This window comes from Eucyclogobius newberryi, unplaced genomic scaffold (genome assembly GCF_026437365.1).
Source record: "Eucyclogobius newberryi isolate DKJ021-1_F unplaced genomic scaffold, fEucNew1.0.hap1 SCAF_22, whole genome shotgun sequence".
In the NCBI taxonomy this organism is placed as follows: domain Eukaryota; kingdom Metazoa; phylum Chordata; class Actinopteri; order Gobiiformes; family Gobiidae; genus Eucyclogobius; species Eucyclogobius newberryi.
In genome coordinates this window covers 10405404-10538340 of record NW_027315857.1, presented here as the reverse complement: position 1 = coordinate 10538340, position 132937 = coordinate 10405404, and the positions used below count along the sequence as shown (strand labels likewise).

The 132937-nt window shown below is 41.4% G+C and overlaps 4 protein-coding genes across 7 annotated transcripts in view; 2 read left to right on the top strand and 2 right to left on the bottom strand.

Moving 5' to 3' along the window:
- Positions 1–23988: 23988 nt before the first annotated feature.
- Positions 23989–31304, top strand: mad2l1 (MAD2 mitotic arrest deficient-like 1 (yeast)). The gene is made up of 5 exons (XM_072458943.1): positions 23989–24123; positions 25622–25768; positions 27719–27839; positions 27954–28057; positions 31042–31304. The coding sequence occupies exons 1-5, from the start codon at positions 24060–24062 to the stop codon at positions 31212–31214; spliced, it is 609 nt and encodes a 202-aa protein (XP_072315044.1). The 5' UTR covers positions 23989–24059; the 3' UTR covers positions 31215–31304.
- Positions 31305–31489: 185 nt separating this feature from the next.
- pde5ab (phosphodiesterase 5A, cGMP-specific, b) lies at positions 31490–118010 on the bottom strand. 4 transcript variants are annotated; one of them, XM_072458578.1, is made up of 22 exons: positions 117920–118010; positions 95907–96429; positions 94258–94431; positions 82391–82480; positions 81840–81908; positions 81658–81747; positions 79950–80087; positions 72238–72305; positions 64342–64450; positions 64182–64260; positions 62071–62246; positions 54284–54343; positions 52946–53092; positions 47765–47890; positions 46278–46372; positions 41728–41815; positions 37056–37156; positions 36446–36523; positions 36108–36171; positions 34771–34845; positions 34594–34677; positions 31490–33068 (listed from the first exon to the last, which is right to left on the bottom strand). In XM_072458578.1, the coding sequence occupies exons 1-22, from the start codon at positions 117922–117924 to the stop codon at positions 32949–32951; spliced, it is 2559 nt and encodes an 852-aa protein (XP_072314679.1). In that variant the 5' UTR covers positions 117925–118010; the 3' UTR covers positions 31490–32948. The 4 variants fall into 4 exon arrangements, with proteins under 4 accessions (XP_072314679.1, XP_072314678.1, XP_072314676.1 ...); XM_072458577.1 differs by lacking the exon at positions 117920–118010 and adding an exon at positions 100604–100674; XM_072458575.1 differs by lacking the exon at positions 117920–118010 and adding an exon at positions 100031–100169.
- A 259-nt stretch (positions 118011–118269) lies between these two features.
- Positions 118270–119354, bottom strand: LOC140372146 (uncharacterized). Its single transcript, XM_072459427.1, has 3 exons — positions 118854–119354; positions 118636–118692; positions 118270–118561 (listed from the first exon to the last, which is right to left on the bottom strand). The coding sequence occupies exons 1-3, from the start codon at positions 119352–119354 to the stop codon at positions 118307–118309; spliced, it is 813 nt and encodes a 270-aa protein (XP_072315528.1). The 3' UTR covers positions 118270–118306.
- A 12680-nt stretch (positions 119355–132034) lies between these two features.
- LOC140372145 (uncharacterized) overlaps positions 132035–132937 on the top strand; it is a 5568-nt gene continuing 4665 nt past the window's right edge. The window contains exons 1-3 of the mRNA XM_072459426.1: positions 132035–132121; positions 132283–132339; positions 132414–132617. Coding sequence (XP_072315527.1) covers positions 132035–132121; positions 132283–132339; positions 132414–132617 — 348 coding nt within the window. The remainder of the gene's footprint in view (positions 132122–132282; positions 132340–132413; positions 132618–132937) is intronic.

Genomic DNA, 132937 nt, shown 5'->3' with positions numbered 1-132937 from the left:
TAGAGCACATGACTTGACTGATGTTTTACTTTTCTTTCTTTTTTTTTTTAAATGTGTGTTTTTAAATTAAAAAGAAGATATTTTAAAAAAGATAAGTTTTCCTTAAATTCTAATTAAGCTTTGATTTCATCTTGATTTGGTTTATGCTAAGCTTTTGTTTTGGCAGAGTCTGACAAGTAAATTAAGCAAGTGGCATAGTAGTTAATAGCCACATTGCATATCCCAATATTTTTCTGCAGCCCTAAAACGTGCTGTATACAATTAGAAAGTAGGCTCTATTGGATGGTATGTTTCTTTTTTTGTTCTATTATCTTATTTTGAACCAGGAATCAAGAACATGTTTCAGAATGAACTGTTAGTTTACTCTGATTTTGAACCATGACAGAGACACATCTGTTTGGGACGACCGCAGCCAGTTACTTCCTTATGGTTCTCATTCAACAGCTTAAAAATTTAACAATCCATGCTTTCATTTGTCAAAAACCTTTTACTGCTAATGCAAAATTCAAGGCCCACATGAGATGATACACATTTAGTCAGTAGTTCCAGTTACACCCATTGAACCACTGAGATTCACCATCAATCATGGCAATTTTGACTCTCCAAAGCATCTGGAAGCTCCTTATTCTGTCGTCACACTGTTCACACTGTTAGGAGTCAGCTGATGTCCACAAGACAAACACGCACATCCAAAGTCTAAGCAGCGTGCAAGACAACGAAAGTAACAAGATAATCAAAGAATGATGTCTGCCAAATTAACTCCCAATTTATGATCACGGACCACAGTGAGTGAGCGATCAGACATAAAGGCCAAACACACCATTACATAGGCTAAGTCGCACCAGCAAGAAAAATGCAGATTATAGGGAAGAAAAAAACATAAATAAGTTTCACTGGAGTATGAAATGTGTAAAATAACAAATAATATCACATATAAGTTGCTCCGGAGTATAAGTATATAAGTATAAATATAAGTATAAGCCGCACCCTGGCCAAAACTATGAAAAAAGGTGCGACTTATAGTCCGGAAAATACGGTCTATAATATTTACAAAATCAGAGATCACAATGCATTTTCATTGATATTATAATACATTACGTCGGTGTAATCCCTCATTCGTCCAGGCGTGTTCCATTGTAGAAAAAGCTTCAGTTGTAGTCATCTGGACTCAGTTAGAAAAAAATACTTTTTAATTTTTTTAATTTTTTCTAACTGAGTCCAGATGACTACAACTGAAGCTTTTTCTACAATATAATACATTACAAATATCTGAGCAAGAACTCTTCATAGAATACTGCAATATTTGTATGTTGGCATATCAGAAAGTGGTGCAGCTGATGTCCACCACATGACCTCTGATCTTTGACGAGAAGCAATTAGCAACAACAGAAGCTAACAAGACTCATAAACAGCTTTTAACACGCATTGTTAATATTTAATATCATTTTTTTACTTAGCCGTGTCTAGAACAATGAAGGCCATTATGGAGGGAGGTAGGCTAAGACTTGATTTTAGTAATACTATCTTCAAATGACAAATATTTGAAATCTTAAACTCCATTTTACGAGGAAGTCTGACAAGTTCCAGCCTAGTGCTTTATATACGGGTATTTAATGTCACATGACACAGACAGTGCATTTCTCTGTTTGTTTAGACTTTTTTGCTGTTGCTAAGCTCAAGCATCTAGATATCACTATGTACTCCAAAAACAGTCATGTGGGATTCCTGTTGCCCTGACAGATACTGTATGTTTGGAAAACACGCAAAAGAATGTATTTGATTAGTGATTTACAGCAACTTGACTTGTTAGAAGTATGTAACTTTTCCAACAATTAAAAGGGAATGCATACCCTGCGTTTGAGAGATGTAATTTGATTTTTATTAGCTGTTATCTTGGTTCAACAAGTACAGATAGGCAACAAGTCAGGCAGTTTGCACACAGTCTGGGAATTGAACCCGTGACCTCACCTCAAGCTGCTGATGCTCCATGCCTTTTAAGGACTTATTGTACCTTACATACTGCACATGTCCACTGCACTACACCACAGAGCCCCTCCGCCTGAGGGCACAGATCTGTCCATGAGTCTGCACCAAGGACGCAGGACTTAAGGTGTTTGATTATTTTAATTTGGTTTACGCACATTTAGTTTTGCAGCTTGTCGCTCAAGTCCAACTACGAGATTTTACAAGTCATGAAAGTGGAAGATTTTGCAATATTGCAATTTGTTGTACTAAAATAATGTAATTGACGTTAAATAAATGTGGCGGATATGGCAGATTTCCAAGATGTTTATATTGTCATAACCGATATCGGAATTGGCTGGGAACGAACAATATATCACAAAATAAAAATGAAGTGTTTATTTTACCATTATTATTATTAGTAGTATTATCTTGTCTTACGCTAGCTGTTTTGATTTGATTTTATTATTTTATTTTTATCTTTATTTATTTTTCCCCTCCATTCCTTATTAGGAAATGAGAAGTTTTGTCTATAGGAGTTTTTGTTTATAAGAGTTTTGTTTATAAGAGTTCTTCTATTAAGAGTGTTTTTTTAAACTTCCTATAAATTATTTGTCCTTTTTCTCTGTATCTACCTGGGACATTTCCCCATGTGTGGACAATAAAGGAATATCTTATCTTATCTTATCTTAAAAGAAGGTTTGTTTAGTTTTTTACTGCACCATTAAGAGGATGCTAACAAATTCAATGGTACGAAGCTATTTGCTAACACGTGCGACTGCTGTTCTAGCCGTGTCCAGGCGTACTCGGGTCAGTAAACGTGCACGTAAACCTCCCAGCGCCCACTCCATCTCCACTTAGCTGTCTTTAGAGGCGCACTCGTTGACTCGTGTGGGGGATAAGGACTCAGGCTGAAGAAAGAAGATCCTCCAAAAGCGGTTGGCCCTGAGGCGTGCAGCGCTGAAGTCCAGGTATGTGCTTTAAGTGGGCATTTCTGTTTCATCCTCTGCATCGACACACACACAACACAGTTGGGGCCCGAAGCTACAGGGGCCCAGCGAGCTCTGGATGTCAACACGCTACGCCGTGAACTCCAATCGCGCAGCTAGCTAGGTCTGAATCTCAAGCTAATGAAATCAACAGCCAATAAAGAGTAAGTCAACAGGGGCCCGATTGAGTAACCCCCTTGAGCGTGAACTTTGACCCCAATACGTCTGGCGTGACGGTTGGCGGAGAATAGGGCTCTTGTGCCGAAGGAAAACACAGGTGAGCTAACATTGGTCTTCAGTGCTACATTATGTCATATACAGGCAAGGTGCAGCAACACGACACCACGCTGACCCCCTGACCCCCAGCATAACGCTTCTGTTTGAGACGCTAAAGCTATAGCTGGGTGTTAGCAATTCACCTGCTATAAGCTAATGGCTGGATAGCGGTAGCGGTGCTGGTAGTTTTCACGGAAAAGGAGGTTACTTCATGTCTGGGAATGCAATGACGATGGTATTCTCAATATTTATAATTCTAGACTAGATATTTTATTTGATATAATTTTGCTTAATAGGAAAGAAGAAATAGCAAATTGTTGCAGTCGAACTCACAACACTGCAACCGGCTGCACTTTGAGTATTTCACGATACTAGTTCCAGTTGCCTCTTCACTACTTACGCTCCATTCATTCACAATTAGCTTACGGAAATAATTCAATATTTAACACAAAGTGGACAGCAATTTACAGCTAGATAATCACTGACTGTTAAGACCTTTACATAATGTATGTAAATACTTCACCAGGTGCAAAGAACCACTTTGCTCAATGGTTCAAAGTTGGGTATAGGCTCTTTAAATCTTTGACAATAAAACATGCATATTTTCTTACCCTGGATTTTTCATATTGTATTTGGAGGCTAATGCTAACTCCCCCATTGGAAATACTTTGGAACCAACGCATGGAACCATATCAGCCTCTTCTTTTCACAAACACTCTAAAGGGTTTTTGTATGGACTATGTCCTTTGTGGTGAGGGGTTCAACATTGTTTGTTTCCATGGCGATGTTAGCGCTTTTTCAATTATCAGTTGAATAAATCGTACATTTTACAATATTTTCTCCGCATTTCAAGCCATGTCGTAATCCAACGTCCATATGTTCCTCTATAAAAACACAAGAATCTATAAAATATCCCCTGCTCAGGTAAATCACTTTAACTCCATATGTGCAATATCTATTAGCACCCGCTCCTGTTGTTTCAGTCCAGTGCAGTTGGCCACGTGCACACTCCATCCCCCGTGTGCGCCCTAATGTGTTATCCAGTCCGATCCAATGACTGTATCAACAAGAACTGTTTTTACTTTGGGCATTTTCAGTTAGCGAGAGCCCCCATTCTCCAGTATACGGGTCCCTGAACGGCACACGGTAAAGCCATCTGAGCCGGGGGCCGAAACCAGGGGCCGAAATGTGTCTCTGTAGAGTGGTAAAGTCGGACTAATCAAACAGTAATGATTTAAGACGGAGGTGGACAGGTGAGGATGATAGGTCGAGCAGAAAAGTAAGGAAACTCTTCTCCTCATGGTAGTCGACTCAAGTTTGGATTCAGATGCTGTCACTGTGGAGTCAGGGCCAGGCAGACACAGGGCCCGGATCATAAAAGGATGCAGTAATATTGAAGGTAACATCTGAGAAAGTGTTTCATATGCACGTCGATCCAGAGGTGATGTGTGATTGGTCGACACAGGATTCCAGACCAACTTTATATAGAAAATGTGTACATGCCCTGGCAAAGTTCTGACCAGTTTTGTTTTAAAGTCTCCATTGGAAACATCTGATTATATTGGTTTAGTTTTATATGTAGCTTTTTTTTTTTTTTGCATTGACCTTTGCAACATCAAGTGATTTGGGCTAACAAGGTTTTTTTGAAAAGATGTTGATGGACAACTTTTGATTTATTTGCAACTTGTGTAGAACGACCTTCTATGAGGTCTGTATGTGAAACAATCAGCCTAAATGTTGCCCATTACTAGATATAAATAACAAAAATAAATAAATAGGCATAAATAAAACAAGGCCTATATCTAGAAGATGGTGGTCTTACTTAAGTCTCATTTGGAGATTTAGAATAAGGTGAGCCAACAAATGAATGTTCTACTCTTACTCTAAATGAGTCCACACACATCATATACTTCTTGTATTTGGAGTTTTCCCTTATCTTACAGTTATTTTGAACATAATTTTTAAGTGTTCTTAAGCGAACCATCAAGACATACCATTTGTTATGTGGATAACCCTGGACATCACCTACCAGCTACAAATAGCTTGTTGTTTTTTGTCCCTTCCAGGAGTAACATGTTAGGAAGTGCTGTGCATGCAATCTGGTACTTATGTACACATTCTATACCATTACTTTTAATAGAAAAGCAAAAAAAGTAATTTTGACATAAGACAGCACATAGGCTCTACAATATATTTTTAAAATAGTTTTGTTACATTGGCCAACAGATAATAGGAGTCAGTATTTGTCTTCCAGCTTCAATTTCACAAATAAATGTAGGATTTGTGGAACTTGAAGAAACAAAGTGAAAAACGTGGCATTTTACACACTTGCCTGGGACTACAGTTGGAAACTAGCTAAACTACAGCTAATACTGGCACATTTACAGAAATGACGTTCAAATAAACTAACAATAAATAAATAAATAAATAAATACATAAATAAATAAATAAATAAATAAATAAATAAATAAATAAATAAATAAATAAATAAATAAAATAAACTGTATTGGGTGTCATTATCAAGCACAATGATCGATTTAAGAAAACTGGTCGTTAGCATTTATGCTAGTTCTGGCGTTGATCATTACTTTAATAAACTAAACTCTGAACTACAAAGTGATGTTTTATGACAAGACTCTGGTCGAGGGTTTGTCAATCCTCAAAACAGCCCTGGTTTTTCAGAGTTTGTGATGTCTGAACATTGGAGCTAATGTCGCCTATGGAAAGGTGCCAGCTTTTAGAAAGAAGGCGGTCTGTTTACTCACACTAGAAAAGAGTCAATGTCTTTCTGTTTCTGTTATGTTATTAATGCCATACTGTGAAACATTCAAGGAAAACATCTCCATGGAAACAAGCAGGTGGCAGAATTGCACCAAAGAAATGTACACAAACCACGGCAAATAATTCCTTCCTGATTTGAAGTATTTTGTGAGGACCATTCCCCATTTAAAATATATCATATTCATAACTGCACCATTGCTGTCACATGCAGGACCAATGCTGTGTCAAATCCTTTAGATCCAAAATAAATCTTTATGTCTGAACCCATAAATAACTTCTGCAGAGCGTGTTTTGTCAGTAGAGATAAGTTCTTGACCAAGATAATATAAATTCACACATTTTGAAAGTCTTAGCTGTTAGAAAGACGTATTCACCAGGATCACTGTAGCTCACACAACATGAGGTTTGTATAAGCTCCACGCGTTCTTGGCTTCATTCGGAGAGAGTTTAAGACAATAATTGGACTGTTTTGTTCATGCCACGAGGAATCACCATGATCAAAGCTGTTCTCAACACGATCTGAAGTCACCGCATTATCCTCTCCAAATAGGGACAGTTTTGATTCGAAAACTAAACTCTCCAAAGGCTTTCATACGAGTTGACTGACAACCTGACAACTCATTTGGGTGGGTTTTAGCAGTTTAAACCGCTGTGGAATATCGTGATCGGAAACAGATGAGTCCAGATTTAAGATAGGTTTTAGAGCATCGGCGGACTTGGTTATTTGATAAGCGTGTGAATAAATGCGAGCGGAAGAGGGGACCATGAGCGCGAGAATGATCAAATGTGGTGCAGTGACATTTCCTGTCGTTACTTGAGAGTCCCCCTTTGCTCTGAGCGGGCCCCCCTCTGCTCACATCTGCTCGCTTTTCACACACCGACCGTGCACGATACTGTACCGCCGGAGCGAAACAATGTGGGCTTTTTTCATTCCCTCGATGGCATCATGAATTGGCAGCTCGACGCTTTCGGATATATATTATGCTTGAAGGCAGCAGTTGGCATATTTGGAACCGGATCAAGCGTCAAAGCACAATACATGACGGTCTGAAGGTTGTCTGCGAATATAATGAGGTGCATAGTCGAAATTCAGCGTTTAGACAGCGGGTTTGATGGTCTGGTTGAAGAAGACATATTAGGTCTTTACTTTTCTTGACTATATAATTAAGTCATGACATGTCCTCCGCTGACCTCCGAAAGCTCCAGCGCTGTTTTCCGCCGGCCTTTTTACGATACGTCACCCTAGAGGAGAACTAAGTCTTGTTAAACGTCTTTTGTAGTCCCTGTGATGGTTAAATATGTATGTTTGGAGCCTTTGTTGTTTTGAAGTTGCATTGCCCCCTGTTGTTTGGCTGTTTGTGTGGCTCTTTTTTTATATTTGGCAATGTTAAATGTTTTTCTATGTCAGTATACAATCTTATTAACAGGAAGAAAGAAAAATATAACATGTGTTTTTTGCACTTGCTCCACTTTGGACTGTTGAATCCCTCGTGTGTCACTGAGATCGACTGATATGGGTTTTCCATGGTCTTTGCAGACACTGATTGTTTAGAATGCAGAGAGACGATGGCCGATAATCTTTGTTGATATTTTTGATTACTTTGCTAAAATTTTCCATTCCAAATTTACAACAAACTCATCAAACTAGATAAGAAAGCAGTGGAGTCACATTTTTCATACTCCAGTCTTTAGGCAGCGGGTTGGCCCAAACACAATATCGGCCTCTGCTGGAGATTTGAGACTGAAAGCCGATATGATATTAAAAAAATTCTGATATCAGCCCGAAATATTGTCCAACCAATAAAGGTGAGCAGTGGGTGGATGGTAGGGGAGTGGGAGTTTTCAGAACAATGGCATCTTGATTGCATGAGATTACATTTTACTCAAACAAGCATGAATCACTCTGAATACAGCTTCAAGTGGGTAAATGAGAAGGAAAAAGAAGTATAACAAGCTCAAAAGATTGTAAAAGTTGCTGTTTTTATGCCATTCTTACCAGCAAAATATTTCCTCATTGATTCAATAAATGTTCCTTATCTTATCAACTCTATGCAAAATAGCTAGTGATAGTTTTAGTGTCTCAGAGTAGAGCTGCTGCTCCTTCACATTAACATAACCTATAGAGGTTAAGTGATAATACTTAGCCTATTGCAATTAACTCTAAATAATCCTATGGAGCTCTTTTTAGTCCAGGAAAATGTAGCATCAAAACCACTTCACAGTCTCTTGATCTCCAGTGTTGGAGTAAAAACTTCTCCTCCAACACTGTGAAGTGGCTCATTCTGCTGTGGCGCAGCAGGAAGTCAGGCCCTGGCTGCTCCGGGCTGTCAGCACCTGTCACTCCCACTAAACCAGCTCTGATGAATGGCTCTTTTACAGAGCTTCAGCTGTAAGCGTCGTTTAAAAAAGATTATTTATCTTCTCTTCTCTTATCTTTAAATGCTCTGTGGAACCAGTCAACAACAACAGGAAGCAGTGATGTCTTTACAAATCCCCCACGGTGTTTTAAGTCGTAATACCCACTTTCATTCTGTGGCTTTTAACATTTTGCTTGATGAATATTTTTATTGGAATATTTTTTTTAATATGTTTTTTATTTTATTCTGTTTTATTTATTTATTTTTGTTTAATTACTTTAATTTGGTTAGACTATTCTATTCCTTTAAATTGGAAGAATAATTTTATATTTGTGTTGTATTTTTAAGTGTCTTAGGCTCTGAATAAATAAAGTTGATTGGAATAGATTGGGAAATTTATTTTTGTGAAATTTTGAATTGTAGGTCTGACAGTGAGACAGGGACAAATATTGAACTTAGAACAATTGTGTGGAAAAAAAGAAGCTACGATTGAAATCAAATCTGATATTTTGTAATCTTGGTCACAGAGTGAGTCCTCCTTTCACTGTGTCTACAACCAATCTCTGTCCATGTGACCAGAGGTAAACACAAACATGTGACCAGAGGCAAATGCAAACATGTGACCAGAGGTAAACACAAACATGTGACCAGAGGCAAATGCAAACATGTGACCAGAGGTAAACACAAACATGTGATCAGAGGTAATCACAAACATGTGACTAGAGGTAAACACAAACATGTGACCAGAGGCAAACATAAACATGTGACCAGAGGTAAACACAAACATGTGACCAGAGGTAAACACAAACATGTGACCAGAGGTAAATGCAAACATGTGACCGGAGGTAAACACAAACATGTGACCAGAGGTAAACACAAACATGTGACCAGAGGTAAACACAAACATGTGATCAGAGGTAAACACAAACATGTGACCAGAGGCAAACAAACATGTGACCAGAGGTAAACACAAACATGTGACCAGAGGTAAACACAAACATGTGATTAGAGGTAAACACAAACATGTGATCAGAGGTAAACACAAACATGTGACCAGAGGTAAATGCAAACATGTGACCAGAGGTAAACACAAACATGTGACCAGAGGTAAACACAAACATGTGACCAGAGGCAAACAAACATGTGACCAGAGGTAAACACAAACATGTGACCAGAGGTAAACACAAACATGTGATTAGAGGTAAACACAAACATGTGATCAGAGGTAAACACAAACATGTGACCAGAGGTAAATGCAAACATGTGACCAGAGGTAAACACAAACATGTGACCAGAGGTAAACACAAACATGTGACCAGAGGTAAACACAAACATGTGATCAGAGGTAAACACAAACATGTGACCAGAGGCAAACAAACATGTGACCAGAGGTAAACACAAACATGTGACCAGAGGTAAACACAAACATGTGATTAGAGGTAAACACAAACATGTGATCAGAGGTAAACACAAACATGTGACCAGAGGTAAATGCAAACATGTGACCAGAGGTAAACACAAACATGTGACCAGAGGTAAACACAAACATGTGACCAGAGGCAAACAAACATGTGACCAGAGGTAAACACAAACATGTGACCAGAGGTAAACACAAACATGTGATTAGAGGTAAACACAAACATGTGATCAGAGGTAAACACAAACATGTGACCAGAGGTAAATGCAAACATGTGACCAGAGGTAAACACAAACATGTGACCAGAGGTAAACACAGACATGTGACCAGAGGTAAATGCAAACATGTGACCAGAGGTAAACACAAACATGTGACCAGAGGTAAACACAAACATGTGACTAGACGTAAACACAAACATGTGACCAGCAGTAAACACAAACATGTGACCAGCAGTAAACACAAACATGTGATCAGAGGCAAACACAAACATGTGACCAGAGGTAAATGCAAACATGTGACCAGAGGTAAACACAAACATGTGACCAGAGGTAAACACAAACATGTGACTAGACGTAAATACAAACATGTGACCAGAGGTAAACACAAACATGTGACTAGACGTAAATACAAACATGTGATCAGAGGTAAACACAAACATGTGATCAGAGGTAAACACAAACATGTGATCAGAGGTAAACACAAACATGTGACCAGAGGTAAACACAAACATGTGACTAGACGTAAACACAAACATGTGACCAGCAGTAAACACAAACATGTGACCAGCAGTAAACACAAACATGTGATCAGAGGTAAACACAAACATGTGATCAGAGGCAAACACAAACATGTGACCAGCAGTAAACACAAACATGTGATCAGAGGCAAACACAAACATGTGACCAGCAGTAAACACAAACATGTGATCAGAGGCAAACACAAACATGTGACCAGAAGTAAACACAAACATGACAAACATGTGATCAGAGGCAAACACAAACATGTGACCAGAGGATGAACTGGTTCATGCAGTATCTCCCCATTTCTCCTTCATTTACAAACTTTACAAATGTAAAAACACCACAATGTCAAGACTTTTAAATTCCCCATAAAGTGTGACATCATAAATCTTATGCACCGAAAAAATAACCCTGCTGTGGACACCCGGCTTAATACTCACATAACCCTCTTGATAAACACGTGTATCCCCACTTTGAACTCATGGCCTCGGCACACTTCCTGTTTAGGTCCTTCTGTGGGTCAAAGGTCAACCCCTGGACACATGTTGATCATTTAGCACAACACGCACAAACATTCCTCCTCCTCCTCCTCCTCCTCCTCCTCCTCCTCCTCCTCCTCCTCCTCAGAACATCCACATGTGCATCCAGCTGTTTGTAAGGCACAAAATAACATGGAAGACTGCTTTAGGGCGACCTCATGTGTGGGATGGGGATGCTAACGTGCCTAAGGCTAACAAGTTTGTAACAGAGTATTTAGTGCGTCGCCACATAATAACTACTATGGTCCTTGTGGTGTAGGGCTCTGTTGCAATGCGAATGTGTTGGTGTTTCATCACCGTTTAGCAAGAGTTCGGCTTCCAGAGGTCTATATTGCTGTTCTGAAATGATACAATGTTTATGTCTCATATGTTGTTCTGTCCTTGGGCAAGACACTTCACCCACCACCTGTCAATCTGACTGAATGTGTGAGTGAGTTCTTGGTGGTGGTCGGAGGAGATGATGGTGGAGCTTTAGAGCCTTGCCTCTGTCTGTCTACCCCAGGGCAGCTGTGGCTACAGAAGTGCGAAAAGAAGGAACAAGTGAGATAAAGAGTGCCCAAAACAGGCAGGAGAAAAGCACTTTTGTGCCCAATATGCATCAATTTAAATGATACAAGTTACCTTTCCCATTACCAGATCTTAAGCAGGTCTATCACAAGATTATTTCAAGGCTAAACCAGGTCTTAATTAGAATTACACCATTTCCACATTAGTTTGAACTAAGAAATTACTCAAGGAATAGAAAATAATTTATTAAAAATTACAAAAAACAAGAACTGGAATACCAAATAATGTACCACAGTTTGAGAAGTGCTGTTCTAAATTTACGTAAGCCAAGAGATGCAATGGAAACGCTGTGAATTTTCCTGTCTTTAGGTGCACAACTCACGTAAGATCTACATTTGTTGGTTTCCTGGTACATTTTGAGGACTTTTTCCTATTCATAATATTTCCATTTCAATTCATTTTTCCAACACCCAAAAATACAACCCCTCGAGGGGTGAAAACCACAGAAGGTCAGAAAGTCAAACAATGAAACTATCAGTAGCAGTTTAAACAATGTTCACATTGAATGTAGCAAATGGATAACTGTCCAAGCATGTCCTTAGATCCTCCTTCTGTAGAAACCTCGGGGAGAAGCACAGTGAAGGAGAGATCCTCCTTCTCCCACAGACGCACAGGCTGCAGATGGTCCAGGACTGACATGCTTCCATTTGAAGATGAACTGTGAACAGCAAAGGACAGACACTGGTGAACTCAAATATGAAATATTGTTGACAGGGAACATGTGAAGAACCAGAGGATAGTGCTCCAGCTGCCATACTTCCCTCAGGACATTGAACTGATGTGCCCAGACCAGGAACTTAAGGAACTTAAAGGTGCACTATCTGCTTGTATTACATTGTTTTGGCAAGAATGTTCCACAGTGTTGCATTGAACTTTATCTTACAGTTATTCCATTAGATGTGTTTTTGTTGCTAAAAGCTAGTGATGTGGAACATTTCAGGCAAAGTAATAACATCTCCATGGAGATCAGCAGATGGTGGACCAGAGAAGCTTCATAGTCCACATGCTGTACAGTAGATATGCAGGTTTGTGATGAAAGTACTGCGTGTATACACTGCCAAACTGTATTATATTTAGTTTATATTGTTTGTTTTATGTGTTTTTATTGTTTTATATGGACCTGGAGTCTGAAATAAAGTTGATTGAAATAAATCAATATACAACACTTTTTTGCTTTTTACTTTGCTTTTTAATTTCCTGAACTTTTCCAAATCTATTCATGTCTAATCATTTCACTTTCTCATAACCTCCAGTTTGTGCACAGACCACTGACCACACAGAGATGCAAAGACCCAATCTAAATCAAGCACAATATTTACCAGAGCAAACGTACAACCCTCAGACCACCAACGCACCATAAATGTCTGAACACGCTCCGGCATAAGGCTCTCTGCTACAGGACGGCTTTTTATACAGTGGAACAAACTCCAATAAGCAGCGCTGATATCTTCACTTTTAAACAGGAACTTTAATTGATCTTTATTTATTTCACGTCTAAGTCAAGCGATTACAAAATGATTTGATTTACATTTGAGTAATATGCTTGTACACAAAATATGGACCGGTAATTGTTCCAAAATGTAAAGCTCCATTATGTGTAATTAAAGTGTATTTTTGGCTGATTCATATTCAGGAACAGAACAGAAGCAGTCTAAACAAGGCTAAGAACAGTTGCAGCTTTCACAAAGACAAAGACGTGTTTTGTAGTGATGGCAGTTTGAGCTTTGAAATGATCCAGATAAGTTTTGTATATATATATATATATATATATATATATATATATATATATATATATATATTTTTATTAATCAAGTTGCTTGGTGATTTACTTTGCATTACAGGGAGCCAAAGTAAAATGGTTTCCAAAGAAAATCTGGTAAAATGAACTTGCTAACTCTGCCTGGGATCCAGAATACACACAGTCTGGTCCTTCAGTCGCACCTCGAGCCAAACTCAAACAGAACTGTGCAATCAGATTTGTTTATTTCAGTGAGGAGAGGCGCTAGCTCATCATCCTTAAGAACAAAATCAAACTTCTCTCACCTCAGATCAGCAGTTTTGTCTTTCACTCATTGAATCCACAGAAATCGTCAATGTTTTTCTGTCTCCTGTGATAGATTGTTCCCCTTGTTCTTCCCTCATAAGCAGCCATGTTTGCTTTGGACCATGCACGTCCCTGATTGGTTAATCCACCTGTCATTCACACCCGTCTGAACTCACGGATATGAAAACGGTGAGCAGACTGATCGATCGTGTATAAAGTACTTGCATGTGTGTTTTTCCCCCTCGTGTCTGAATTTCTGACAGTTCTTTCTTTCACATTGTTTAAACTGCACATCTGAGAAGAGCGGATGAGATGGTAAATGAGTGTCCCAGCACAGGTCAGTACTTCCACAGGCTGGTGCTCCCTTGGGTGCTTCTCCTTCCCCCTCCCCCTCCCCCGCCTCCCTGCTGCACACAGAATCTCTGTTGTATTGGACTGGACTGAAGCTTGACAGCAAATAGGGCCCAAGCCAGAAGGTGCTGAGTTGAACTTTTTATGATTGCCACGATTCCATAACAGTTTTTGTAAGCTTTACATTGCATGATTATTGTTCCTTTATCAGTAAGAGGTAATGCATAAAGCTCCTCTGTGTTTTTAAAGTTCACAAACCATCACCCGAGACATAATGATCATTTCAGTGCCTTCATGTTGTCTGACTAAAGTGCAATAATTTGTCTTTTTAAGTGCACTATTGTTATTATTATGTGAATGTTATCACTATGGCCAAGGTACAGGTCAGATCTGTGGAGGGGCAAGCCCACTTTCTGTAACAATGCATGTTTTTTGTTGAGCCATAGAAACACCTCATTGAAAAAAGGTAGGTAAATTATAGACACGCTAAATGGCATTTTGTGAAACATTCCACTTATAAATCAGCAATAAATCAGGTACAGCCCATTAAAAGCATATATTCTACCAATACATGGATGTCTGTAGAGAGTGCAAAGAATCGAGATCAGTTTAATCAGTTTTTTTCAACTATAAACTGGCAATTTACCAACAGAAACAGCTTTCAACTGCTTCATGTGACGTGGCTTCGGCTAATTACCCCAGTGCACTTCACAACAACCTCCCGACTGCTGCCCCAAACCAGGCGCGCTCTGGAACCTATTTTTATCCCAGCGGTGGACCCCAGGTGTAGATATATATGTGTATGTGTGTGTGGAAGCGTATTTATCACATTGTGGGGTCTAGAATCTGCCTGCAGGTTAAGGTCAAGATTTAGGTTCAAGTTAGGCAAGTAGTGACGTGTGCGTGTGTGTGTGTGTGTGTGTGTGTGTGTGTGTGCGTGCGTGCGTGCGTGTGTGTGTGTGCGTGCGTGCGTGTGTGTGTGTGTGCGTGCGTGCGTGTGTGTGTGTGTGCGTGCGTGCGTGCGTGTGTGTGTGTGTGTGCGTGCGTGCGTGTGTTTGGGGGACACACTGGATCTCTTTCACCATACATGAGGGAGAAGGTGAATGGACTTTCTGATCAGCATGGAGCAGTCTGGATGTGAAAGATGTGTGCTAGTCCAGACGCTGCCGCACAGACATGTAAACACAAATACAAGCACAATGTCACAGTAAACAGGGACAAACAGGGGTAAAGGGATTTTAAATATGTTTATGAGATCACAATACACTAGGGGATGTGTAAATATCAAAATATTGCAATATTGTGATTCTAAATTTGGGGTTACGGTATCCACAGTGAAAATAATTGCTAAATATAGCCGCAAGCGGCAATGATCGGCCCTCGCCACGCCGCCGCCACGCCGCAAGAGGAGGGGGCGCTGACGCGCCCCAATTGTCCTTTTATTACATCTACTGCTGAATCTGTGACGCTGTCTGATCTTCTCCCCTTTGTTTTACCATCAAAAAGCAATTTTATTTTGAATTCTTGGCAAAATGTGCGGCTTTGCCGCACAGACACCGTGACTCTTAGAATAAAAATGTGGATAACTTTTGATGGTCCGCCCCTGAAGATGAGTCTCACCAAATTTCAGGTTAATATGTCTAACGCCCTAAGAGGAGTTCGTGAAAGTCTAAAGTGTAGACTCAAGTGATCAATTTGTCGACTTGACCATGAATTCTCTGAAGTCTGCTCTTGACGTTGTCGCGCCGTTAAAACAGAAGGTCATTAGGCCAAAGCGCGCCTCCCCATGGTACAACCAAGAACTGCGTTCACATAAACAAAAAGTTAGAAAGTTAGAGGGATTATTTCGTCGCTCTCACACCGAAGAATCCCTAAAAGCATGGAAAAGTTGCCTGCTGTCCTATAAGCAGGCTCTGCGTAAGGCCCAAACCAGATATTATTCAAATCTAATAGAAGTCAACAAAAGTAACACTAAATTCCTTTTCAGCACTGTAGCTAGGCTAACAAACTGTCACAGTGCAGTAGAGCCCTCAATCCCAGCTACACTTAGCTCTGATGATTTCCTCCTATTTTTTAATAATAAAATAAAAACAATCAGAGATAAATTAGATGAAATTACCCCCGCTATTAGCCCTGAACTAGCCCAAGCTGTAAATCTAACGTCCCATATAAATCCACCTGTAAACCTAGAAAGGTTCACAGCTGTTGATCAAGCAGAGATAACTTCAGCCATTATGTCCTCTAAAAGCTCAACTTGTGTCCTAGACCCCATTCCAAGCAGACTCCTCAAAGACATTCTTCCCCTAATTATAGACCCTATTCTTAATATAATAAATACTTCACTCGAAAGTGGCTATGTTCCACAGTCCTTCAAACATGCAGTCATTAAACCTCTTCTGAAAAAGCCTAATCTAGATCCCGACCTATTGGTAAACTACAGACCTATTTCAAATCTTCCCTTCGTCTCTAAAATCCTTGAAAAAGTTGTAGTAAAACAGCTTTGTCGCCACCTGCAGGACAATAACTTATTTGAAGTTTTCCAGTCAGGGTTCAGAGCCCACCACAGCACTGAAACTGCACTAGTTAAAGTCACAAATGATTTGTTATTAGCCGCTGACGATGGACTGGTCTCAATCCTGGTTCTGTTGGACCTCAGCGCAGCGTTTGACACCATCGACCACAACATTCTACTGCAGAGGTTAGAATGTGATGTAGGTGTTGGAGGAACAGCCCTCAGCTGGTTTAAATCCTATCTATCTGATAGGTTCCAATTTGTTAATGTAAACCAGAGCTCCTCACCAAGCTCTAAAGTAATTTACGGTGTGCCACAGGGTTCGGTACTCGGTCCAATTCTGTTTACTCTTTATATGCTACCATTAGGCAACATTATCAGAAAGCATGGCATTAACTTCCACTGCTATGCAGATGACACTCAGCTGTATTTATCAATGAAACCTGATCAGAGCGATCAAGTAGACAGACTTAGTACTTGTGTGAAGGAGATAAAAACCTGGATGACACTAAACTACCTGCTTCTTAACCCTGAAAAAACCGAGGTCATTGTGCTTGGCCCTAAGCATCTACGAGACGCTCTATCTGAGTAGATAGTCACACTGGACAATGTCAGTGTAGCCTCCAGTTCTACTGTAAGAAACCTTGGAGTCTTATTTGACCAGGAGCTCTCATTTAAAGCTCATATAAATCAAGCTTGTAAAACAGCCTATTTCCATTTGCGCAACATCGCCAAAATCAGAAGAATCCTGCCTAAAAGTGATGCCGAAAAACTTATCCATGCATTTGTAACGACTAGATTAGACTACTGTAACTCCCTGCTTCCAGCGTGTCCTAAAAGCTACATAAAAAGCTTTCAACTGGTTCAAAATGCAGCAGCAAGATTACTAACAGGAACAAAAAGAAGAGAGCACATTACGCCAGTGCTGAAGTCTCTTCACTGGCTCCCCGTCGAGTCTAGAATCAAATTCAAAATTCTACTCTTGACCTACAAAGCCATAAATGACATGGCCCCATCCTACCTCAAAGATGCTATAGAACCATATCATCCAAACAGAGCTCTTCGCTCTCAGAATGCTGGCCTTCTGGTGGTGCCAAGAGTCTCTAAAAGTACTGTAGGAGGTAGAGCGTTTAGCTACCAAGCTCCTGTGTTATGGAATCAGCTCCCGACCCATGTTAAATATGCTGACACAGTCTCTTCATTTAAGTCCAGGCTTAAAACGTTCCTCTTCGAAATCGCTTATGGTCAGAGTAGTTAGGAACAGAAACATAAACCCACAGCTTCAGCTACGCTGCCCTAGGAGTAACTATGCTGGGGGAAGTATGACAGCTTGAGCACTATCCTCTTCTTCTTCTGACTACTTATGCTATCAAACAATATTTATTTTTTGATTCCACTTGCAAACTGTTCACCGCCTTCTTTTCTTTCTCTCACTCCTGAGGACCTGTGGACCCAGATGCCCCTCTCCTGGTGAAGTGGTCCCTGCCCTGTGTGGACGGTCCCTCATCTGCCTGAAGAGTGGCTCCAGTTCGCCTCAGTCGGTCCCTCATCTGCCTGAAGAGTGGGTCCAGCTCGCCTCCAACGGTCCCTCGTCTGCCTGAAGAGTGGGTCCAGCTCGCCTCCGACGGTCCCTCTTCTGCCTGAAGAGTGGCTCCAGTTCGCCTCAGACGGTCCCTCATCTGCCTGAAGAGTGGGTCCAGCTCGACTCAGACGGTCCCTCTTCTGCCTGAAGAGTAGGTCCAGCTCCAGTCTCCTCGTGTCCGTCTGTCCGTCTGTGAGAGTCGGATCTCTCCTTCACTGGAACTCCTCCAGGTTTCTACGCTTTTTTCCCAAAGAGGTTTTTTTTGTAGTTTTTCCTGGCCGAGAAGGAGAGTCTAAGGACAGAGGACCCTGGGACATCGTCCCTCGCCACCACAGACATTGTCTGACTTCATCGCCACCACAGACATTGTCCGACTTCATCGCCACCACAGACATTGTTGATTCATTTCTCCCTGTGGCCCTCAGAGGCAACTGTTGTTGTGATTTTGGGCCTTACAAAAATAAATTGATTTGATTTGATTTAAACATGTTCTGGCGATTTCCCCATTGGAATAACATGGAAGGTTTCGGTCATCGTTACGGCAAAGCCATAACAATTATGACATGGGTCTCATTGACTTTTTTGATGGGGATGCCAAAATTGAGTTGTGTGTCAAATTTCATATAATTTCGCAAAACTAAATATTTAACCTCCATATAAAATCTGTAGGGGGCGCTGTGGCTCCAAATTAATTTATTTCACTTCAAGTAGGTTTAGGGCAAAGAGTTTAACAACTGATTCTAATTTGACGCAATTCGGACTTTATCTGCGCAAACGGCAGAAATGTTAAATTTGGGAGATTTCTGAAATTCTTGCTACAGTTTGCGGCTTTGCCGCACAGAGACCGTGACAGGTATCAATGTAATTTGGATAACTTTTGATGTCCCACTCCTCAGTAGCATTTTCACCAAATTTCAGCTTTTTAGGGCCAACGCCCTGGGAGGAGTTTGTAAAAGTACGACGTTTGGAAAAACTCCGAAGTCATGTTTAGCCATTTTTGAAGCAATATGGCCGACATTTGGTTGGGCGGACGGCGTTGCCGTGGTAATATTTTTTACTTCTCTTGTCACCATCTACCTCTGCGCCAAATTTCATGATTCTACGATCAGATTTTTTTTGGGTCATTTCCCATCTCTCAATGCATTTTTGGTACATTTGGGGGCGCTGACGCGCCAATTTTCTTAATTTTAGAAAAAGGAAATAGCCAGAATGTAGAGAGGCACGATTTTTAGAGGTGTGCAAATTTTTGTGACTTTTCGTCAATGTTCACTGGGTGAAAAATAGGGGGGTTGGTCCCGAGAAGAAGAAGAAGAAGAAGAAGAAGAAGAAGAAGAAGAAGAAGAAGAAGAAGAAGAAGAAGAAGAAGAAGAAGAAGAAGAAGAAGAAGAAAGAAAGAATAATATTCCGATGCGAAAACAATGTTTCCCATTTTTCAAATATCATAAACTATACATTTTCGGAAAGCGCTCGCGCTTTCCTACCTCATGGTGTGGGTCCCTGGTCACTGACGGGTACTTTCGTTAATTTTGAGTGGGCTCCGTGTGTTTTTGGCCCTCTATACAGTAATAATGTTAAATTTTTGCATTACATGCTTATATGCACGGAACATGCAAGAGATGGGGAACGTATTCGTGAGCTACTTAGCGCAAATGAGTGCTCGTTTAGTGCGTACTTTTGCACGGGCTTCGCCCGTTTACAACGGTAAAGTTCCATTTTCCTACTACTAATTAGTATGCACGGGGCGTGCGTGAGTGAAGGAGTGCGTTAGTGAGTGTTTGGAAGTGGGCGAGCGCTTTGCGCTCGATTTCGTGCGCATTATGTGCGCACTTTCGCAGCCGTGCTTCGCACGGCCTTACGAGATTAATAGGCCTCTCGCCAGCTTGTGGCGCTCGGGCCTAATAAATGTCCTTTTATTAATGACGGATGTTCATGACTGTCATCAAAATGTAATATATTGTTAATGTATGTACTCACTGTATCTATCTCTGTGTTATATTTATACATGCTGTATTATACAGCTGGCATTTCTAACCACATGTAGAGCTACCTTTAAATAAAATAAGAATAAAATAGTTTCCTAAGCTATGGAGCCTGGTCCTTGTCCTGTTTTACTCTTTTACCAAGTATACCCTCTATGCCCCCTTTTCTTGTATTTGTTATTTATTTTAATTGTAATGATTATATTAATTGTTTCAATTGTATTTTATTTATTGTATTTTATTTATTTTATTTATTTTATTTATTTTATTTATTTTATTTATTTTATTTATTCTATTGATACAGTGCACATTAATCAACTCATGTAAATATGACAGATTATAGCAAAAATGCTCATTTCCGTATTGTTCCTGGGCAGGTTATACAGAGACAAATACAGAGAGAGGAAACTTGTTGATAAAAACTACGAAACACAAACTGGAGTTACTGTGTCCAAGTAATTTATTTTATTGATTAATACATTTTGTCCAAGACTGTATTTCTTATTGAAAGCAGTGTTGTACATGTAATTATTTCCCTTCCTATTTTGAATGTGTTTTTTTTCTTGGTTCTTCATCCACTTCCAACGAATCCTTCACTTTAGCCGACTGTCATATAAAACTAAAAGTAGCTGTCTTCATGTGCCTGTAAATACTTCACCTCTCACCTACCGTAAACCTCATAAAACGTAGCCCTTTTACCACACACTTGTTAAATGTCTCTTTGATTCGTAACACTCTTTGCTTATTCCAAGTCTATACATAGGTTACATATATGACAGGGGAATGAATGAAGTCAAACTATGGCCAAAATAGCGTGTTTAAATCCGGACGAACCCGAAATGAGTGAGAGGAGGCTGTGTGAGGCTGGTCAAAGGATGTGGTGGAGTTTGACACAAGATCTGCTCTAGAAGAAGGCAGGGTTGTAAAGTGGCACCTGTCGTCAAAGCCAGGCGTCTACCTCATCGATAATATGATCTGGTGTGAAATGGAAGAAAATTCTAGTAACGATATTAGTAACGCTTAGTCCTCATGACTTGTGACTCGACTTGGACGTTAGTTTCAGAGCGGAAGGGACTGGATTTGTGGTTCAGGCGATAGAGGACATAAGACTCACACTTGGTTACACTGTTCGAGTCCTTGGTATTAAAGAGCTCTGGGGTTTTCGAGATGACGCTGACTCGACTCAGATTGGGCATGAGATGACACAGACTAGAACATGGATTCGGTTTGAGGGGATTATGACTCGACTTCAGGATTCAGGTTTATACAGGGAGCGCAGAGGTCTGGACTTGAACTTAACTTGGACTAAACCTGTGTGACTTGGACTCAGACTCGGTTTGTGATGATACTGACTTGACCTCGGACTTGGGCTCAGTTTAAGATGACGCTGACTCGACTCTGGACTGGATTTGGACTCCGACTTGGAGATGATAGGGACCTAACTTGGGCTTTGACTGCGACTTGGTTTGAGATCATAATGACTTGACTTGGACTTGGGTTTGGATTATGTTTTAAGTGATAATGAGTCAAGTTGGACCTGGGGTTTGGCTTGTACAAGGAGATCGATAGACTTGACTTGGAGTTTGATGTTGATGATGAAAAAATGATTCTATGACTTGAGAACCACTGACATTATGACATAGTTGCTGTTTAGTAATCAAACTCTTTTCATGATGTGAGGTCTATCTCCTACAGCTGATGAGGGAATCCACTTTCAGCCCAGGGGAAATTCCACTTCCTCTGAACATGAATCATATCTGAGAAAGTCCAGTTCAGTTCAGTGGGTCCAGTTCGCCTCAGTCGGTCCCTCATCTGCCTGAAGAGTGGGTCCAGTTCGCCTCAGTCGGTCCCTCATCTGCCTGAAGAGTGGCTCCAGTTCGCCTCAGTCGGTCCCTCATCTGCCTGAAGAGTGGGTCCAGTTCGCCTCAGTCGGTCCCTCATCTGCCTGAAGAGTGGGTCCAGTTCGCCTCAGTCGGTCCCTCATCTGCCTGAAGAGTGGCTCCAGTTCGCCTCAGTCGGTCCCTCATCTGCCTGAAGAGTGGCTCCAGCTCCAGTCTCCTCGTGTCCGTCTGTCCGTCTGTGAGAGTCGGATCTCTCCTTCACTGGAACTCCTCCAGGTTTCTACGCTTTTTTCCCAAAGAGGTTTTTTTTGTAGTTTTTCCTGGCCGAGAAGGAGAGTCTAAGGACAGAGGACCCTGGGACATCGTCCCTCGCCACCACAGACATTGTCTGACTTCATCGCCACCACAGACATTGTTGATTTATTTCTCCCTGTGGCCCTCAGAGGCAACTGTTGTTGTGATTTTGGGCCTTACAAAAATAAATTGATTTGATTTGATTTGAAGTCAGGGTCCAAAGCATGAGAGATTTCCCGCTCTGTTCAATCTGTCAGAGGTTCAACGTTTGGCTTTTGCCTCAGGAATGATGTCATGATGTTCTGCAACTGGTGTGAGCACAACATGAGGCTGAGGAAAAACGAATAAAACACATCAATATTCTCTATTTACTTTAATACAAGTATAATGAGGTCATACTTATATAGCACAGAGCAGCACTTCCTGGATTGCCACTTGATGACATCATGCAGTGGGAGTCAGATCACATTCACCACACAAAATCTGGGACCAGGATTAAGGATTGTTAACTAAATCTTAACAAAACCTGGATTAGATCAGGACTAAAGAAGGACTAGAACAGGATCAAACCATGTTCACATCAGGACTAGAATGGTCTCAGTTTAGAGCCAAATAATGAAGTGTGTGAATGCACCCTTTATCTTAATAATAATGAAGGATTGCTCTGAGATGTACTCATGAAACAAAACACAACTCCAGGTGTGTTTTTGACTTGTCTTGACTCAAAGTAGCACAACATAGTGTATAAAGTGTAGAAGAGGCAATCATCATTATGTTAACTCTAAAGTCTAAAGCCTGTTTAAGGGATGAAGGCCTGAGTGTCTTTATGAGCTCCACTCGGCAGGTTTTAGCAGCTGGGCCTCAGTCAGGCTGTTTACAATAATAACTGCCCACTGCAGAGGTCATCACACTGGCTATTTTTGTAAACAAATAGTTTTATTGTAATTTGGAATACTTAAAAACATGCTGCAAAACAATGCCTTTAAGAGTGATGTGACGTGTGGATAGCAAACGCATCTTTATAATAGGTCATGATAGAGTGGTGATGTGATGCTGATGAATGTGCCTGAGAATCCAGTCATGGCAAGTTCTGAGGTGACACAGGAGGACATGGCAGGACAGTAAGAAGGTCCTGTGTTTAGTCTTTATGTATTTGTTCTGTGTACGTCAAAGTTGTTACATTCTTTGTTAAATTAATTAATTTAAAAAATACAATTAAAACAACAAAAACAAGAATAATTACACATTTTTTAAGCCAAGATAAAACAAAAATTATAAAATAAACATAAATAAAAGATATAGGCATTCATACCATTTAGATAATAATATAGTATTTTAGATAAAGAAAAGTAACAATAAATAACAACCTCAGATTCCACTTAAAGGCGGGCTGAATAAACAAATAAATATATTTAACGATTAAAAAAATACAATAAAACAGTTAAAAAATATATAATACCAATTTAGCAATTTATCACCTTATAAAAGCATCAAATAAATATATACATATTATTGATACAAATAACATAGTGTTTTGGATAAGAAATGTAATAGCTGAATAAATGAATAAATAGATATGTGAAGCAAGATATAAAGTACAAGACAAACAGGAAAACCTATGGATATTAAACATAAACTGCTTCAACACTGCCCTCTTGTGGCACGAAACGTAACCCGCATCCTTTTACGTCATCACAACTGCGACGCCGTTCCCAACGCATGCGCAGGAGTGACGAATTTCAAACTCATCGGCGGGTAGTAGAAGCAGCCCAACTGCGTTTCATCTTTGTTCGTAAAACAACAATTAAATAAAGCGACTGCGGTGAAAATGACGAGCACGTTGAAGGGGATCACGCTGAAGGGGAGCGCGGAGATGGTGGCCGAGTTCTTTTGTGAGTAAAATCCGTAAAATCGCTGTAAAAATGACGTTTTTTGTTGTTGCACTTTGAACGAGCGGGTGGTGCGGACAGAGGCGGTCACAAGGCGAATAAAAAGGTCATCGTCGTAATCGTAAATACAGGAGCGAAACCAACACGTTCTTAAATAAAACACGTGAAACCGCTTCGATACTTTAAAAGGAAGAGCACGTCATTTTTATCCAAGGAATTAAAATAGACCAGAGTTTCGCCCCGCCCATTCTGAGTCTGAACGTTCAGGAAAACTCAAATAATGTTGTTATAATGGAATCAGTTACAATATGATGCTCCTGTCATATTAATATTTTGGTGTTTAGTGCTGCAACGATTACTTAGTGACTAAGTCGCATTATTGCCAAATTTCTTTTTTACATTTCTTACATTCATTGATATTCATTATTCAACACACTTAATACTTAAATATTCTTTATCTAGAAGCCTTTATTTGTTTGTATTTACAATAGAAATAAGCATTTGACAAGTTGACTTAATTGCTCACTTGCTGATGACTAGAATATTCGACTCAAAAGTCTCCGGACATACTGACTGATGCTAATTTTTCATATATGTGGATGCAAAAAAATATCCAAAATAATTGTATGTTTGCTGTAACAACCCTACAATTATTTTCAAGTGGTAGGTATTTTTTTTTTTTTTTTTTTTACTTTGAAGGCATTACAAATTCCAAATTTGTATATAAAATCCACCCATTTAATGATAATTAACTCCACTTCGTTTGAATGTTTGGACGCTCGGTTGGCACTCAGCGTATACAGCGTAATAGCGATCAATATCATCTTCACCTACCAAGTCCACTAGCACATCACGCCACGTATCAGTCTGTCTTAAAACCATCAACTTATTCTTAATTCTCACTCTGTTTCCTCGCTTCAACTGTCACCGACACACTGAACCGCACTGAACACTCGTGTCGCCATTTTTTGATTCTGCCAGTGACCCGCAGTGACCTCCAGGGGTCGGGCTTCCAGTGATACAAAATTATTCAACACGGCGCTTTAAAAAAAATAAAATAAAACGTCGGTGCGTCAGCGAGATATAAGAAAAAAATATATATTGGCACGCTGATATTTTTTTACCGAGTTGGTCGGGTTACGGCAAACAGGCATATGTTTGCTCTGCCTAAAGTTAGCGTCATATTCACAGATTCGGACTTCGAAGGTCAATAGCTCCTAAACGCACAAGTCTTACAGATCACACACACAGAGCTAATCTTACCTGTAAATGCTTTTTATTCTTCACAAATCTGTTTGTTGGTGTGAGCTAAAGGAAAGTGACTCTTTAAGTTTCAAGCCCCTCCCCCGAGCGTTACCATGGAGCTGATCTCACTAATCAGCACTGGGCTAGAGTATGATAGTAAAGTCTGTAGTGAGTTCCGTAGAGATAGAATCCTTGGTAAAAACATTTATTTCACGTAAACATAATAGTTTCAAGGCTTATATATGTTTGTGCGCAGCTTTTGGCATCAACAGCATCCTGTACCAGCGAGGCATCTACCCTCCAGAGTCCTTCAGCCGAGTCACACACTACGACATGAGTCTGCAGCTCACCACTGACTCCAAACTCAAGAACTACCTCAGCGACGTGGTGTCCCAGCTCAAAGGTAAAACACTACAGCAGAGGATCACGTGTGATTCCAGTCGGCCCAGCAACAACATCTAAACTGGTTTTGAAGAAGAAAGATTTGCCAGTATTTTTTTTGCCTTAAAATTCTGGGTTAAAAATATTTTCTTCTTTAGTCAAGACATTGCAGGCGAATAAATAAAATACAAAATGATTACGATAATTTCTTCTGTAGTTTAGTTATTTAGTTATTGTATTACATGTCAATTCTATAAAGTTTACGTATAGAAATAGGACTTTTTATGTGTAATAATTGCCAAAATATCATATCTGGGACAAATATGAGCCAGGTTCATATTTCTTGCTTTGTTTTGTACATAAAAGTACAAAGAGGACTTTAGATATCTTATTTATTAATTTATTGATTTAGTTTGGAAAATACTCAAATACTATTAAATCTTCTAGTTAAATAGCTGATTTTCTCTCCTTTTATATTGCACCTTTGTATATGATAAACAATATTGGGCTATTTATGAAAGCCTACATTGTGTTTCTATAGCCTAATTGTGGTTAAAAAATAAAAATAATCCTAAATTATACAATAATTTAGATCTATGGTAGATCTTCGGGCTTTGTCGAATATAAAAGTAGCTCGTGAGCCAAAATGTGTGGGCGCCCCTGGTGTAGATGTTTCCAGGTGAAATCTTGCCAAAAGACAAATAGTGTTTAAAAAAACATTTTTGCATGTAGTGTAGTGTGTTTTGCTTTAATTGCCCAACCTTTTAACTGAATCGTCACAAATGGGGGAAAAGATAAAAGTCTTGTCTCTGATTATTAAAGCTGTTTGGATCATATTGCATTAGATTTGAGGTGTTTCCTGCTTACAGTTTTTCACAATTGTTAACACCCGTTTCTCAAAACAATAACGGCTTTTTTCAAACTGAACACACAGATCTGAAAACCTCACACACAAAACCCGACACTCTCTTTGCAAGATGACTCTTTGCCATCAAATCTCTTACCTCACATTCAAATGACACACACACACCATTCATTGAGTACACACAACTAAGCATTTGTCTGCACACTACCAACATTTACAGCACACTTAGGTGCAAAGCTGAAAATACAATTATAGAAACAGAACACATCATATGAATGACAATGTGGAAAATGTGCCATTTCTCCTTTTGTAAAATGTTTGTAGGTCTACTTTTGGAAACTTTTGTAGTCAAACATAAGACAGCACACAAATATGCAACCAAAAAGAGTTTACAGTAATTTCAGCACACACAGAACAGTACAGTACAGTAAACCATCCCCCCCTCACAAAAAAAAATGAGCCATCATGCCTCCGGTTCCTCACAGGCAGTGTGCTCCCTGTCCGGGCAGTGTGCTCCCTGTCCGGGCAGTGTGCTCCCTGTCCGGGCAGTGTGCTCCCTGTCCGGGCAGTGTGCTCCCTGTCCGGGCAGTGTGCTCCCTGTCCGGGCAGTGTGCTCCCTGTCCGGGCAGTGTGCTCCCTGTCCGGGCAGTGTGCTCCCTGTCCGGGCAGTGTGCTCCCTGTCCAGGCAGCGTTGGAAGAATGGCCTTGAGTGGCGCATGGAGCCCTGATAGGCCTCCACACTGACGTCGCCACAAGCCTCCTCCATGGCCTGGAGCAGTGGGCAGGATTTTACTTGAAGTGGGTTCAACAACTGAACATTGTGTGTAGTGTTTTGAATATTTGTGTGTTATAGGTTGATGCTTTGAGATTTTACTTGAGAACTGTGTGCAACAACCGAAAATTGTGTGTAGTGTTTTGACAGCAAGGTGATTTGTAATTGACATCAGAGTGTAAAGAAGGAAAGTCAGAGTCTAATGCAGATAAGGGAGTGTGAAGTAGTGCCAACTTGGGGCGAGCGATTGGTACATGAAGTGATGGTTGTGCAAATTGTGCCAAATTTTAGCTTTTTGGGTGTTAGCAACCTCCTCCTCCTCTTCTCCGGTGCAGAGTGGCTGTTCGAGTGCACCGTGCAGAGGCTGGTCCTGGTCATCACGTGTCTGGAGACCAACGAAGTCCTGGAGAGGTGGCAGTTCGACATCGAGTGCGACAAGTCGGCCAAGGAGAGCAGGTCAGATCCCTCGCTCCGGTCATCAGAATGTGTCTCGTGTGCCGCCAAAGCTTTGCAGTGCAGCGTACGTTCCTGCTCCAATACTGATTCCATGTTTTTTGTGGTGCTGTCCAGTGTGCCCAGGGAGAAGTCCCTCAAAACCATTCAGGACGAGATCCGCTCCGTCATACGGCAGGTCACGGCCACAGTCACCTTCCTGCCACTTCTGGAGACTCCATGTGAGTTAGAAGCGTTATCAAACCTTAAAATGCCTGTGAAAAACACTTTATACAAAATCAACTATGCAAAATGAGCTTTTAACCTCGTTACAACAGTGTTTCCTCATTCATTTACTCAAAGTTGTGTTTTTATTGATTCATGTATGTTTGATTAATCCTGCATTGTCCTGCAACTTTTCCCTCCCGGACGGTGCGGTGTTTTCCAAACAACAAGCCATGGATTAACCGTGAACTGAAGGCTCTGCTGAAGGAGAAGAAGAGAGCCTTCAGGTCAGGGAACAAGGAGGAGCTGAGGACTGTGCAGAAGGAGCTGAGGAGGAAGATCAGGCAGGCTGAGGCCGGCTACAATAGGAGGATGGAGGAGCAGCTGCAGCAGCAGAAGAACATTCAGGGAGTGTGGAGGAGCCTGAAAACCATCTCGGGCTTCAAAATCCCCCCTGCCCAGACAGAGGGGGATCTACAGTGGGTGAATGATTTAAATGCTCACTTCTTGAGATTTGATCGGTCACCCTCCCCTCCCCCTGCACAGCTGCATGCTCCCTCTTCCACAGCTGGACAATGCCCTGCATCTGTTCCTCTTCGCTTATCTGCCCCGGACCATCAGCTCCCCACTTCGCCTGGACTCACCCATCCCCCCCAGCACACGGTCCCCCTGCCAACCACTGACTGTCACAGCAGCACAGGTGAGGAGTGAGCTGAAGAGGATTAAAGTGAGGAAGGCAGCAGGACCAGACGGCATCAGCCCCAGGCTCCTTAAGTCCTGCGCAGATGAACTGTGTGGAGTTATGGAGCATGTCTTCAACATGAGCCTGAAGCTGAGGGTGGTACCACAGGTCTGGAAGACCTACTGTCTGGTACCTGTGCCTAAGACACCGCGCCCCAAAGACCTCAACAGCTTCAGGCCAGTGGCTCTCACGTCCCACCTGATGAAGACACTGGAGCGGCTAGTCCTGGACCACCTCCGCTCCACCGTGAGCTCAGCCATGGACCCGCTGCAGTTTGCATATCGGTCTGGCATCGGAGTGGAGGACGCCGTCATCTCCCTGCTGCACCGCTCTCTCTCTCACCTGGAAAAGCCTGGCAGCTCTGTGAGGATTCTGTTCTTCGATCTCTCCAGTGCCTTCAACACCATCCAGCCGCTGCTCCTGAGGGACAAGCTGGAGACGGCTGGTGTGGAGTAAGACCTGGCAGAGTGGATCCTGGACTACCTCACAGACCGACCCCAGTTTGTGAGAGCCCGGAACTGTGTGTCTGACACTCGGACCTGTAGTGTGAGGGCGCCCCAGGGCACTGTCCTCGCGCCCTTTCTCTTCACCCTTTACACTGCAGACTTCAGACATGACACGGACAGCTGTGTCCTGCAGAAGTTCTCTGACGACTCTGCCATCATCGGACTCATCACGGACGACGATGACGCGGAGTACAGAGGACTGGCGCAGGACTTTGTGGACTGGTGTCAGCGGAACCACCTCCTCATCAACGCGGGGAAGACCAAGGAGATGGTGGTGGATTTCTGCAGACGCCACCCCACTGCCCCCTAACCAGTGAACATCCAGGGACGGGACATTGAGAGAGTGGACTCATACAAGTACCTGGGTGTTCATCTGAACCACAAACTGGACTGGACTCATAGCACAGACGTACTGAACAGGAAGAGCCAGAGTCGGCTCTACCTGCTGAGGAGACTCAGGTCTTTTGGAGTGACAGGGCCACTCCTGAAGACCTTCTACGACTCTGTGGTGGCATCAGCCCTCCTGTACGGTGTGGCCTGCTGGAGCAGCAGCATCACAGAGAGGGAGAGGAAGAGGCTGGACAGAGTCATCAAGAAGTCCAGCTCCGTCCTGGGCTGTGCTCTGGACTCGGTGCAGGAGGTGGGGGACAGAAGGGTCCTGGCTAGATTCACATCTATGCTGGACCATGAGTGTCGCCCCCTGCAGGACACTCTGTCCACTCTGGAGAGCAGCTTCAGTGAGAGACTGATCCACCCTCGATGTGTGAAGGAAAGGTTCCGTAGGTCTTTCCTTCCTGCTGCTGTCAGACTTTATAACAAAAACTGTTAGTACTGAACACTCGCAATACTGACCTAACCATGTGCAATTCTGTCATATGTGCAATTACTGTGAAATTCATGTGCAATCTATGTGCTGTCGTGACACATATTCATGTGCAATTACTGTCGTGATCACATGCAATGGTATTTATGTATTTTTATCTTTATTATTTTCCCCCCTCCATCCCTTGTTGGGAAATGGGAGGTTTTGTCTATGGGAGTTTTTGTTTATAGGAGATCTTCTACTGAGAGTGTTTTTCAAACTTCCTATAAGTGATCTGTTCTTTTCTTCTGTATCTACCTGCGTTGCATCAATGAAATTTCCCCATGTGGGACAATAAAGGAATATCTTATATCTTATCTTAACTGAAGTGCTTAGAAAATTTCTGTTTTCACCTTCCCCTTAGCCACACCCACATCCCCTGTAATCCCTGATTATATTTGATCAGTTCTGCAGTTTTGAACAGGAAGTTGATGAACCCGTTTTGGATCAATGTTGTAGTTTAAAATAAGGAAGGTATAAAACTACGATCTACGCAATATTAAGTACCTGAAAAAAAGATTATTATGTCTCCTAATATAAACCTAATTTTTTTTTTTTGCGATGGTCCAAATTGGTTGCTCACTTACCTAATTGCACTTTACTTTTATAAGTACTCTTCGCCACTTTTAAGAGGCAGAGTTTCCATCACGATAACACTCGATAAAGCTAACCAACGTTTTATAATTAGATGCAGGTAGGACACGTCGGTCTCATTTTTACCCCAAGAGCTGCTTTTACATATACTTTGTTACATTAAAAAAACTGGTAGAGCCCCTAAAACTAGAGAACTACAAAACTCATGATTCAAAGGAGACTTTTAACAATATTGAAGGTCCTTTTTTGAAGTCCCTTTTGTCTGTCGGGTGTGTTTGATCGCCCCGTGTCCTTCAGGTGCCTTCGACCTGCTGGTGTACACCGACAAAGACCTGGTGGTCCCGGAAAAGTGGGAGGAGTCCGGGCCGCAGATCATCAGCCAATCCGAGGAGGTGCCTCTGCGCTCCTTCACCACCTCCATCCACAAGGTCAGCAGCATGGTGGCCTACAAGCGCGCAGACTCTGTGTGACCCGAGCTCTCCACGCCGCTCACCAACTCTGACCCTCATGTAAATATTTCTCCTGTTTGTCTTTAGTTTTGCCTTCAGCCTCTTTTAGAAACTAGGTATTTGTATGTTCTGCTTTTTTTAAAATGACCAAATTCATGATGACATAAGAATAAAGGACTATCTAAAAAGGAATAAAGTAACTGTCATTCATTCATTCGACCACCAGATGGCAGCACAGCACTTTTGCACTGTTTATGGCCGTGTGTGAAGAGCCAATAGAAAGACACTGACAGCAGTAAAATAAGTCCATCTTTAATGAGCTCACAGTGTCCTACAGCGGTCAGAAACATGTCACTGTAGTAATGCCCCGGTGTTAATGAAATCACACACATCTAAAGCGTTAATGACATTCAACATACACGGTTCAAACGTGGGATTATAGTCAAAAGTACAAAATCTCCGACATACAAACTATTGTGTACTGCCGTTCTCTAGTGTATAGATCGTGTAAATCTACTACATCATTTTTGACGTCCTCTGTATATTCAAACATTCTTGTCTCCGTAAAATAGAAAAACCGTGAGATAAAAAGTGGTTCTCTGAGTTCTCCATAAACGTTCAGCTGGTAAGTTCAGGTGGAATTGCACTTGTATGAAGTATTGGATACACAGTACACAGTATGAAGTATTGGATACACAGTGTGAGAGAAGCAGAGCAGTGACCGGGCCCCAAACACTGTCCTCAAAGCGAAACGACAGGGGCCAATACGCAATGTTGATGTGACTATTTGAATATTTAAGAGTAAAGTCATTTTTCTCCAGTGTGCAAATCTAAATATAGATCGGAAACTATCAGGGACAACATTTCAAATTCCTTCTTTAATTGAATATGTTGGTCCTTCATCAAAACAAGGCAGTGGAAAAAGCTAGACCCATTTTGTGAAAGCACAGGCCTAGTCTTTGGCTCTTTTACATCACAAAAACAAAAGTACATTTCAAAGAGTTGTTCAAAGTGTCTTCACCTTGAATACAGCGGGAACCAGCTTGTCCTACGAACTGTGTGCTCTCCACAAGAGAATATAGAAACTACCGTAATAAATATATCAAACAAAATAAATATGCAATAGTTAAGACAATGAGTGACCATGTTACAAAAGACTCCTGTAGTGTGCGCTGTGACATGAAGCTGTTTGGATTATTGGGGGAAAGTACAGACTGCCATTACTTCCTGTGTGAGAAAGCTTAAGATGAAGCCACTCGGTGCAAAAATAAAACATCGCTCTGATAATAAATATAGCTTAGTGCTGACTTGGTTATTGTCTCTGAAAAAGTGACAATTATAAAACAAAGAGTGAGGACAGAAGACGTGAGCCTGGCGTGAGGAACGAGAGCTTTCATTCAACTGCTGTCACTTCTGCAGAGTCAAAAGCATTCAGCCAGCCTCAGGCACACTAGTGCTAAACTATTTCTGCCCCGGGACGGACTGACGGGCGTGGCTGCCGTCGGACTGAAACGGCAGAGATCAGAACAGGGTTGAAAGTGTTTGGACTGACGGTGAGTGCCTGGTGCAGTGAGAGGACACATGTTCCTCACACCCGGAGGACCACCGGGATGAGGACCACCGGGATGAGGACCACCGGGATGAGGACCACCGGGAGGACTAACGGGATGATGACCACCGGGATGAGGACTAACGGGATGATGACCACCGGGATGAGGACCACCGGGAGGACCACCGGGATGACCTCATGCTCAGTCACACCAGCCCGTTCACCATTCCCTTCTCGCACTCCTCGGCTAAATGCTTCCAGTGCTGCCGGTTCCTCTGGCAGCCCTCCAACAGCGGGCTGCAGTGCTCCGACATGCCCGCCAGAGTCTGGGACACACAGTTACATACATTATAGATATACACACACACACACACACACACACACACACAGTTGCATACATTACAGATACATACACACACACAGTTACATACATTACAGATACATACACACACACACACACAGTTACATACATTACAGATACATACACACACACACACACACACACACACACACACACACAGTTACATACATTACAGATACATACACACACACACACACAGTTACATACATTACAGATACATACACACACACACACACACACACAGTTACATACATTACAGATACATACACACACACACACACACACACACAGTTACATACATTACAGATACATACACACACACACACACAGTTACATACATTACAGATACATACACACACACACACACACACAGTTACATACATTACAGATACACACACACACACAGTTACATACATTAGACACACACACACACACACACAGTTACATACATTACAGATACACACACACACACAGTTACATACATTAGACACACACACACACACACACACACACACACAGTTACATACATTACAGATACACACACACACACACACACACACACACACAGTTACATACATTACAGATACACACACACACACACACACACACACACACACAGTTACATACATTACAGATACACACACACACACACACACACACACACAGTTACATACATTACAGATACACACACACACACACACACACACAGTTACATACATTACAGATACACACACAGTTACATACATTACAGATACACACACACACACAGTTACATACATTACAGATACACACACACATGCATTACAGATACACACACACACAGTTACATACATTACTGATACACACACACAGTTACATACACAACTACATTCTAGTCATAGTTTTACTGCTGTGAGTGAATAGGTCGTGTTCAGAACATTCTAGAATCATTCTGAGGTGGAGCTGGAGCAGGTTTAACTGTCAGATCTGTTGACCTGGTTTATGGGTCACATCTGTCACGACTGGAACTGTTCACATGAAACAAAAACTGTTCAAAAAAGTTCAGCGTCTTCTCTGTCAGTAAATAAAAGTGTCAGAAGGTTTATTATGATTAAACTCCAAAGACGAGGCTGTTGTCAGGTAAAGGACTTTAAGACAAAAGATTAATATGACATTTGTGGAGCCAATCACCAACAAATGATAAGTTGCAACATTTGTGGATTCATATTTTTGATATTTCTTTCCAAAATATTATGAAATCGTCAAATTCTAGAACAGGACCAACCATTTCATTCGTGAATGTTCAACTGAACTCTTAATGATCAAAACGGAATCGACAGAAGTGTTTTTTGTGGATGTTGGAGGAGGTTTGTGGGAAAAAAAGAGTGTACGCCTGTGGGAGCTTTGTCTATTGTACAATTCAGTCACATAAATAAACATTAAACATGTCCATAATATGTAATAAAGCCCATATTTGACATAAGGGAAGAGTAAAGGTGAAGTGGACGTACCTCGTATAACTGAGTGCAGATGGCATCAATAAAAGACACCTGCATGCTGGGAATTTTGTCCCGCTTCTCACGATTCATAAGGTCCTAGAAGACAGACGAAGGGATTTCAGTTTCACACACCACCGTCTCCGTCCAAAGGCTCAAAGCTCGTTACCGTAGAGACTATGCGGGACTTACGCTGGGCTCGATTTTCAGCTCTTCTCTCTCTTTGTCGCCCTGCTCGAAGAACTCCGTGGCAACCAGCTCGGCGATCTGCCCCAGGACCACACACAGACAGACAGTTACTTACAAAGTCTCCAAACTGACTGTTCAGATCAGCAGACAAAGCCAACGCATTTAAACAGTTTTGTAATTGGTTTAAGTCGAGATAAAACGCTGAATTAAACACAGATTGAGTTGACGCTAGTAAATTTGGCACGTGCAGGTGTTCAAATGTAAAAGTGCGCCGCGTGAATGATGTGTTTGTCCAGGAATTCATTCAAAACGACTGTGTTCTGGTGGTTTAATTAAAAACAAGTGGAATATTGTTTGAGAAGTGTTGTTTGTTCGTTATTTCTAGCGTCACCTGAGGACAAGGACACAGCTGGGTTTATTAATGAGGCCACATGACATGACTAATGAGGCCAAATGGGATCACACACGGGACAGTCCAGGCCGAGTGGGGAAAATAGAAACAAGCCGACCGAGGTTGTGCTGACGTGAAACAGCAGCGGTGGCAACAGAGCCACATTTACAACATATCCTGAATGCTGAATGCAAAATTTGAATATCGAGAGTGTTTATGGTTAAAAAAAATGCTTCAAAAAGAGCTGATTGAATATAAAAATGGAAAAAAAAGTGTTGTTTTAAACTTTCAGATAAGAGTGTTTTTTATTACAGTGTAGAAGGTGATATTTCTGCACTTTTGTGATGCATTTGACACATTTCACAGGATTAAAGTGCCGTATGAATCACAAATTTTGACTTTATTTGGTGTATTTATACCTGTTGTATATATAAATGATAGTTTTACAGTAATTGAGTACGTATTTGTGGAGAAAATGTTGAAAAATCTGTAGGGACGTTCCAGTCAAAGTTTATGCATAATTTACACAAAGGAACTGCTTTTTTGACTCTCTAAACATTAATTCAACAAAATGAAGTTGCTCTCATTGCGCTTTATTTTTATTAGTCAAATAAAAAAAATGTGCCATTAGATGAGTTTTTGCCCAGTGTTTGCTGGGTAATTTCCTAGTGTGATGTCATCAATTGCAAACAGGAAGTGTTGTGATAAAATTCTTTATAATTTTTTTGTGAAATTCAAAATATACTTATCTTAACTGCATTTTAGTACAATGAGTCGTCCAACCTGTCATGGGCACTTTAAACCCCAACTTACAATTTCAAAGACACGTTTTAACTTTTTTTCTGTCGGATTGACATAAGCGCAACACTTTTCCACACATTTCTTTTGCCATAGGGATGTAGAAAACAGAGGCTAAGCAGCTCTGTGGTCACTGAGCGTCCATCTTTACCCTTTTCTGCACCGGCCAGGGCTTTGTGATGGCCGAGATGTCGCACGCCGTCATCAACATCGACCTGCACGGACACAACGGCGGATTTAAAAAGGCCCCGCGGCTCCACCCTCAGTACTGTGTGCGTGTGTGTGCTGTATGTATGTAGGTGTGTGTGTGTGTGTGTGTGCTGTATGTGTGTGTGTGTGTGTGCGTGTGCGTGTGTGTGCTGTATGTGTGTGTGTGTGTGTGTGTGTGTGTGTGTGTGCGTGTGTGTGCTGTATGTATGTAGGTGTGTGTGTATGTGTGTGCTGTATGTGTGTGTGTGTGTATGTATGTGTGTGTGAGTGAGGACTCACCTCAGCAGCTCGCGGTGCTGCTCGTCGTCCCAGACAAACTGGCTGTTCTTGGTCAGCTCGAAAAACTCTCCTCGTCTCCTGCAAAACGCCGGACAATTGTGTCAGAAAAGTGATGGAGATTGTGTGAGGTTTGGTTTCAAAGTCAGTGTTAGAGTCTAGACACAGACACTATTGGTGAGTTTCTTTCTATAGGTGTGTGATATTAAATACAGACGAGAGGTTCATTTACTGCTGTTAATGTGCAAAGTGTCGTCATACAGTAAGTTCAAGGGCAGGTTCACTAAGACAGTATCAGGTTATCATTTGTGGATATTTCTTATTAAAAAACAAAAATTATATGGAGTACATATGGAATACACTGTAAAAAGAAGAAATGTGGAGCTAATGGCTTTGATAGGATTAGGTTTTATTCACGTTCTAGAATGTCATAATATTTACAGTTTGAAAGAAATATTCTAAATTATAATCCATAAATGTTGAAAAAAATCCTCATTATTTTAGATTGGCTCCACAAACTTGCCATATTTATGTTCTGGCCTTAAGTAATAGAAAGAACAGTGTGAGTGAATGTACGCGGTCCATCTGGCGCTGACATGTCACATGTACTCACTTCATGTAGAGCGCCAGGTCGGTGGCCAGAATAGCCCTCTCGATCATCTTCAGAGTGGCTTTGTACTCGTCCAGGGAGAGCCCGCTCAGGATCTGGTTCCCCTGGTGGAGGGACACGGTAGCACACAGGTGAGCACGCTGCCACCATTTCCTGCTCTCAAAGGTTTCCCGGGCGACAGACAATAACAGTGCCCCACATGTGTATTATGTGTATTATGTGGAGGGCCTCTACTACAAGTGAAGTGAATCCCACATGACGAGGGTCCTGAGGCTCCAAACAACACACATGACGAGGGTCCTGAGGCTCCAAACAACACACATGAAGAGGTTCCTGAGGCTCCAAACAACACACATGACGAGTGTCCTGAGGCTCCAAACAACACACATGACGAGGGTCCTGAGGCTCCAAACAACACACATGAAGAGGTTCCTGAGGCTCCAAACAACACACATGAAGAGGGTCCTGAGGCTCCAAACAACACACATGACGAGGGTCCTGAGGCTCCAAACAACACACATGACGAGGGTCCTGAGGCTCCAAACAACACACATGAAGAGGGTCCTGAGGCTCCAAACAACACACATGACGAGTGTCCTGAGGCTCCAAACAACACACATGACGAGTGTCCTGAGGCTCCAAACAACACACATGACGAGGGTCCTGAGGCTCCAAACAACACACATGAAGAGGTTCCTGAGGCTCCAAACAACACACATGAAGAGGGTCCTGAGGCTCCAAACAACACACATGACGAGGGTCCTGAGGCTCCAAACAACACACATGACGAGGGTCCTGAGGCTCCAAACAACACACATGAAGAGGGTCCTGAGGCTCCAAACAACACACATGACGAGGGTCCTGAGGCTCCAAACAACACACATGACGAGGGTCCTGAGGCTCCAAACAACACACATGACGAGGGTCCTGAGGCTCCAAACAACACACATGACGAGGGTCCTGAGGCTCCAAACAACACACATGACGAGGGTCCTGAGGCTCCAAACAACATACATGACGAGGGTCCTGAGGCTCCAAACAACACACATGAAGAGGGTCCTGAGGCTCCAAACAACACACATGAAGAGGGTCCTGAGGCTCCAAACAACACACATGACGAGGGTCCTGAGGCTCCAAACAACACATGATGAGGGTCCTGAGGCTCCAAACAACACACATGACGAGGGTCCTGAGGCTCCAAACAACACACATGACGAGGGTCCTGAGGCTCCAAACAACACACATGACAAGGGTCCTGAGGCTCCAAACAACACACATGAAGAGGGTCCTGAGGCTCCAAACAACACACATGACGAGGGTCCTAAGGCTCCAAACAACACACATGACGAGGGTCCTGAGGCTCCAAACAACACACATGACGAGGGTCCTGTGGCTCCAAACAACACACATGAAGAGGGTCCTGAGGCTCCAAACAACACAAATGACGAGGGTCCTGAGGCTCCAAACAACACACATGACGAGGGTCCTGAGGCTCCAAGCAACACACATGAAGAGGGTCCTGAGGCTCCAAACAACACACATGACGAGGGTCCTGAGGCTCCAAACAACACACATGACGAGGGTCCTGAGGCTCCAAAGAACACACATGACGAGGGTCCTGAGACTCCAAACAACACACATGACGAGGGTCCTGTGGCTCCAAACAACACACATGAAGAGGGTCCTGAGGCTCCAAACAACACAAATGACGAGGGTCCTGAGGCTCCAAACAACACACATGACGAGGGTCCTGAGGCTCCAAGCAACACACATGAAGAGGGTCCTGAGGCTCCAAACAACACACATGACGAGGGTCCTGAGGCTCCAAACAACACACATGACGAGGGTCCTGAGGCTCCAAACAACACACATGACGAGGGTCCTGAGGCTCCAAACAACACACATGACGAGGGTCCTGAGGCTCCAAACAACACACATGACGAGGGTCCTGAGGCTCCAAACAACACACATGACGAGGGTCCTGAGGCTCCAAACAACACACATGAAGAGGGTCCTGAGGCTCCAAGGGTCCTGAGGCTCCAAACAACACACATGACGAGGGTCCTGAGGCTCCAAACAACACACATGACGAGGGTCCTGAGGCTCCAAACAACACACATGACGAGGGTCCTGAGGCTCCAAACAACACACATGACGAGGGTCCTGAGGCTCCAAACAACACACATGACGAGGGTCCTGAGGCTCCAAACAACACACATGACGAGGGTCCTGAGGCTCCAAACAACACACATGACGAGGGTCCTGAGGCTCCAAACAACACATGATGAGGGTCCTGAGGCTCCAAACAACACACATGACGAGGGTCCTGAGGCTCCAAACAACACATGAAGAGGGTCCTGAGGCTCCAAACAACACACATGAAGAGGGTCCTGAGGCTCCAAACAACACACATGACGAGGGTCCTGAGGCTCCAAACAACACATGATGAGGGTCCTGAGGCTCCAAACAACACACATGACGAGGGTCCTGAGGCTCCAAACAACACATGATGAGGGTCCTGAGGCTCCAAACAACACACATGACGAGGGTCCTGAGGCTCCAAACAACACACATGACGAGGGTCCTGAGGCTCCAAACAACACACATGACGAGGGTCCTGAGGCTCCAAACAACACACATGAAGAGGGTCCTGAGGCTCCAAACAACACACATGACGAGGGTCCTAAGGCTCCAAACAACACACATGACGAGGGTCCTGAGGCTCCAAACAACACACATGACGAGGGTCCTGAGGCTCCAAACAACACACATGACGAGGGTCCTGAGACTCCAAACAACACACATGACGAGGGTCCTGAGGCTCCAAACAACACACATGAAGAGGGTCCTGAGGCTCCAAACAACACAAATGACGAGGGTCCTGAGGCTCCAAACAACACACATGACGAGGGTCCTGAGGCTCCAAACAACACACATGACGAGGGTCCTGAGGCTCCAAACAACACACATGACGAGGGTCCTGAGGCTCCAAACAACACACATGAAGAGGGTCCTGAGGCTCCAAACAACACACATGACGAGGGTCCTGAGGCTCCAAACAACACACATGAAGAGGGTCCTGAGGCTCCAAACAACACACATGACGAGGGTCCTGAGGCTCCAAACAACACACATGACGAGGGTCCTGAGGCTCCAAACAACACACATGACGAGGGTCCTGAGGCTCCAAACAACACACATGACGAGGGTCCTGAGGCTCCAAACAACACACATGACGAGGGTCCTGAGGCTTTGTGTCTGCAGCCTCTGAATGTAATACTAGATTTCATTTTGGATTTAAAAAAGTGTGGAATAGTTGGACAGGTGAATAAGTTATCTTACATTATCAATGTATTTATTAAATGTATCATTTTTAATGTTAGTGTGACCCATTCAGTTTTTTCTAAATATCTGTTGTCGTTATTATTGTTATTATTGATGAGATAAGCCTTCATTTGTCCCACAATGGGGAAATTCCACTACATGAAACAGCACTGACAGATTAAACTGTTGTGTTTGAGAAAATACATGGCCTTGATTACATTCATGAGGGGAAATATAATTAGAGTGAAATAAAGGTTCGGTTTAGATGAGGTTTGGAGCGTCGGTTTAAGCTGAGCCCAGGATGAATCTGAAACATGTTATAACCTTTTCAACTATGACAGCGCGGCCTGTGTAATGGTCTGGACTCCCACAGTGGAGACTTCATCAAGAGGTCACGGCTGCACAAAAAGCCCCCTGTCTTCACCATTTACATAATAACATAATATATAATAATATGGTGTCTATTTTGTGAAAATAATTACTATCAACATTATTAAAAATGTGGAATTAGATGTGTGTAGGTTACAATTAATATGGGAGATAATTGGGGGACAGATTTAGGAGTACATTGACCCAAATATGAGATATCCCTGGATCCACTGAGAGGGAGAGACAGAGAGAGAGAGAGAGAGAGAGGCAGAGAGAGAGAGAGCAACAGAGAGAGAGCAACAGAGAGAGAGAGAGAGAAAGAGAGAGAGAGACAGAGAGAGAGAGAGAGCGACAGAGAGAGACAGAGAGAGAGCAACAGAGAGAGAGAGAGAGAAAGAGAGAGAGAGAGAGAGAGAGCGACAGAGAGAGACAGAGAGAGAGCAACAGAGAGAGAGAGAGAGAAAGAGAGAGAGAGACAGAGAGAGAGAGAGAGCGACAGAGAGAGAGACAGAGAGAGAGCGACAGAGAGAGACAGAGAGAGAGCAACAGAGAGAGAGAGAGAGAGAGAGAGCGACAGAGAGAGACAGAGAGAGAGCAACAGAGAGAGAGAGAGAAAGAGAGAGAGAGAGAGAGAGCGACAGAGAGAGAGACAGAGAGAGAGCGACAGAGAGAGACAGAGAGAGAGCGACAGAGAGAGAGACAGAGAGAGAGCGACAGAGAGAGACAGAGAGAGAGCGACAGAGAGAGAGACAGAGAGAGAGCGACAGAGAGAGACAGAGAGAGAGAGAGAGAGAAAGAGAGAGAGAGAGCGACAGAGAGAGAGCGACAGAGAGAGAGAGAGACAGAGAGAGACAGAGATAAAGAGACAGAGAGAGACAGAGATAAAGAGACAGAGAGAGACAGAGATTAAGAGACAGAGAGAGACAGAGATTAAGAGACAGAGATAGACAGAGAGACATAGAGAGAGAGTGGTACTGCGCACAGGGCTGTTGAGGATCATGAGGCACTGGTCGAAGTGGTGGTGCTCCATGGTGGAGTGGCAGTAGAGCTGGGCCAGAGGATGCTCGCTCCTGTGGGATACACAAGGCCTTTGTTACGCTCTGAACCCATGTTACTGTGACACCACCAGCACCTTAGAGTCACCTTAGAGTCACCTCAGAGTCACCTTAGAGTCACCTTAGAGTCGCCTTAGAGTCACCTTAGAGTCACCTTAGAGTCGCCTCAGAGTCGCCTTAGAGTCACCTCAGAGTCACCTTAGAGTCACCTTAGAGTCGCCTCAGAGTCGCCTTAGAGTCACCTTAGAGTCGCCTCAGAGTCGCCTTAGAGTCACCTTAGAGTCGCCTTAGAGTCGCCTCAGAGTCGCCTCAGAGTCGCCTTAGAGTCACCTCAGAGTCACCTCAGAGTCGCCTTAGAGTCACCTTAGAGTCACCTTAGAGTCGCCTCAGAGTCACCTTAGAGTCACCTTAGAGTCACCTTAGAGTCACCTCAGAGTCACCTTAGAGTCGCCTTAGAGTCACCTTAGAGTCACCTTAGAGTCACCTCAGAGTCACCTTAGAGTCACCTCAGAGTCACCTTAGAGTCACCTTAGAGTCACCTCAGAGTCACCTTAGAGTCACCTCAGAGTCACCTCAGAGTCACCTCAGAGTCACCTCAGAGTCACCTTAGAGTCACCTTAGAGTCACCTTAGAGTCACCTCAGAGTCACCTTAGAGTCGCCTCAGAGTCACCTTAGAGTCACCTTAGAGTCACCTTAGAGTCACCTTAGAGTCACCTCAGAGTCGCCTTAGAGTCGCCTCAGAGTCACCTCAGAGTCGCCTTAGAGTCACCTCAGAGTCGCCTCAGAGTCACCTTAGAGTCGCCTCAGAGTCGCCTTAGAGTCACCTTAGAGTCACCTTAGAGTCACCTCAGAGTCACCTTAGAGTCGCCTCAGAGTCGCCTTAGAGTCGCCTTAGAGTCACCTTAGAGTCACCTCAGAGTCACCTCAGAGTCACCTTAGAGTCACCTTAGAGTCACCTTAGAGTCGCCTTAGAGTCACCTTAGAGTCACCTTAGAGTCACCTTAGAGTCGCCTTAGAGTCACCTTAGAGTCGCCTCAGAGTCACCTCAGAGTCACCTTTGAATCACCTTAGAGTCACCTTAGAGTCACCTTAGAGTCACCTTTGAATCACCTTAGAGTCACCTTAGAGTCACCTCAGAGTCACCTCAGAGTCGCCTTAGAGTCACCTTAGAGTCACCTCAGAGTCACCTTAGAGTCACCTTAGAGTCGCCTTAGAGTCACCTCAGAGTCACCTTAGAGTCACCTTAGAGTCACCTCAGAGTCACCTTAGAGTCACCTTTGAATCACCTTAGAGTCACCTTAGAGTCACCTCAGAGTCACCTCAGAGTCGCCTTAGAGTCGCCTCAGAGTCACCTCAGAGTCGCCTTAGAGTCACCTCAGAGTCGCCTCAGAGTCGCCTTAGAGTCGCCTCAGAGTCGCCTTAGAGTCACCTTAGAGTCACCTTAGAGTCACCTTAGAGTCACCTCAGAGTCACCTTAGAGTCGCCTCAGAGTCGCCTTAGAGTCGCCTTAGAGTCACCTTAGAGTCACCTCAGAGTCACCTTAGAGTCACCTTAGAGTCGCCTCAGAGTCGCCTCAGAGTCGCCTTAGAGTCACCTCAGAGTCACCTCAGAGTCGCCTTAGAGTCACCTTAGAGTCACCTTAGAGTCGCCTCAGAGTCACCTTAGAGTCACCTTAGAGTCACCTTAGAGTCACCTCAGAGTCACCTTAGAGTCGCCTTAGAGTCACCTTAGAGTCACCTTAGAGTCACCTCAGAGTCACCTTAGAGTCACCTCAGAGTCACCTTAGAGTCACCTTAGAGTCACCTCAGAGTCACCTTAGAGTCACCTCAGAGTCACCTCAGAGTCACCTCAGAGTCACCTCAGAGTCACCTTAGAGTCACCTTAGAGTCACCTTAGAGTCACCTCAGAGTCACCTTAGAGTCGCCTCAGAGTCACCTTAGAGTCACCTTAGAGTCACCTTAGAGTCACCTTAGAGTCACCTCAGAGTCGCCTTAGAGTCGCCTCAGAGTCACCTCAGAGTCGCCTTAGAGTCACCTCAGAGTCGCCTCAGAGTCACCTTAGAGTCGCCTCAGAGTCGCCTTAGAGTCACCTTAGAGTCACCTTAGAGTCACCTCAGAGTCACCTTAGAGTCGCCTCAGAGTCGCCTTAGAGTCGCCTTAGAGTCACCTTAGAGTCACCTCAGAGTCACCTCAGAGTCACCTTAGAGTCACCTTAGAGTCACCTTAGAGTCGCCTTAGAGTCACCTTAGAGTCACCTTAGAGTCACCTTAGAGTCGCCTTAGAGTCACCTTAGAGTCGCCTCAGAGTCACCTCAGAGTCACCTTTGAATCACCTTAGAGTCACCTTAGAGTCACCTTAGAGTCACCTTTGAATCACCTTAGAGTCACCTTAGAGTCACCTCAGAGTCACCTCAGAGTCGCCTTAGAGTCACCTTAGAGTCACCTCAGAGTCACCTTAGAGTCACCTTAGAGTCGCCTTAGAGTCACCTCAGAGTCACCTTAGAGTCACCTTAGAGTCACCTCAGAGTCACCTTAGAGTCACCTTTGAATCACCTTAGAGTCACCTTAGAGTCACCTCAGAGTCACCTCAGAGTCGCCTTAGAGTCGCCTCAGAGTCACCTCAGAGTCGCCTTAGAGTCACCTCAGAGTCGCCTCAGAGTCACCTTAGAGTCGCCTCAGAGTCGCCTTAGAGTCACCTTAGAGTCACCTTAGAGTCACCTCAGAGTCACCTTAGAGTCGCCTCAGAGTCGCCTTAGAGTCGCCTTAGAGTCACCTTAGAGTCACCTCAGAGTCACCTTAGAGTCACCTTAGAGTCACCTTAGAGTCACCTTAGAGTCGCCTTAGAGTCACCTTAGAGTCACCTTAGAGTCACCTTAGAGTCGCCTTATAGTCGCCTTAGAGTCGCCTCAGAGTCACCTTAGAGTCACCTTTGAATCACCTTAGAGTCACCTTAGAGTCACCTCAGAGTCACCTCAGAGTCGCCTTAGAGTCACCTTAGAGTCACCTCAGAGTCACCTTAGAGTCACCTTAGAGTCGCCTTAGAGTCACCTCAGAGTCACCTTAGAGTCACCTTAGAGTCACCTCAGAGTCACCTTAGAGTCACCTTTGAATCACCTTAGAGTCACCTCAGAGTCACCTTAGAGTCACCTCAGAGTCACCTCAGAGTCGCCTTAGAGTCACCTTAGAGTCACCTCAGAGTCACCTTAGAGTCACCTTTGAATCACCTTACAGTCACCTCAGAGTCACCTTAGAGTCACCTCAGAGTCACCTCAGAGTCGCCTTAGAGTCACCTTAGAGTCACCTCAGAGTCACCTTAGAGTCACCTCAGAGTCACCTCAGAGTCGCCTCAGAGTCAAATGCTTTGGTGTGAGATGGACCTGTTTAGGATGAAGACTGAATAAAGGCGTGGCACCTTGAAGGGTTCACAGCACAGAGTCTGTTCCCACTGTTTGTTTCAAACCTTTCATCTAATGTATCTTGAAATGTTCCTTTTTATGCAGGGAAACAGTTAATGCATGAATACTCTAAACAAGCATTAAACATTTGCATTTGTAACACTTCTAGGGCCACATTTGGACTGGTTCACCAGGAGTGTTTCGGAAGAGTTCTTTTAATGGTAGAGTTCTGCTACATGAGGACCTAAACATACCAAATGTTTTCTTAATAAATTAAATGTTTAATTGTACATGAATTTTGAAATTATTCTGATTCTGATTTTACTTTTTAATCGTGAGGCCGATCTCTCTAAATACATTTAGTAATTCCACGTTTGTGATGCTGTGAGACGTGACTAAAGCTAAACAAGAAAGTTCTTCCATTTTATCATCAGCTTTTCCTGTATTTAATTCACTTCTCAACGACTTTACAACATGAATTAACATCTCTTTATGTCATGCATTTGGATTAGATAATGTTAGATTAATTTTGCACTGGAAATATAATTCACTGCCAGATCAAAAAAAGGCACACGCTCTAATATTTGGTAGGACCACCTTTAGCTTTGATTATTTCAATAAGCTTCTGTAATATTACAAGTTTTATTTCTATCCAGTTGCATTATTTTTCACAGTTGATCTTGTATTGATGATGTGAGAGTGACCACTGCACAAAACCTTCTCCAGCTCGTCCCAAACACTCTCAGTGGGGGTCAGATTTGGAGTACATTCGCTTCTGCTTCTCTTAGATGTTTTCTCTTTTCCATGACTACGGGATTTGTCTTTCCACATGGTCAGACAGTGTAGTTTCCTTGTGTTGTGTGTCCATAAACAGGAAACAGCAGATGCTAAGGTGCGCTAGCTTTGTTTAGCTAAGTCTGTCTGCTCAACATATAAAGTTACCATGGCTCCTAACTCCTAACTCCTAACTCCTAACTCCTAACTCCTAACTCCCCTTCATTTATCTAAGCTTGTGTGTTACATAATAATCAGGAAGTGGGCTCTCATGGTGAACACACAGAGGAGTGAAATGAGCGTGTGCACCTCTGGATGTAGGAGTTGTTGACCCCTCGGTGGTCCAGGTCGTGGCTCAGCGTGGCGATCATCAGCGCCATGATCTCCAGGTCGCTCAGGTTGTTCTGGCGACGAGAGGAGAAAGTCACGCGCCGCGATTCAAGTGTGGAACGAGAGGCTCTCCACGCGGCGCGGCAGCATTTAAACATCTGCTAATCAATTCGTTGTGTTCAATTAGCAGTGCGCCGGGTTCATTAAAGCTGATGTAAGCCTGGTCAGTTGTTCTGCTCACATGCTCTAGGAGACGTGAAGTACCTGGAGCGTGGGTGGAGCTTCAAAGGCAAGGATAGATGAGCTAAAGTGCTCTACTGATGATAGCAATCCATTAAAATCTGCTGTTTTTAAATGCAATTATTGTGTGCAGTTTATTTTTCTCTCTTTCAATAATAATTTCACCCAGCTCCAGCAGACTATGGGCAACTTATCACAGACTGTGGAGACTAAAAACACTGACAATGACAGGGTTAGGAAGAGTGGAAGCAGATTTGATCAAACACGTATTTTAAATGCCACATCTAAGTATTTTTCAGTTATATTGTCAGTTATATTGGTCTTGCAAATATTTTCATTGATATCAAAATTACACTTTAAGAGCACATTGCCCCGCCCAGTTTGTAATGTTTTACTTTTGTGCACATCTGCCCAGAGACTGTAGATGGATGTCATATCTTCATGTTATATTCATATCAAAGCTCTTTTTACATGGTCTTATGGCAATAAAGCAAACTCCATGATAAACTTATGTAAAGCAGAGGAATTGTATGCATTTCTAAACAAAGCAAATTGGTATGAATCCTGTATAAATATGACAATACTTGGCCTGATATTTGGCACAGGATCAATCACTTGTAGTGTCCATCAGCACTGAGCACAGGTTAAACCCTGTGCTCAGTGCTGATGGTCAGTAGAACAGCGTAACCATTTCCCCCTAAAATCGTTCTCTATGGTGTTTCCCCGAGTCGCTGTACAATCAGTAAATCCTGAGCGCTCAGTGTGGACAGCAAACTGTAGCTGGATGTCACTGACATGTTCAAGTCTTAAGACATGAGGTGAATACTTCACTGAAGGACACTTCTGTGGCAAGAAAGGTAGGTCTTGTCTTGATGCTAACGCTAATGCTAATTTCAGAGAGAATATTAAAATAATTGGACAAACTGAAATAATCTCACATAAAAACAATTGGGAAGTCTTTTCTTAAAATCTTTATTAATTTATATTTGCTTTAATAAAAGTTAGCACCAGCTTTGAAACACTTATCTCACAGTGTCCTTCGGTATTTTGGCTCATTTGTCAGGGACAAACACAGTTCCCTGACCACTGCCTGAGCGCTCAGGATTTACTGATTGTACTGATTGAGATAGAATTGAGGAGGAAATGCTATACTACTGCACAGAAAGAAACACCAGCCGTCACAGTCATCTCTCATCTTACTGTTTGCTAAATAACTTCTGTGTTACCTGAAGGCGTCCCGACTTGAGGAGCGCGAACATGCACTGTGCTGTGTTGAAGGCGTGTCTCCAGTTGTGGTAGGCCACGTGCTTCCTGTAGTTCTTCTTAACGCTCAGAATCCACTGGCACAAGTTCTGCAGATGAGCAACAATCATATTAGGACCACAAAGGGAATGTAGACCTCCACAAGGGGAATATAGACCTCCACAAGGGGAATATAGACCTCCACAAGGGGAATATAGACCTCCACAAGGGGAATATAGACCTCCACAAGGGGAACGTAGACCTCCACAAGGGGAATGTAGATCTCCACAAGGGGAATATAGACCTCCACAAGGGGAATATAGACCTCCACAAGGGGAATATAGACCTCCACAAGGGGAATATAGACCTCCACAAGGGGAATATAGACCTCCACAAGGGGAATGTAGACCTCCACAAGGGGAATATAGACCTCCACAAGGGGAATATAGACCTCCACAAGGGGAACGTAGACCTCCACAAGGGGAATATAGACCTCCACAAGGGGAATATAGACCTCCACAAAGGGGAATATAGACCTCCACAAGGGGAATATAGACCTCCACAAGGGGAATATAGACCTCCACAAGGGGAATATAGACCTCCACAAGGGGAACGTAGACCTCCACAAGGGGAATATAGACCTCCACAAGGGGAATATAGACCTCCACAAGGGGAATATAGACCTCCACAAGGGGAACGTAGACCTCCACAAGGGGAATATAGACCTCCACAAGGGGAATATAGACCTCCACAAGGGGAATATAGACCTCCACAAGGGGAATATAGACCTCCACAAGGGGAACGTAGACCTCCACAGGGGGAATATAGACCTCCACAGGGGGAATATAGACCTCCACAAGGGGAATGTAGACCTCCACAAGGGGAATATAGACCTCCACAAGGGGAACGTAGACCTCCACAAGGGGAATATAGACCTCCACAAGGGGAATATAGACCTCCACAAGGGGAATATAGACCTCCACAAGGGGAATATAGACCTCCACAAGGGGAACGTAGACCTCCACAGGGGGAATATAGACCTCCACAGGGGGAATATAGACCTCCACAAGGGGAACGTAGACCTCCACAGGGGGAATATAGACCTCCATAGGGGGAATATAGACCTCCTTTAACTGACAATGATGACTTATATTATTATGATAGTAAAAACTCACATATTTAAACCTCTTTAAAATGGTTATGACAGGTTAGACTACACAATTCACTACAATGACAAGACTTCAGATTATTCCTAGTTTTCCCCAGGTTTTGACTTCCTGGTTTGACATGAGCAGCAGATGTGACGTGTGTAGCAATAGCAATAGTAACAGTAAGATTTGCAATATTTTACCATATTTACTCGAGCTTGTTACATCAATAATTATTTAAACAATGTTGTTCTTTCACAAATCTGTTGCTTTTATGATTTGGACGACTGACAGTAAACGGGCAGCAGCTTTTGACCCGAGTTCTTTTCCGGACTTAATCATGTATTTATGTGCCGAGTTCCCAAGGACCACATGAACGCAGCATTAAGTACCGTATTTTCCGCACTATAAGGCGCACTTCAGTTATAAGTTGCACTGTCAATGAATGGTCTATTTTTGATAATTTTTCACATATAAGGCAATTATAAGGTGTATTAAGCGTAACAAAACGTGTACCCAACAAAAATCCTTCGAGGTCATTAAGCACAACCAGAATTAATCTATATATAAGGCGTACTGTAGTTTTTTGAGAAAATTAAAGGCTTTTAAGTGCGCCTTATTGTGCGGAGAATACGGTAAAACCAAAACCATACTGCAAACAAATACTAAAGCTTGTCTAATGCTGCGTTCCAATCGTCCTCGGGATCAAAGAGACGTTTTCGAAATGCCACTTGGTGTAAAATAATGATAAATATATACCACAGTTTCCACCAAACGACAATAACGCTTTAAATTATATTATATTTATATTATATTAGAATACACTCTCAAATAACAGGAATGGAAAATAGGTTTAGAGTCAAATATAAGTCTATACCTCGGCTAAATATTCATTAATTGACCTCTAAAAAGAAGAAAATCGAGTAAACAGTGTCCATAAACAGGAAACAGCAGATGCTAAGGTGCGCTAGCTTTGTTGAGCTAAGTCTGTCTGCTCAACAAATAAAGTTACAATGGCTTTAAATCATATAAAATTAGAATACACTCTCAAATAACAGGAATGGAAAATAGTTTTTTGAGAGTGTTGTGTAATCTCCCGGTTTATATAAGCAGCAGAGAAGTCCTAATGAGCAAAGAGACAATTAAAACAATATGCCTCCATCTTCCTCCAATACATATTCAGTGTGATCAGAACGAGGCGCCGCAGGAGAGGCAGAGCTCATCAGAACGAGCTTGTTATCTCCGCGGGATCATTAAGGATTTTGTCATGTTTTTAACAATGACTGGCAGCTTTTTCTCCCAAGAGTTTGAGCACTTGGTGTGAGACCACTCCAAAAGTGTATTTGTCGCGGTTTAACGACACAGAAAATGACATATTTGGAAACGGTCTGTCAAAATGTTGTCTAAAAGCTTTTCCTGAAGACTGGATATTGATTCAATTGACAATAATGTTCTGAGCAATGAGGCGTGCAGAACAGTAGCTATGATCCCAGTAATCACAGACTAATTCCACTATATTTCAAATTAAGTCTAACGTATCCATTATGGTCAGATCTGTGACTTTACTGTGAAATATCAGCCACTATAGATGTTATGCAGAGGACGTCGCAACAATTGGCCTTTTAGCATTGGAAACATGGTGAATAATGACTTTTTCTCCTGTAAGAGTCAAATATATGTCTATACCGCGGCTAAATATTCATTAATTGACCTCTAAAAAGAAGAAAATCGAGTAAACAGTTGTAGAAAACCAGATAAACAACAGGAACACTGCAGGCAATGCTCAAAATGTATCATTGATGACCTTTTTCTCTTTAAATTACATGTTTTTGAGTCTGTTGTTGAGGAATTTATATGCTGAGGGAGATAAAGTGTCTTTTATCTTCGCTGAAAGCCCCAACCAGAGACGGGAGTTGAAGCTGCAACTATGTAAGACTCCAATGACAAATAAATAAATGTATAAATACAAACTGTTTGCACACAAGTTTGCTTAGCTTGTATGCAAACAGTTTTTTTGTTTGTTTTTTAATTTAAAGTTGGCACAACAACAGAGAAACTTCTCTCAGTTTCCATTTTACTCAAGAAAGTCAATTTGAGAAAAACAATAGCTCTAAAAACACACATTTGATCAGTTGCGCTGCCAATAGTTCTGTCACTCGCCTGTAATGTCACAACCAGAATGTTAAAGCCCTGTTTTGTACGACTACTTACTATTCTTAATAAAATATATTGTTATTCTCATTTGGATTTTGAATGTATGCACACTTTACTTACTAGCTGCACATGTGTGTTTAAAGAGCTGCCTTCACTAATACAAATCTCTACTGTCAAATCAGTAAAGTTACATTTGATCTTAATGGAATTTCTCTATTCATTTAAAAAGAAAAAATCTATTCCTGTGTATGATTGACAGTGTACAATCTAAGAACTTCCTCTCATGCTTCAAACCTCAGACTTGACTACACGTATTCATTCATGTTTTTGTGTTTCGAGCCAAAACGAGTCACCAACAGTCAACCATTCAGACTCCAGATCCATTTGCTATGGGCAATTTAGATTCTCCTTTTTTACTTATTTACTTATGATGCTAAGGTACCGCGCGGGACGACTCGAGGGTAACGTCCCGACAGCTCCGCATGGTCTGCCCAGTCAAAGCTGCTCTTTCTGCAGCGTCTACAAGCGAGGACTTCTTCAGGCTCCGCGCCACAGGGACCGGGCCACATTGGGACCGGTGCCCGGGGAGGGTTGACAGGCTGTGGTGAGGGAGGAAGCGGAACGAGCGCGTGTGTGGTCTTAAAGAAGGGGGCAGGGCAATCGGGAAAATATGATCCCAGTTGCGAATGGGTTCAGTCAAAACGAGGACAAAGAGAGATGTTTCTGATAATGATACATATATTATATTCTGGTCTTAGTCCATGGGAAAGGCCAAAAAAAAAAAAAAGAAATCCCCTCAACTTTGTGGATTATCTTGAATGTTATTACCGTATTTTCCACACTATAAGGCGCACTTAAAAAACCTAAATTTTCTCAAAAAACGGCAAACTGTATATGAATTCATTCTGGTTGTGCTTAAACTGACCTCGAAGCGATTTTGTGTAGTACACGTTTTGTTTCGCTTAATGCGCCTAATAGTCCGGTGCGCCTTATATATTATTGAAAATAGACCATTCATTGACAGTGCACCTTATGATCCAGTGCGCCTTATAGTGCGGAAAATACGGTACTTCATCTGTTTGTTATTTATCTGTTATGAAGTTATGAAGCTCAATTCGTCTTCAGACCACTCCTGAACCATTAGGTGCGAGCGCGGGGCGAAGCATTAAGGTGCGTCTAGTACTTTAGCATTAGCACAAAAAATGCTAAACGGCGATCACACATAACCGCAAGTTTAACAAACAGATAAGGGATTTTCCTTTACATTGAGCGTTTGATTTTGCTCAAAGAAACGCATCGGAGACCAAAAACACAAAACAAGAGCAAAGGCCGTAAGTTCGTCATCTCTGCTTGTCTAAAATCACATTTACATTACATTTACCTTGCATTTTGATGAATTGGTTTGAACTAGACTAAGCCTTTTTTCCTGGCGTGTATGAAAATATAGTCATTGTATACTTGCCTGCAATATCCAACTTTTCTGTACAGTATTATTCGGTTGTCGTCTTACTCTGGAACTTTATTTTACGATACACAGAGAGTGATCTTTTTACAGAACGTTTCTACAAATAACTGTATCGTCACATGACTCGACAGCCGTGTTGCGGAGGGCACAGTCCAGGAAATAAACAGCTGGACTATATTCAAAACCCTGCGGCACTTGAGAGGAGCAGATGGAGCGCGGTGTTCCATCAGAGTATGTGACCCTTGACCTCTTTTAAAAAAAAAAAACGCTGCACAACGTCAACCTGAGTGTTTATGTCGAGGCCTGACCGTTTCCTCATGTTTAGAACTCTGAATTTTGAAATAAATGCAAATCTCAAGTTATTCAAAACGAAATGACGTGTTCAATGTTTGACTTACTGTGTACTTCATCTGGAAGTTCTGGACCAGGTTGAGGTCCACGAACATGCGGATGGCCCCCAGCGTGGTCTCCGTGTCTGACAGGTCAAAGTCGCTGAAGCTGAAGTCCATGAGTTTTAAAGACTGGGCCGACGGGATTGTGGCGACCTTCACACACAACACACACGTGATTACAGTTTTAAATGGACACGCGTTTAGTTTGAATTGATCTGAAAAGTGCAATTTTTCTTGGTATTTTTTTTCAAATTCAAAGTATTTCACACAGATTTTGAGAACTAAAAGACTCAAATGTAGTGATTTTGATAAAGAATTGTGATGATCTTTGGTCAACCGAACCAACTGAATCAGTTTAAGATAAGATAAGATATTCCTTTATTGTCCACACATGGGGAAATTTCATTGTTGCAACGCAGGTAGATACAGAGGAAAAGGACAGATAACATATAGGAAGTTTAAAAAAACACTCTTAATAGAAGAACTCTTATAAACAAAAACTCCTATAGACAAACCTCTCATTTCCTAATAAGGAATGGAGGGGAAAAATAAATAAAGATAAAAATAAAATAAAAAACAGCTAGCATAAGACAAGATAATACTAATAAAGATGGTAAAAATTTGACCCCAGAGCTGTGTTTTCAACTTAATATCATTATGAATGTGCTAAAAATAACTCTATACTGCAAATTATAGATAATTCAGGATTTTGTGAAGAGTAAGCATTGTAAAATTGTTTCCTTTTTTAAAACATACTATATATATTGACCCTTTGGGGGTCCCAGTTGTTCCCCACATGTGTCTAGTTCTCCCCGGGCTGTATTCAGTTTCCAGTTTATGATTGACTTGTTCGGAGCTCCAGCTGCAGTGATATTGAGTTGCACTACAGGCCGCTCTCCTCGCTGATTCAGCAAAGTCGTGTTCTGTTACACTTCTTCACAATGACCCTGAAGGAGAAGCTCTTTCTATTGTGTGCCATTGCATTTAGCAGCTCCATCAATGGCAGTAATTATGTTAAACTTTATAGGTTTGTTGGTGATGTCAAAAAAATTCAAAACTGGTCATATCTGGAAGGCACTAATTGTATACTTACTTAATACTCAATCTAATAATGCAGATATTTGGTCCTTTTTTAAGGTTAATGTCTCTGTAGTTACCAGACTTTTTCACATGAAATATAAACTTGCAGAGCGTTCCAAATCTACAGTAACAGTAGCATTATGGACTAGTAAATCAATACGACATGTGTGTTTCATACATTTTCAGTTTGGTGGCTCTGACTGAAGCTACATCAAATGTGTGTGATGTCTGGTGTTGGTGCAGAAGGAAAAAATCAGGATTTACCGCGGTCACCCGTAATTCCCGTGTCTCCTCCTCGGATGCGGAGGCGTGATATGAGAGGACCTGGACAGGACACACAGAATGATGAGGCGGCAGACAATGGCAGATCAGATGGCATGTTTTGAACAGAAAACACAGAGCAGGGTTTTGTTGTGCTGCTGACACTGTCAGGAACTGCTGACTGTGGACACACTACTAACATAATAGAGGAAATATTTATGTATGTGGACTTTACGTTATACACATTCAGGAGAGTCTCAAAAGTAGAGATTGATATGTTGGTCAATGCTGATGTATTATAACCAAGTGCCACTGTTATTTTTAGGTCGACGTGTATGGACAATTTTCATAAATTCTCTCAAAAATATGATTTGAAATGACCACTAACTAAATTACTGTCACTGTATTTATTAATTAAGCTTTATTTAACCAGGTAAAAACCTATTGAAATTTAGACATTGTTTGCAAGGGTGACCTGGGCCAAATATCTAGTGTATCAAGTGAAATTAATTATCTATAAACATTTTTGGCACCACTTAATAATCACTACACCTTAATTTGCCTTAAACAAAGTATGTAATAAAATAATTCGATTTTTTGCAATAACCACCCCATCTGCAGTCAGGTAATATGTCAGAGAAAGTGTTCAGGTCTTGTTGAATAGTTCCTGCCATTTGCAGGTCAGATGTTTTGCACAGGGCAAACAGCAGCTGCAGTGGGACCACACACTGCACTAACAGCACACACACGGCACTAACAGCACACACACGGCACTAACAGCACACACACTGCACTAACAGCACACACACTGCACTAACAGCACACACACGGCACTAACAGCACACACACTGCACTAACAGCACACACACTGCACTAACAGCACACACACGGCACTAACAGCACACACACGGCACTAACAGCACACACACTGCACTAACAGCACACACACTGCACTAACAGCACACACACGGCACTAACAGCACACACACTGCACTAACAGCACACACACTGCACTAACAGCACACACTGCACTAACAGCACACACTGCACTAACAGCACACACACGGCACTAACAGCACACACACTGCACTAACAGCACACACTGCACTAACAGCACACACACTGCACTAACAGCACACACACGGCACTAACAGCACACACACGGCACTAACAGCACACACACTGCACTAACAACACACACACGGCACTAACAGCACACACACTGCACTAACAGCACACACACTGCACTAACAGCACACACTGCACTAACAGCACACACACTGCACTAACAGCACACACTGCACTAACAGCACACACTGCACTAACAGCACACACACTGCACTAACAGCACACACTGCACTAACAGCACACACTGCACTAACAGCACACACTGCACTAACAGCACACACACTGCACTAACAGCACACACTGCACTAACAGCACACACACTGCACTAACAGCACACACACTGCACTAACAGCACACACACTGCACTAACAGCACACACACTGCACTAACAGCACACACTGCACTAACAGCACACACACTGCACTAACAGCACACACTGCACTAACAGCACACCCACACTGCACTAACAGCACACACACTGCACAGACAGCACACACACTGCACTAACAGCACACACTGCACTAACAGCACACACACTGCACAGACAGCACACACACTGCACTAACAGCACACACTGCACTAACAGCACACACACTGCACAGACAGCACACACACACTGCACTAACAGCACACACACTGCACAGACAGCACACACACACTGCACTAACTGCACTAACAGCACACACTGCACTAACAGCACACACACTGCACTAACAGCACACACACTGCACTAACAGCACACACACACTGCACTAACAGCACACACACTGCACAGACAGCACACACACACTGCACTAACTGCACTAACAGCACACACTGCACTAACAGCACACACACTGCACTAACAGCACACACACTGCACTAACAGCACACACACTGCACTAACAGCACACACACTGCACTAACAGCACACACACTGCACTAACAGCACACACACTGCACTAACAGCACTCACACTGCACTAACAGCACACACTGCACTAACAGCACACACACTGCACTAACAGCACACACACTGCACTAACAGCACACACACTGCACTAACAGCACACACACTGCACTAACAGCACTCACACTGCACTAACAGCACACACTGCACTAACAGCACACACACTGCACTAACAGCACACACACTGCACTAACAGCACACACACTGCACTAACAGCACACACACTGCACTAACAGCACACACACTGCACTAACAGCACACACACTGCACTAACAGCACTCACACTGCACTAACAGCACACACACTGCACTAACAGCACACACTGCACTAACAGCACACACACTGCACTAACAGCACACACACTGCACTAACAGCACTCACACTGCACTAACAGCACACACTGCACTAACAGCACACACACTGCACTAACAGCACACACACTGCACTAACAGCACACACACTGCACTAACAGCACACACACTGCACTAACAGCACACACACTGCACTAACAGCACACACACTGCACTAACAGCACACACACTGCACTAACAGCACACACTGCACTAACAGCACACACTGCACTAACAGCACACACTGCACTAACAGCACACACACGGCACTAACAGCACACACACTGCACTAACAGCACACACACTGCACTAACAGCACACACACTGCACTAACAGCACACACTGCACTAACAGCACACACTGCACTAACAGCACACACTGCACTAACAGCACACACTGCACTAACAGCACACACTGCACTAACAGCACACACACTGCACTAACAGCACACACACTGCACTAACAGCACACACTGCACTAACAGCACACACTGCACTAACAGCACACACTACACTAACAGCACACACTGCACTAACAGCACACACTGCACTAACAGCACACACACTGCACTAACAGCACACACTGCACTAACAGCACACACACTGCACAGACAGCACACACACACTGCACTAACAGCACACACACTGCACAGACAGCACACACACACTGCACTAACTGCACTAACAGCACACACTGCACTAACAGCACACACACTGCACTAACAGCACACACACTGCACTAACAGCACACACACACTGCACTAACAGCACACACACTGCACAGACAGCACACACACACTGCACTAACTGCACTAACAGCACACACTGCACTAACAGCACACACACTGCACTAACAGCACACACACTGCACTAACAGCACACACACTGCACTAACAGCACACACACTGCACTAACAGCACACACACTGCACTAACAGCACACACACTGCACTAACAGCACTCACACTGCACTAACAGCACACACTGCACTAACAGCACACACACTGCACTAACAGCACACACACTGCACTAACAGCACACACACTGCACTAACAGCACACACACTGCACTAACAGCACTCACACTGCACTAACAGCACACACTGCACTAACAGCACACACACTGCACTAACAGCACACACACTGCACTAACAGCACACACACTGCACTAACAGCACACACACTGCACTAACAGCACACACACTGCACTAACAGCACTCACACTGCACTAACAGCACACACACTGCACTAACAGCACACACTGCACTAACAGCACACACACTGCACTAACAGCACACACACTGCACTAACAGCACACACACTGCACTAACAGCACTCACACTGCACTAACAGCACACACTGCACTAACAGCACACACACTGCACTAACAGCACACACACTGCACTAACAGCACACACACTGCACTAACAGCACACACTGCACTAACAGCACACACACTGCACTAACAGCACACACACTGCACTAACAGCACTCACACTGCACTAACAGCACACACTGCACTAACAGCACACACACTGCACTAACAGCACACACACTGCACTAACAGCACACACACTGCACTAACAGCACACACTGCACTAACAGCACACACACTGCACTAACAGCACACACACGGCACTAACAGCACACACACTGCACTAACAGCACACACACTGCACTAACAGCACTCACACTGCACTAACAGCACACACACTGCACTAACAGCACACACTGCACTAACAGCACACACACTGCACTAACAGCACACACACTGCACTAACAGCACACACTGCACTAACAGCACACACACTGCACTAACAGCACACACACTGCACTAACAGCACTCACACTGCACTAACAGCACACACTGCACTAACAGCACACACACTGCACTAACAGCACACACACTGCACTAACAGCACACACACTGCACTAACAGCACACACACTGCACTAACAGCACACACACTGCACTAACAGCACACACACTGCACTAACAGCACACACACTGCACTAACAGCACACACTGCACTAACAGCACACACTGCACTAACAGCACACACTGCACTAACAGCACACACACTGCACTAACAGCACACACACTGCACTAACAGCACACACACTGCACTAACAGCACACACACTGCACAGACAGCACACACACACTGCACTAACTGCACTAACAGCACACACTGCACTAACAGCACACACACTGCACTAACAGCACACACACTGCACTAACAGCACACACACTGCACTAACAGCACACACACTGCACTAACAGCACACACACTGCACTAACAGCACACACACTGCACTAACAGCACTCACACTGCACTAACAGCACACACTGCACTAACAGCACACACACTGCACTAACAGCACACACACTGCACTAACAGCACACACACTGCACTAACAGCACACACACTGCACTAACAGCACTCACACTGCACTAACAGCACACACTGCACTAACAGCACACACACTGCACTAACAGCACACACACTGCACTAACAGCACACACACTGCACTAACAGCACACACACTGCACTAACAGCACACACACTGCACTAACAGCACACACACTGCACTAACAGCACTCACACTGCACTAACAGCACACACACTGCACTAACAGCACACACTGCACTAACAGCACACACACTGCACTAACAGCACACACACTGCACTAACAGCACTCACACTGCACTAACAGCACACACTGCACTAACAGCACACACACTGCACTAACAGCACACACACTGCACTAACAGCACACACACTGCACTAACAGCACACACACTGCACTAACAGCACACACACTGCACTAACAGCACACACACTGCACTAACAGCACACACACTGCACTAACAGCACACACTGCACTAACAGCACACACTGCACTAACAGCACACACTGCACTAACAGCACACACACGGCACTAACAGCACACACACTGCACTAACAGCACACACACTGCACTAACAGCACACACACTGCACTAACAGCACACACTGCACTAACAGCACACACTGCACTAACAGCACACACTGCACTAACAGCACACACTGCACTAACAGCACACACTGCACTAACAGCACACACACTGCACTAACAGCACACACACTGCACTAACAGCACACACTGCACTAACAGCACACACTGCACTAACAGCACACACTACACTAACAGCACACACTGCACTAACAGCACACACTGCACTAACAGCACACACTGCACTAACAGCACACACACTGCACTAACAGCACACACTGCACTAACAGCACACACACTGCACAGACAGCACACACACACTGCACTAACAGCACACACACTGCACAGACAGCACACACACACTGCACTAACTGCACTAACAGCACACACTGCACTAACAGCACACACACTGCACTAACAGCACACACACTGCACTAACAGCACACACACACTGCACTAACAGCACACACACTGCACAGACAGCACACACACACTGCACTAACTGCACTAACAGCACACACTGCACTAACAGCACACACACTGCACTAACAGCACACACACTGCACTAACAGCACACACACTGCACTAACAGCACACACACTGCACTAACAGCACACACACTGCACTAACAGCACACACACTGCACTAACAGCACTCACACTGCACTAACAGCACACACTGCACTAACAGCACACACACTGCACTAACAGCACACACACTGCACTAACAGCACACACACTGCACTAACAGCACACACACTGCACTAACAGCACTCACACTGCACTAACAGCACACACTGCACTAACAGCACACACACTGCACTAACAGCACACACACTGCACTAACAGCACACACACTGCACTAACAGCACACACACTGCACTAACAGCACACACACTGCACTAACAGCACTCACACTGCACTAACAGCACACACACTGCACTAACAGCACACACTGCACTAACAGCACACACACTGCACTAACAGCACACACACTGCACTAACAGCACTCACACTGCACTAACAGCACACACTGCACTAACAGCACACACACTGCACTAACAGCACACACACTGCACTAACAGCACACACACTGCACTAACAGCACACACACTGCACTAACAGCACACACACTGCACTAACAGCACACACACTGCACTAACAGCACACACTGCACTAACAGCACACACTGCACTAACAGCACACACTGCACTAACAGCACACACACGGCACTAACAGCACACACACTGCACTAACAGCACACACACTGCACTAACAGCACACACACTGCACTAACAGCACACACTGCACTAACAGCACACACTGCACTAACAGCACACACTGCACTAACAGCACACACTGCACTAACAGCACACACTGCACTAACAGCACACACACTGCACTAACAGCACACACACTGCACTAACAGCACACACACTGCACTAACAGCACACACTGCACTAACAGCACACACTGCACTAACAGCACACACTGCACTAACAGCACACACTGCACTAACAGCACACACTGCACTAACAGCACACACTGCACTAACAGCACACACTGCACTAACAGCACACACTGCACTAACAGCACACACACACTGCACAGACTGTAGTAGTTAGGTAAACACTGGAGCGGCGCTAATGGACTCATCCCAAGCAAAAAAGACTAGGATGGAAAACAGGCACTAAAACATCACCCAAAACCACAACTGGCATTTTCTAAAGACAGCTGCACAGTTATGCTTATTAGCTTGTCAGTATGAATGAGGCTACAACAATAGCCCTCTACAGGAGTGACGTGCGTAGAATATTTGCACACGCAGCCTGCTACTCATGTGAACATTCTATCCCATTCGTTTAATGATGCAGCAAGTGAAAAACGGTAATTTTGTCTTTTGTAGACAAATGTTTTTTGCTTAGTAATAACAAGAGTTAAGAGTTATCTAACTTCTAAAACTTCACACTCATATCTCGGATTTGTAGTTTGATGACTAAATTCAAATTCTTGCCCACTATGTTTTTGGTGTGGTAAGTTCCAGAATAATGTTAGATTTATGAAATGTTAATTACGTGGTCATTCGCTTTCCCGCTTGTGTCTATGCTAATTTTCATGTTTCATTTTCCTAGATTGCGATGTTCGGAGGCTAACGCTAACTCTGCCATGGCAACGTTTGGAATGATGCCAGGCTTTAGAATGACTGACACTGGAATAATTAATAACTGCCAGGTTCAAATGTGAGAATGATTTGTATAGGCCTCGTGACTAAACAACAGCAAATCCTTAATTCATTTCCACTCGCATCGTCTAACACACCGAGTTCACCTTTTGGGAGAATAACAAATGCACTTCCTTCGCTATAAACGCTGACCTCCAGAGTGACCTCCTGCTTGGCCATGGCGCGCTCCACCGTCTCGTACATCTGTGTGTTCTGGATGCCCAGGCCGCAGAAGATGGCGAAAGCTTCCAAGAACTGCTCGTCGTTTCTGTTGAACGCCCTCACGCTTCCCGAGGCTTCGTCCATCTTGTTCACCAGCTGACACACGCCTACGTGGAGACAAATGGGCATAAGACTTAGCAGCATTTAAGTATGTTCACAAAACCAACACAGCAAAATACAAAATACCCTGCCAACAATAGGACTGTCACATATTGGCAAAATTATGTTTTAAAAGACAACAATATGCAGTTATTTAACAGCAAGCTCTTGTGTCTGAGTGCATTGTTGTGTTCACTACATAAACCATGATCCTTTGCACATTTTACTGTAGTTTAACATGAAAAAGTCACAAAAAATGTCATTTTATTTATTTATTCTTTCCCCCTTTTTTCTGACGCCACTTGAGTTTTTTAATTTATTATAAACATTATTATTTATTAATTTAATTTTTTTTCCCTGTATCATTTGTTTTGTTTTTGTCTGTTTTTGTTTTTTGTTGTTGTTTTTTCTTTTTTCTGGTGGAATAAGTGTTGTTGAGTTTGTGTATGTTTTATGTTCTGATGAAAAATAAAATAGTAAAAAAAAAAAAAAAAAACTCACAATTTTTTTTAGTGCTGGGCAATGAGTCGTCCAGGAATTGTCTGTGTTAGGAAATGTTTCAAAGGAAGTCATCTGGACACTGCTTATTCAACTGACAATTCATTTTCAATCTAAAAGGCACTGAACTGAGAAGCTGAGAATTTATACTGCCCTTAACGAGATTAGTTCTGTCCTAAAAAACAAATTATGTTCGAAAAAGGTGTTAAAGAGGCCATTTTTGTGGGCTTCTTTGAACAAAAATGGTGGGTTAAGTCTCAAGTCTCAACAATATAAACTAGATACGTGTTACTGTGATATTTATCTATGAATTCCCGGATGGTCCCAGCGTTTCAGAAAGGCACTGAGATGTAATGAAAGTTTGCTGGGGCTGTATTAAAAAAGCCTCGTAATAAATGAAGCTGGTTCATCACACACATTATTCAGTTTCAGCAGGAGGCGGTGAGGGCCTGGTTTGCTTGAAGGGAAATCTATGACCATTAAGCTCCTCCAAGTGGCTGCTATCAGATCATTATGCAGATGGTAATCACAGTGATGGATAGAGTGTCGGGCTCATTCATAAACCCTTCATAATAATAGCGAGTATGAAAGTTTCCTGCGCTGTGGGATATTCCATCATGCTACTCCTGGTGCTTTAGGAACACGTTTGGACAGAGATCTTTCTTCCACACCGATCCAGGCCGTGGAACGATGTCCTCTTCTATTTGAGGACAAGCAGGTCAGATGTCCATTTAAAAAAGACATTCAGACTTTTCCTGGCTGAAGGCTACATTTGAATGTGTCGTCTACTCTTGATGTGAAAGGTTTTTTGTTTTTGCTGCAGAACCTGCTGAAAAACATGTTTTCAAGTTTTTCAAGTCTGAGTCTAATATTTGTCTTGATTTTTTCTTGTATAAATGAAGTGTAATTCATGAATACCCTCAAGGTTATGGTAAGTTGGGCAATAGAAAGACTGGAATCACTATATGGTGAGTGAATGAGATAACTCTGGCAGTTCTTTAGTAAAAGTGAAAACAAAACTAAATTAATTGAAAAAGCGAGAATTAAAACATTGCCTTCCAACTATTCAAATCAACCGATTAATAATGACCAGTTCTAATCTAGTGCACCATATTAATGTAACATTATGTACGTAGCATACAGTGGCATTTCAGCACCTTCTCCATCTGCCTACGAACGATTAAGAAAAGTCCTGAATGTCACTGCCCATTCTTCACCCCCATTTCACACTGCTTAGTATAATTTAACTCCCAGCAACACCATTATCCAGCATATTGTTCAGATTCCACTTGTATTCATCCATACATGTATGCAATTTTTTTCATAATTCTGTTTTTATGCTGTTACCGTTTGTATTAGTTTTAATCCTTTGTAAAGTGCCCTTTTGTGTCCATAAGTGGAGCGCGCTGTTAAAGAAACTGTATTATTATTATTACCACAATTACCTATCATTTTATCCTTTTTGCCGTTCCAAATGGGCGTGCAGAGCAGACTCTTGATCCGGCTGTGGTCAGGGTTTTCACTCTGTTGGAGGAAAGGGAACAATGAATGGCTTTAGGAAAGAAAAGCATAGACTCGCATAGATAATACTAATAAAGTACTAACGGTCCAGGGGAAGCGCTGGTCCTTGGTCACGTCGCTGATGTTGAGCGGCTGCGTGGTGTTTTTGCAGCACTGAGCGTACATGTAGTTTATCTGGTTCACGTCACAGTCCCTATAACAACGTGAGAACACACAGTCACAAAACAACACTGGGGTCATTTAGACGCTTGAGCGCTTGTTTGTGGTGAGTAATCAACCTTTGTTCGGTCAATAATAAATGTGCAGTGTCATTTGTAAATGGTGAATTCTTCGTAAAACAATCCAATGGGAATAAAGAACAAAATCTTATTCAAAATGTGAAAGAAAAGGCTGAATTTGATTGGCCATATAACCAGGTTTGGGAAGAGTAGGAAGTGTTTATGTGCCGATTTCAGTCTGTTATTATGAAGATTATTGTTGCAAATGACGCAAACACATTCTCATATCACAAAATCAAAGAAAAGGGATAAAAGCTGTTGTTTCCGATTGAGTTTCTGGTTCTGATTTGTGCGACACCTTTCTGTATTCATTTGTATTCTGTAATTAAGGGGTGCAGCCTTTATTTTAAAATCCTCCACCACATTTTTTCCCACATTGCTGCAAAAACTATCCACCATTTCTTTAAGGCACAGCTGAAAAATCACTGCAGAATTGGTTTGTGGTTGTCACATGAGAGAATCCATCCTGGTGTCTCGTTCAATGTTCCATCTCTGCCGTGCCAGAAGCTGAAGGCATCACTTCCACCCGAACAGACAGCGAGCGCAAAGTCACGGCTTATGTCGCTTGTTAGTGGAACACTGTCTCCTGTCGCTGCACCTGAGCCCCCCTTCTGCCCCCCTCTGCCCCCGAGCCGACTCCCACCGCAACGTCAGCTCCAATAGTGCGTGACAAACGGTGGAAAATGGACACACAAACATAACTGAGTGAAAGTGAACACCAGTGGATTTAGGAGCATTTATGTTTGGGGAGGCACTGCACTAAACTTAAACTCAACTGTAAATCATCTAAATCGTCTAAACATGAAGGTATTGACATTTTTTTAATGAATATACAGGCGTAAAGCAGTTTTAAACACACTATGTGATCTCAGTACTCACCGTCAGGTTAAATATTTCATTCATGGTTTAAAACAGGGCTATTTAATAAAAGAATTCCGGGGGCCATGGCTTATGGGTTGGATAAGTGCACGATGTGTCACCACTTTTAACAGTATTTGTCGTTGCACAAAATATCCACGACACTAGATCTATTGCAGCAAAAAATCCTCTGCAAAATTGCCGATCCAGTACTGACCCAGGATCAGACTAGGACAAGCAGTATTCAGTTCACTTTCATGTACACGATCATGGAAATATGTAATGAGTACTTCATTTACTTAGCTAAGTTCAAAAGTATTCTGTTATATAACCGTGGGTTCAGTTGATAAAAGACTGATTTATAGCATTTCATTAGAGTGAATTATTTATTTTGATATTTCTTTGTGTCTTTGGTGGCTGCATATCAGTGACAATGACAATTTTATAGACTCATTATTATCTAAAGTTATCATCTCAATAACGTATTTGAAGTTTTCCAGAGCCAACCACTGCACAGAAACTGCAGTAGTTGAAGTCACAGATAATTTGTTTCTGTTCTGTTGGACCTCAGCGTTTGACACCGTCGACCACAACATTCTACTGCAGAAGGAAGTCTCAGGAGGAATCATATTTATCGGACAGGTACCAGTTTGTTAATGAAAGAGGCCTCTAAAAGACACAGCCAAGCTTCAGAAGTAGAAGTGAGGTGAAAACGGGTTTATTTGGATATATTTTAGAACAATTTAAATATAGTTGCGACACACGGTCATTGTAGATTGCATTGGTCAGTCACTGCTTGCCTTGACTGCCCTGTCCACACGCCACTGGGTTTAACTGGCTCATTGCTATTCCAATCTATGTGAATTATGATTGATTTAAACTATGAAAATCCTATTGTAGTTATCATGACCTTATTATGAGTCTGTCCATTCATTATCCACCATATTCAACTACTTTTTTTCTACAGTTTGAGCAGGTTGCACTCTAATTTCTAAGTCTTATCAGCAAAAAAAGTTCAGTAGTTCAGTAGTTTACTCTAATCCTATTCAAGACGTCCCAAAATATCTTTGTACATGTATCAGAATTATGTGTACCACCTTATAATAACTAAACCTTAATGTCCTTTAACACAGCATGAACAAAGCCTTAACTCATAATGAACATATAGTTAATTAGCATGATTCAGGCTTAGTCACTACTTAATTAAGGTTAGTTAATTTGAATATTAGTCAAACAGTTACTAAGCCTGAATCATTCTTAATAAACTGTTTTAGATCATGTTTTATTAAGGCAGGAATAAGTGTAGTTAGGTGTTATTTACCAAATGATGTATGATTACCCAGATTTAAGCATTAAAAATAGTATTTAAAATAATAAAATAATGATTTTTGTTGTTGTCCATGGTTCTATGTAATGTAGGCCTTATCAGAAATGTCTCATCCAAACAAAAAGTGATTATGAAAATGTATAATTGAGATGAAGACTCTGGGAACAGTCATCCGTGCACAAACTTTGGACAAATTGCGTATAATTATAACAATCTGTTGGCCTCCTCTGACTCCTCTGGCACACTCCAGTTTGTGTTTCTTTCCCTCCGTGATTGACTTAAATGAGGCCGCAGGAAAAGCTCGCCTTAAATACGTGACGGCGCTAAACTGGCTGCGAGTGCGGGGGCCAAAATCAGGGGCTAAATCCGGAGCGACGTGTTGTGACATCGTGGCTCACGGCTCAAATGGACAAATGGTTTGAAAAGTAGCATTTTAATGTGCAATGCAAAGCCCCCTGTGGTTTGGGCCGAGGCGAGGCTAACGTCACGCGGTGCACTGGACGTTCTGGGCCCACCTTTGCCGTGTCACAAAGACGCATGACTTACAGTGGTATTTAAGGACATTTATATGACCTAATGGAGGAAAGTTGGCTTGGAACTTATGTTTGATGACAAAAGTTGAACAGAGCAAGCCAAAAAGTAGTAGAAGTTCAGGAACTAACTCTTGCTCAAGTGTCTGGACATAACATCAGATTTATACTATGAAGTTAATGTAATAAGGATGTAATAAACACAAATCATCTTTTTCATTGGCTGTCATGTACAAAATACAAACACAAACAATAAAAGAATAAATAAAATTAACAAATACCTAAAAGCACACTTACAAATGGAAAGTGGGATAAAATGATGAAAAGCAAGAGCAATTCCTCTGAGGGTAAAAGTATAGTAAGAGTAAACGTAATGGAGTACTACCCACCTTTGATCTTGAAGTACTTAAAAAAGACTAGACTTAGTTATAATGAAGAGTTGGACAAAGAAACACCACCATCTAAATTCTAGAAATATTTGCAATCACGTGTAATGTATAATAACAGGGATGATTTGGACTTTACATTCACTCACCACACTTCGCGTTGATAAGTGACTCCAAACTAACAGACATGTGTTCGATTGTCTCTCCGACTCTGATCACCAATCAATCACACCAGATTCACACAAAGGCAAGGTGGGGGAAGTGTCTTGCTAAAGGACACAACAGCAATATTCACTGTAGAGTTGTCGTATCGTTTTAGCATTGATACATATCAGAATCGCATGGTAATGTACCAAACTACTATTACTACTACAACAGGACAAAATGTGACAGTTTCAGGATGATCTTGAGCTTCATCGTAGTAGTAAGAAAGTACAATTGTGCTGAAAATTACAGTCTTTTGTTTAAAATAGGTAGTTTTTTAAAATTATTTTGTGGTATTAAAATTGGTATTGAGTATAAGGTCTAATGCTTAGAATTGAAATGGAGTTTGAAATTTCAAATATTTCATCATGACACTTTTCCAAAGTGTTTAAAATTTAAAAAATCCCTTTGAAAATCTTTTTTTTTCTTTCTCTAAACCCTAAAAACTGTGCATCTGAAAGTGATTTTCTCATCACACTGTATTGACTCTGTATTGCCTCCCATCTGAACAGGCTCCACTGTCAGGCTGCTGAGAGCATAGAGAGCCTCTGCTATATCTCTTTCACACAGAGCCGCACCAATCAGACCGCTCCATCTGCTCCACCAATAAACTGCGCACAAGTCACAAACTACAGCTGCTATCAGGCTTTATTGACTGGCCCTCGCTGCCAACAACAGGTATTAGAGCAAATATAAAGCCAATAAAGGCTGTATAAAGCTCGTCAGGGCCTTGTCTGAGTAGATTATCTCCCTGTAAAAGGCAGAACAACGCATAGATGTTTCAAAGAAGTTGATCTGAATCAATTTACAGAAACAGGTTAGCTTTTAATGGAACAATGGGGTCAGCCAGAAAACGTAACCGAATGTTCTTACTTCCTGGGCAAACTATTTCCAAGAACAAGGCCATTTTCTGAAGAGCTGTAAATGAGTATCGGATTCAGAGTTTTAGTAATCATTTTCCAGTTTAGAAACATAGCAAACGTCTGATGAGCTGCTTTGGTTTTGAGTGCGAGCTGTGTCGTAAACTTAAGCCTTAAACCTGTTGTTTTGATTGGTTATCCACATTTAATCCAAATCTGTAAATAACAAGGAGCTCCAAATTGTCATTGTGCTTCGATTACATTAAGAAGACAGCCTTTTCTGATGTCATATAATTAAATAATGTTTCTTATTCTTATATTTAGTACACATGATATATATTTGTGTCCTCAGTAATAGGGTTGGGTATCGTTAAAAGCCGTGGTTAAGGAAACGGGGGTTTTACGAAGGTTTATATTCTCTCTCTCCCCATTTCAACTGTCCTGTCTAAAAACCTTTGGGATGAAAAAAATGTCAAAAAGAAAATCGGTACAAAACGATAATGCGCTTTTAGTTGCAATATTGATTACTGCGTCCACCAATATAGTGGGTCAAGTATCTGTATCAAAGACAAACAAACTTTAAACATGATATTTGTTTTATATATTTTGTTCTCCTGACTTTTGGTTGCCAGATTCTTTGAACATTATATTTGATCATTCCTCTCAGGAGTGTAACAGAAAAGAACCCAAACTCTGCGTCTCTACTGCCCCCGGCCTATCGCACGCACACACGCTCCCTGTGCTGCAGCCGCTGGGAGTAAGATTGAATTTGAGACGCTGCCGTAGCAACCGGGGAGTGCAGGCCGCCACGGAGCCTGCGTGGTGTGGAGGTGAGGCGAGGGGAGGGGACAAGGGGGGAGGGGAGTCTGTCTGGTCCCATTAAAGCTCATGCACCGATGGCTAAGCACCAGGAAGTACGGCCCTGACTCCGCGGCTCCTCCGAGTCATTTGTCCCTGCGTCGTTTCACCGGCCATCGGGATTATTATGATCGTCTAGTTTACAATATGGGCGATATTTTTATAATAACTGCACTTTTATTAGATTTACTAAAGCATGAACAAAGACTTAATTCCCCATAATGACAAGAACAAATTGTTTAGTAGGAATGATCTGAGCTTTGTAAGTATTAAAAGAATACCCTATACCAGTAATAACCCCTACACTTAAGGAGTTTAGAGTTAAATTAAGCCTAAATGATTCTTATTAAACTATTTGATCATTATAAAGTCGTTGTTCATGCTTTATTAAGGCGAATTAGGTGAAGTTTTTGTAAAGTGACACCACAACATAGTCAATAATCTGTAATATTTGAACATTTATTAGAGCAACTGGGACAGAATTTAGGATAGAAAAACATGATAACTTATTAAATTATTTTGGGATATTTGGTGAAAATAACAACCATGAAGATGATTGTCGTTGAGGTGATTTGACTTTTACATTAGTTTGAGAAGTATTTATTTGGTTTGATGGTAACTTTTGGGGTAATTTATGTATTAGTTGTGTATGTGGTATTTTGTATTTGGTGTATTATCAATGTTCACTTTAAAAAAAGTGTGGATATTTGGAGAATGTTTTGGTATGTCGGCTCCTGCTGAATGTAGAAGCCAGAAGGAGCCAAAAGTCAAGTTGATTTATGTTTTGTGGCAATTCTCTGCTGAGTTGAATATTTTCAGGGGGAAAACTAGAGAAGCAAAGATGAACTAAACATTTGCAGCTCTAGAACAGGGAAAACCTTACAGCCACGCGTAGTATTTACCTTGCTTTGACAATTCTTTGATGGGATTTCATTCTAGCGAGACCTTACAGAGTCTCATAATGACAGAAAATGGAACACGCTCAGTTCATTTCAACAAGGGAAACACCCATTAGAGGATCGGTCTAACTTGGCTTGACAACGAGCCAGTGACGACATTAAAGACCTGCTTTCCTTGACCATATTTGCTTTTCCATTTAAGCGGCAGCCAGGCCCGATCTTAAAAACACCAACGTCTACGAGCTCAGAAGTCATTCAAACAATCCAATCCCATTTTCCCCGGATTCTCTCAGAACAGAGCAGACGTTTGTGAGCGAGGCTGTGGAGAGTAGCCGAGACAAAGCCCTGACCTTCATCCAGTGACGTTTGAGATTTGGACTGAAAAGAGCGTTCCCACAAGCGCACGCGTTTGTCCGCACTCGGCCAAGAGAAAGAGGCCACACTTCCTGCTGGGCCCTTTGACTCAACACTGCACAGTCAATGGGTTCCCACTCGTTACACAAGAGGGTTTTGCTATTTACAATTTAACAGGATCTATTTGAAATAACGACACAAGGCGGGGATGAAATAGTTGACGGAAGTAAAGCCTATTCTTGTTTCTATCCGAGTGCGCTTTCAGAATCAGGCCAAGTGGAATATAAACACGTACGATACACAAGACAAACACCACTGCTTTAGCTAAAAGGAATTTTACAGTCGGTCTGAATCCAGACCAAACAAATGGGGCTGTCACATGCAACAGGCCAGGCTGACCCAGAAACGACAGAATATTGAGCCGTCTAGCCAAGGTCTGACGGGGATTAATTCAAATCAATTCAATTCAATTTATTTTTGTAACGCCCAAAATCAAAGGGTTGCCTCTGAGGGCGACATTAGATTGTGGTATCCTGAATTTGTTAAGCCAGGGGTGTCCAAACTTTTTCACTGAGGGCCGCATTTTGAAACTTATATGGAGCAAAGGGCCACAAACAACCTGACAATGTCAAATTTGAAAAGTGATTCATTTGAAGTTTTACATTTGACATAGTTTTGATGCCTCCACACCTTTCATGAGACTTGCAACATTATTATTAGGTTGGTATAACATCAAAATGCTTCAATGTTTCCAATTTTACAGTAAAAGTACTTCTATTTGTTGTTTGGGCCAACTTAGCAGGAAGCCGGAGGGCCAACAAAAATTGGTCTAAGGGCCGCATTTGGCCCCCGGGCCGTAGTTTGGACATGCCTGTGTTAAACTGTCATTAAATGTGTTCATGTAGTATGTGTATTTTATTTTGGTAAAAGGTGTGCTATGTATTTGTTCCATGAATGTTCCACAGATTGGCAAAATTCTCTACGGAGACGCCACTAGGTCAAGTTACGGGTCAGATCTGTGGAAAGGCGACCCTGCTCACAATAAGAATGCATGTTTTTCCAAAGGCTTTTTACCACTAAGAACACCTGCAAAACAAAACGTAATGTAAAAGTTTAATGCCATAATATGGAACATTCCAGGCAGATATAAGTGTCACTATATTTTTTTCAGTGTGTTATTTGTGTGAGTAGCCTATTTTATTGTGTAAATAAAAAGTGGGACAAATATGCAAAGTGGTTCATGTGTTAAGAAGTTTGATCTTGAATGCTTTGTACCAGCTCTGTAGTTTTATTGTGTTGCATTTCTACACAAAAATAAGTCACTAAACTGGTCCCATCACTGAGACAAAAATACAAATAAAGCTAAGATTTTTTGAGCCACAAAAAAATAAATAATGTATATTTATGATGTCACATTTGCCATTACCTCTTGGGCACGTCCAGGACATCCACCAGCTCCTCATACTCCATGTGAAAGACACTGGAGAAGGAGTTCTGTCAAAGAAAATGAGTTAGCATTAGATGTCAGAAATAGCCTTGTGGTTAGCTGTTGTGAGAAGTATTAAGATCTGATACTAGCTGAGTGGTTTGGACACATTTACCACATGAGCAGTAATGCCCTAAAGCAGCATGTACAATTCAACTGCTCTCTGCCCACATTTCCTGCCTCCAGTCCAACACGTCATTTAAGAAGGCCACTTTGGGCGTAGTGAGCTGTGTTTTTAGTTTGCATTAGCCGCAAAAATCTAAAAGAGCGATTTTTAATGGTAGTTTTAAATTGGGTCCAAACACAATTTATTCTTTATTGGTTTTACATGTTTACCCGGTAAAGCGCTCAGTTTGGGGACGGCTAAATGCTTCAACAAATTCAACAGCGAAATAAATGTATCTTGATTTGAGGTCCAATTATTATCCATATTTTCCAGCACTACTTTGGCAGGAACAACATGCTAAAAAAAAGAAAGCAACTATAAGTACTTTTTAAATGTTTTGTTTAGACCTTCGACATGGCAACAGGCATAAGTGACCATGATAAGCCTGAAGAAAATGTTAACGTTCTGTATAGCTTATTATTTTAGGATATACACTATATGATATACACAAAATGAAGCCTCAAAATGAACCGCAGGTCGATCGGCACGTTCGAATTAACAAGACTTGCCGATCGACAGTGGCGTTTCCGGTTCAACCCTAATGGTCTGCACGAGGCTGCTGGGTATTTTTTAACGCTCTCATTGGACTCTTCAACTTTCGTCGATCATCCGGACGAGGCACAGCTAAACACCAACGCGCCTAGAAGCAAGGAAGTCACGTGACCAAGGCTTTGGTTTGTGTGAGCAGAAACCATTTCATACATATTCTTGTTATAATCAACAAAAGTTCATACACACTGGTCAAAATAAACGTTATATTCTTTGTATTATATTGAATTCCCTGTAGATGGCAGTATTTTAAGGCTTCATTTTGCTGAGGCTTTGGGCTGTGAGTGCTGTGAGGCCTCACTGGTTCACCAGGTCTCACTTTCCCCATCACTAGCGCCGGCTGCTGAATTTTAACATCAACAGAACGATCTGTTTGAGTCAACACCCTCCATTGAGACTCAATTGTGACTCGACTTGAATTAGTTGTGCTTAAAATGCACAAAACTCGCCAGGAAACATCTCAAAATTGGGAAGACTTGGTTGAATCAACAAAGCGCGTTAACCCAGGCCAGTGCACCCTCCCACGCCCCAAAAATAACAGAAGTTTGGGGTATTTGCTCCACAATTTAGTTCGTTTAGGGGCCTTGGCCTGAACAATGTCAAATTAAACAATGAAATACTTTAAAATAAATGATGGTATTACGTTGGAGGAGCATTGAATGTGTTATTTGTGTCCCTCATATTTCATAATTGCTGCTTAAAACATCACATTTAATTGATAAATACTTTGAAAGTTGATTACCTTAAATTTACAATCATCAATCATTATTAATCTGTTTCGAAATAGCTTACAAGAGCTCCTTCATCGCGTGCAGAATGTTAGCCACCAGCTGCAGCCACAATAACAAAACCGCAGGTTGTGTTTGGAAATGGCCTGAACCTTGACCCGCCTAATCCGGATACAATCCCCAAAGAAACCATTATTATAAAATTCCTCAGCGCAAATTCAGAAAATCGTTTCTTTGTTACACGTTCTATTCCTCCTCCACCCATTCACCCCGTACCACGCACAGATCCAGTTTCTCTAATTAAGCCATTTCTAAGCGAGGGCGAGCGCGTGTGAGCCCTGAAAAAGAAGAGGATGTTGAGCTATCGCCCGTCACGCCTGGCCAAAAGTTTATCCCGACATTCCGCTGCTCCTTACATGGATTTGTTTTCTCTTCAGCTCTTTCCCAAAGGCCCACAGAAGTGTTTTTTTTCCCCCTTTCATTTTGAAGAGTTGCCTAGGGACCGGACGGACAGTGTATTGGAAAATGTAATCTTTTGTTTTACTATGAAACTTTAGGATAAGATTATATCACATCCATCAGGTAATAAAAGGATGAAAGGGGAGTGGAGTGACATTCACAGGGTTCAATTGGAAAGGAATGTTTTATAACAAGAGACGCGACGGAGGAGAATGGAAAAAGAACATTAATCTTTTGTCAAATACTGGTCAAGAGTAATAGGTTTAAATTGAATGCAGGAACAATTTATCGCTGTCTAAAATATAGAGACTAATCACCAAACCCTTAAAATGACACCTCAGTTTGTACTGCAAGATACTCAAGTGTTTTCTTCATCAGTTGGATTTATGTGCTTATAACTATATTCCTTTAGCATTCCCTCTAGAATTAAGCTCCTTATTTCAGACTCTGGTCAGGGGCCTTTGACTATGTAAGATTCACCATCCAGATATCCATCCTCTTGATCCACAAATGTTGAACCACATCATTATTAGTTATGGATTGTCTCAATTTTTATTTTATGTCTTAAAGTAATTTCAACTGACAACGACCATGTCTTTGGAGTTGAATAATGACCTCACTTTTCTTAAATGATCGTGAAAAATCTGCAATCCGACAGTCAAACAGCAAATTCCACCAGAGAATTCTGACCCGTCTCCAGCTCAATTTTAAACTGTTCAAGGCTTTCAGTAAAGTAATGAAAAAATAGCATAACCATTAACAATTTATGAGCAAAAGTCCTCAATCACCACAAACAGGAAGTTATACCCTTGAACAGATTGTAGAGAACATTGTGATTTCATGTAAACGCAAACTATAGAACTCATCGAGAAGAAACATTTAAGGTTATTCATGAAAAAGCATGTGTTTTCTTCTCCCATCATCTTTTAAATTAACATAAATACACTATATACATGTTGTCATCACAAATGCACATGGTGAAAGCTGCAATATGGAATGTTTCTGGTTCATCTTTATGTTAAGTTCCAACAGACAGATTTCTACATAAGAAACGCTTTGTTGTGGTCAACGTTTGACACTCACATGAAATTCAGTAGCCAATAGTAAATGTCTTAGAGCTGCTTAGGGAGCTTTAAAACAGAGAACACCGCTCCTTGTTTTGAGCCGGACGTCCCAGCCTGACCGTCCCTCCCTCCCACACTTCTGTATGCGGCTCTATTCAAGCACATCCATATGTTCCTATGTCATACCATTGTCAGACGGTGTAAAACAGCTTGAGCCAACGCAGAGCACGTCTTAAACCTGTGTTATTGATGCTACGACGTCGCGTTACAAACCAGCTCTGTCATTTACAAGACTTCCTCCAGTCCACGCTCACGTCGAGGGAAGGACTGACGAAGAGCAGATCAACGCCAGCGGCCGAGCACAGCCCCGGTCAGGCCCAGTAAAAGTGTGAGAGTAAATGTTTGGGGGGTTGAGAGAGAGAGAGAGAGAGAGAGAGAGAGAGAGAGGGAGAGAGAGAGGGAGAGAGAGAGTAAGAGAGTAAGAGAGAGGGAGAGAGAACGAGAGAGAGAGGGAGAGAGAGAGAACGAGAGGGAGAGAGAGAGGGGGAGAGAGAGTGAGAGAGAGGGAGAGAGAGAGAGAGGGGGAGAGAGAGGGGGAGAGAGAGTGAGAGAGAGGGAGAGAGAGAGAGAGGGGGGGAGAGAGAGTGAGAGAGAGAACGAGAGGGAGAGAGAGAGAGAACGAGAGGGAGAGAGAACGAGAGAGAGAGAGAGAGAGAGAGAGAGAGGGGGATAAAAGTCATGGAGACAGCTGGTCTGGCCATGTGCAGGTCATGAGAGGGACACAACAGAGCTCGCAGCAAACCAGATGTACGGAGAATATCACGATGAACCATGATAATGAAACTATTTATGCCACAGCACAATAAATTTAGAGCTAGATAATTCAGCTAAATGTATAATATGTTCTGCAACAAATAAATCGTTGAATGAAACACTTACAAGTACTGAGTATCTATTATTAGGCAAAAGGGTTTATTCATTGATTCTCAACAGTTCAAATTGTATCATAAACCAAGTGTAAAGAAAATGTACACCAAAAAAAAAGCTCAGCCGCAAAATATATTGTACCAGCTATGATTTATTGTTGATATAGTAATTATCGTGACAAGCTTTACCAGAGGCTGTGCTAAAGTCTCTAAAAATACAACTATCCCCGGTGTAATAATGTGACACGCGTGTGTGTAATTGCCCTAAATGGTGCTAAATTGTGCAGGCCCATCCTAAAAAATAAATAGTAATTTGGAGCAAATTACTTCCTGTTTGTCTTTACACAAGTCCCCAGAAGTCAAGGCAGAGCACTTTAGAACAAGGCAACACTTCTGAGACCTTGGGAGGATGTAATATAATGAGAGGGTCCAGGATATTTATAAATGGCTTATTATTAAGGTTGTACACTACCTTCATAATCACTTCCTTCTTCCCCCCACAGCTAATCCTATTTTAGACATAGCAATATGAGACTATCAAGCCATTTTATTGGCGTTTGTTTGTTTGTTGATATCTAACCACTCTGCTCATTATAGTTTTTCACTTAAAAGTACAGCCAGTCGTGCCAATTATCAACTAATTTTCATTCACATTTTGGCCAATATAGAAAAAATTAAAAGGCTAATATTGCCCATGTGTCCTTCCCCGAGTGTCTTCAGTGCATCACATGTGTCTTTTTGAACACACCCTTGAGTAAAAATGGAAATAGAAGAGTAATTAGACTAAAAGGGTGAATGTTGTTTACACAGCCATCCCAGATAAATACTTTAACGTGAAAAGTAGTGAATTTTACCTCAACTTAGATAGATTTGTGAGCCTCGTAAAATCTAAACACTGGTTTTGCCAAATATCAGTATCATCTTAATAATCCATAATTCAAACACTAAAACTATAAACCGTTCTTAGTTGCATTGCTTGTCAAGGCTTCATGCTTCAGCTGAACATGTCTCTCTCCTCTTCACAGATGGACACATTTACATTTACATCTGCTTCTCCAGCTGCTGCTCGCGTCCCTCCAGCTGAAAAACAATCTCCTGTTCACACATTCGCCATAATGTGAACTATAAAAGATAAACATCCAAAGACCATTTCAACACTAACTCCAGCTGACTCGCTAATCGCCCTGATCAACTTAAAACCTGCTGCTCTGACCGGACCACGTGGACCGTTGAGGTAATCGTGTTCTTGATCCAGATCCAGTGTTGTGTAAGCAGACAATTAGATATGAACATGAAAATATTGGCCAAGGCTGATTCCTCGAGAAGCTAATATTTACAAGAGACAGTTATGAACACCAAGCCTTGAATCCAATTTAATGAGTTACAAAACTTCATCTAATGCTGCAGGGAAAAGCTGTTTCATCTTTGGAGGATGCTAAAAAGAAAAGGCTCCTCTGATGTGCTTCCTAAACTGATTAATCTGTACTCAGCCTCATGTACTTTATCTTGAATAACGGGTTAAGCGTTAATGAAGTAGTTACTAAGCCTTAAACTTTCTTAATAAACTATTTGTTCATTATGAATTCAGTCTTTGTTCATACTTTATTAGGGTTAGTTCAGGTGTAGTTTCAGGTGTTTTTAGTGTTTTTGGCTAAGCTAATAATTGGTAACCGCTGGTGCATATGCTGATGTCTGATAAGGTCAACAACAAAAAACAAACAAAAAACACATTCAGTATTAAGCTTTAATATAAGACTCCTTAGTAAACTATTTATAATGCATTAATAGGCACTAGTTATTTGTTTATAAGCACTTACTAGCATTTATCACTTGACTAATCACCCTTATAAAACAGGTCTAAATTTCAATGGGTTTTACCTGGTTAAATAAAGGTTAATAAATATTTAAGCAGCTCATTAATGCTCTTACAAACATTGTATGGCTTTCAATGGCCTATTCATATTTATTTATACCATAAGTGCCTATAAACGAATAACTTGTGCTTATTAACTGCTTATAAACAGTTTATTAAGAAAGTTAAATTTAAAGCCTTACCACAAAATATTGTTTAAATCTAATAACTAAAAATGTGCATGTCACCGTCTGTCTCCATGGTGACGTTTTTGTTTGCCTGGAATGTTTCACAATATGGCATTAAACATATCTATCTCAATGGCAAAACAACAGTTACAGTTCAGATCTGTGGAGAGGCGACACTGCTCACAGTAAGAATGCATGTTTTCCCCAGCAATAAAAAACACCTACAATTTAACAAATGCAACTAAGCTTTAATGTCATACTGTGGAACATTTCAGGCATAGCAATAACATCTTCACGAAGACAACCAGAAAAGTTACATAGTGCGCCTTTAACTTGAATGTTTTGGCAAATGTAATCCTTTCCTTCCTGTTATTCTCATTATGTGATGCGCTTTGATGTGAACTACCTTATTTCCTGCGGTGACATAACAAGCCTTTAGGTGGCATGTTATTGCACAAATTAGCCCTGTCTCGCTCAAAACTCCACTGACGTGTTTCTAAATAACAGCATCATTGCGATCACTTAGTTTCTCTTTCATCTTCCATAAAATCTCCATACTTTCTGAGCCTAAATAGCCGCACAAGAGCAGGCTAATTAATACAGCGGGCTTGCTGCGAGTCCCAGTGTTATGACAGGTCCGCGCTTCCGCTGCCTGAGGGCTCCGAGTGTTTTTCATCCACTCGACGGCCCAGAGGTGGACAAGCCAAGACTAATGTTACTGCCCAGAGAGGATGTGGACGGGAGACTGAGTGTGAATTACTCAAACAGACGATCAACACGTGCTCAGTCGTGTACACTTCTGTGCAGAAGAAAGGAGGAAGTCCAAACTACCAACTTGATGTTTAATGTGTGCGGTTATGCGTCGGAAGCAGAAAATGGCTTTAGGAAATGTTCAGTATTTGCACTTTGTCAACTTTAGATCAGAAAATGATTTATTATTCAAAAGCTACAGTTTTCTCGGTGTATCTCCACAGCCATTATATTAGGAACAACTGTTTGCATACAAGATGTCTCCAGTGGTTTGATGATGTGTTCAGAGCAACTGCATGAAGAATGTTTCTGTTAATGTTGCTTTTCTATAACCTTTTTGAAGATATCATGGAAAAAAACGTATCATTCGTTTCTGTAGGACGTTTTACCTAATGTAACGGTTGTTGCGTTTAAATGTTGGTTTAGTTAAGATTCTCAAGTCTAATCAAAAAGCTGAAAGAACTCCATCCTTTGCGTTGCCATATTTTAAAGCTATAATGATGTATTAGTAGAAATGCATATTACATATATTGTACTACTTTATGGTTTAGTACAACTACTACTCAACAAGTAGTAGTTTTTTCAGCCTTTTAGAATTCCACATTGCCCCCATAATTCCACAAACTATGCACCATTATAAACAGTACGACATTAGTATTGATTTATGTAGTAACAAACGTGTGAGTCGCTCTGGGATAACGGTAAGAGGAAGCTAAAATACCCTCCGCTGTTTGCTAGTGCTAGCGGACTGGAACTGAAGCTAAACATAGACTTTTTATAACGTGATTTACACTTGTTATGACAGCGATACTGCGCTTACATAACGCTAACGTACTGTACCGTTTGCAGAGCGTTCATCGTGCGCGCGGGGTTGAACCGTAGGCCGTTTTTAGGTTCACGATACAGAAAGACTACGTGTAAAAGATGTTGTGCAGTTGTGTAGTGTGGAGGTGCGAGTGTGTGAGCGCACCAGAGCGTCCTCGTCGGCGATGAAGACGGTGCACGCCTGGGCCTGCATGAAGGACATGATGGTCCCTGCGATCTTCCTCAGTAACACCTCCAGACACTGTTGCTCCTCAAAGATCAGGCTGGCCAGGTCTAGCAGCACCTACACACACACACACACACAAACACACACACATACACACACACATACAAACTTTTTTTTGTTTTCATTTTATTTATAGAATATGCATTTTACACACAAAAAATGTATTTAACATCCAACAAAAGCCAAGGAGACAAACTATACAATCTTAGCGACAAGTAATTGGGCTTATTGGTCTTATTTTTTTGATAACACAATACATTAGGGCGGTAACAAGTTAATCAAATAATTGTCAACTGAATTAGTACTCGAATAATCGTTAACTTAATGATTACAAAACATGCCATGAGCTGAGAACTGAAGATTTGTGACTCAAATTGAGCTGAGATTGCACTAAATGTCACAGAAAATATGTAAATTGAGTTATTTTGATGAAAACACTCTTTAGTCCATAAACATGCTCCACCAGGATCTTTCAGCTTCACCTGGTCCAACTTAGAAAAAATCTTTTCATCATGTGACTTTTATGTTTAAAAAAAAAAAGAGATTAATTAATAGAATAATCACTGGACTAATCGATTTGCAAAACACTCGTTAGTTGCAGCCCTACAATACATTCATTATTGCTATATTATTATTATCATCATATATTTATTATGAATTGTTTGCTTTTTCAGAAAATGCACCCTTACGCTTACGCATGGGACATTGGACTTTTTCTTTCTTTATTCCATTTTTTCCACCATCTTATAAAAGAAAACTCTGAAGCTGCTTGATATGCTGCACATAAGAATAAAGCTCCAGCCACTTATTCCAGTCAAATCAATCATTCTGGGAAGAATCAGGGTCAGTTTGTTCTCCAAAACCACAAGTAAAAAATTACCCTTAAAAAATGAATATGACTTTTACATGGATCCCGCCTGGACACTTTTGCTTTATTGCAAGTCCCCATAAGTCAGTTTTAGTTGATTTACCTTCAGCATTTAAAAAACAGCTTTAACTCATTAATATATTTAACTAAGAAAACCTTGACGGAATTTAAAATCTGATTTCTTCTTTGCAGACCTTGTTTTTACTTGAAATTCAACTACAGTCTCAGCTTCACAGAGGGTTCAGGAACAGATCCAGTTTTAATTGGGGTTTTAGGAAAAATACCCCCCTAAGCGCAAGTAGTTCACTTTTTTATTACATTACTGAGGAATAGATTGTAGCTAACGCTAAATAGACCTGGCTTATTTTGCATTTTTAACATTTTCAAAAATCACATGAACAAAAACTCACTACGGGTGGGCGATATTGATTTTTAAAAAAACTACGTATTTTACCGTATAAGTGGCTTATAAGTGACTTTTTCCATAGTTTTGGCCGGGGTGCGACTTATACTTATATTTATACTTATACTTATACTCTGGAGTGACTTATTTGTGATATTATTTGTTATTTTCACACATGCAATTCATACTCCAGTGCAACTTATATACATTTTTTTCTTCTCTATTATGCATTTTTCGGCTGGTGCGACTTATACACCGATGCGACTTATAGTCCAGAAAATACGGTACTCAACATTGACAACATTCACATTATGATCTACATTTGGGTAAATTGCCTGGCTCTACTCCTCACTCACCTGGTTCCTCCTGTTTTCGAGCTGAGAGGTTTCGTAGAGCTGAGCGTTGTGGAGGACGATCCCTGAAAAGGCCAAGTACGCTGAGAAGTCCTGAAGGGAAAGAACACGACAGCGATCAAACACATGCTCTGCTTCGTCCAAATGTTCAAAAGTCACATTATTATGATTATCACGTTATTTACCTTTTCATCCTGTTCAGTAAACGCACCGCCCTCACCACACTTATTGATGGCTTGGGCAACACCGACCACCTGAAAGCAACAACAAAGCAAGTGTTAACTAAAAGCCCCTCGTATTTACAAAGTAACTATTAAAGGACACGTATTATGAATGATTTGGTGTTAGCGCTCCATCTACTGGCAGCAAAGTGAACTACCATGGAGAAATAAACAAAAGCTATCTTGCGGGAGCAGAGAAGACGAGCTCAGAAACAGGATTAATGAAACAAGCGTGAATAAAGCTAAATACAACTCCAACTCTGTTTTTGATGGGGGAACAATGTCAATTTTGTATAATATGTGTCCTTTAAGTTCAGTTGAATGTTCAGACTATATAAATAACTGGAACATTTTCTGGGTTCTAGAGTTGAAGACGATTATCTACCGTTTCAACATTGAGTGTAATTCTAATGGACGTGGAAAAATAATGGTCGGTTGGCGTGAGGGAGGAGGAAGTGGGGTGAAGCGAGGGTCAAAGGATGATTCAGAAGGAAAAGTGCTACAAGTGCTATTACCTCATCTCTGTGGTTCTTGATTGGCAGACACAGGATACTCTGTGTTTTGTAGCCTGTGATGAGGTCCACTTCGGCATTAAACCTGGGATCCTACACAGGAAACAAGGCAAAAACACACCGTTGATTCCTAATTATCTTTGTATTCTTCAAGCTTTCCCACTTCATTCAAACTTCCGAGTTCATTGGCTCATTCGTGTCCTCGAGGGAGCGTTGACCATCATCGTTCTACATGGAAAAGCACTTGCATGGAGAACAGCACAGCCCCATTCAAGCATTTTTCACAAAGAAATGCAGACAGTGAGATGAAGGGATGTGTCAAATTGGCTATGGATTATATCAATGTTCAGTGAGGCTTTAACATCACGAGTTGGTCTAGAACACATTTTCTTTACAATTATCTACAAAAATCCATGTACATTATGAGGTTGTTTTTTTGACTTATTATTCTTCTTTCCTTCCCTTGTTTGCCTGTCTCTCCAGCGCACAGAATGACCTTTAAACAAGCAGACTCGCTCACAAGACCAGGCCATTATCTTTGAAACTCCACAGGACTCATTTTATAAACCACGGTCAGAGGAGGTGCACCGCCGACATGTCACAAACACTCACACATGAGGAGCTGCGCTTTTAAACCTTGTTCCATAACTAGATTATATTGGTTCTGCTACTTTGAAGTTGAGAAATTCGAGCGTACGGCGGCGTTCTCGAAACTTGAACCTGGAAAAAGGAGTTGCTAGAATCAAGTAAGCTACAGATAGATGGTAGCTATGGTGACGAACCGTTTAAGAGAAGCAGAATCTGAACAAGCTAATTTGGAACTATAAAAACACGGAGGAGCTTCTTGAATTACAACGCACTGCTCATGTAGAGTAAGAAGCAGGCATTTGGAGACTGAAAAATGCTCGGATTAAACTAAACACAACGCAGTATGGGTGATATGACAAATAAATGTATATATTTTGCCCCTTGCATCGATCAATCTGGATCTTCTATTCTATTTTGTCCTATTTAAATCAAATAAAATGGTTTTCAATATGAATTTTCGGAACATAAGCATTCTCGACTTTCAACCCTTGCTATTCAACATTAAAAAAATTGTCAAATATCTTTAAATATCTGCTTTTACTGACAGAGGAGCGACTGTGGACCCCTGTAATAAAAACACACACGCTGATCTCAATTGAATAACATCTTATTTACTGCACAGACAACATTTGTGATTCTAGCTTAAAAAGACACATTCAATTGGACAGAAATAAGGCCCTGGCTACAATACCCCGTGTTTACATGCGTGTCTCATGTTCATTAACACCGTTCCGACCTAATATAATAACAATATTACATACATTTCCTGCTCACCGGATCCAAACAGAGCACGTAGTGGCGTATACATTAACGCTCTAGGTCGTTCAGCTGCTTCAAGAGGCCAAAAAGCACAGGCTGGTGCTGTTGTTGCAGCCATCATATTGATTATTATCTAACGTACATGCATAAATAGATTACACAGTACATAATACATCAGACATTAAAATGCTGCTTAAAAAAAACTATCCAATCCATTAGAACCATGTTATTTGTCTTCTATTTAATATTTTGTCTGCTATTATTAGATTTAATTACGACACACATGGCATATCCTGGTCATCTTTCTTTGGGCACATAACGTTATTAACATGTCTCATAATCCCATTATCCACTATTATCTAATACCTAATTTAAATAAAAAGCCTTATCATTAGAGATTATTTATTATATGTTTCTGGATACTTTAAAGTATAAACCAATAGATTAATTGTTCTCTAGTTTTGGCCTCTGCTTTTTCATTTACTCAAATTATAAGCGGGAACATGCTCTGCCCAGAGGAACATCAAATCCCGCTCACCCGCACATTTCTGATAAATATAAGACGAGTAGAGAAGAGTAGAGCTGCTGTGAATGGACTGACAGACAGTAGAAAAAATATATACCGTGTTTTCCTAAATATAAGTCGCACCTTTTTTTATAGTTTTGGCCGGGGTGCGACTTATACTTATATTTATACTTATATACTTATACTCCGGAGCGACTTATATGTGATATTATTTGTTATTTTCACAATTGCAACCGCATTTCACACCAGTGCAACTTATAGTCCGGAAAATACGGTACATACTGATCCTGATTCGTACCAGAATGGCTGATTTGACTGGAAATAAGAGGGTTTATGCTTTATTTTTTATGTTTTCAATGCCCGGCAGCTTGATAGTTCCATTTTATCAGATGGTGGACGAAAAGGAACAAATTAAGAAAACATTTTAGGCATTAAATCCAGATGGCGTCTTTTTAAATGCAAAACCGCTGAGAGTAAGTACCTTGAGTGAAACCCCATGATCCGACTGCTGCTTACAAACTTTTCGCCTCAACCGTCATGATACTTTGAAAGATTAGAATACCTTAAACAATCCTCCACCTGTGTCCTCTCCAGTGCTCTGTGCAGTCATACCTGCTTTACTTAGCATCACCTGCTTTGCCTCGCAGTACGTGGAAAGCAACACGTCGCAGATCCACGTTTTGGCAGAGAAAATCCCCTCGAGTTTCCACCGACCCGCCAAAGCAATCAGCGCTAAACTTACACGTTGCTTGTCCGCGTAACTCTACACTTCCTGGACGCATTCGCACAAGCCATAATTTGAGGACAGAGGACGTGGCCTGCAAAGTTTACCTCGTCAATCATTTCCAAAAAACCAAGAAACGTGCGGTGGTGCGGTAAGGGAGAGCCTGGCGCGGCGAGTGATCGATTGTCAGCTGTAATTGCGTTCTGGACGGCGCACAGTGAACGTATTGAACGTGCGCTTGTTGCAGATTGGTTTGGCGCGTGTCGCTGCAAGATACTGTGGAATATACTAACAGGAGCCTAAAGAGGGGTCGGGTTTAGTCCGGGAGGCCGACGATTAGGTGAGGGGCCAATCGAAGCCGGGAGAGTCCCTGGATGACGCAAGCGCACTTCCTGGAGGCGCTATCGGGTTATTCTTATTCACATCTGCGGCGATCGGTGAAGAGTATGTAAAGAGGAATTGATTTCAATGCAAAGAAGACCAACAATTAATGAATAGCCTGTGCTGTCATGCTTGGGAATTGCAAAACCGGCTTCCACTACTACGAATAATCCTACCAACTGACATTTGGATGAATTCTCCCAGCGTTATCCAACGGTTTTAGTTTGAACATTAAAGGAGACCTATGCAATGCTATGACTTTTAAGAGTTTTTAATCATATTATAATTGTGTTGCTTTCTCATTTACACGCTTGAAGTTGTATTCAGGGCCGGCCCAAGCCTTCAGGGGGCCCTAAGCGAAAAAAAATTTGGGGGCCCCTCACCACGTCATCAGAATCAGTTTTATTGCCATTGTCAGTAAACAATTCACATATGGGAACTTTTTTCAACGCAAACAAAGCGCACCAAAACTCCAGGGCATCCAGTTAGTTTATTCTCAACACCTCACAAGCTCAAATATTGATAACTTAAATCCCACAATGTTTTTGGGCGTATTTGTGGGCGTTAAGGGTCTACAGCCACATTAGCACATTAGTTTAAATTAATGAACTGCTGCATTTTAATGTGGTCCAGCCGGCTAAAGTAAGAGTAAAATGTTGAGGTTGTAATGCTATAAAATGATGATGTGATGAAACTGTACCAGGAGAAAATGATTAAAGCCAAACATGTTATTCCCAGAGAATGAACAGAACGAGAAGTGAAGGTCCAGACCTAGCTTTAGTGAAGAGACTGTGTTTCTGCAACTTTGCCACTTTTGTATAAAAATATATAGTTTTATTCTATAACAGACGTAATCATAATATGTCTGGTTATTTTTCACTATCAATTTATTATAATTTATAACAAATAGTCTAATGATGCTTTTTAAATAAATTGAAATGTTTTATTGCTCTATTAAAAGTGAATTACAATATAAATGTTTGTTCTGATCAGAACACCACACACTGGACTCCTGCATGAAACAATGCTGCGATGTGATTGGCTGATGGACCTCACGTTCATAAACCTTTACGTTCCTCTTATTGCACTTTAAGAAGTAAAACAGACATCACGAGTCACGATTGCTCTCACACATGGTGATGTGAGAGAGAGGGACGCAAACTCAAACCCGCTCATCTCTAACTGAGGCTGCACAGGGGCCCGGGACAGGGGCCCGGGACAGGGGCCGCACACTGTTCACTCCAAAGTCTCACGTCAGAGGTTCTGGACGAGACGGCGCTCGTCCGGACCGGATCTCCGCCTCTTAGTGACCGGGGCACAGACGCCCCTCACCGGCCTCACCTGCAGCTGACACTACGGGGCTGGTGTAAATGTGAAGCTTATTATCTTTCATTCAGACATATTATTGTGCGCGGGGCAGAGCTCTCGTCGCCTCCAGCCTGAGCGAACTAACGTGACAGAATCGTGTTGTTTCAAACAGCAGCATTAACCGTCTCTTTGTAAGAGAAGTTCAATACCTGGAGAGTGTTGTTGAGTTTGCAGTTTCTTTACATCGTCAAGAAGTTTCTTCTTTCGTGTTTCGGCATCGGGGGGATATATTCTTCTGGACATGAGGACCACGCAGGGACCACGTTGTGTTTATGTTTTGCTCTCGTTCTGCTCGCGCACAATGAAGTTGCCCAATCAGCGCAGGTCTGGTGTCTCGGTTGCCAGATTGTCATTACAAATAAATGCGGTTTGTGCGTTATGTTACCGCTGTGTGCGCTGCCGCGCCAGCAGCGTTACGACGGGTTGCCAGATTAGGGGCCCTATTAACGCCTCGGGGCCCTACGCGGCTGCTTAGTTCGCTTATAGGCTGGGCCGGCCCTGGTTGTATTTAAAGTGATGCATGCATGTTTGAGCAGTCTTTATTCTCGCAATTGTTCCGACTATCGTTTTATCGTTTCACTGGCCACAGAGCTACAATTTCTTTTAACTTTAATGGTGATGCTCATATGATTCAGCAGTGACACTTTTTTTTAATCCACCGCTTGCTGTCTGTGGTTGTCAGCATTCTCTGGTGGACTGGTTTCTTTTTGATCAATATTGCGATTTAAAGCGGCTTAAATGTAAAATAATAATCCATGGGTTTTGTAGATTTTAACTATATAGCAGACAAAAGCTTCTTTAAATGACGAGATTTGTTAAAGAATGTATTTTTTGTGTGCTGAAGAAATGTATTCGTTATTATTTAGTCTGTTAGTGTGTTTAAGCATGATTTGAGAGGTGAAGAAAGGAAAAATGTTCTGGTTTATGTATCTGAAATGCAGTTTCCATTGGTGTTTTGCAAATATACATGTTAAAATGATGTGCTACTGTAATCTATACATGTGCTGCATTGGACATAAAAGTTGCAAAGTAGTACGGAAAAGTACAAACTCAAGGAACATTAACATTTGAGAAAAGACTAAAATGAATGGGTAAAGTAATATACGAATCCCATGCATTTCAGAACATGTTTGTTAAGGTCTGAACAACAGGGTGAGCATGCTTTTTCTCCAAATAAGACGGGACATTTTGTAGTGTGCTTATGTCACCTAAATAATTGTGACCATTCAAAGTGCTTTTTCCATAAACTTTGCAGCTCTACAGCAAAGTTGTTCCTTCTTTCACTCTTGACAGCGTTTCTCTACCTACCTGCGCCGTCGTTTCTATTGTACCGTACCACTTTTCCATCCCCAAAGGTGTTATTTTCCATCCGCACATCATAATTAAAGACAACAGCGGTAACACAAACACACTCTAAAAATAGTGGAATCCTCGGGTGCTTGACGCCTCAAAGCAGACGGACGTCCTCTCGGCCCTTGTGTTTGGGAGTCACCGCACACACACACACACACACACACACACACACACATGCAACACACACACACACACACATGCAACACACACACACACACAGACATACACACACACAACACACACACACATACACACACACACACAGACATACACACACACAACACACACACACATACAACACATGCAACACACACACACACACACACAACACACACACACACACACACATACAACACACACACAACACACACAGACATACACACACACAACACACACACACACACACACAACACACACACACACACACACACACAACACACACACACACACACACACACATACAACACACACACAACACACACACACACACATACACAACACACACACATACAACACACACACACAACACACACACACACACACACACATACAACACACACACACACATGCAACACACACACACATGCAACACACACACACACAACACACACAGACATACACACACACAACACACACACACATACACACACACACAACACACACACACACACACACATACAACACACACACACATGCAACACACACACACACACACAGACATACACACACACAACACACACACACACACACACACACATGCAACACACATACAGGCGTGTGCGTTATGTCACCGCTCTTTCAGGTTTAGCACCGCACGCATCATCATTACTGGACAAGCGGAGGTCACAAGCAGCAGGGAGATGCTAACGCTATCAATTATTTAAAAAGCGGAGGGGTAATGAATAAATGTATGAATTACTGGCGACTAATGCGAGGCCATTTTAATAAACACGGCAATTAAATCTTCAGCATGCTAATACTGCCAAATATACACATTTGGTTAAAAAAAACTGCGAAATAACTCTTATAGTCCTCATAAGTAAAACCTGTACACACAAATTAAAGCACTGAGTCTGATCTTAAAAACAGCCTCACTCTAACTTGGATACTAAAACTTGTATCAAAGCTAGTTTTGATATGACAGTTTTAGAATTGTCTTAATCTTTATGTTTTGGGTTGAAAATGACATACTATTCTCTAAAAAGAGCATTTTTTATAGGCATCAAGGCATCACAAATTCTATGTTAAATGAGCGTATACATTCTAAATTAATCATCTAAAAGTCTACATTATTTGTTTTGGATCAACATTAAATAATGAAATGGAAGAATGTGACCTAATACATTTATTTAGAGTCAACATTTCCTTTTTTTGACTGCATGTAAATAAGTGTCCAAATACAGGACACTGACAAAGGAAAATAATGGGTCATTTAAGTTTATTTATTTTTGTCTGTCAATATGCTCAAAAATAAGGGAAAAAAGATAAATGTAATAAATTGGAGGATTGTTTACGTCTACAATAGTTTGAATCTTTTTTTAAAGTTTAAGTTCACTTTTGTTCTGTCTGGTTTAATTTTGTATTTGAGGTTATTTTAGTGTCCTTTTGATTTGTTAAGCCATTTTGCAAGCTAAAAGTCATAGTCAAGTCATTCATTGCTCCTTAGTGCAGTGGGTTGTATGAGATATATTCTGGATCGTAGTCATGTCTGCATATGTTACTACTACTGCATATGTTACTACTACTGCATATGCTACTACTACTGCATATGCTACTACTACTGCATATGTTACTACTACTGCATATGTTACTACTACTGCATATGTTACTACTACTGCATATGTTACTACTACTGCATATGCTACTACTACTGCATATGTTACTACTACTGCATATGTTACTACTACTGCATATGTTACTACTACTGCATATGTTACTACTACTGCATATGTTACTACTACTGCATATGTTACTACTACTGCATATGTTACTACTACTGCATATGTTACTACTACTGCACATGTTACTACTACTGCACATGTTACTACTACTGCATATGTTACTACTACTGCATATGTTACTACTACTGCACATGTTACTACTACTGCATATCTTACTACTACTGCATATATGTTACTACTACTGCATATGTTACTACTACTGCATATGTTACTACTACTGCACATGTTACTACTACTGTATATGTTACTACTACTGCATATGTTACTACTACTGCACATGTTACTACTACTGTATATGTTACTACTACTGCATATGTTACTACTACTGCATATGTTACTACTACTGCATATCTTACTACTACTGCATATGTTACTACTACTGCATATGTTACTACTACTGCACATGTTACTACTACTGCACATGTTACTACTACTGTATATGTTACTACTACTGCATATGTTACTACTACTGCATATCTTACTACTACTGCATATATGTTACTACTACTGCATATGTTACTACTACTGCATATGTTACTACTACTGCACATGTTACTACTACTGTATATGTTACTACTACTGCATATGTTACTACTACTGCACATGTTACTACTACTGTATATGTTACTACTACTGCATATGTTACTACTACTGCATATCTTACTACTACTGCATATGTTACTACTACTGCATATGTGACTACTACTGCATATATGTTACTACTACTGCATATGTTACTACTACTGCACATGTTACTACTACTGCATATGTTTCTACTACTGCATATGTTACTACTACTGCATGTTTCTACTACTGCATATGTTACTACTACTGCATATGTGACTACTACTGCATATGTTACTACTACTGTATATGTTACTACTACTGCATATGTTACTAATACTGCACATGTTACTACTACTGTATATGTTACTACTACTGCATATGTTACTACTACTGCATATCTTACTACTACTGCATATATGTTACTACTACTGCATATGTTACTACTACTGCATATGTTACTACTACTGCACATGTTACTACTACTGTATATGTTACTACTACTGCATATGTTACTACTACTGCATATGTTACTACTACTGTATATGTTACTACTACTGCATATGTGACTACTACTGCATATATGTTACTACTACTGCATATGTTACTACTACTGCAAATGTTACTACTACTGCATATGTTTCTACTACTGCATAATTTACTACTACTGCATATGTTTCTACTACTGCATATGTTACTACTACTGCACATGTTACTACTACTGCACATGTTACTACTACTGTATATGTTACTACTACTGCATATCTTACTACTACTGCATATCTTAGTACTACTGCATATATGTTACTACTACTGCATATGTTACTACTACTGCATATGTTACTACTACTGCACATGTTACTACTACTGTATATGTTACTACTACTGCATATCTTACTACTACTGCATATCTTACTACTACTGCATGTTACTACTACTGCATATGTGACTACTACTGCATATATGTTACTACTACTGCATATGTTACTACTACTGCAAATGTTACTACTACTGCATATGTTTCTACTACTGCATATGTTACTACTACTGCATATGTTTCTACTACTGCATATGTTACTACTACTGCATATGTTTCTACTACTGCATATGTTACTACTACTGCATATGTTACTACTACTGCATATATGTTACTACTACTGTATATGTTACTACTACTGCATATGTTACTACTACTGCATATGTTACTACTACTGCACGTTACTACTACTGCACATGTTACTACTACTGCATATGTTACTACTACAGCATATATGTTACTACTACTGCACATGTTATTTCTACTGCATATGTTACTACTACTGCATATGTTACTACTACTGCACATGTTAATACTACTGCATATGTTACTACTACTGCACATGTTACTACTACTGCATATGTTACTACTACTGCATATGTTACTACTACTGCACATGTTACTACTACTGCATATGTTACTACTACTGCATATGTTACTACTACTGCATATATATTACTGTACTTCATTCATTCTGTGGCTGCTTCAGTAAATGACACTGGACCTGCTGCTGTGACAGATGTGCAGAGATAAACCTGCTTCCTCATCGTGACAAGATACAATCAAACACATGACAACTCTGGATGGACACGACACGGAGAAATATCAGCGAGGAGGAGGTGGAGGAGGAGGAGAAGGCGGAGGAGGAGAAAGCGGAGAAGAAGGAGGAGGCGCAGAAGGAGGAGGGAGAGAAGGCAGAGGGGGAGAAGGCAGAGGTGGAGGAGGAGAAGGCGGAGGAGGAGAAGGCGGAGGAGGAGGAGAGGAACGAGGAGGAGGAGAAGGGTGAGGAGGAGGAGAAGGGTGAGGAGGAGAAGGAGGAGTAGAAGGCGGAGGATGAGGAAGAGGAGGAGGAGAAGTAGGAGAAGGCGGAGGAGGAGGAGAAGGCGGAGGAGGAGGAGGAGGAGGAGGAGGAGGAGGAGGAGGAGGAGAGGAACAAGGAGGAGGAGAAGGGTAAGGAGGAGGAGGTGGAGGAGAAGGCGGAGGAGGAGGAGGAGGAGGAGGAGGTTGAGGTTGAGGAGGAGGCGGAGGAGAAGGAGGAGGAGAAGAAGGCGGAGGAGGAGGAGGAGGAGAAGGCGGAGGAGGAGGAGGAGGAGGTTGAGGAGGAGGCGGAGGAGGAGAAGAAGGCGGAGGAGGAGGAGGAGGAGAAGGAGGAGGAGGAGAAGGAGGAGGAGAAGGAGGAGGAGAAGGAGGAGGAGCATGCCAAAACAGTCGATCCTGAGTGAGTGAATTCAAATTAGTAACAAAAAAACAGGAAATGCTGGGAGCCAATGTAGTTTGCTCGAGCCAATCAAAACCATCTCATTGGTTCTTTGCCTGTAAATCCCGCCCACAGAAGATTGGAAACAGCCTCAATCCTTCTCTGTGTTTTTTTTTTTCTGCAGAATTTTACACTCTGAACTTTATCTGCTGAAATGATTTGTACTGAATATTCAAAAGGTGGATTTTTCCTTTTGATTCTTTAAGGTAAGAAAAACTAATTGAAAAGGTACACTGAAATTCAGAGTAAAAACAATTCAAATTCAAAGATTAAAACATTCAAAGTGAGAAATTAAATTCAAAATATGATTAAACTGATTATATTTTGGCTTTTAGATTGACAAGATTTTTTTTTTTTAAATCCAGGAGAATTTTTTTTTTATAATTGCTTTATAAATCCATAATTATCACAAAGTTTTTTCTTGATTAAAAAGAACCTGCCTGGAAGGATAGAAGTCTTGCCACGTCTTTGTACATTTTGCAAACATGAAGTCCAGAATCACAAACAGCTTTTCGAGACAATCCATCACACAACAGCAGAGGCACAGTGTTCGGAAGGGTCGCTGGGCAGGCCAAAGGTCATGGCAAACCGAAGGGGGTGCATGGCTGTGCTTTGATGTCAACAAATAAAGCATGAAATGATAATTCACAGAAGAGAAAGGGGAGAATAGAGCTGAGGTCTCACTCTGCTGCTGTTTCTCATAAATGCTGGTTCTGTTTCAATTTAGCCATGTTCAAAAAACTTAAATGGAACAAGGGAAACTGTCAGCGTTTAAGCAATATCACTTTGCGAGCTGTGGTGCAACTAATAACACTCATTAAAATAATTATTTAGTTTATAATTGAAATTGCAATTAGTTCAAAAGATTACTTTCATTTATAATTTATTAGTAATATTTGGTGACACTTGTTTTAAAAGCCACTGTAGATTAGAAAAGTGTCTTTGCTGGAGGTTTTGAGGGGCAGAACGAGCACACGTCATACTGAGCAATAACTGAAATCACAACTAAAAATTTATTGTGCATTGGATATGAAACAGAAAAAAAGAAAAAGAAAATTCAGACACAAAACATTCATATACGAATTGCCAATCTAATATAATGAAACATCTAATATACTGTATACCAATTTCTTTTGGATTGACATTGTCTAACTGTTGTTATCGGGATATTCATTTTTAACCTCTCATTCCTAATTACCATGTCTAATGGGACACGAGTAACCCAGCCTTACTTTGAAAATCCCTCCAGATGAAAGCCCATGTATCCGACTGCATTGATTGAAACCAAAAGATGGGGGAGTGAGAGCGGATGAGCTGAAGTCACAGATGTGTAACAGGAGCGGTGCTGGTACCTCATAAGCGTTCTTGATGTTGAGTGGTTGTCCTGTGGCGGCCACATGTCCCACGATGCCCTTGTTCCACTCCAGCCTGATGCAGCTCCTGGACGAATCTTCCAGCGTGGAGCCCTCGGCCACATCGAACAGTCGACTCACCAGGAACTTCCTGTTGGAGCTGTCTTCGCCGACCTGGGAACAACAAGGGAACATCTCACATGTGGCTCAACACAAATGAGAACGTCCTCCAGCTCTTTATGTCTCGCTGCAGAGCTTCTATTGCAGAAACTAACATTTACATTCTGGAGGGCAAATATTTCAGAAACCTAATTTTGAAAATACATACTTTTGTAAAAATGTATGAAAAAAATAAGAATTTTGGTATTCTTGAAAATGACTCTTGAAATGGACATTGTGGGTAATCTACAGTGATGGGCTGGTCCCAGGGAGAACCTGCCAGAGCCACAGAGGACGTTCATCTTTTAGCTTAGCTTTTGATTAATATTCCTTGTTTTATTTCATTTTAATTTTTTATTAATGTTATGTACTTATTTAAGGCTTACTATTTTATATTTATTTTGGCATTTTTTTACACATAAAATGCCATATTTCTTCATGAAAACCTTAAATGATGAAAAACTGCTAATATTCTTTTTTTTTTATTACATACTGTATATGTGAGAAAACTACAGGAAAGGTTAAATTTTTCCTATTCACCCACAATGCCTTAACATATTAGTTTTGTATAAGTTTTTTAAGTTTTTACTTATTTTAATCCTTTATCACTTTTAGGATCCCCAGTGTTCTCTCTGTGGAGCCCTTTGTACCAGGGCCAGTGGTCGGCTCTGGCTGCCGGGGCCCGTCTCCTGGGCCCCTGTGGCTGCAGGCGACTTTCTGCTCCTGGTGCAGACGGCTCCTCTGATGTGCTTTCTCAACGGATTCTTCTGGACTAAGCTTCATGCTCAGCACTTTATAAATGACATAATAACACAAAAATGTATGCTATGTATCTATGTTTGTGTAAACTATAAAATGGAAATGTAATTGAACATGTTCTTCTCCAATCCTTAATAACATTATAGAAACATTTGTCCAGACAGTTGCTTTATAGACACACTTGTTTCTTATGTGTGTGGTGTGACAGAGCATTGTCCTGCTCAGAGCAGGTGCAGCTGCTCCTCTGACCTTTAACCTCTCAGCAGGTACCACAGAGAGCCTCCTCTTTGAGCTGGGCTTCAAAGAGCCTCCTCCAGCTCAAAGCAGAATACATTTATGTCTCTATAGTAGAGCTAAGAGTGACTACCACACAGAATCAACCTGCTCCTCGTAGAGTGCTCCAAGAATGTCAACCATGTGTGTGTGTCTAATATATAATATATATATATATATATATATACATACACACACACACACACACACAGTATGAAGATTTAGTATAGACAAATATTAATACTTATATACTTACTTATACTTACTTATATATATTATATTAATATATATATATAATAATATTGTTACTAAGATAAGTAACCCTCAGTCCACTCAGACAGTCTAACAAAAAGCCTCATCCATAAGCCATGAGTGACTGTACCGGACTGTTCGAGAGCATAGGTGACATAACTTGTACTTGTACTTGTACTTGTACTTGAGTGCTGCTGCGTTCTCACCAGAAAGAGCGAGTAGCGGTCTGCAGCGATCAGCTCATTGATGTGGAGAAAGATCTTGTGGCAGAGAGCTGTCACGTCCAGATGACTGGAAACCTCTTTGACCAGCTCCAGCAGCCGCGCGCACCGTTCCCCTTCACCGGCCCGCGCACACTTTCCCCCGCCGCCCCCCACCACCGCCGGCCCCCCTCCGCCCTCTCCCATCACCGACCCTCTTATCGTCTCCCTCTCGGCGTCGTTCAGAAACGTGAAAGTCCCCTCCGAGTCTTTGACCACGATGGGTCTTAGCGGCCGGTCGAACTCTGAGGCGGAGATCTTGCGGGTGGGTGTGCCGGGGGCGGGGCTGGGGGTGGAGGCGGGCGACGGGCAGCGGGTGTCCAGGAGCGTGAGGGTGGGCGGCAGGATGCTGGGCTCTGTGGAGGACTGGTGGGGGCGCTGCTGCTGCTGGGGTGGAGAGTCTTTAGCAGGAGTAGAAGAAGGCTGGATGTTGTGGACGCGCTCGGCGAACCAGGCATTCACTATCTCTCTGCGGGAAACAACAGAACAACACAATATAATGAGAGGAGAGACTGATGAGTGACACAAAGGAGAAGACGTGACAGTTACATAACTTTAAACGCGCTGACAGTGTGTGTGCTAATGACAAAACAAGAACTTGTGAAATGTGTGGCCAGAGAGTTGTTTTTAATGGCGGTTGTCACGAGAAGAACATGGCAGAGCAATACGACATGTCACATGGAACTGGCATGGATGAAAACATAAAACTACTATTTAAAGCTGTAGGTGTTTGACTGACCATTTATTTAAAGCATGTTGTTTTGAGTCAATAAAGAACATAATATGATGTCATAATAGTAAAAGAAAAACTCAAGGAAACCAAGCCTGCAATACATTTTAATAACACTTTGATGATGAAAAAATACCTTTATGACAAAGACAGAAGCATTATTAAATCAAAATGTCAAAAAAGCATTACACTTTATCCATAAATATTCTCTATCTAGAAGCCGGATAATCATAATAGGAGCTGCTGCCCTTGTGTTCAATTTTAAAAAATGGTTTTGCTTTTACAATATTTAATTTGTTGAGCTGACAAAGAGCAACTCAAAGAAGACATTGTAATAACATATTAATTGTTAAAAAATGGCCCCAAAATTGTTATAATTGTAGTGTGCTTATTGTTAGTAAAGTTCCAGTGATTCTTCAAAATAGACTACTACTCCACTCCTAAAAGATCCAGACTCTTTTTCCCGTCCTGAAATGAGGTAAAGCATAAAAATATCACTTTACAACGTCACACAATTGATGATATTGCTGTGGCTGTGGCTGGGGGTTATGAGGTGTCACAAATAGAAGCATGTGAGGTGAGCCAAGGGCCGTGTTTGCATGTCATCTCTCAATTAAACATAATTACAGAGAAGAGCTCTAATCAGCCAGCACCTTGTCTAGTCAACCTTTCCACCCACGCAATCGGCTGGAGTTTTCAAACACTCCAACTCAGCGCTGATAATCATATGTTTAAAAAGGAATATTTGTCTTGATTTGACTCATTTGGATCAGTTTTAGAGGGAGTAAGGAGAATTCAAGACTTCCTGACATGGTTTCAGTAGATTCTTATTGGATTTACTGACAAATACTGTAGCGTTTGTTAAAGCTGCACTATGTAACTTTTCTGGTGGAGGTCTCATTAACACTATCACGGTCCATGCTGTAGGTGACGTCATCAGGACAAGTTACATCAGGAAAAGTATGGAAAATCAGACACTAATTAACAGCGATATATCAGTCCCAGTATTGTTTCTGGTAAATTTGAGAAATAAAAGATTTTTTTTTTAATTTTCATTTCATTACAGACTAAAATTGGATATAGAAGCGCAACTAGGAAAAATAAAAAAATAATAATGATACATTTTTAAATCTAGAATTGGTATAGGTAAATATTGGCAATCGGCAATAACAGCAAGCAAAATATCGGGTATCGGATATTGGATATCGGATATCGTATGGGCTCCAAAAATCCATACTGACCCATCCTGACTAATTGATGCTAAAACTAGTATTGAAACTAGATACTAACACAATGCGACCTTTCCATAATTGTTTTAGAATGTTTTTGAGTGTGGAAACATAAAGAAAGTATTATGTTTTTTTCTTTTAAATATTGTGTAAAGAAAGACAATTTTTGCTGTTATTTGTTATAGAAAAAAGTATTGAAATAGCAATATTTACCATACTTTACTTTATAGCCATATGGTGGAATGTTCTATGCAAAGCCATCGCATCGCCATGAAATCAAGCAGACCACACACCAGAAAAGTTACACAGTGCACCTTTAAATTATATACCATACTTTCCGGACTGTAAGTCGCACTGGAGTATAAGTCGCACCAGCCGAAAAATGCATAATAGAGAAGAAAAAAACATATATAAGTTGTACTGTGGTTGCAAGTGTGAAAATAACAAATAATATCACATATAAGTCGCTCCAGAGTACAAGTATATAAGTATATATTTAAGTATAAGTATGAAACTATGAAAAAAGGTGCGACTTATAGTCCGGAATATACGGTACTACATTTAAACTGGTATGAAAAGCCTTGAAACAGTTTAAAAAATGCGAACCGACAACAAAATTGAAAACTATAAAGACATTTTGCTGAGAACACAGGGTCGAACTTCCCGCTGCACCAAGACAAAACCTGGAAAAGAGACTTGAAACTCTAAGAAACATCTTAAAAAGGCATCGTAGGAGCGCCTTACACCCAAAGTATGAGGCTAATAAGCGTGTGTAGCCTGTTTCCACTACTGTCAGTCAGATTTATCCCAGCGCTGAGTAGCATTGAACGCCATGCCTCCCCACAGAGCCCGGCCTAATGTATCCACGGGAGCTGCGGCCCGATCAATACCTCTCTGAGAACTGCCTCTCGACCAGAACGAGAGAGGGCAAGATATATCGCAATGACGCACTGCACTCACGATCGCAACGGTCGCATTGAGCCGCAATTATTTAAGTCATTCACACACAACAAAACAGGTATTCAGTCTAAAAGCGGCTGACCATATCATATTGCAAAGTAATTCGAATTAAAATGTTGAAAAGGTAGATTTTATTGGCGAATTCTGTCTAAATAAACCTTGATTTTGTCTCTGTTAAGTTTTTGTTTAGACTGAGTTTGACTTCTTGTGTCAAATAGCCAAGAACATTCAGATACTGCATCAATATCCATGTCGCAAAACTGCCGTATCGCAATAATTTACTACTTCAGACCTCGACAAACGTTTTGAAATGCACTGGATTCATGCATTCGCTCATATTTCGCTCTCAATTGTCGATACTCCTCGTCCCGCGTGTTAAAAACATGAACTTGAATCAATTGCAATGTTTGCCAGGGGAAAAATATCACAAAAATGTCACAAATCGCAATTCGATATTTTGCAAAAATCGTGAGCAAACCTGTTCCAATGAACTTTTCCGCGCTGCACTAAAAATACTGAGAACCTGCTGCGGGGAAAAGGAGAGAAGGAGGCACAAGGACACACACACATGCTGCAGCTGAGACTGTGAGGAGGAAAAGCCCAGTGCTGGGGTTGCCATGGCGGTGCAGGCGCTGAGAAGGAGAAGGGCTTGTGTCACTAAAACAAACAGAGCTGGAGTGTCTTGATGAAGTGCTGCGGGGCCAATGGGACGCCACATATGGCCGCTCACAGGACGGCTTCTCCCTGTGTTTGCTTTGGAAATGAACCGCGCAAGGAAAAGTCCGTTAGAGGCTAATTTACGACCCTGCATAATTATCACTAAAGAGCCATTCAGCAGTTCTTATTGAGAAATAAATAGAGTCAATTGTGGCAGTAAATGTTAATCATTGAATGGGTAAGAGGCTGGAGCTGATAAGTGGGACAGCCAGTGGCACCGTCCCGGGCACTTGCAGACGCGCCGCGGCGGAGGGGAGCGCGCTCGCGGGGTCATGAGTTGACCTAGTCCCGCGGTCAGCCCCTTCCCCCGGCCACAGCCCCGTGCCCTCCGCCTGACACGCCAGTAAAGTGACAGCAGGAAATCAAAAGTCTAAATGCAAAGCATATCCAGTGACGGGCTGTAATAAAGTACCTGCCCCGCTCCCCGCCGTTACCTTGAGGCTTTCCGGATAAAGTACGAGCGGGTGAAGTCCAGGTGGTCGTCCAGCCACGCTTCGACCCGCTCGCTTTCCGCGGAGCAGCAGTCCTCCATAGCGCTGCTGCCTCCGCCGCATCTACATCCGAACCGGGGACCGCGGGGGACGGGGGAGAGGGCGAGCTGTGTGGAGCCAATCGGTGCGCGCACGAGCACACGAGCAGCACGGAGGAGCGCGCGAGGCAGAGCGGCACGGCAGCGCAGCTCGCGAGCCAATGGGCCAATGGGTCGCCGCACGCGGGGCCGCGGGCGTCAGAACGCTTCCTCGTTGGTCGAGCGACTACTGGAGAAGAGGGAGGAGAGAGAGAGGGAGCCGGAGACAAACGAGCCGCGGCCCGGGACGTGAAAGCGCATTTACCGGCCTGTCATTGGCTCATGTGGAGCCTGGCTTTGCTCTCAGAGAAGTAGGACAACTCATCAGAATTAGAATAAGTTTGATCATAGTCACTGAACAAACTCTAATTGATAATAAGACGATATAAAGTATGATGAAAGAAGGCATGCATAGGAAAGGAGTAAAATAAACTCATACTTAGCATGGTGGCTTCCTTCAGCTAGCTCAAACGGCCTGGGATTCTGCATAATGGTTAGTGTTGTCTGTGTTCCTCATCTGATAAGGGCAATAATATACCTGCCTCTTCTGGTCATGTGCCTCTTTTGAATATTAAAATTCAGAATCACGTGACAGCTCAGGTTTATTGTAAACATGGTATTTACTATGCTTAACTTTCTGTGTTGATGAAAAACTGCATAACCTAAATACGTTTTTGTAAATTGATAATATCGACCTAAAAGCTGCAATATGAATACAATACATACACATTTGACTGTGCCCTGCAACTTGCTTTTTCTTTAAATGTTTTACATGTTTTCCACAAATGCTAAAGCTCATAAAATGTTCCCAGAAAGAAATAAATATTTGATAGGAGGCTTTCTTGGAAAAAAACAAAAGGCCAAGCTATAATCAGTTCACTCAATCTTAAGATGCTTGCCAAAAAGGGGAATTTAAAAAGGAAAAGGTAAGATGACATTGATAATCACACTGTTACCGAGCAAGATGATTTGAATCAAGTTTGTTTAAAATGATAAAGGCTAATCTAACTGACATGACGTTGGACATGGTGCACTTAGTACAGGCCTATAAGGAAGGTAAAAATAACGAGCTCATATTTTACAACAGCCAGACTATGCAAACACTGGACGTTAATGCTCTTCAGTGGAAAAGGCTGAGTTGCTTCAACAAGGTTTAAAGATTAAACATCATAGTAAGTTTACATCACAGTTTGGCAAAAAAATGCAATTGTTCAAATCTTGAAAACCTTTTTGAATCAGACGCATGTGTAACTGATTGCAAAGCTCTGACCAGAACCATTTTTGGAATGAACACACAAATGTTTTGGCTCTGAGCAACACACTTACATAAAAGTTCAAAATAATCTTTTGCTGGCAATATTGGGGGGTGACGTACTAGCACACATAATTAAAATTGTTCAATTGTACCATTATTTTAGATCAGTCAAAATAAACTAAAAGAGCACACGAAAGAGCTTGATCAAACCTAAAAACTCCTCATATTCTAACTTTAAAGCTGAAAATTATGCTCACATTTGTTTTTTGTTAAAAATCTTCAGGAGACCTTTCACCGTGCAGATATTTCTCCTAATTTTATCATGACATAATATGGTCCTAAATTAAGCCCATTTTCGTCCTGACTTAGTTGGGTTCTTTAAGCCCTTATTTAGTCCTGATAAAGTCCAGGTTTAGTTTCGTCCTTCATCCTCCAGATTTGATGTTGTGAACGCACAATAAAAAACATGTGAAAAATGTTCTACAGCAACAGTTTCTTTTTCTATTGATTTTCTCTACTGAATGCTTGGATGAGATTTCTAACTCCCCCTACTGTCAACAGTGGGGACTGAAACATTTTCCAAAAGATAGATTAGCAGCAGGGCTATTGTCAGCATGACGCTAACAGATACATGTTTTTGTTGTGGCTTCCTTTTTGTAGGTATTATTTTTGCCAATTTAAAAGAGCAAATATTCTGTTTAGAATGGTTTAATTTAAGAAAAATATCTGATTGTGAGATTTGCAATGTGTGATTTGTGGTTTAATAATTGGATCTTTTAAAAGTCCACATTTTAAGTGCGTACAGGAGAATTGACAAAAAGACTAACTACGTATTTGCTAAGACAACTTTACTCCCTGTTCACTCCCTTTCTCTACACTGCACCTCTTGGCCTCAATCCTCCAAATTACATAAACAAAAAAACAATTATTTTACACTTGCTGTAATCAAGCCTTGTGTTATTGACGGTGGCTGGTGTCTGCGCTCGCTCGCCCAGTCTCCAGGGGTGCACCCGGCTGGACCCCGCCGTGCCCCCGTTGCCGGTGTTACCTTACAGGCAGATGGTGGTGGGATGTCCCGGGGGGTGTAGCAGCCCCAAACAGCCTCCCTGCCCAACCTCCCCCCAAGAGCAAGCACCAGCACAGCCAATACGAGACTGTGTCAATCGCTGGAGAGTCCGTACAAAAGACGGCAAATGTAGGGCCCTTGAGTTTCTTTTACTTTGCATGTTCTTGATTCGATAGAGCAACAGGCTTATTTGAGGGAGTATTGTGCGGCAGGATTGTGACGCAAATGGTCGGGAAATGTAAAACAGCTGCTGTTGTGGTGCATCAGAACTAGGTGGTAGTGTCCAACCATGCAAACGACATGGAAAGAGTATGCAAATGGGGAGTGGCAAAGACGCTTCATGCCCGGACGAAAAAACAAACAAAAACTAAGGGAAAAAGCGCAACAAGACTCGAGTGGTTGATAGAGCTTAAAAGTGAATACCGTATATACATCTCGTACCAGAATTACTTTGCCTATCTTCTATCTCGTAAAAACATTATACAATTTGGCTAATTTGAATATTTAAAGGTGCACTGCGTAACTTTCTGGTGCAGAGTATGATTCACTTTGCTTGTCTGGATGAAGGTCCTTTTGCTTTGCCTGGAATGTTCCACAGGACTGCATTAAATGTATCTATGGGTGTTTTTATTGCTTGTGCACCTTTAAGTTGCTATCTAATTAGCATAGTCCATATTGCACTGTATACTACGTTTGTGTATCATAACAATAATAATATTTGTTCCATGACCGCGGGATTTGTCTTTACAATAGGTTGTTTCAGACATGCATCAGTTGGGTTGAAATACTGTGTTGCTACTGAAAGACAATAAACCATGCAGCAGTTATCCAAAAAGAGGAGAGGAACTGTTTGCTTAGTTGACTCCAGTTGGTGACTTTTTTTTAAGCAGGCAGTGTATCTTCTAAAAAAAATATATATATCTTCTAGTGTACAATAGGCGTGTACAGATCTTCAGCGTGGCTCCTCGGGTCTTTGTGAGTCTGCCGCACACAGCGCAGTGTCCTTGGGGCTCAGAAGAAGTGGAGTGTGGGCCGCTGTGGGCTGATTGTTCCATGTTCAGTGATTGTGCTTAAGAGCCGGGGGTGGAAAGGAGGAGGACAGACAAGTCAAGACTGGCTCTGCTCTCGACCGCATAAGACGAGCCACAGAAACATCAGCAGAGACACTGTTCCGGACACACGAAATGTCTAGAACAACATCTCACTTGAGAATACAATGGTAGTATGCAAATTTGGTTGGTCGATCCCAAGTATAACAATAGTAGCCCTGCATTGACATATTTTAAAGGAGAAATACTATTCTTTATTACTCTTAATTGGCTTGATAATAGAAACAGGTTGACTGACTTCCTGTTCAAAACTGCAGAACTGATAAGCCCCACCTCTTAACAGTGACATTTCACCGTAACAAGCAACAGATTTTTTTAAAAGTGCTATGGGACATTTTATAACTTTAAATGTAACTCGGCAGTCTGCAACAATCACAACTACAGGGATGTGGGTGGGGCTAGGGAGTAGGTGCAAACTGGACTTTTCTTGTGCCTCTGTTGCAGGACAATATATTGACGGGATTAGTCAAACATGCGTGAAACTATCAAAATACAACTTTGAGTGAACGAATGGTGAAGAAACACCATAGTGACAAGGTTAAAAGCTTGTTACAGATGATTTTGCATAATACAGTACGTCCCCTTTCATTTTTAAAATATGAATGATGGGTAATGGAAAAAGTACATACAGTACACCTGCACAATATTGATTTTTATTCTATAATAACAACAGGACCTTTAAAAGTAACTTGTTTTGGCAACATCTGGTGGCCAAAATGTGTACTATTTCCCTCATCAATACTTAAACTTCACTTTGTTCATGGTATTAATGGACAGCCCAGTTGCAGTTCAGATTATCATATTCAAAATAGATTATTATGACCAAATTGGATAATAATTCTAGTATCACTGACGTCGAACTGAACTGTTTTACTATTTTTTTTTTAGTTTAGACTTAAATTTGGAACAACACTGACGGACCAGGTGCTATATTACTATTGATTGAAAACAGACAGCTTTGGCACAATCTGTGAAGACACTGCAGGTCTTAAGGGACACTGTCTCGTCACAGTTCACACTAACTGATCACACATCTGTACAGAAAATTGACTGACTCTGACAACGGCACAAAATCCTATGGGGTCTTCAAATAACAGGCATAATGTTTTTGTTTTAAATGTCATGTTGCATTATTTGCACTTGATTACCTTTGCTATTGCAGCTCATTGGAACTTAAAATAAAGCATGTATTGAAAACCAAAAATGCTCCCCCATCAGGATTGGTGTTGGCGCTCCATCTATTGGCAGCAGGAGGAATTGCCATGAGGAAATAAACAAAAGCTAGCTTGCCCCCACAATGTTGATACAAGATTGTAAGTCTTATGAATTAAATTAAAGTGATTTGATGGCAGAAATGCTCAGAACGAGTCTCATGATGAAATATGAGAAAATAAATAAATTGAATTGAATTATGGACTTAAAAACAGAATATCTCACAGTCCTGACTTTAATGTCACACATATGGTAAACCAATTGTTTTTGTGATGCTCAGAGAAGGAGAAGAGAATATTTTACACAAATCAACCTACTTTATGTAATATTTTAGGCTGTTTAAATCTAACTAGTTCTTAGTTGTCACAAAACGTTTTTAGTATTCACAATCCCAGGTTTTAGAACAGCTGTGATGCAGAGGTGGTCCACCAACAGTCAGTCAATCCTAATTACGCTTATGGCTCTTTCTTCTTGGTTTGTAATCAATAAAATATTTGAGTATCAATCACAAAGTACTGCTTTTACAAAAGGCTACACTGTTGGGGGGACAACAAAATCTACTCATGAAAATAAAAATCGGTTATACCACCTTTAAGCGGGAATATGATGACAATGGAAGTGAGGGCCATAGAAGACACTCAGTACCAGTCACACTGACAAACCTCCACCAAAACACTGACCCTATCTTATGCATGCTTATCCAATGTTAGATGTATAATTCACAGATACAATACTTTACTTCGAGAGAAAATGCTCTTTCCATTAGAGCACTTGCTGTATGTGGGAAAATTTAAGTGATCTGTACACAACTGAGAAAAAATGTGTACAATGTACAAGGTGGTAAATGTAGAGGTTTTGGCCTTGAACAAAGAATTGCATGACGTTTTCTCAGCAGCGTGACATGAGTCATTTGTACAACATCTAGTTGAACATATGTAATGTGTGTGGGTGATAACATTATATCAATTAAGACCATACTCATGTTTTTTTACACTAAATTGCTTTTCAAATAGAAAAGTCACTTATATTTAGCAACCAGTGGCCATCTTTAGTATTGCAACGTAATAGAAAATGAAACAACAACTCAGAGAAGTGGGTGGACACTGGTTACAATGAATCGGAGTGACAGCGTACAGTAGCTAAATCACGCGCGCATTATGTAAGCTGAGACAATCCACACATGAGGTATGAAATCAAATAGAGCAGAAATGAGGAGGAGACATTTACGCAGCTGATTTCTTGTGTTTCTCCGAGTAATCTGTGCAGTGTGTGTGCAGTGAGTGGACTTTGGCCCCGGGGTCTTCCGTCTGGAGCCTCTCAGTAAACAGACGGGGAGAGGAAGTGGACAGCAGAGACACAGTACGAGAGCATAGTTACACAGCCAGTCTTAATAATAGCCGTTTGTGCATGTGTTGTTGCACCAATCACAAGCCCAGGTTTGATTACAAATGACTACAGCAGGTATTAAAGCTGTTTGTGACTGATGTGATGCTCATATAAACTCAGACTATTGATGTATGGATTAGGTCAGGCATGTCCAAACTAGGGCCCGGGGGCCAAATGCGGCCCTCAGACCAATTTTTGTCGGCCTTCCAGCTTCCTGTTATGTCGGCCCAAACAACAAAAAGCAGTACTTTTTATTGGGAAATTGGGAAAATTCAGGCATATGCATGTTATACCAACCTAATATTAATGTTCTAGGTCTAATTAAATGTGTGGAGGCTCATCGCAATTACATCAAATGCAAAATTTTCGAATGATTCACTTTGTCATTCAACAAATTCGACATTGTCAAGTTGTTTGTGGCCCTCTGCCCCGTTGAAGTTTCAAAATGCAGCCCTCGGTGAAAAAAGTTTGGACACCCCTGGATTAGGTTAACTATGTAACTTGATGGTGTGGGGCCCCTATCTACTCGTCACCATGGTTATTGCTTTGCCTAGAATGTTACAGTATGGCAATAATAATCCGTCTCACATTTATTCAATTCATTGCAATTCTCAAATTTGAACGACTGGAATTGACCCAATCCATCTTCTCTGGGAAAACTGCTTCCAACTCCAACTGCTTCATTCCTCTGATGACGTGTGATGCTGTCGACCTGACTCAAATTGAACAAACTTGAGTAGGATTCTTAGGGAAATCGAATAATTCAACTCAATATTACCACACTGATTTCAAGGTTTGTGTGGATAAAGTCCCCTAGACCAATGGTATGTCCATTTGTGGCAAGACACTGCTGTTGTTTTTTTAGTGTAAGTGGAACCAAGGTATTGAGTGACAACAATAAATGATGTTCAAGTGACATTGTGAATCCATCCACAACTCTCACAAGGACCAAAACACAATGGAACTGAAAATTGTTTCTTCTTCCTGAGAACCTTCGATGCCCAAGAAAGACTTAACTGAGCTCAAGGTAACCAGTAACGACACAAAAACAAAGAAAATCCTTCTTTTAGGTTTGTTTTACCCCTTTCACTCCCCCTCCCGCATCCGTCCCTCCTCATGATGATTGAGGGGAGGAGAAGATGTACAGGTGGGGGATGTTCTTCACACACTGCTGTCTCCGGAGGGTGAGGTGTTGGTTGGAGGGTGGAACATACACCTGAACATGTGGGAGAGATGTGTGATCCCAAGCGGGGCTCCTTTGTCCAGTTCTACAATCTCTGAATCCTTGTCCTCAGCTTCCCTCTCTTCTCTTCTCACCTCATTCCTCATTATTTGTTTTAATAATCTTTTGGCCCGTAGGCTTTATGTATCTTTATTAGTAACTGTAGACTTCATCAGAAATCTGCAGTTAAGTGTAAAATAGTCCAAGTGAAAGGCAAGGCAAGGAAAATGTATTTATATAGTGCTTCACAAAAGACAAAAACAAGATATAATGAAGTTCTTATTCTAGTTCTTATTCTTCACACCATATTTCCCAAACTTAATTCAAAGAAGACATGAGGATTTGCTTCACCCTCAGGCAGGGAAAACAAATCGATCAACAAAGGCAGTTGTGTTTCAGCTCAGAGCAGTATATAAGTCGGAGACTAGTTCTGCAGATTGAAAACGTCTTGATTTTTATGGCAGATGACTACCATTTAATTAATTTTCTACAGTGGATCACACCTGGACTAATGAAGGACGAGGGAATCTGCTTGTCTGCACAATGTCACCAGCAAGTGACAACAAGAAGCAAAACAGCACAGCAACGCCAACCTCAACTTATATATTATTATGTTTTCTTCCAAATCCCTACAATGATTTGACTGGCAGACAAAGGCCTAGACTCAACGGCATGCTTCAGTTTTAATAGAATTGCAGCAAACATGTTAGCTTCCAACTTACCACAAAAGTGCAATTTCCTGAACAGCTGAAAGAGCTCATTGTTAGGATGTGGACAGTGCTGGAGTTTGACAGAGCATGCAGTGCAGAAATATGAACTCGTACAAAGACTAGCATGCACTTCTAAAGCTGTACTTATTTATCTGTAAAAACACTGGATCCACACTGATGAGTACTGAGTCCACTTATTGAACGATAAAGTTACTTTTCTGACATTATGTTGCTTTCAGTATGTGTAATATGTGTAATATTAATCAGCTCATAGTTCTCACAGTGGACACAGCATCATGTTTTCTTCATAAACCGCTACAGCCACATTTAGCTTGTCAGATGAAATACATTCTGAAGACCGTTGCAAGAAATGCTGCATTCAAGAGTAGAACGCATCAATCTTTTATTAATAAAACAGTCGACAAGTGCAACAAGTTATCAGTCAGGGAAACATAAATTGTAAAACTACTTCAAAAAGCATCTTTTGTAAATGGGAACATTCGAGACGTTCAAGTGGAAGTCTTATTAATCAAACCGAAAGTCTCTAGTGGGAAAATATTCTACTTTCCATCCACCCAACGACATTAGCCAACTTCCCATCGTTGAGAATCACAGTGACATCATTACTTTGACCTAATAGAGGAGAAGCATAATACATATAAATAACCAACTGTCGTCTGCATGAAAAGCATTAAATGAACAGGTCAAAGCTCACAATTCTTGGGAGTTGGGACTGAACTTTAGCACAAGTCCAAGTAATAAAATAAATTGTAATAATCCCAAATAAAGCCAGATTTGGAAGGGATTCATTTGACTTGTACTTTGTAATACTTACGAATGCCGTCTGTGTTTCAAGCCATGTGCGACTCATCTGTGTCAGGGAAAATGTCTTTGAAAATCCCCCCCCAAATACATATACTCCTTTATTTCAGCAAACGCAGAGGTGCTCAGGTAGTTTTTGTCCTGTGTAAACGTTCATGTCTCTGATTTAGACTGATTTCTGTCAGTGTGTTGAATGCTGTTGTCTCTACAATCCATTTTAGGTCTAATATTTGAACTAAATTAATATTATTGTTTTGCCCCGAACTCGTCTCCAATCCAGTTATACATTTTTTCGGTCCCTCGTGCACTGTGCCAGAGCTGATTGTATCTCTGACCCCACGCTGTAGACTAAATGTCTGAAGATGACAGCTCCATCTGAAACAGCGCCACACACAGCGCTCTCTCTGATGAGCTCACAGTTTAACAAGTGCCATCCAAACTGTGGCTGCTACGTGTCTCTACAGCACTCTATACAGACAGCAGCGTATAAAAGGGAAGTAGAATTTGTCGCTACATAGTACTAGCAGCACACTTTGAGATCCAATCCCTGCTACAGCACAATGTTTTGTCTGCTCATAGTTATATCAACCAAACCCCAACCCTAGTGGTTCACTGTTTGTACAGCGTGATTCTGTCAACTGCACAAAGGTTTTTTGGGGGTTAATATGTTTTGCCACTCATCCAAGTAGCTTCTTACACACAAATACCCTGGAACGCCAGGTCAAGCCGGTCAAGGGGGCTCCCGCTTCACAGCCGAGATCAATAATCATACGTTTATTCAGCTGGAACGTTCTGAAGTCTCAACTCGTAACGTTCAAAGCAGCATAAACACGGGTCTGTTGTAAAGTCATGTTGAATCAGAATCAGAATGCCTTTATTGTCACTGCACAAATTGTACAACACAATTCAAAAAGCCATTCCACAGTGGTTCACAGTTAAATCACACACATCAGACATAATGAGTAAGTGATAAAAGCTTGTCATAAAGAACAGACCAACAGATCAGAAGGACACTATAGTTCTACTGCAACTAGTATCTTGAAAGTCCAGTGCTTTGATTGCACAAAAAATGAAAAAGGAACAATAGTAAACCTGTCTCAGTGGTTTGGATGGTGTTTGTTTGTCTGCTGTCGTTGTCAATCAGTAGTAATCACAACCATTAGGGGGGAAAACAGATTCATTTCAGTTGTACACAGAATAAAGCCCCTTGAAAACTAGTATTGACTCTTTTGGCTATTTCAGGGATTCACACTTGGCACGTATATCTTCTTTTACAGTGTTGATCTATAACCTTCCCTTTCATAATTCATCTCCCAGAACATGCTGTCATCCACTCACCCAGGGGATACCTTACATTTCCATGATGCTCCTCTTTCAAAACATGAAAGCTCAATTATCTTTAGAATTTATGGCACTTTCCACCGCCATAACAACCCCATAAATCAAATACAATAAAAAGGATAGTCCCATCTGGAGAGTTCCAAGGTAAATGTGTGTACTTCATGGCTCATTTTGATAGTTTGCGATAGCTGTTGTCAAAAGCTCTCACGAGTGTGTATCTTACTAAATTGGAAGAAGCTGGTTTGGAAGAGGCCGGAGTTGTGTCACAAATGGCATGTCAGTGGATAATGGAGCAAGGTAGAAACATTGGGTGAAGTACTTAAAAAAAATGACAGCCGTGATTCACATCCACGCTAATCTACACCCGAGCGCGGAGAAGTGTTTTGGTGGTAGCATTAGCAACGACACAAACTCGACAGACTCAAGAAGAACATGAAGGCATTAATCACAGCTGTGTAAAGAAGAGACAAAGCCAAAAATGGACTGAGCATGAAAGATCGAGAAGCAGGAAGTGGACATACAGTATATATGCTTTGGCTCCATAAAGGGGAATTGAACCCCCAACCTCTCCCAGAACCGATGACTGAAAGCAAAAAAAATCTACACATCACCAAACGAATACTAATAGATTCTTCTTCTTCTTCTTCTTCTTCTTCTTCTTCTTCTTCTTCTTCTTCTTCTTCTTCTTCTTCTTCTTCTTCTTCTTCTTCTTCTTCTTCTTCTTCTTCTTCTTCTTCTTCTTCTTCTTCTTCTTCTTCTTCTTCTTATATCATTCATGTGCCTTAAACATTTGATGAAGTACTGGCCGCTCCATGGTCCACGCATTCTTACTGTGAGTGGGCTTGCCTCGCCGCAGATCTGAGCCGTAACTTTGCACGGTAGCGTCACCTGCTTGTCTCCATGGAGAGGGATAAGTGTGATGCCATACTGCGGAACATTCCAGGTTATAACATGTAATAACATGGTTGCATTGAGCACCTTTAGTTCATTCCCTGTTTTCATTATATATAGTCAATTTCTCTGGATCTAATTTTGCTGCTTATTTTATTAAATAAATGTAAATTGTTTGTATATTGTTTTTTAATCACTGTTTGCTCCAGACTGCACGTGAACAAAAGATAACCGATTATGTCATGTTTACTGGAACTCGTATACGAAGATGTTTTTCCCACGTGAAGGTACAAGTGTTGTAAAGGGACAGTGTAAAGTCAAGTCAAGATTAAGATCAATAACTAAAACGTTGGGAATGTGAAGTGGGGAGTGGTGCTGATTACTCCAGCAAATATTATTGTCCTTGTCATGAATATGGAATGATGGGTTTCTAAAAAGTTGTGAATTTTGAAGATGATTAAAGATGAGTGTTTTTTCTATGTCTGTAGCTCTAAGTCAATTAAAATAATCAATTGGGACTTCAGGAATGTGTAGAAAGTAGTAATGCAGATGACTTGGGGAAAAAATCATTGCTGCATGCCTAATGGTTACAAGATGACGGGCTGTCAAAAAGTGGTGAACACCTAAATATGTCAAAATATAAAGGAAAATGTCAACTTTCGGAACAATTTTCTCAAATACTGCAAGGGCTTTCTATGGCTGTATTCAGCTTCTGACTGTGACCTATGTGGACAGTGGAAAGACTCGTTAAACCCATGTATCTGTGTGAGGTGTGCGTTGTGTTTTGCAGTGTTTGGTTAGCACCTTGCACACAGCACAGTGTCCGCACAGGCCGACACTGCACAACCTGCTCCCCGGTCAATTATTAAACAGAGTTGACACTGAACATAACAGCTACTGCTCATATTTGGTGCTGGTTTAAACATTTATTTTTAAAGATTGATTGATGACTACTGATGTCACAATTCCCTTGCAGTTGTTCAACTAAAACTAGAGTGCAGATTCAATTTTACATTAGAAAATATTTGTTTACACATTCATCAAATTTTATGACAGACTCGTAGTCCAAAGTTGTAAAATATGAAAAAACACACATCACATTTAAATAGCACCAAACACACTGCACCAGAATTTAGACCATGAACATTCTTTTCTATGCCCTCAGTTTAAAGGTGCAGTGTGTAACTTTTCTCCATGGAGACAAGCAGGTTAAAAGGGCTGTACCCATGTTTTTCCTGTAATAAAGTAAAATCTGTCTTGCCCCAGCATTGAAATATTATAAAAGAGGCTTTTAGGGTCAAAATGAGACAGCTGTGTGTTGTCTGCATCTCATTATAGTAAGCTGTTTGCATGCTAATGTTTGTTAGCTTTAGTGTGGTGGTAAAGTCTACTCTGGACTCAGAAAGTTGTGAAATGCGCTTAATAACTCATCGCAGTAAATAATTAGGACGCTTTGAATGCATTATGTAAGAGAAAAACAAATAACGACTGGTGCTAACAATGAAAAATGAACTAACTAAAACATGTATAGCACCTTTAAGTTACAGGCATTTTTGAGCAGGTCAAAAAAAGGCAAGATTGATCAATTTAATGCAACACCACTACTACCAATTCCAGGCAAAGCAGTAACAGTTACACAGTACACCTTTAAAAATTAGATTTTGCAATACATACAAATCCTAAGTTAAGGCATTGATCAATACATTCAAATCTACACTCAATGTTTTATAATGCATACTTCTCTACACCACCAGTTGCAATTGTAATCAAAACATAACACTAACCACACTGACTATATCACATTCTAGTAGTACACATACCATAAAGATCTCTTGTACTATCAAACATTAACTTGTACCGATTTCTTTGAGCAGTAGCCTAATAGTCCTGAAGATTGTGTACTTTTCAAGGTGTCAACCAAAATAAACGGCCTCACCAGGGACATTTATGAATATTCTCTGTTAATAAGTGCTGAAGGGTGCAAAACACTTATATGGGCCTTGATGGACTTCGGTCTGGAACACTGAGGGGAGCAGCCCACCTCCTTCAGGGCCAATTACAGTCTGGAAGCCACACATATAGACTACTTGAGTGAAGTACCAAAAATGACTTCATTTACACAATAACACACTCTACACTCGGAACCAATCAGAAAGTGTAAAAATAGCCAATGTTTGATTTCAAGTGTGCACCCTTCTGCCAAAATGCGTGTTCCACTGATGATGGTTTGGAGTGGTTTCTATTAAAAAAAGACTGGCGACAATCAGTTACATTGACACGTTCCAGTCTGACAATGCAATTCGTTTGGGAGTTCTACAAGGGCCTGTTCTGGCACCTTTACTTTTCACTTGATTAATACGTAAATGTTTATGTCGTATGCAGAAGAAGAACATGCAAACTTTAAAAAGAGCTAAAGAGGCCCATCCTGACAGGAACTTGGCAGTAAAAAATCCAGTGACTGAACAAATAGCATGGATACACAAAGGATTAAAGAAACACAATGCTATAAAGTACATACATGAGTTACTACACTGTTTGCAGCATGCCACTTAAGTGCTCTCATACTCTCTGCATTGTTAGGTAGGCCAACAATCAAAGGCACTGATAAATGTAGGAACTCATTTGCTAGATCTGTCTTTTCTCGTTGTCTTAATGAGTGAATGGAACTCCTTGTCAATCATTTTAAAAATGCCTGACAAACATTAGCTTCTGGACAGACAAGTTTGTACCAATGAGTAAGTAAGTGAGTGTCTGTCTGAAAAGAGGAGAGCGTGTTGAATAGTTTTAGTAGTACATGACCTAAGGGTTCTTTGTTTGTATTGATATTACATGGAATAAGTCAGAGTGTTCCATTGAAAAAGATTTAAGGGTATCTGCATGCTGTTTTGAAAATCAAGACGTTTCCACTTCCATCCAAAAGTCATTCTAAATCTGTGGACCTGGTCTGAGAACTTAGATTATTTTATTATCATTTTTATCAGAGTTCCCAGACCAAGTCCACAGATTGAGAACTATTTTTAGATGGAAGTCAAAATGTCTCTAATGTCTGTATGAGAATTTCATTACAGCGTCCAGTTGAATCCTTTTCTACGATTAAGAGAAATATCTATGATGTCATGGTCAAGTATGCAGCTACATTAGATTAGTTTTGTCTAAATTGTAACATCAACCGGCCCATAGCACTTTTGCTATGACCTAAATACGTACAATATCAACATAAACTGACTTAACCATGTGCAATACCGTCATATTCATGTGCAATTACTGTCGTGCTCACATGCAATGGTGTCACATTCATGCGCATATAACTGATGAGAATAGAGTGTTTTTTTTCCATCATTATTAGTATTATCTTTATCTTTATTTTATACATTTTACTTTTATTTATTTATTTATTTATCTATTTTTATCTTTATTTATTTTTCCCCTCCATCCCTTGTTGGGAAATAGGAGGTTTTGTCTATAAGAGTTTTTGTTTATAAGAGTTTTTGTTTATAAGAGTTTTTGTTTATAAGAGTTCTTCTATTGTGTGTGTGAGTGTTTTTTAAACTTCCTATATGTTATCTGTCCTTTTCCTCTGTATCTACCTGCGTTGCAACAGTGAAATTTCCCCATGTGTGAACAATAAAGGATGATCTTATCTTATCTTAAACAGTAACATAGCTTTAATTATAAAAATAATCGAAAATGCACTAAAAGAAAAACTAAAAGAAACAATTCAATAGTGTTAGCTTCAATCGATAACCGCGAAAACAAAACCTCCTCAATGTAATTCCATATGAATGTGTTTTAAAAAGGCAAACAAATTCTGCTCAAATGTCAGCAAAGAACTCTCTAACAGTCTATGAAACCACAACATTCCCCCCATAGCACAAATGTTTTGAGCTCACTATCATGGAAACCATGATTTATTTAGGCAGTGGGGAATGTATTCTTTGAAGATATAAAAGCGAGTGTAAACTGTACAAAGGAATGCTAACTCCAGCGGGAACGTAAAAGCATCCTGACTGCTTTATGACCCATTCACAGAACTCTTAGACTTCTGTGTACAACTCCAGAGACTGTAGATCCAGGCAGAAAAACTCTACAACGCATTCTAGGGTTTTTCTTGTGTTATATTTGTACACTCGTAGATATATTGAATAGTTTTTTTGCGAAGACGTGAGCTATGTAACCAATCTGGTGGAGGATCCTTATACTTTTTATGTCGTATTTACTTTTTGTGTCTAATTTAAAAACCAGCGTCGACTTTACACGTCGTCCTCAAATAGAAATGAAGAACGATCGCAACGGGAACTTGGCCGATCTAAACTTAAATCAGTGCAAAACTGCTCCAAAATCAACTTGCTGTCTTTGTGGGATAAAATAACAAAAACACAAAACACTTTTGACCTACTTTTTTTTTTTTTTGTGTGTTACTTGCAGTTGTCTTTGGCGTCGTGATGATGGAACACACATGGCCCTTGTTCCCCTGATAGAAAGTACAACAGTCCGGCCTGTAATCCAAATCAAGTCCAAGTGCGGGGCCCATTAGTCACAGCCACGGACCCGAAAGACTGTTCTGTGTGCTCGACGAAGAACAAATATATCCTTCTATAAACAGCACCGAGGCCAGTGTTTATGTTAATCGGGAGGTTAGAAATAGAGCATGGAAGTACACTGGAGAGACAGTTATGGTGAAAAACATATGAACACTCATTTAGCAATAGATTTTCGACAGCTTTGCACAAATAGGTCAAATATTTTCCATAAATCGAAAAAAAAAGTACTGACATAAAACTTGGCAAAGGATATAGAGGTCAAATTCAGGGATAAATGCTCTACATGACTGACTAATACTTGCTTGTGTCTGCAACATTAAGGCTACAAATGTGGGTTGAAATAGAGCTCGAGATCCAACATCAAAAATTTTACTTTACTGGCCAGACGTGCCAAATGTTCATAAAGATGCAATAGCAAAAAATAAATAATAAGGGCTGGGTCTCATAAATACATTTATTACACTATAATGTCAGAATTGTTTTGATTGAATTTAGCAGCTGAAAATCTCCAATGGTTTCTTTGCAATGATCCGACACAATAACAATCTTTTTTTTAAAAACACTTTTACTACAGCTATAAAATATATGTACACAATTGAAGGACAAACAGATAACAACAAATTAACACTGCATTATACTAGGTCTAGATTCTCCCGTTAAATCTGCCAAAAAAATAACAAAACACAGGTAAATATTAACGCTAATAAGATGAATAATTTGAGTATCTACAATAGATGAGGGAAAAAAAACATCTGGTTGAATTCCACAAATACTAGAGACCCAATGGCAAAGTAAGATCAGGTAAAGAATGCTGCCGCCTACTGTTCTAACAATGTACTGCAATTACTCCACAGAATGTATGATAATATCAAGTAAAACCCAATGATTACAATAACTAATGTAATATAACAGACACACATCAACATTAATGTGCCAAAAAAGAAAATAATTCACAGAAAAGTCCTTATATAGTCAGAAGTAGCTCATCTCCAGGATTAGGTGCAAAAATGCTGAGAATGTAATGGGGAAACGTGTGGTAAATGATGTATAATAAACTAGAAAAGCCAAACTGACCAGTCAACCAATCACGAAAGCCTCCTCAAAGATCATCAGAGGTCAAAGGTGAGGTTTCTCAAGATTGTGTGGTAGGCAAAGTGCTGGACAAGATCCAATCCATCCAAGTCCTTAACTCAAGTGACTGTGGGTGGTGCTGACCATGTTCTTTTAAGAGACGTCATGTGGTGGTTTGGGCTCGCTTCTGTGGGCGGGAGAAATGATCCTCCGTAAAAAGACACAAAGAAGGGCTATCGCTAACTGGGCTAGCACATTTTAGAGAGAAGCAATACCGTAAGTCGACATAGATCTGTATGAGAATTCAAATATTGGCTGTTAACACAATCACATTACACATCAAAAGGTGAATTATGAAACGTTTCTATTTGTCGCCATGAAAACTAATGCAATACTGTTGAACATTCCAGGCAAGACAATAACATCTTCAAAGAAATGACCAAGTGGCAGAAAAGTTACATAGTGCACCTTTAAATTAATAAGTAATGGTTAATGACAATGCCATGTTTGTTATTGAACGTGTCCAGTGTCATATGTTGTTACTTGTTCTGAACTGCCAGTGACTTCAGACTACAAAGTGGCCATATTTACACCTCTTTAAATAAATAAATCTGAAAAAAGAAGGGAAAAAAAATGGATAAATCAACATTAAATTGTGTTAATTGCAAACTGGAAAGCAACCGGAATCTAAACTGATAGCTAATATTGAGTATAAAGCTACAGCCTAATTGCATTATTAAAAAAATACAAATTACCTGTTAATAAAATGTTCTTGTCACAGAAAAAAAAAATCCACTGAACTACACTGCTCAGCTGTGATGTCATTGTAAATTACATTCATAAATGTGTGAACAAAGTGAAAGCACCTGTAACAAGCAACACACCTTTTTATTCTTTATAAATTATTATCAGTTTACCATTTCTGTCACTGTCTGAAAAAAAAAATGCTTATACCGTACATATTGACTGTATGCAAACACAAATGCATAGTCCTACCTACACTTTGAACACCCATAACAAACCTCATCCTGAAACAGTTTTGCACCTCGAATGCAAAATCCCTTTCCTGAGTTTATAGTGGCTGCGGTTTTAGCCCAAACTTGATCCAAACAGAGCGGTTCTTTCTTACCCCATTGTGGCGCGTCGTGCTGTTGCCTCGGTCTCAAACCACAGCACGCCTGGATCGGGGCTTTCCCTCCAGCTCCCCGCGCTCTCTCTCTCTTTCTGCTCTCTGGGGCTTTCACACAGGGCGGCCCTTTTTAGGAACTGGGGCCGTAGCAAACGAGTGCGGAGGAAAACGAGGCAGTGCATGGCATAACAACTCAAGACAAGATGACGTGATAGCTGTTTATGATTGAGTAAGCTTTGCAGGCATCTATGCTCACTTTGTAATCAATATTGACTGGTCAGAAGTCAAAGGATAAGGTCAAGTGTTTTATTTTAATGGCACATAATATCAATAAGAAATGAAGACGGAATGAAAACGTTGAGAAGTCTAAATCATGCATCTGTCCTCTCACAAAAGCAGCATCCTGTTCAGTGCCTTTATTTTGACAGTTTTATCATCAAATTCCTCTTCCATTGTGTCCATTTGTTGTTTTGTGAAGTCTTTGGTTTCCTCTAAGAAGATCTTCAAATCCTCCACAAACTCAGCCACAGGTGGAAACTCCTCCTCTACGTCGTACTCGTGCATCAGATCGTGCATTTGATCCACCAGCTTCAGCCCTTTGTCCAGGACTTTAGAAGTGAAGTCATGACTTGACCAATATCTCTGCAGTAAAAGTACAAAACTTCAGCTATTGTTAAGTTTAGCAGTAACAGAAGCACAGAGGAAAGCTCCTATACCTTTGAGAGTTCTTGCTTCTCCCTCGCCAGCACATCCACGTCTCTCTTGATCCGGGCCTGAAACAAACACCACAATTGGTCCAAACTATCAAGATACTGACATCTATATATTTAACAGTTACAAAAACAGTAGTAATAGTTTTCCCTGTAGTCATTATCCTAAATGTATTCATTATGCACAGTCTTGTATCACTAAATACTGAGTTTGTCATATTTACCCGTGTCTGGTCGTCCCAGGCTCCAGAGGTGAGACTCAGCAGGCTGAACAGGCAGAGCAGAGCCACGGTGAGCTGGAGGCTGGACATCACTGCAGACTGTGAGGCTGTGAGGTTGTGAGGCTGTGAGGCTGTGAGGCTGTGAGGCTGTGAGGCTGTGAGGCTGTGAGGCTGTGAGGCTGTGAGGCTGTGAGGCTGTGAGGCAGTGAGGCTGTGAGGCAGTGAGGCAGTGAGGCTGTGAGGCTGTGAGGCAGTGAGGCTGTGAGGCTGTGAGGCTGTGAGACTGTGAGGCTGTGAGGCAGTGAGGCTGTGAGGCTGTGAGGCTGTGAGGCTGTGAGACTGTGAGGCTGTGAGGCAGTGAGGCTGTGAGGCTGTGAGGCTGTGAGGCTGTGAGGCTGTGAGGCTGTGAGGCTGTGAGGCTGTGAGGCTGTGAGGCTGTGAGGCTGTGAGGCTGTGAGGCTGTGAGGCTGTGAGGCTGTGAGGCAGGTTATACTCCTCAAACATGAGCTCAACCACTCTTAAATACTGCACTGTACAGGCCGCCCCCACCTGCTCAGGTAAGTCCCTTTCAGTTTGTACTTTTGCTCATTACTCATCAGCATCTTGACTGGCTGACATCAGTCATCATGGTCATTAGAAAAACATTTTTATTGAGTTGGTTTGACTGGTGTGCTGGAATGTAACACGCATTTACCAGAAACAAGTGATAAGAAGGGGTTTATAGTCACAAGAAGGGTTTATAGTCACAGTAGAAATGTATTATCAATGAACAGATCCGTTTTCTAAAAAATAAACACAAAAAAGGTCTAAATTCTGGATTGGAACATAATGTGAAGAAACTGAGATTTTATTTATAATTTGATTACATTTTTCATATTTTGTGATATTCTGTTTCATAGGTTCACATCAAAAAAACATTTAAAAAAAAGCAGACTTAAAAAATAAAAAAATCTGAACTGAAAGAGGCATTTGGACACGAGGACACGTTTTGTTCCTCATGCCACTGTCACGTGATAAAAGCTCTTAGTTGATCATATTAAATGATTTGAACGTTTGTGTTTCTTACATCACTCTTTAAGATATGATTTGTTTCTCATTTTTGTGTGAATTATTTGCTGTTTTGTTCTTTCAATCGATTAACTTCATATCTTGAAGCACGTGATAAGTTCAGACAAAGGAATATCTTATCTTATCTTAATTACTCTTACTCATACTTTTTTAAGAGTACTTCCTTGAACCACTTGTGCTTGAGTAATGTTATTATGACATATCAGTGCTGTTTTAGAGAACACTCCCTTCTGAATTTCCCCAAAGTGTGATGTCATATTCCATCTGTGACGTGGCTCCGAGACCTTCTGTGCTGTTTTTAAGTCCATAAAACATCGTTCGCGCTCTCGTTTGGATCATTTCTGCCTCAAATCATGATCCATTACAATAGTGTGGCTACTTTAGCGTGTCGGTGTCAGTCTATGTAATTCCCACTGCAGCCAGTAGATGGAGTACAAATTCAATTATTAGCATGGAAAACGCCAGCGTGAAAAAAAGAAAAAAAAGTTTGTTCTAAAACATGAAATGCCCACGTAAAGGTACTCAAGGGCATGCTTAAAGGACAAGAGCAATAATTGTGACCATTCAAATTGCAATTTCGATTCGATTTGCGATACATCTTGCAGCTCTGCGACACGCTAACCAACCATGGATCGTCCTGGAAAAGTCTTGGGACATTGTCCACGGACTGTTTTTGTTAATGAACCCAGGATGGATCTGTGTAAACTCCAGAACAGTTCCCAGGCAGGACTTCACCACGAGTCCAGAAGTGGGCCATTCAGACAAATATTTATGTGTGTCTATCAAGCAGCTGCCTGGGTTCTGTTGGAAGGCTGACCCTGTGATAAACAACCACGGGAACATATGCTTATTTATGCTGTACTGGACTGAGAGCAGGCCTCCTTTTATTGGGCACAGCTAAAACACCAGCTAACGTAGCGGCTAACTTCATGCAAACCTGTTTTTATTATACATTTTTAATTGTATCATATTTATTTGTGTATCCTCATGCATAGGCCTAAGTAGTGGATTTGAATCATTCTTCCACTGTTTTGAGTGGAAACAAAGATACAAGCTAACAATACCAGCTAACAATACAAGCTAACAATACAAGCTAACAATACAAGCTAACAATACAACCTAACGTGCGAGATTTATTGAATAGAAATTTAACTTAAAAAGATGTATAATCCATGGGTTGCAGAGTGAGTAACTCTATCACCGGTGCCATAGCAATAATAATTCAAAACAGATATGTTGTTTGAATAAAGGCAAATGTACTGAGTTGATAAAGGCTAGATTCTGTTGTCGTGGCAATGTGGCAATGTGGTGGCCATCTTGTGATTGTAAGAGCAGCAAAAAGTAAAATCAGGTCTGTAAAAATTGTGGTCCTAAAAATGCAGACAGTGCATTATACATCAATGTTATGTATTTATTTATTTATCTATCTATCTATCCATATTTGTATGGTATAAATTGTTGAAATGATAATAATAATCGTCATCATCATGATCAGGGTGAGATAGGAATCGAGTTCTTTAACAGAATTCCAGTCAGAAAGAACATGGCATTGGTATATTCATTAATTACAACATTGACCTTTACAAATGTACTTTAGCATCAGTTGTACAACAATAAATACATGTAAGATCCTAAGAAATAAAAGTCTGGACACATAGCCTTAAATTAGGATTAAGCTACATGCACAGCAGCTAGCAGCAGCTAACATTTTAACAAGCACTGATTCACAGCTTTTTATTTATGCAAATAAAACTTATGGACAAAGATACTCCAAGGCTGACTGATCTATAACAAGTTTGTCAAAATGTCCAGTAAACAATGAGATGGCATGTGGAACAGAAAGTAAAACCTTAAGGTGCTCTAGGTACTCCACAGTATGTTATAAAGATAAGATATTCCTTTAATGTCCACACATGGGGAAATTTCATTGTTACAACGCAGTAGATACAGGATAAAGAACAGATAACTTAAAGGAAGTTTAAAAAAACACTCTTAATAGAAGAACTCTTATAAACAAAACAAAAACTCTTATTAACAAAACTCCTCTCATATCTTAATAGGAATGGAGGAAAAAATAAATAAAATGAAAATAAAAATAAAAATGAAAAAAAAATTAAAATTAAAATTAAAAGATAAAGATAAAGATAACAATTAAAATTAAAATATTAATAAAATAAAGTAAAGTAAAGTAAAAATAGCTAGCATAAGACTAAATAATACTAATACTAATGGTTAGTAAACGCTCTTATTTACATCAGTTATATGCACATGAATATGGCCTTAATTGCTTGTGAGTATGACAGTAATTGCACATGAATATGACGGTATTGCACATGGTTAATTCAGTATTGCACATGAATATGACGGTATTGCACATGGTTAGGTCAGTATTGCACATGTTCAGGGCTAGCAGTGTTTGTTATAAAGTCTGACAGCAGCAGGAAGGAAAGACCTGCGAAACCTCTCCCTCCCACAGCGAGGGTGGATCAGTCTCTCACTGAAGCTGCTCTCCAGAGTGGACAGAGTGTCCTGCAGGGGGCAACACTCATGGTCCAGCATAGATGTGAACCTAGCCAGGACTCTTCTGTCCCCCACCTCCTGCACCGAGTCCAGAGCACAGCCCAGGACGGAGCTGGACTTCTTGATGACTCTGTCCAGCCTCTTCCTCTCCCTCTCTGTGATGCTGCTGCTCCAGCAGGCCACACCGTACAGGAGGGCTGATGCCACCACAGAGTCGTAGAAGGTCTTCAGGAGTGGCCCTGTCACTCCAAAAGACCTGAGTCTCCTCAGGAGGTAGAGCCGACTCTGGCTCTTCCTGTACAGTGCGTCTGTGTTATGAGTCCAGTCCAGTTTGTGGTTCAGATGAACACCCAGGTACTTGTATGAGTCCACTCTCTCAATGTCCCGTCCCTGGATGTTCACTGGTGAGGGGGCAGTGGGGTGGCGTCTGCGGAAGTCCACCACCATCTCCTTGGTCTTCCCCGCGTTGATGAGGAGGTGGTTCCACTGACACCAGTCCACAAAGTCCTGCGCCAGTCATGTCAGTATAATGAGCATGGCATTACGTATCTCCATGGAGACCAGCAGGTGACACCACCAGAACAAGTTTTCAGTCAGATCTTTGTCGTAGATGTCACTAAAGACTCTTGGCCCTGAGTAAAGCTGTCTGGGTGGTCCAGGAATACATGCTCTCTCTGTGCAATAGGAAGTGGAGTGGGAATGAGTACAATATAAAGTATGCGTAGGTCACTCTCAGGCTTATTTAACATGTTACTGAATGTTTCTCCTTGAGCTCCTTGAACCACAACTTAAAACATACAAACATTTTCTAGTATTATGCATTTATTAAAATTAGCTTTAATTCATTTGCTAAATTCAGTTTTCATTTCTTTTCACTTGATCATTTCTGTTAAATGGGTGTGTTGCTCCAGCAAATAGTACAAACTGAAAGGGACTTACCTGAGCAGGTGGGGGCGGCCTGTACAGTGCAGTATTTAAGAGTAGTTGTGCTCATGTTTGAGGAGTATAACCTGCCTCACAGCCTCACAGTCTCACAGCCTCACAGCCTCACAGCCTCACAGCCTCACAGCCTCACAGCCTCACAGCCTCACAGCCTCACAGCCTCACAGCCTCACAGCCTCACAGCCTCACAGCCTCACAGCCTCACAGCCTCACAGCCTCACAGCCTCACAGTCTCACAGCCTCACAGCCTCACAGCCTCACAGCCTCACAGCCTCACTGCCTCACAGTCTGCAGTGATGTCCAGCCTCCAGCTCACCGTGGCTCTGCTCTGCCTGTTCAGCCTGCTGAGTCTCACCTCTGGAGCCTGGGACGACCAGACACGGGTAAATATGACAAACTCAGTATTTAGTGATACAAGACTGTGCATAATGAATACATTTAGGATAATGACTACAGGGAAAACTGTTACTACTGTTTTTGTAACTGTTAAATATATAGATGTCAGTATCATGATAGTTTGGACCAATTGTGGTGTTTGTTTCAGGCCCGGATCAAGAGAGACGTGGATGTGCTGGCGAGGAGGAAGCAGGAACTTGAAAAGGTATAGGAGCTTTCCTCTGTGCTTCTGTTACTGCTAAACTTAACAATAGCTGAAGTTTTGTACTTTTACTGCAGAGATATTGGTCAAGTCGTGACTTAATTTTTGAAAACCTGGACAAAGGGCTGAAGCTGGTGGATCAAATGCACGATCTGATGCACGAGTTCGGCGTAGAGGAGGAGTTTCCACCTTTGGCTAAGTTTATGGAGGCTTTGAAGATCTTTGTGGAGGAAACCAAAGACTTCACAAAACAACAAATGGACAGAACGGAAGAGGAATTTGACAATATGACCGTCAAAATAAACGCACTGAACAAGATGCTGTAGTGAACTTTGGGTGCACGATTCAGACTTCTTATCCCTTCTTATCCTGTATTTATTTGTTATTAATTTGGTTATTACTCATAAGATGTCATGATGTCATTAAAACAAAAACACTGTTTCTTACTGTTTGTTTTCTGCTCAGTTAATATTTGTATTGGATGGAGCATAGATGCATGTAAAGCTTGCTCAAAGGTAAACTGTATGCGTACATTTTTGATCGTCTGCTGTATAATAAGTAGAACCAGGCATAAATATCCAAAATAGCAATGTTTTACTCTAAGTCTTTAGGAGACACTGGGGCTGCACAATTTGGGAAATATATCTAAGCAATTCTTTTGACCAGTATTGTTATTGCTTAAAAGGATTCTGTTCAACGTTCACATTTTAAGCATGTCCAATAGAATTTACAAAAAGATCAAAATAGGTCTGAACTGACTAATAAAAGAATCAAATATATTATGAAAGACGTTTGCACTAATCTAATCTACAGGGCTGGCAGTTTTTATGCAGAATAAACCAGATTAACAAATGTATGTAAGTGTATTTCAACTTCAATCCATTGTACATTTACTGACACAATTTTGTCAGAAAGTTTAGTACAAATAATATGAGAGAAATGTGGAACTGAAAGTTAGAGGGACTATGTCACTTTTCTTGTGGAGGGTGTGCCACCGCCTGCTGTCTCCATGGAAATGTGTTGCTTTGCCTAGAATATTCCACAGTATGACATCATCAGCATGGCATTATCCATATCTTCACCTAGAAACAAGCAGGTGGTGGACCCTCCCCTAAGAAGTTGTGCTGCGGTGCCTGATTTTCAAACCCTAAAATGAGGAAATTGGTATTTAACTCTATCAAACTCATTTGTAGCCCCCACAAACACTTTTGAACAGTTTTTGAACAGTTTTTTCAGATGGCGAAGTGAAACTGTGGCGGACCACCCGAGTGTAGCCAATCAGAGCGCTGCTTTCGGCTCTTATTCCCTGGTTGAAGAAAAAAAATACTGAATTATTAGTTGGAGAAAACCCAGAATTGACTAATTTACAAGAAAAGAAAAAAGCCATGCATCCCAGCTTTAGTGTCTGTGTTAATGGCTCTGCAAAAGAAAAGCGTTTACTGTAATGAGCATTATTTACAGGATATGACTCAGTGTCACACACAAACTGCACGTCATTCATCATCCATTAACACATGCAGTTTACCCCTGAAAATACACGTTTGGAATTAGAGCTGAATTATATATATTTTTATTTTCTTTATATTCTTTATCTTGCTGAAGTTTTAAGCAGTGATTAAACTGCATTTGAGTGTCAATGGAGTGTGCATTTATTTGAATGTTTTTTTGTTTTTAATAATAACATTTTTCAAATATGACATAAATTATGCATTCATAAATACATTAGATAAATATTAGTGTTCTCTCAGAATTTGAATAGTCAACCAAAGTGGTATAAAGGTGCACTATGTCATTTTTCTGTGGGAGGGTTTGTTACCTGCTCGGCTCCTGAACATTATTTATTTCATTGCTTTGCCTGGAATGTTCCACATACGTAGCTTTCATTTACTCAGTTACAGCAGTTTCTTTCTTGCCAAAAAAATACTTGTTGGTCTCACCTTCCTTTTAGTTTGATGCCATAGTGAGGAACATCAGTATGGCAGCGGCACGGCAGGGTCACTCTCAGGCTTATTTAACATGTTACTGAATGTTTGTGCTAACGTGAAACTAAAGTCACAGCTCCTTGAACCACAAATTAAAACATACAAACATTTTCTAGTATTTTGTATTTGTTAAAAGTAGCTTTAATTCATTTTTCTAAATTCAGTTTCCATTTCTTTTCACTTGGTCATTTCTGTTAAATGGGTGTGTTGTTCCAACAAATACTAATTGAAACAAAGAGACTTACCTGAGCAGGTGAGGGCGGGACAGTGCACTATTTAAGAGTGGTTGTGCTCATGTTTGAGGAGTATAAGCTGCCTCACAGCCTCACAGCCTCACAGCCTCACAGCCTCACAGCCTCACAGCCTCACTGCCTCACAGCCTCACAGCCTCACAGCCTCACAGCCTCACAGCCTCACAGCCTCACAGCCTCACAGCCTCACAGCCTCACAGCCTCACTGCCTCACAGCCTCACAGCCTCACAGCCTCACAGCCTCACAGCCTCACAGCCTCACTGCCTCACAGCCTCACAGCCTCACTGCCTCACAGCCTCACAGCCTCACAGCCTCACAGCCTCACAGCCTCACAGCCTCACAGCCTCACAGCCTCACAGCCTCACAGCCTCACTGCCTCACAGTCTCACAGTCTCACAGCCTCACAGCCTCACAGCCTCACAGCCTCACAGTCTGCAGTGATGTCCAGCCTCCAGCTCACCGTGGCTCTGCTCTGCCTGTTCAGCCTGCTGAGTCTCACCTCTGGAGCCTGGGACGACCAGACATGGGTAAATATGACAAACTCAGTATTTAGTGATACAAGACTGTGCATAATGAATACATTTAGGATAATGACTACAGGGAAAACTGTTACTACTGTTTTTGTAACTGTTAAATATATAGATGTCAGTATCATGATAGTTTGGACCAATTGTGGTGTTTGTTTCAGGCCCGGATCAAGAGAGACGTGGATGTGCTGGCGAGGGAGAAGCAAGAACTCTCAAAGGTATAGGAGCTTTCCTCTGTGCTTCTGTTACTGCTAAACTTAACAATAACTACTTAACAATACTTTTACTGCAGAGATATTGGTCAAGTCATGACTTCACTTCTAAAGTCCTGGACAAAGGGCTGAAGCTGGTGGATCAAATGCACGATCTGATGCACGAGTACGACGTAGAGGAGGAGTTTCCACCTGTGGCTGAGTTTGTGGAGGATTTGAAGATCTTCTTAGAGGAAACCAAAGACTTCACAAAACAACAAATGGACACAATGGAAGAGGAATATGTAGATAAAACTGTCAAAATAAAGGCACTGAACAGGATTCTGTAGTGAACAGAGAGAACTTTGGATACACAATTCAGACTTCTTATCCTGTATTTGTTTGTTATAAATTTGGTTATTACTCATAAGATGTCATGATGTCATTAAAATAACAAACATTTTCGCGTTAGAGTTGTTTAAAAAAAATATTATTAAAAAATGAAATGCATAATAAAAAGAAGGTTGTGTTTTTCAATATTGTTATTCTTTTTGGAAGAATTCAAAAATAGGTTCCAACAAGGTATTATTATGAACACTGCAGGTAATACAAGACTATAAATATAATATAATATATATAAGACTTTAAACATGAACTTTTCACATACTTTTACCACAAATATGGTTAGAGCCACACACATCCATTAACACATGCAGTTTAGCCCTGAAAATACACGTTTGGAATTAGAGCTGAATTATATATATTTTTATGTTTTTTTTGTTTTTGTTTTTAATAATAACATTTTTCAAATATGACATAAATTATGCATACATAAATACATTAGATAAATATTAGTGTTCTCTCAGAATTTGAATAGTCAACCAAAGTGGTATAAAGGTGCACTATGTCATTTTTCTGTGGGAGGGTTTGTTACCTGCTCGGCTCCTGAACATTATTTATTTCATTGCTTTGCCTGGAATGTTCCACATACGTAGCTTTCATTTACTCAGTTACAGCAGTTTCTTTCTTGCCAAAAAAATACTTGTTGGTCTCACCTTCCTTTTAGTTTGATGCCATAGTGAGGAACATCAGTATGGCAGCGGCACGGCAGGGTCACTCTCAGGCTTATTTAACATGTTACTGAATGTTTGTGCTAACGTGAAACTAAAGTCACAGCTCCTTGAACCACAAATTAAAACATACAAACATTTTCTAGTATTTTGTATTTATTAAAAGTAGCTTTAATTCATTTTTTAAATTGAGTTTCCATTTCTTTTCACTTGGTCCTTTCTGTTAAATGGGTGTGTTGTTCCAACAAATACTAATTGAAACAAAGAGACTTACCTGAGCAGGTGAGGGCGGGACAGTGCACTATTTAAGAGTGGTTGTGCTCATGTTTGAGGAGTATAAGCTGCCTCACAGCCTCACAGCCTCACAGCCTCACAGCCTCACAGCCTCACAGTCTCACAGCCTCACAGCCTCACAGCCTCACAGCCTCACAGCCTCACAGCCTCACAGCCTCACTGCCTCACAGCCTCACAGCCTCACAGCCTCACAGCCTCACAGCCTCACAGCCTCACAGCCTCACAGCCTCACAGTCTCACAGCCTCACAGCCTCACAGCCTCACTGCCTCACAGCCTCACAGCCTCACAGCCTCACAGCCTCACAGCCTCACTGCCTCACAGCCTCACAGCCTCACAGCCTCACAGCCTCACTGCCTCACAGCCTCACAGCCTCACTGCCTCACAGCCTCACAGCCTCACAGCCTCACAGCCTCACAGTCTCACAGCCTCACAGCCTCACAGTCTCACAGCCTCACTGCCTCACAGCCTGCACGATTCAGACTTCTTATCCCTTCTTATCCTGTATTTATTTGTTATTAATTTGGTTATTACTCATAAGATGTCATGATGTCATTAAAACAAAAACACTGTTTCTTACTGTTTGTTTTCTGCTCAGTTAATATTTGTATTGGATGGAGCATAGATGCATGTAAAACTTGCTCAAAGGTAAACTGTATGCGTACATTTTTGATCGTCTGCTGTATAATAAGTAGAACCAGGCATAAATATCCAAAATAACAATGTTTTACTCTAAGTCTTTAGGAGACACTGGGGCTGCACAATTTGGGAAATATATCTAAGCAATTCTTTTGACCAGTATTGTTATTGCTTAAAAGGATTCTGTTCAACGTTCACATTTCAAGCATGTCCAATAGAATTTACATAAAGATTAAAATAGGTCTGAACTGACTAATAAAAGAATCAAATATATTATGAAAGTGTATTTCAACTTTCAATCCATTGTACATTTACTGACACAATTTTGTCAGAAAGTTCAGTACAAATAATATGAGAGAAATGTGGAACTGAAAGTTAGAGGGACTATGTCACTTTTCTTGTGGAGGGTGTGCCACCGCCTGCTGTCTCCATGGAAATGTGTTGCTTTGCCTAGAATATTCCACAGTATGACATCATCAGCATGGTATTATCCATATCTTCACCTAGAAACAAGCAGGTGGTGGACCCTCCCCTAAGAAGTTGTGCTGCGGTGCCTGATTTTCAAACCCTAATATGAGGAAATTGGTATTTAACTCTATCAAACTCATTTGTAGCCCCCACAAACACTTTTGAACAGTTTTTGAACAGTTTTTTCAGATGGCGAAGTGAAACTGTGGCGGACCACCCGAGTGTAGCCAATCAGAGCGCTGCTTTCGGCTCTTATTCTCTGGTTGAAGAAAAAAAATACTGAATTATTAGTTGGAGAAAACCCAGAATTGACTAATTTACAAGAAAAGAAAAAAGCCATGCATCCCAGCTTTAGTGTCTGTGTTAATGGCTCTGCAAAAGAAAAGCGGTTACTGTAATGAGCATTATTTACAGGATATGACTCAGTGTCACACACAAACTGCACGTCATTCATCATCCATTAACACATGCAGTTTACCCCTGAAAATACACGTTTGGAATTAGAGCTGAATTATATATATTTTTATTTTCTTTATATTCTTTATCTTGCTGAAGTTTTAAGCAGTGATTAAACTGCATTTGAGTGTCAATGGAGTGTGCATTTATTTGAATGTTTTTTTGTTTTTAATAATAACATTTTTCAAATATGACATAAATTATGCATTCATAAATACATTAGATAAATATTAGTGTTCTCTCAGAATTTGAATAGTCAACCAAAGTGGTATAAAGGTGCACTATGTCATTTTTCTGTGGGAGGGTTTGTTACCTGCTCGGCTCCTGAACATTATTTATTTCATTGCTTTGCCTGGAATGTTCCACATACGTAGCTTTCATTTACTCAGTTACAGCAGTTTCTTTCTTGCCAAAAAAATACTTGTTGGTCTCACCTTCCTTTTAGTTTGATGCCATACTGAGGAACATCAGTATGGCAGCGGCACGGCAGGGTCACTCTCAGGCTTATTTAACATGTTACTGAATGTTTGTGCTAACGTGAAACTAAAGTCACAGCTCCTTGAACCACAAATTAAAACATACAAACATTTTCTAGTATTTTGTATTTATTAAAAGTAGCTTTAATTCATTTTTCTAAATTCAGTTTCCATTTCTTTTCACTTGGTCATTTCTGTTAAATGGGTGTGTTGTTCCAACAAATACAAACTGAAACAAAGAGACTTACCTGAGCAGGTGAGGGCGGGACAGTGCACTATTTAAGAGTGGTTGTGCTCATGTTTGAGGAGTATAACCTGCCTCACAGCCTCACAGCCTCACAGCCTCACAGCCTCACAGCCTCACAGCCTCACAGCCTCACAGCCTCACAGCCTCACAGCCTCACAGCCTCACAGCCTCACAGCCTCACAGCCTCACAGCCTCACAGCCTCACAGCCTCACAGCCTCACAGCCTCACTGCCTCACAGCCTCACAGCCTCACTGCCTCACAGCCTCACAGCCTCACTGCCTCACAGCCTCACAGCCTCACAGCCTCACAGCCTCACAGCCTCACAGCCTCACAGCCTCAGAGTCTCACTGCCTCACAGCCTCACTGCCTCACAGCCTCACAGCCTCACAGCCTCACAGCCTCACAGCCTCACAGCCTCACTGCCTCACAGCCTCACAGCCTCACAGCCTCACAGCCTCACTGCCTCACAGCCTCACAGCCTCACAGCCTCACAGCCTCACAGCCTCACAGTCTCACAGCCTCACAGCCTCACTGCCTCACAGCCTCACAGCCTCACAGCCTCACAGCCTCACAGCCTCACAGCCTCACAGCCTCACAGCCTCACAGCCTCACAGCCTCACAGCCTCACTGCCTCACAGCCTCACAGCCTCACAGCCTCACAGCCTCACAGCCTCACAGCCTCACTGCCTCACAGCCTCACAGCCTCACTGCCTCACAGCCTCACAGCCTCACAGCCTCACAGCCTCACAGCCTCACAGCCTCACAGCCTCAGAGTCTCACTGCCTCACAGCCTCACTGCCTCACAGCCTCACAGCCTCACAGCCTCACAGCCTCACAGCCTCACAGCCTCACAGCCTCACAGCCTCACTGCCTCACAGCCTCACAGCCTCACTGCCTCACAGCCTCACAGCCTCACAGCCTCACAGCCTCACAGCCTCACAGCCTCACAGCCTCAGAGTCTCACTGCCTCACAGCCTCACAGCCTCACAGCCTCACAGCCTCACAGCCTCACAGCCTCACAGCCTCACTGCCTCACAGCCTCACAGCCTCACAGTCTCACAGCCTCACAGCCTCACAGCCTCACAGCCTCACAGCCTCACAGCCTCACAGCCTCACAGCCTCACTGCCTCACAGCCTCACAGCCTCACAGCCTCACAGCCTCACAGCCTCACAGTCTCACTGCCTCACAGCCTCACAGCCTCACAGCCTCACAGCCTCACAGCCTCACAGCCTCACAGCCTCACTGCCTCACAGCCTCACAGCCTCACAGTCTCACAGCCTCACAGCCTCACAGCCTCACAGCCTCACAGCCTCACAGCCTCACAGCCTCACAGCCTCACTGCCTCACAGCCTCACAGCCTCACAGCCTCACAGCCTCACAGCCTCACAGTCTCACTGCCTCACAGCCTCACAGCCTCACAGCCTCACAGCCTCACTGCCTCACAGTCTGCAGTGATGTCCAGCCTCCAGCTCACCGTGGCTCTGCTCTGCCTGTTCAGCCTGCTGAGTCTCACCTCTGGAGCCTGGGACGACCAGACACGGGTAAATATGACAAACTCAGTATTTAGTGATACAAGACTGTGCATAATGAATACATTTAGGATAATGACTACAGGGAAAACTGTTACTACTGTTTTTGTAACTGTTAAATATATAGATGACAGTATCATGATAGTTTGGACCAATTGTGGTGTTTGTTTCAGGCCCGGATCAAGAGAGACGTGGATGTGCTGGCGAGGAGGAAGCAAGAACTCTCAAAGGTATAGGAGCTTTCCTCTGTGCTTCTGTTACTGCTAAACTTAACAATAACTACTTAACAATACTTTTACTGCAGAGATATTGGTCAAGTCATGACTTCACTTCTAAAGTCCTGGACAAAGGGCTGAAGCTGGTGGATCAAATGCACGATCTGATGCACGAGTACGACGTAGAGGAGGAGTTTCCACCTGTGGCTGAGTTTGTGGAGGATTTGAAGATCTTCTTAGAGGAAACCAAAGACTTCACAAAACAACAAATGGACACAATGGAAGAGGAATATGTAGATAAAACTGTCAAAATAAAGGCACTGAACAGGATTCTGTAGTGAACAGAGAGAACTTTGGATACACAATTCAGACTTCTTATCCTGTATTTGTTTGTTATAAATTTGGTTATTACTCATAAGATGTCATGATGTCATTAAAATAACAAACATTTTCGCGTTAGAGTTGTTTAAAAAAAAATTATTAAAAAATGAAATGCATAATAAAAAGAAGGTTGTGTTTTTCAATATTGTTATTCTTTTTGGAAGAATTCAAAAATAGGTTCCAACAAGGTATTATTATGAACACTGCAGGTAATACAAGACTATAAATATAA

What these genes read in the sequence shown, in the direction of transcription:
- LOC140372146 (XM_072459427.1), bottom strand. Translation starts at nt 119,354, where the DNA reads ATGTTTGAGGAGTATAACCTGCCTCACAGCCTCACAGCCTCACAGCCT. An exon ending in CCTGGGACGACCAGACACGG is followed by an intron (nt 118,693 to 118,853) that starts GTAAATATGACA and finishes TGTTTGTTTCAG; the next exon opens with GCCCGGATCAAGAGAGACGT. An exon ending in AGAAGCAAGAACTCTCAAAG is followed by an intron (nt 118,562 to 118,635) that starts GTATAGGAGCTT and finishes CTTTTACTGCAG; the next exon opens with AGATATTGGTCAAGTCATGA.
- pde5ab (XM_072458575.1), bottom strand. Translation starts at nt 100,128, where the DNA reads ATGGAGGACTGCTGCTCCGCGGAAAGCGAGCGGGTCGAAGCGTGGCTG. An exon ending in GGGAATTACGGGTGACCGCG is followed by an intron (nt 53,093 to 54,283) that starts GTAAATCCTGAT and finishes TTGTGTGTGAAG; the next exon opens with GTCGCCACAATCCCGTCGGC. An exon ending in AGCTGAAAATCGAGCCCAGC is followed by an intron (nt 34,678 to 34,770) that starts GTAAGTCCCGCA and finishes TCTGTCTTCTAG; the next exon opens with GACCTTATGAATCGTGAGAA.
- mad2l1 (XM_072458943.1), top strand. Translation starts at nt 24,060, where the DNA reads ATGACGAGCACGTTGAAGGGGATCACGCTGAAGGGGAGCGCGGAGATG. An exon ending in CGTGGTGTCCCAGCTCAAAG is followed by an intron (nt 25,769 to 27,718) that starts GTAAAACACTAC and finishes TCTCCGGTGCAG; the next exon opens with AGTGGCTGTTCGAGTGCACC. An exon ending in GCCACTTCTGGAGACTCCAT is followed by an intron (nt 28,058 to 31,041) that starts GTGAGTTAGAAG and finishes CGTGTCCTTCAG; the next exon opens with GTGCCTTCGACCTGCTGGTG.